The 144,179-nt window shown below is 34.5% G+C and overlaps 1 protein-coding gene across 1 annotated transcript; it reads left to right on the forward strand.

Annotated features, from left to right (window-relative positions):
- The first annotated feature begins 14,175 nt into the window (after positions 1-14,175).
- Positions 14,176-60,065, forward strand: LOC131803242 (uncharacterized). The gene is made up of 4 exons (XM_059124338.1): positions 14,176-14,376; positions 14,419-14,553; positions 51,178-51,351; positions 58,624-60,065. Exons 1-4 carry the CDS (start codon positions 14,176-14,178, stop codon positions 59,572-59,574), a joined length of 1,461 nt encoding a protein of 486 aa, XP_058980321.1. The 3' UTR covers positions 59,575-60,065.
- The last annotated feature ends 84,114 nt before the right edge of the window (positions 60,066-144,179 follow it).

Here is a 144,179-nt window from a genome sequence, read left to right on the forward strand (position 1 = left end):
ACATTATTTACCGGAATTGTTTCAAAATTGGTATTTGAAGTTCGCAACAGATATTTTAGCATAAAACAGATAATGGGCCATGTGGGTCCACGTTTGCGAATAGCCCCCATTTAACGGCACCACCCGATATTCGGTATTTGAAGATTTTTTGAAGATTTTAGCGACATTATTTACCCGAATTGTTTCTAATTTGGTATTCGAAGTTCGTAACAGATACCATAGCAAACACAGAAAATAGGCCATGTGGGTTCACGTCTTCGTATAGCCCCCATATAACGGAACCACCCGATATTCGGTATTTATTTACCGGAATTGTTTCAAAATTGGTATTTGAAGTTCGCAACAGATATTTTAGCATAAAACAGAAAATGGGTCATGTGGGTACAGGTCTTCGTATAGCCCCCATATAACGGTACCACCCGATATTCGGTATATTGATGATTTTAGCGATATTATTTACCGGAATTGTTTCAAATTTGACATTTGAAGTTCTTAATGGATACTACATTCCAAGACAGAAAATTGTTTATGCAGGTCCACGTCTTAGTATAGCCCCCATATAACGGTTACTTACGATATTCGGTATTTTGATGATTTTAGAGACCATATTTACCGGAATTTTTTCAATTGTTGTATTTGAAGTTCGTATCAGCATAAAACAGATAATGGACCAGGTGGGTCCACGTTTTCGTATAGCCCCCATTTAACGGCACCACCCGATATTCGGTATTTTGATGATTTTAGCGACATTATTTAGCGGCATTGTTTCAAATTTGGTATTTGAAGTTCGAAACAGATACTACAGTATAAAACAGAAAATGGGCCATGTGGGTCCACGTCTTCGTATAGCCCCCATATAACGGTACCACCCGATATTGGGTATTTTGATGATTTTAGCGATATTATTTATCGGAATTGTTTCAAATTTGGCATTTGAAGTTCATAACAGATACTACATCCTAGGACAGAAAATGAACAATGTAGTTCCACGTCTTCGTATAGCCCCCATATAACGGTACCACTCGATATTCGGTATTTTGATGATTTTAGCGACATTATCTACCGGAATTGTTTCAAATTTAGTATCTGAAGTTCTTAATGGATACTACATCCCAACACAGTACCTTACGATATACTATATTTTGATGATTACAGGGAATTTTTTCACCGGAATTGTTTCAAATTTAGTATATTAAGTTCTTAATGGATACTACATTCTGAGACAGAAAATTGTTTATGCAGGTCCACGTCTTCGTATAGCCCCCCATATAACGGTTACTTACGCTATTCGGTATTTTGATGATTTTATCGACATTATTTAGCGGAACTATTTCAAATTTTGTATTTGAAGTTCTTAATGGATACTACATTTCAAGACAGAAAATTGTTTATGCAGGTCCACGTCTTAGTATAGCCCCCATATAACGGTTACTTACGATATTCGGTATTTATGTTTATGCAGGTCCACGTCTTAGTATAGCCCCCATATAACGGTTACTTACGATATTCGGTATTTTGATGATTTTAGCGACAATATTTACCGGAATTTTTTCAAATGTTGTATTTGAAGTTCTTAATGGATACTACATTCCAAGACAAAAAATTGTTTATGCAGGTCCACGTCTTCGTTACTTACGATATTCGGTATTTTGATGATTTTAGCGATATTATTTACCGGAACTATTTCAAATTTGGTATTTGAAGTTCGTAATGAATACTGCAGCCTATGACAGAAAACTGTCTGTGCAGGTCCACGTCTTCGCATAACGGTACCCCTTGATATTCGGTATTTTGATGATTTTAGCGACATTATTTACCGGAATTGTTTCATAATTGGTATTTGAAGTTCGCAACAGATACTACAGCATAAAACCGAAAATGGGTCACGTGGGTCCAGGTCTTCGTATAGCCCCCATATAACGGTACAACCCGATATTCGGTATTTTGATGATTTTAGCGATATTATTTACCGGAATTGTTTCAAATTTTACATTTGAAGTTTTTAATGGATACTACATTCCAAGACAAAAATATGTTTATGCAGGTCCACGTCTTCGTATACCCCCCATATAACGGTTACTTACGATATTCGGTATTTTGATGATTTTATCGACATTATTTAGCGGAACTATTTCAAATTTTGTATTTGAAGTTCTTAATGGATACTACATTTCAAGACAGAAAATTGTTTATGCAGGTCCACGTCTTAGTATAGCCCCCATATAACGGTTACTTACGATATTCGGTATTTTGATGATTTTAGCGACAATATTTACCGGAATTTGTTCAAATGTTGTATTTGAAGTTCGTATCAGCATAAAACAGATAATGGGCCATGTGGGTCCACGTTTTCGTATAGCCCCCATTTAACGGCACCACCCGATATTCGGTATTTTGATGATTTTAGCGATATTATTTAGCGGCATTGTTTCAAATTTGGTATTTGAAGTTCGAAACAGATACTACAGCATAAAACAGAAAATGGGCCATGTGGGTCCACGTCTTCGTATAGCCCCCATATAACGGTACCACCCGGTATTGGGTATTTTGATGATTGTAGCGATATTATTTATCGGAATTGTTTCAAATTTGGCATTTGAAGTTCATAACAGATACTACATCCTAGGACAGAAAATGAACAATGTAGTTCCACGTCTTCGTATAGCCCCCATATAACGGTACCACTCGATATTCGGTATTTTGATGATTTTAGCGACATTATCTACTGGAATTGTTTCAAATTTAGTATCTGAAGTTCTTAATGGATACTACATCCCAACACAGTACCTTACGATATACTATATTTTGATGATTACAGGGAATTTTTTCACCGGAATTGTTTCAAATTTAGTATATTAAGTTCTTAATGGATACTACATTCTGAGACAGAAAATTGTTTATGCAGGTCCACGTCTTCGTATAGCCCCCATATAACGGTTACTTACGCTATTCGGTATTTTGATGATTTTATCGACATTATTTAGCGGAACTATTTCAAATTTTGTATTTGAAGTTCTTAATGGATACTACATTTCAAGACAGAAAATTGTTTATGCAGGTCCACGTCTTAGTATAGCCCCCATATAACGGTTACTTACGATATTCGGTATTTATGTTTATGCAGGTCCACGTCTTAGTATAGCCCCCATATAACGGTTACTTACGATATTCGGTATTTTGATGATTTTAGCGACAATATTTACCGGAATTTTTTCAAATGTTGTATTTGAAGTTCTTAATGGATACTACATTCCAAGACAAAAAATTGTTTATGCAGGTCCACGTCTTCGTTACTTACGATATTCGGTATTTTGATGATTTTAGCGATATTATTTACCGGAACTATTTCAAATTTGGTATTTGAAGTTCGTAATGAATACTGCAGCCTATGACAGAAAACTGTCTGTGCAGGTCCACGTCTTCGCATAACGGTACCCCTTGATATTCGGTATTTTGATGATTTTAGCGACATTATTTACCGGAATTGTTTCATAATTGGTATTTGAAGTTCGCAACAGATACTACAGCATAAAACCGAAAATGGGTCACGTGGGTCCAGGTCTTCGTATAGCCCCCATATAACGGTACAACCCGATATTCGGTATTTTGATGATTTTAGCGATATTATTTACCGGAATTGTTTCAAATTTTACATTTGAAGTTTTTAATGGATACTACATTCCAAGACAAAAATATGTTTATGCAGGTCCACGTCTTCGTATACCCCCCATATAACGGTTACTTACGATATTCGGTATTTTGATGATTTTATCGACATTATTTAGCGGAACTATTTCAAATTTTGTATTTGAAGTTCTTAATGGATACTACATTTCAAGACAGAAAATTGTTTATGCAGGTCCACGTCTTAGTATAGCCCCCATATAACGGTTACTTACGATATTCGGTATTTTGATGATTTTAGCGACAATATTTACCGGAATTTGTTCAAATGTTGTATTTGAAGTTCGTATCAGCATAAAACAGATAATGGGCCATGTGGGTCCACGTTTTCGTATAGCCCCCATTTAACGGCACCACCCGATATTCGGTATTTTGATGATTTTAGCGATATTATTTAGCGGCATTGTTTCAAATTTGGTATTTGAAGTTCGAAACAGATACTACAGCATAAAACAGAAAATGGGCCATGTGGGTCCACGTCTTCGTATAGCCCCCATATAACGGTACCACCCGGTATTGGGTATTTTGATGATTGTAGCGATATTATTTATCGGAATTGTTTCAAATTTGGCATTTGAAGTTCATAACAGATACTACATCCTAGGACAGAAAATGAACAATGTAGTTCCACGTCTTCGTATAGCCCCCATATAACGGTACCACTCGATATTCGGTATTTTGATGATTTTAGCGACATTATCTACCGGAATTGTTTCAAATTTAGTATCTGAAGTTCTTAATGGATACTACATCCCAACACAGTACCTTACGATATACTATATTTTGATGATTACAGGGAATTTTTTCACCGGAATTGTTTCAAATTTAGTATATTAAGTTCTTAATGGATACTACATTCTGAGACAGAAAATTGTTTATGCAGGTCCACGTCTTCGTATAGCCCCCATATAACGGTTACTTACGCTATTCGGTATTTTGATGATTTTATCGACATTATTTAGCGGAACTATTTCAAATTTTGTATTTGAAGTTCTTAATGGATACTACATTTCAAGACAGAAAATTGTTTATGCAGGTCCACGTCTTAGTATAGCCCCCATATAACGGTTACTTACGATATTCGGTATTTTGATGATTTTAGCGACAATATTTACCGGAATTTGTTCAAATGTTGTATTTGAAGTTCGTATCAGCATAAAACAGATAATGGGCCATGTGGGTCCACGTTTTCGTATAGCCCCCATTTAACGGCACCACCCGATATTCGGTATTTTGATGATTTTAGCGATATTATTTAGCGGCATTGTTTCAAATTTGGTATTTGAAGTTCGAAACAGATACTACAGTATAAAACAGAAAATGGGCCATGTGGGTCCACGTCTTCGTATAGCCCCCATATAACGGTACCACCCGATATTGGGTATTTTGATGATTTTAGCGATATTATTTACCGGAATTGCTTCAAATTTGGCATTCGAAGTTCATAACAGATACTACATTCCAAGACAGAAAATTGTTTATGCAGGTCCACGTCTTAGTATAGCCCCCATATAACGGTTACTTACGATATTCGGTATTTTGATGATTTTAGCGACAATATTTACCGGAATTTTTTCAAATGTTGTATTTGAAGTTCTTAATGGATACTACATTCCAAGACAAAAAATTGTTTATGCAGGTCCACGTCTTCGTTACTTACGATATTCGGTATTTTGATGATTTTAGCGACATTATTTAGCGGAACTATTTTAAATTTTGTATTTGAAGTTCGTAATGAATACTACAGCCTATGACAGAAAACTGTCTGTGCAGGTCCACGTCTTCGCATAACGGTACCCCTTGATATTCGGTATTTTGATGATTTTAGCCACATTATTAACCGGAATTGTTTCAAAAATGGTACTTGAAGTTCGCAACAGATATTTTAGCATAAAACAGAAAATGGGTCATGTGGGTACAGGTCTTCGTATAGCCCCCATATAACGGTACCACCCGATATTCGGTATATTGATGATTTTAGCGATATTATTTACCGGAATTGTTTCAAATTTGACATTTGAAGTTCTTAATGGATACTACATTCCAAGACAGAAAATTGTTTATGCTGGTCCACGTCTTAGTATAGCCCCCATATAACGGTTACTTATGATATTCGGTATTTTGATGATTTTAGCGACAATATTTACCGGAATTTTTTCAAATGTTGTATTTGAAGTTCGTATCAGCATAAAACAGATAATGGGCCATGTGGGTCCACGTTTTCATATAGCCCCCATTTAACGGCACCACCCGATATTCGGTATTTTGATGATTTTAGCGACATTATTTAGCGGCATTGTTTCAAATTTGGTATTTGAAGTTCGAAACAGATACTACAGTATAAAACAGAAAATGGGCCATGTGGGTCCACGTCTTCGTATAGCCCCCATATAACGGTACCACCCGATATTGGGTATTTTGATGATTTTAGCGATATTATTTACCGGAACTATTTCAAATTTGGTATTTGAAGTTCTTAATGAATGTTGTTGTTTTTTATTGTTGACCTGTATATTGATTCTTATTAACTTTATTTTGGCTTAAGGTCAATTGAAAAACATCAGTGTTTTCTTTTTATAATTTTGATTTTTATTTTCCGATATTTCGACTGTCTTCGACAGTCATCTTCAGGGAAAAATACTACAAAGATACAAAACAATTAACAATTAGGATAACAATAATAACACACAATTTTCTCAATAAAAAGTAAAATTGTGTGTTATTATTGTTATCCTAATTGTTAATTGTTTTGTATCTTTGTAGTATTTTTCCCTGAAGATGACTGTCGAAGACAGTCGAAATATCGGAAAATAAAAATCAAAATTATAAAAAGAAAACACTGATGTTTTTCAATTGACCTTAAGCCAAAATAAAGTTAATAAGAGTTCTTAATGAATACTGCAGCCTATGACAGAAATCTGTCTGTGCAGGTCCACGTCTTCGCATAACGGTACCCCTTGATATTCGGTATTTTGATGATTTTAGCGACATTAATTACCGGAATTGTTTCATAATTGGTATTTGAAGTTCGCAACAGATACTACAGCATAAAACCGAAAATGGGTCACGTGGGTCCAGGTCTTCGTATAGCCCCCATATAACGGTACCACCCGATATTCGGTATTTTGATGATTTTAGCGATATTATTTACCGGAATTGTTTCAAATTTTACATTTGAAGTTTTTAATGGATACTACATTCCAAGACAAAAATTTGTTTATGCAGGTCCACGTCTTCGTATAGCCCCCATATAACGGTTACTTACGATATTCGGTATTTTGATGATTTTAGCGACATTATTTAACGGAACTATTTTAAATTTTGTATTTGAAGTTCGTAATGAATACTACAGCCTATGACAGAAAACTGTCTGTGCAGGTCCACGTCTTCGCATAACGGTACCCCTTGATATTCGGTATTTTGATGATTTTAGCGACATTATTTACCGGAATTGTTTCAAAATTGGTATTTGAAGTTCGCAACAGATATTTTAGCATAAAACAGAAAATGGGTCATGTGGGTACAGGTCTTCGTATAGCCCCATATAACGGTACCACCCGATATTCGGTATATTGATGATTTTAGCGATATTATTTACCGGAATTGTTTCAAATTTGACATTTGAAGTTCTTAATGCATACTACATTCCAAGACAGAAAATTGTTTATGCAGGTCCACGTCTTAGTATAGCCCCCATATAACGGTTACTTACGATATTCGGTATTTTGATGATTTTAGCGACAATATTTACCGGAATTTTTTCAAATGTTGTATTTGAAGTTCGTATCAGCATAAAACAGATAATGGGCCATGTGGGTCCACGTTTTCGTATAGCCCCCATTTAACGGCACCACCCGATATTCGGTATTTTGATGATTTTAGCGACATTATTTTGCGGCATTGTTTCAAATTTGGTATTTGAAGTTCGAAACAGATACTACAGTATAAAACAGAAAATGGGCCATGTGGGTCCACGTCTTCGTATAGCCCCCATATAACGGTACCACCCGATATTGGGTATTTTGATGATTTTAGCGATATTATTTATCGGAATTGTTTCACATTTGGCATTTGAAGTTCATAACAGATACTACATCCTAGGACAGAAAATGAACAATGTAGTTCCACGTCTTCGTATAGCCCCCATATAACGGTACCACTCGATATTCGGTATTTTGATGATTTTAGCGACATTATCTACCGGAATTGTTTCAAATTTAGTATCTGAAGTTCTTAATGGATACTACATCCCAACACAGTACCTTACGATATACTATATTTTGATGATTACAGGGATTTTTTTCACCGGAATTGTTTCAAATTTAGTATATTAAGTTCTTAATGGATACTACATTCTAAGACAGAAAATTGTTTATGCAGGTCCACGTCTTCGTATAGCCCCCATATAACGGTTACTTACGCTATTCGGTATTTTGATGATTTTATCGACATTATTTAGCGGAACTATTTCAAATTTTGTATTTGAAGTTCTTAATGGATACTACATTCCAAGACAGAAAATTGTTTATGCAGGTCCACGTCTTAGTATAGCCCCCATATAACGGTTACTTACGATATTCGGTATTTTGATGATTTTAGCGACAATATTTACCGGAATTTGTCCAACTGTTGTATTTGAAGTTCGTATCAGCATAAAACAGATAATGGGCCATGTGGGTCCACGTTTTCGTATAGCCCCCATTTAACGGCACCACCCGATATTCGGTATTTTGATGATTTTAGCGATATTATTTAGCGGCATTGTTTCAAATTTGGTATTTGAAGTTCGAAACAGATACTACAGTATAAAACAGAAAATGGGCCATGTGGGTCCACGTCTTCGTATAGCCCCCATATAACGGTACCACCCGATATTGGGTATTTTGATGATTTTAGCGATATTATTTACCGGAATTGCTTCAAATTTGGCATTTGAAGTTCATAACAGATACTACATCCTAGGACAGAAAATGAACAATGTAGTTCCACGTCTTCGTATAGCCCCCATATAACGGTACCACTCGATATTCGGTATTTTGATGATTTTAGCGACATTATCTACCGGAATTGTTTCAAATTTAGTATTTGAAGTTCTTAATGGATACTACATCCCAACACAGTACCTTACGATATACTATATTTTGATGATTACAGGGAATTTATTCATCGGAATTGTTTCAAATTTAGTATATTAAGTTCTTAATGGATACTACATTCTAAGAAAGAAACTTGTTTATGCAGGTCCACGTCTTCGTATAGCCCCCATATAACGGTTACTTACGCTATTCGGTATTTTGATGATTTTAGCGACATTATTTAGCGGAACTATTTCAAATTTTGTATTTGAAGTTCGTAATGAGTACTACAGCCTATGACAGAAATTTGTCTGTGCAGGTCCACTTCTTCGTATAGCCCCCCCATATAACGGTACCCCTTGATATTCGGTATTTTGATGATTTTAGCGACAATATTTACCGGAACTATTTCAAATTTTGTATTTGAAATTCGTAACAGATACGTGGGTGGGTCCACGTCTTCGTATGGCCCCCATGTAACAACACCACCCATTATGGACACCTGTGTAAATAAGATAAGGGGAGGGGGGATAAACATCAATGGTCATCTATGTAAAGGTTATAAGAAAGGGAAGGAAAGGCGGTAATAAATTATGATTAGTACGGATCGATCCAGTTTTAAGTGAGGATTTATTCCGCACCTAGAACAATTCAAGAAAGGGAAGAGGATTAGGGGCTGATGAGGTCGACTCCTAACCTCATCACAAAGCGATGTAACTAACGAAAGAGAAAACGCCGCGAGATTATGTTTCTCGTTTCGTGGCTGGAAGGGAACTCAATTTATTTACAACATATCCTTAATACTAAAGCTTACATCTAATACATTAACAAATGCATTTTATTTACTAATGCACGCTGTGCATTAACGCACACAATACGTTGCGGGAGAAAACGAAGCGTACCTAATTCGTGATCGACTCTTTTTTATCTTCTATTTATGGCCGTGACATTTATTACATTATTTATTACCGACCATAAACCTAGCATATGGAAAACACATGCTTCTTAAGTGTTTTCTTTATATAACTAATTTACATTCTTCGGAAAAGACAAATAAAAATGAGATAAGAATTTAAAGAAGAACATTCAACACACAAACTATTTTTATAACATGTACTATTTTTATAACATGTACAGTAAACAGGGGCAATAAATTAATGTTCTTGTGTTCGAGTTATGTGTAGTAAGAAAACAAATCCTAGTTGTTTATGTTGTAACTAAATAGACATAGAGCAATCCAACATACATTTTTGAGTTGCGGTAAAAATGACGTGGAGTTAAATAATTTTGTTTGACTTGTATGTCGAGGTCGAGGTTGACTTGTGTTTTTCTTCGCATCTACTGTACTGTTAACTAGAAAATTACTGGTGGTTCCTTTAAACAACTGTTTGAGTAGGACGACTTTTTTATACGTGTGACCAGAAAAGATTTTTTTTTTCACACGCGTGGTAACTAAATATTGTTACATAAGAATGTTTACATATACGATCCTATCTAGGGAAAAACATTCAAGTGTTTTTTCTAATTTTGTTTGTGTTTTCATTGATTGTGGTTAAATGTGCAATATTATTTTCGAATGTTTTTTTTTTTTTTTTTTTAAATAGTACAATATCAAAAGACCGATTCCGGTCCTGTTGAAAAGACTTGTATGCTGAAGAAAAGTGGCGCTCTTTTCTGCTGAGGTTATTGTTTTTACATACCTCACAGTTTTTTTTATCAACCCTTTATTTATTTTATTTACGAGTGTTTTCTTTTCACACCTGCTTCAATAGGAAGACATTTCAAAGTCATTTTTAAGATGTGAGACCATTTTAAATATATTGAAATATTTCTTTCGTAAATATCGTAAATTTTCGTGAAATCATGTTTTTAATAATAGGTATCAAATTATCCATATGTGTATCCTACCGTGTGCATTATTGTTGTAAACTGAAATGATTTTTTTCCTTTTTTTATTTTAAATGAAAATTTTAATTTTCTGTTGAGACTTCGACGAAAAACCACGCTCCCTACAAAGAAAAAGAATATTTTTTGCACTATTTTTTAATTTTTTTCTGAATAAAATAAGAAAAAAACTCAAAAATGAATTCGATGGCTTTTAAATGCAATATTTGCGCTGTAGAGTTTGTTAACAGCATGGAATATCAAAAGCATTGTGAACTACATAAGTTATGTAATTTATGTAATCAGATATTTATAAATTCTGAAGCATTAGAATTTCATTATGGAACTCATCACAATCAGCAACAACAAGGTCAATATAATTTTGAGCAATATCATCATGCTGGACAATACAATAATCATGGGCAATACAATTATTCTGGAGAATATAATCAACAACTACAATCATATCAAAATAATCGCTTCCATCCATATATTTTACATCAACAACAGAAAAAAGAACTTCATACATCACAGCAGCAACAACTTGATCAACAACAGGAACCACACAGTTTTCAAAATCAACAGCAACAATATCAAACATACCAACAACAATACAATGTTAATGAACAACAGTCGCAATATCAAACATATCACCATCATCAGCAAATGGAAAATATCGAAGGAAATGAACAGCAAAAATATAACCAACAACAATATCAAGCTTCTCAACAACAACAAATGGACAATCACGAAGGAAATGAACAAAATATTCAGCAACAGATGTCTGAAAGAAAGAGGCGACCATATGTCTTTATGTATTGCGATTCATATTAGTAAAGCATGTTTCATGGTAAATATAATATAAACAATGTATCAATTTGTGTATTTAACATGTTGGTTTCTTTCAGATTGATGAGGAGTCAGCTTACTACTAATAGAAGAAAAATATCAATTTGTAATAGCTGTTTCTACTGCATCCCCAGAGAAGATCTTACGGTTATTCACAAAAGGTATTGTAGTCGTGTCGTCACAAATATGTCCACAGTTGAGGAAAGTATTTTAGAATTTAAGAACTTTAGAAAACAAATGGACGTACCATTTGTTATTTATGCAGATTTTGAATGTGTTTTAGAAACTTAATAGCAGGTGGGGAAAGAATTAAGAAGCATATTCCATGTGCATATGGATTCAATATTAAATGTTTATTTGATAGTAGTTTAGATGTATATCATCACTATAGTGGTGAGGATGCAGCTCAGAAATTTATAGAGCAATTAGATGTTTCCTGTAGAGAAATTTATAATAATTACTTGTCTCTTAATATGCCAATGAAACCGCTATCATCTATCGAGCAAAGTATATTTGACTCAGCACTAAACTGCCATATTTGTGATAAAAATTTATATGATGATAAATTTAGTGATCATTGTCACGTAACTGGTAAAATTAGAGGGGCAGCTCATAATGTATGCAACATTAATTATACGGTAGCACAATTCATCCCAATATTTTTCCATAATTTTTCAGAATATGATTATCATTTGCTTGTTAAAGAGCTTTTGACCACTATAGAGGGTAACACAACTATAATTCCTCTAACAAAAGGAAAATATATTTCTTTATCGTATACGGTGAATATGAATCCTTATGATAGACGCAAGACGTTTGAATATAGATTTTTGGATTCAATTCGTTTTATGGCTAGTAGTTTAGGTGCTTTAGCTACTGTACAGATGGAGATATGTTATCTATTAGAAAACATTTCACCAATGATAATGAATTCACTCTCATGAGGTAAAAGGGAATATTCTGTTATGAACATTTAAATTCCTTTGAGATTTAAACATTTAAATTCCTTTCTGCTCTGAAAACAAAAAAGTTGGGGGTTCAAAATATGACAAACTGATTGCCGATTTTGATCCAAAGAAATCGTATAGCATACATTATATGACTTTAAAGTAATGCTTAGATAATGGTCTGGTTTTGGGTAAAGTTCATCGCGTAATTTCCTTTGATCAGTCTCCCTGGTTGGCTTCATATATAGATAAAAATACTGAAGAAAGACAAAAAGCGGATAATGATTTCTTAAGGAATTTATTTAAACTCTTCAATAATGCAGTATTTGTAAAAGCTATGGAAAATATAAATAAACGGAAAGATATAAAGTTAGTAAATCATCAAACAACTAACCGAAAGTTAGCAAAATGGAAAATTTATGATTTCCATTACGGTTATATGAAGAATAAATTTGGTGAGCGCGTAATTCTAAATTATATGGATACGGATTCATTCATATATACTTTATATACTATATATACTGAAGATATCTATGAGGATATAAGAGCAGATGTTGATCAATACTTCGATAGATCAGCTTACCCTGAGGACAATGCGTATAACATACCCCGACGAAATAAAAAAGTTATAGGTATGATGAAAGACGAGAATTGTGGAAAAATTATGCTTGAAGTAGTTGGTTTAGGCTCAAAAACGCACTCTTATACGGTAGATGACGCCGTGAAAGTTAATAAAAGCTAAAAAGAGTTATCTAAAATTGTATTAAGTTTTAAAGATACTAAAAGAATGGTTCGCCAAGATAAGGTGAACACATATGCTTGGGGTCATGTAGCTATAGAGCGTGAAAAAAACTTTATAAACCTATTAAATGAAGCAATTGATATTGATAATATACTGTGAGCGTCAAATGAATGTAAACACCTCATATAAATTAACAAAAAACTTAATTTTATTAAAACAAAGAGCGATATAAAAGAAAATAAATATTATAATTTATGAGTAACAAAAGACTAAATAAAAGTCCAAAAAAACAAAAATCTAAAATAATGGAAAATAAATAAAAATTGACTTCATTTATTAATTTCCCTAAAAAAACGCGTCAAATGAAAGTAAACAGTGGCATCCTTCGTAGAACAGACATCCCAGAAAAAGTATGGTGGCAACTTTGCGAACATTATTTTTGATTGGCATCACAGAGGCAAAGTACCGTTAGAAATTTTTGTGACTTTAAATTTTTTTTCTTGCGAATAAGTAAGCTGTGTCGTCACAGTTTATTACACAAAAATAAAAAATGGGAAAACAAACTTCAGATGATGTCCGTAAAATCGTTATTGATTTGCGTAAAAAAGGCAAATCCCTTCGTGAAATTGGTACAATTGTTGGAAGGAACCATTGTACTATAAAAAAAATTATAGACATATTCACTAAACATCAAAAATTGGAGATTTTACCGCGAGGAAGACGGCCAAGGTGTCTTACAGAGCAAGAAGTAAGAGCCATTGTTAGGGAAGTTAAGGCAAATCCGACTTCGAGTGCAGTTAAAATAGCTGAGAATATATCGCAGCAGACTGGGAAGATGGTAAGTGCCAGTACAGTTCGCAGATCCCTTCACCAGAATGGTTTGCATGGCAGAGTTCCACGTAAAAAGCCTTATGTGTCAAAGCCGAACCAAATTAAAAGGTTAAATTTTGCCAAAAAATACAAAAATCATCCCATATCATTTTGGGAAAATATAATGTTTACGCCAAAAATATGGCGTAGTGCCAACGAAGCTTTAAAGGATAACTGCGTGGTTAAAACTGTGAAACATGGTGGAGGATCCGTAATGGTCTGGGGATGCATGGCAGCACCGGAGGCCGGCAAAATGGAATTTATAGAATCAACAATGAAAAAAAAAGATTACCTCAAAATTCTACAGCGCAATGTTGCTCCTAGTGTAGAATAATTGGGCTTAACAGGGCAATGGATATTCCAATAGGATAATGATCCCAAACATTCTGCTAAAATTGTTAAAGAATGGCTGCTGTACTGCACACACAAAACACTTGATCATCCTCCACAATCCCCAGACATTAATCCAATCGAACATCTTTGGGAATATTTGGACAAAAAAGTAAGAGAAAGAAATATTTCTTCCAACGATGGTCTAAAGGCAGCGTTACAGGATGAATGGAGCAAAATTCCACCTCAGTTTACAAAAAAACTTGTTGAATCAATGCCTAGGAGGTTGGAAGCAGTAATTAAATCGAAAGGACTCCAAACAAAATACTAAAAAGTAAAAATTAAATTAATTTAAGGACATGTATTTAGCAGTGTTTACTTTCATTTGACGCGCTAAATTAGAGAAAAAAATATATGAAGTCAATTTTTATTTATTTTCCATTATTTCATATTCTTTTTTTGCACTTTTGTTTAGTCTTTTATTACTCATTAATTATAATATTTATTTTTTTTATATCGCTTTTTGTTTTAATAAAATTAAGTTTTTTGTTAATTAATATGAGGTGTTTACTTTCATTTGACGCTCACATATGTATATGTTTATATCTACTTTTACATAACAAAACGAAGAAATAATTAAACAATATAAAAATATTTTTAAAATGTCTTTTTTGACTACTTCGTTTTGGTGGCTTATATCAATTGCAACAATTGGATTTTCTTTAAACTCTTCCCAAGATAATATTGGTTGCGGTTCCCTTAAAAAGTAGTTTTGTTGAAATTTCGCATACATATCGTAAAGTACGGCATTTTTGTTTTCATTAAACTTCAGATTTAAATCATCGTACGGATATGCTTCTGAATTCAAATGAACATTTTACGATTACAAAATTTGAGTGAATAAATTTCCCATTCTTTTTCTAGGGCGAGTAATATAAAGCGTGGGCGTTCTCTATTAGTCGACAATTTTACATTCCAATGACATTTAGTTGCACCCTGAAACGTTGGATTAATATGACAATCCCAACTTCGAAAAGCAATAGGAAGAGTTTTTCCATTCCATTATTTATTATTCTCATAATCTGCAGCTTTGATGAATCTGCTAAGCGTACATGAGGTATCCTCCATGTTACATTATTTATTTCTACATTGAGCTTCTCGTTAGTATCGGTAGAATAACATGCATTTTGATTACATGATGTTTACTACTTAATATTACTTTATTATAGTCCTCTGCAAACCCCAACAGCATTTTAAGTGGAATACAAAAATTTAACATGTTCCTATTTAAATCAGCACCATTAGTCCATCCAGCATTTCTCATAATATTACTCTCAACACTTGTAAGAGAAACAAAATTTGTAATAGTGCTCGATGCTCCTAAATAGCGTGTACAATCAATTTCGATATCATTTAATTCATATCGTATTTCATCAAATAAATATGCTACGCAGTTTTTACGTAAACGAGCATTAGCCGTTAAGTTTCCATCTGATGTTGTTATTACACCTTCAACGTAGAAGTAACTCTCACTTGGCAACACATATAAATCTCGATTTTGTATTGTAATTCTAATTTCATCATTATTCTTAAAAAACGAGTGTAGGGTACATAGCTGTGATAATCTTTTTTGATTATGCTGTCATCAGAATACGGTGCGTCTTCAACATTAAGTATTTCAGACATTTTCCTTTAAGTGCAGTTTAACGGATTTCAAAAATTTTTAATTTTCCTCCGTCAGTGCTCGTGTTTTAAGTTTTTGTAGGAATGCGAGACTCTTTCTGTGTTTTAATATATTTATTACATATAATAATTTTGATATAGGTCTCAAATGTAGCCGAAGAGTAGTTTCTTCGCCGCGAAAATTAATCAGGCGTTGTTCTTGATCAATAATCCAAATTTTTAGCCAACTTATTTCTTTCACATTCACAGGTAAATAAATCAAATTACGAGGTATTTCATCTATTTTATATCCAGGGGAAACATTTATTCCTAATTTATATTAAGTATGTACATGTGTGTTATTCATGTATGCTCCCGTAGTTATACTACACTGAATTTGAATTGCGTTTACTCGCAAAATATTTACTGGGAGTTGTGAGCAATGTCTTCCTCCTGGTAGTAAGATACCGCCCTCGAATCCAAATAGTAAGCTTATAGAACGGTGCTGATTAAAATCGATTGAGTCATGGGAGGAAAATATTTCAAGCTGTAGTGTGTTGTAATTAGCTACAATTTCAATGGATTTTGTATTGTTTTCGTTTTTATATGATGTTTTAAAATAGTCAGCTATATCCTCAAGTTCATATGGACCAATAGGAATCTCTATTATTTGTCCTCCAATATGAAATAGATTATTATCATAATCAAAATTAGGTATAAAATTATATGAATGAAAATCAATTAAGGCACACTCATAATCTCCTAACACCTGAATTGGCGGAAAATAATCTGCCGTTAAAACGGATGATTTTCCCGTTAGAGCCAATGTTATTGACATTATGAGTGCTTGCTTATAAATGAAAACACATTTTTCTTTACTTTATTTTATAAATTTTTATTTAACTTTTTTTTCTTTTTTTATAATATATCAGTTTTATTTATTCATGAGTTATGATGGTTTGTAAACCCCAACCATTTTATATATACCTTATCACCTTTTGATTTTAAGACTTTTCTACCAGGTACGTATTTGGGAAACGAGTATGTTTAATTTCTACGTTATAGAATCCTCCCTTGATAGGATTACCCTCATAATCCTCCTAAATATATGTCACAGGATTTGTAATTTGAATCGATTTTATGCGAAAGATTTCAGTGCTATAGTTTGGTGTATAACTCTTTTCAAATACATTTTTATATTAACTTATTCGAACATAATATCCAACACGATACTTTGGTTTAAGAAATGTTTTAATGTGATTGTACGCTGAATCTAGCAAAATTTGTTCATTGCTCTTGGTTACATCAATGGGTCGCATATTTATAGTTCCATCTTTAGTTCGATTGTATTCATGAACCAGCTTTCTGTAGATATCAATCCAATGATATGTACCATTATAAGAAAATTCTCGAAAAATTTTATTTTTCAAGGTTCTGTTAAATCATTCAACAATTGAGGCTTTCATAACACTATATGTAGAATAGTGATTTGTTGCGTATATATCTGCTAACTTCTTAAAGTCTTTGTTAAAAAACTCTTTTCCATCATCCGTTTGTAAGTTGTTAGGCACTCAGCCAGCAATCAAAATTTTTTGAAATGCCGCGCATACATCTTTCGCGCTTTTTGGTTTGATCAATATCAGTTAGCAAATATTTATATCCTTTATTAATGGTTGAATAATTACCCATTTCAATCAAATCTGCTTACCATAAATCATCAATACCCTTTGTAATAACTCTTCGGTGAGGAAAACGTTTCCTCGCTTGAGAATGGAGTTCATTTACTATAGTCCTTCTTTCCATATTTATTTATTGAGAACTTTATTCAATATAATACTATGTGGCATTGACATTGGCGATATAATGCTCTTATCATTTCTATATTTGTTTTATTTTCTTTTTAGGTGATTTATTTCATTAAATAAATTTCATATCTCTGATGATATCACTCTTCTTGTAATGCTGGTCAATATCAATTCCAAAGACTTATGAAGCATTTTTTGTCAAATTACTAGAACTTGAGTAGTGACCCTGCCCCCCGTCAGTGTATTATATTGTCTTCTCTTACCTCTTGAATTATTGATATTATTTCATTGTCCTGATTTGTATGACCAGCATTTTTGGAGGCTATTAATAATTCTAAACGTTCAACCAACTCATTTGGATCGTTCCCATATATATAATTTGGTTTCTTTAGATTAACGTTCATTAATCCTTCACCTATGTGAGTTGATTGAAACAGTTTTTTTATAATCTTTGTATACTTCGGACCTTTATTACCTCTAATTTGTCCGGTTGATTCATAATTTCTCCGGTGTACGCACGTACTCTCTACAATTTTCTTATATATATATCTAATTCAAATTTATCAAAACCAGTAGGACTTTTGTGAAGTAAAGGATTGTATAGACCGCTTGATAAAGCCCATGTTTGGTTCCCAATTTTTTTTTGACATCTACAAAGTACGTTTTACTGTCACCGAATTTCCAATCACCATTTTCTTCTTTCTGGGGACCGTATATATTATCGTATGTATTATATCTACATAAGGATGTAAGGCTTTCCACCCCCTTTTTATACTGCCAATCTTCTCCTTTCTCCTCCTCCTCTTCAGAATAGAATGTATCATCATCGTCATTAGAGTCATCTTTAAGTTCACTTTTGACAACAAAGTCCTTTTCTAGTTTTAGTTCGTTTTCCTTTCATGGCGTTTATCGACTTTTTGTTTCATTGAAGTTTAAATGTGATAATATAACCACATCATTTAATGGTTTTATAATGGGTTTAAATGTATGCTGTAGTCGTCTTCCGATGTCATCCTCTCCTTCTTTAATAGATTGAAATTTTTTCCTCAGAATACTCCTTGATTTAATGAGTTTTTTTAAAACATTCTCATCCATTGTTTTTCTTCCAGTCATTATTAAGATTTTTCAACAGAACAAAGGTAATCCTAAACTGATCGGTTTATGGTAAACAGATCGCTTTGCAGTGTAGGAACAGCAGAGTTTATGTAAACAGGGCGGTTTATTATAAACAAGTCAGTTTGAAACAGGGCGGTTTACAGTAAATAGTTCAGTTTGAAACAGGGCGGTTTACAATAAACAGGTCAGTTTGAAACAGGATCGGTCTACAGTAAACAGGTCAGTTTGAAACAGGGGAGGCTTATTATTATTATTATCAGGTCAGTTTGAAATAGGGCGGTGTTCAGTAAGGAGAACAGGTCAGCTCCAGATGGTTTTTTTTTTTTTTTTTTTTTTTTTTTTTTTTGAAGCGGTTTCGATTGAATATAGATGTGCTTTATTCAAGATATTATAAAGCACTAAATATGAATGAAGAAATCCTTTTCTATAGCGACCGTTAGTTATGGTATATTCTTTACTTATAACCAAAAATCCATATTCATCGCTCCAACATTCTCTACATTAAACTTGTTGAATGACATATCGCCTCAAATATGATCATTAAATGCGTTCATGTTGATATTATCCTGTTTGAAAGCTATTATGAAGTTGGCATTATCTCTAATAAGACGTTTAGGAATTCGTGTATATGCTTGACATAAATAGAAGGAGTCTATATTTCTATGTCTACCCATACAAAAGTATGCTCATATTTTGTTTTGATTTTGACAAGCGACATCATCAAAGATCATTATCGAAGTTTCCTCCGCCTAATTTGGTTGTAGAACGTCAATGTTTTCAGCATATGTGTGAAATACCATTGACTTAATGGGTGTAATTAACTCTTCCAAATACTTATATTTTGGTTGCTGAAGAAATTTTGGATATAAGTATATATTTTTAAATTTTAATGCGTTAGGGCTTTCAATTAAACTAATCATGATATTAGTTTTTCTGCAATTTGATGGACCTACTATTACAGCTCTAATGGAATTAGGTAATAAGGGACGCCTATCGTTGTTAAGATTATTAAAATCAATGTTTTTCACATTAATATTCGTATCTTGTTTCACCAAACGCATTTGTGAGGCTGTGTATTAAATTGAATGCTCTATAAAATTTAAAATTTTTTCTCTTTTAGATTAATGATCAACATATAAAATGGTTGTTTATTATAAAAACTTAATTAATTATAAACGAATCATTCGAGGAAGAAAATTATTGAATAACACTATTGACGCACTACCATTCGAGCTTCATTTATCTGGATATGAATTTTGTACAAAATTGGAAAATAGATTGAGAAAAGGCGATAAAGGAATAAATGGTTTAGATTCAGCTTGCAAACTACATGATATTGAGTATTCCAAAACTAATGATATAAAGCATAAAGCGTGTCAAGACCTAGCTGAAAGCGCTTAGCAACGAGCGAAAGCAAAAGATAGTAACTGGGGTGAAAATATTAATGCTTTTTTAGTTAGCAATACCATGAAGGCTAAATCAAAATTAGGTATGGGTAAAACTAAAAATGTTGAATGCAGAAAAAAGGTATTTTCTTCGACTGTTAAAAATGCAACTCCAATCCTTAGAAAGGCGAAACCACGCGATATTAATAGTGCCATAAAATTTGCTCGTAAAACAATAGGACAAGCATTTAAGGGTTATACGAGTACCAAAAATTGGAGGACTTCTTCCTATAATACCAATATTTACAGCACTGAGTGCTGTATGTGCATTAGCTACGGGAGGCTGAACAATAGCGAAAGCAGTTAACTCAGCCAAGAATGCTGAGAAGAAACTTGAAGAAAACATTCGTCATAATAAATCTATGGAGAACATCGCCATTGGTAACGGCCTATACCTCAAACCATATAAAAATGGAATGGGTATTGTATACAAAAAGAAATCTTGAACAAAAAAATTCTGAGTCAGCTGCATCAATAGACCTTTGACGTATATTGATATTGAATTGTTTGGAAAGAAATATATTCCAAATTCAAGGGGAGTTTACATGCGGGATAAACTACCTTGTAAACCACGTAACATAGAATCTGGAATTATAAATCTTGATTCTTATAATGGACCTTGCACACATTGGGTAGCATACTATAGTATTGTAGCATACTATATGTATTTCTTTATGGAAATACATTTCTATGATATTTGGCGTTTTTAAATTTCCAATATTGAAGCGATGCATTTTAATGGTGAAAGCTGGATTACGTACTAACTTTCTTTTACGGTAGAATTCAACATTTATAGAAAAAAATCTATCATTACTACATAGCATTAAATAAAAATTGGTGTTGTTTTAAAATATAGATTTCTTTTTTTACTTAATCTATGTGTTAAATTTTTTTTTATTTCTATTCATGTATTAGATGTATATTGGGAGTAAAAAAAACTCTGTTGGTAATATGTGTTGTAACTCCAACTTATTTGACATATTGTCATTCCCTTCATGCAAAAGTGTTTTTGTGATTGAAAATCCTCCTTGACTTAATTGTTTTATGGCATCATATCCTAGGGAAGGGAATCTCGCAAGCATATAGAATTGAATCATCCAATTTCAATACTATCTTGTTTCCATATTTTGTTTGCGTTTTATATGCTCCTGCAATTGCATATTGCTTATTTATTTCCATTTCCTTCACACTAAGGGTTTTTTGTAGTTCAGACTATTGAAGGAATTAATTAAATCCATGCTTTCTGAGTCTTGATATTACACTGCGATATTTTACTCGACATCACCAGCTGTTTATATTCAAAAGATTCACTGTCTTTCTCTTTCCCTCCTACATAAAATATATTTGCACCTTTTCTAACCCCATAAATGTAATATAAAGAAATACATTTTTTTTGTTTTAATTTTTTATAAATATTGTAATAGGATCATCATCTATTAAGTCTTCAACCAGAATTTTCAATTGCTCTATATTACTAGAAATAGATGAAATTAAATCTACAAATAAATTATTTTGTTGTGGCTCAGAATCCCTTCCGTTTATATGTTGAGTCTCCGCACTGAATTGTATCAACCATTCATCATCATTCTGATGGCTACCAACTGCTGTCCGTTTTGAAAGATTTCGTCTGCTTCACTTATTTCACCACCACGGTCATCTTCTATAGCATTACTGGTGTTCGATATGTCTTGGGGAAGGAGGGGGAGATAGTAATCACGCTGATAGACTTATTGTGTTGTCTGATCTTCTCCCAGGGCTCCTCAGAGAATGCTAAAAGTCTTCGTGTCACCTGATAAAAAAATGTCATTTATTATGTGGAAGTCTTCATCAATTAAGTCTCCAATCATTTCGTCTTCACGGAATTCAATCGAATCTCCTTCATTACCATTAAGCCCGCATGTAGGGGCTTCTTCATTTCTTCTGGCGACTCTCTCTTTTTCTTTTTTAAAATATTTTGCCACCTCTTTATCCACATCAAAGTCCTCAAAAAACTCTGCGTCACTCCATTCGTATTGGGAAAATTTCCTTGCTGCAATTATTGTATACGGAGAATGTTTTTGAAGACTGAATGACTTTCTACAAATTGTGCGCTGCTTTAAACGTCCTAGACGAAGCATTATTTCCGATAAAAACTCTGAATACAATTCTAATCTTACATTTTCATTTATGTTATCTCAATATTGTATCATTTACAATTAGAATTTATCCTATCAAATAAGGATAAAGCAAGTAACTATCCAACTGTAAATATAAACTAGGATGTTGATGTGAAACACACAAACAAAAGTGGAAAAACATTTGAATGTTTATCCCTAGGCACGATCGTATATGTAAACATTCTTATACAACAATATTTGCTCAAAAATGGTCACTTGAGTTGACCTTAGTTACCACGCGTGTGAAAAAAATCTTTTCTGGTCACATGTCTAAAAAATGTCTACCTAGTTAAACAGTTGTTTACAGGAACCACCAGTAATTTTCTAGCTAACAACAACGTAAACTATAGGTGTGAAGAAAAACCTCACACAGAAGTCAAACAAAATTATCTAACTCCACGTCATTTTTACCGCAACTCAAAAATGTACGTTGGATTGCTCTATGTCTATTTAGTAACAATATAAACAACTATGATTTGTTTTTTACTTCAAACAACTGGAACACAAGAACAGTAATTTTTTGCCCCTAGTCCCCTTCCCTTTATTGAATTGTTCTAGGTGTGAAATAAATCCTCACTTAAAACTAGATCGATCCGAACTTATCATAATTTATTATAACCCTTTACACAGAGAATTTGTTTTCTTACTACACAAAATAAGATCGATCCGAACTTGTCATAACTTATTACCGCTAATCCCCTTCCCTTTCTTATGACCCTTTACACAGGTGACCATTGATGTTTATCCCCCCTCCCCTTATCATAATTACAAAGGTGTCTATTGATGTTTACCCCCTTATCTTAATTACACAGGTGTCCAATGATGTTTACCCGCCCCCACCCCTTTTTCTTACTTACCTTATCTTATCTTTCCTGAGCCAGAAGGAAGACCTCACATATACTCCCCATATTGGGTATTTTGATGATTTTAGAGAAATTATTTATCGGAACCATTTCAAACTTAGTATTTTAAGTTCGTAATGAATACTACAGCGTATGACAGAAAGTTGTCTGTGCAGGTCCACGTCTTCGTATAGTCCCCATATAACGTTTGCCCTTGACATTCGGTATTTTGATGACATTAGCGACATTATTTACCGGAATTGTTTCAAATTTGGTATTTGAAGTTCGAATCTACGTTCGAGTTCGAGATACTACAGCATAAAACAGAAAATGGGTCATGTGGGTCCACGTCTTCGTATAGCCCCCATATAACGGTACCAACCGATACTTGGTATTTTGACGATTTTAGCGATATTATCAACTGGAATTGTTTCAAATTGAAGTTCGTAATGGATAATACAGTCGAAGAGAGAAAATTGTCTGTGCAGGTCTACGTCTTCGTATAGGCCCCATATAACGGCACGAAAGTATTTCAAATTTTGTATTTGAAGTTCGTAATGAATACTACAGCCTATGACAGAAAATTGTCTGTGCAGGTCCATGTCTTCGTATAACGGTACCCATTGAAATTTGGTATTTTGATGATTTAAGCGACATTATTTACCAGAATTGTTTTAAATTTTGTATTTGAAGTACGTTACAGATACTACAGCATAGAACAGAAAATGGGCCATGTGGGTCCACGTCTTCGTATAGCCCCCATATAACAGTAGCCCTTGATATTAGGTATTTTGATGATTTTAGCCACATTATTTACAAGAATTGTTTCAAATTTGGTATTTGAAATTCGTAACAGACACTACAGCATAAAACAGAAAATTTGCCATGTGGGTCCACGTCTTCTTATAGCCCCATATAACGGAACCACCCGATTTTCGGTATTTTGATGATTTTAGCGACATTATTTACAGGAATTGTTTCAAATTTTGTATTTGAAATTCGTAACAGATACTACAGCATAAAACAGAAAATTTGCCATGTGGGTGCACGGGTTCGTATAGCCCCCATATAACGGTACCCCTTGATATTCGGTATTTTGATGATTTTAGCGACATTATTTACCGGAACTATATCAAATTTTGTATTTGAAGTTCGTAACATATACGTGGGTGGGTCCACGTCTTCGTATAGCCCCCATATAACAACACCACCCGATATTCGGTATTTTGATGATTTTAGCGACATTATTTACCGGAAGTATTTCAAATTTTGTATTTGAAGTTCGTAATAAATACTACAGCCTATGACAGAAAATTGTCTGTGCAGGTTTACGTCTTCGTATAACCCCCATATAACGGTACCCCTTGATATTCGGTATTTTGATGATTTTAGCGACATTATTTACCGGAACTATTTCAAATTTTGTATTTGAAGTTCGTAATAGATACGTGGGTGGGTCCACGTCTTCGTATGGCCCCCATATAACAACACCACCCGATATTCGGTGTTTTGAGGATTTTAGCGAGGTTATCTACCGGAATTGTTTGACTTTTGGTATTTGAAATTCTTAATGGATACTATATCCTAAGACAGAAAATTAACAATGTAGGTCCACGTCTTCGTATAACCGCATATAATGGTACCTCCCGATATTGGGTATTTTGATGATTTTAGAGAAATTATATATCGGAACTATTTCAAATTTAGTATTTCAAGTTCGTAATGAATACTACAGCGTATGACAGCAAGTTGTATGTGCAGGTCCACGTCTTATATAGCCCCCATATATTGTTACCCCTTAATAATCGGTATTTTGATGACTTTAGCGACATTATTTACCGGAATTGTTTTAAATTTGGTATTTGAAGTTCGCAACAGATACTACAGCATACAACAGAAAATGGGTCAAGTGGGTCCACGTTTTCGTATAGCCCCCATATCACGTTACCCCTTAATATTCGCTATTTTGATGATTTTAGCGATATCATCAACTGGAATTGTTTCAAATTTGATATTTGAAGTTCGTAATGGATACTACAGTCGAAGACAGAAAATTGTCTGTGCAGGTCCACGTCTTCGTATAGCCCCCATATAACGGTACGGAAGTATTTCAAATTTTGTATTTGAAGTTGGTAATGAATACTACAGCCTATGACAGATAATTGTCTGTGCAGGTCCACGTCTTCGTATAGCCCCAATATATTGTTACCCCTTAATATTCGGTATTTTAATGACTTTAGCGACATTATTTACAGGAATTGTTTCAAAGTTTGTATTTGAAGTACGTCACAGCTACTACAGCATACAAGAGAAAATGGGCAATGTGGGTCCACATTTTGGTATAGCCCCCATATAACGGTACCCCTTGATATTCGGTATTTTGATGATTTTAGCCACATTATTTACAGGAATTGTTGCAAATTTGGTATTTGAAATTCGTAACAGATACTACAGCATAAAACAGAAAATGGGTCATGTGGGTCCACGTCTTCGTATAGCCCCCATATAACGATACCACCCGATATTTGATATTTTGATGATTTCAGCGATAATATCAACCGGAATTGTTTCAAATTTGGTATTTAAAGTTCTTAATGAATAGTACATCTTAAGAAAGAAAATTAAGCATGTAGGTCCACGTCTTCGTATAGCCCCTACATAACGGTATCTAACAATATTCGGTATTTTGGCGATATTAGGGAATTCATTCGCCGGAATTGTTTCAAATTTAGGATTTGCAGTTCGTAATGGATACTACAGTCGAAGACGGAAAATTGTCTGTGCAGGTCCACGTCTTCGTATAGCCCCTATATAATGTTACCCCATGATATTCGGTATTTTAATGATTTTAGCGACATTATTTACCTGATTTGCTTCAAATTTTGTAGTTGAAGTGGGTCCACGTCTTCGTATAGCCCCCAGATAACGGTATTACCAGATATTCGGTATTTTGATGATTTTAGCGACTTCATTTACCGGAATTTTTCAAATTTAGTACTTGAAGTTCGTAGTGGATACTACAGTCGAAGACAAAAAATTGTCTCTGCAAGTCCGCGTCTTCGTATAGCCCCCATATGACGGTACCATACCGAATATCGGGTGGTACCGTCATGATGATTTTAACGGTATTATTTACCGGAAGTATTTCAAATTTTGTATCTGAAGTTCGTAATGAATACTACAGCCTATGACAGAAAATTGTCTTCGAAGTTCATAACAGATACTACAATATAAAACACAAAATTTGCCATGTGGGTCCACGTCTTCGTATAGCCTCCATATAACGGTACCACCCGATATTCGTTATTTTAGCGACATTATCAACCGGAAATGTTTAAAACTTGGTATTTGAAGTTCTTAATATATACTACATCCTAATACAGAGAATTAACCATGTAGGTCCACGTCTTCGTATAGCCCCCGTATAACGGTACCCCTTAATAATCGGTATTTTGATGATTTTAATGAATACTACAGCTTATGACAGAAAATTGCCTGTGCAGGTCCATGTCTTCGTATAGCCCCCATATAACGGTACCACCCGATATTCGGTATTTTGATTTTATGGAATTCATTCACCGGAATTGTTTCAAATTTAGTGTTTGAAGTTCGTAATTGATACTACAGTCGAAGACGGAAAATTGGCTGTGCCGTTCCACGTCTTCGTATCGCCCCCATATAACGATACCTCCCGATATTCGATATTTTGATGATTTCAGCGATAATATCAACCGGAATTGTTTCAAATTTGGTATTTAAAGTTCTTAATGAATAGTACATCTTAAGAAAGAAAATTAAGCATGTAGGTCCACGTCTTCGTATAGCCCCTACATAACGGTATCTAACAATATTCGGAATTTTGGCGATATTAGGGAATTCATTCGCCGGAATTGTTTCAAATTTAGGATTTGCAGTTCGTAATGGATACTACAGTCGAAGACGTAAAATTGTCTGTGCAGGTCCACGTCTTCGTATAGCCCCCATATAATGTTACCCCATGATATTCGGTATTTTAATGATTTTAGCGACATTATTTACCTGATTTGCTTCAAATTTTGTATTTGAAGTTCGTAACAGATATTACAGCATAGAACAGATAATGGGCCATGTGGGTCCACGTCTTCGTATAGCCCCCAGATAACGGTATTACCAGATATTCGGTATTTTGATGATTTTAGCGACTTCATTTACCGGAATTTTTCAAATTTAGTACTTGAAGTTCGTAGTGGATACTACAGTCGAAGACAAAAAATTGTCTGTGCAAGTCCGCGTCTTCGTATAGCCCCCATATGACGGTACCACCCGATATTCGGTATTTTGATGATTTTAACGGTATTATTTACCGGAAGTATTTCAAAATTTGTATCTGAAGTTCGTAATGAATACTACAGCCTATGACAGAAAATTGTCTTCGAAGTGCATACCAGATACTACAATATAAAACACAAAATTTGCCATGTGGGTGCACGGGTTCGTATAGCCCACATATAACGGTACCCCTTGATATTCGGTATTTTGATGATTTTAGCGACATTATTTACCGGAACTATTTCAAATTTTGTATTTGAAGTTCGTAACAGATACGTGGGTGGGTCCACGTCTTCATATAGCCCCCATATAACAACACCACCCGATATTCGGTATTTTGATGATTTTAGCGACATTATTTACCGGAAGTATTTCAAATTTTGTATTTGAAGTTCGTAATAAATACTACAGCCTATGACAGAAAATTGTCTGTGCAGGTTTACGTCTTCGTATAACCCCCATATAACGGTACCCCTTGATATTCGGTATTTTGATGATTTTAGCGACATTATTTACCGGAACTATTTCAAATTTTGTATTTGAAGTTCGTAATAGATACGTGGGTGGGTCCACGTCTTCGTATGGCCCCCATATAACAACACCACCCGATATTCGGTGTTTTGAGGATTTTAGCGAGGTTATCTACCGGAATTGTTTGACTTTTGGTATTTGAAATTCTTAATGGATACTATATCCTAAGACAGAAAATTAACAATGTAGGTCCACGTCTTCGTATAACCGCATATAATGGTACCTCCCGATATTGGGTATTTTGATGATTTTAGAGAAATTATATATCGGAACTATTTCAAATTTAGTATTTCAAGTTCGTAATGAATACTACAGCGTATGACAGCAAGTTGTATGTGCAGGTCCACGTCTTATATAGCCCCCATATATTGTTACCCCTTAATAATCGGTATTTTGATGACTTTAGCGACATTATTTACCGGAATTGTTTTAAATTTGGTATTTGAAGTTCGCAACAGATACTACAGCATACAACAGAAAATGGGTCATGTGGGTCCACGTTTTCGTATAGCCCCCATATCACGTTACCCCTTAATATTCGCTATTTTGATGATTTTAGCGATATCATCAACTGGAATTGTTTCAAATTTGATATTTGAAGTTCGTAATGGATACTACAGTCGAAGACAGAAAATTGTCTGTGCAGGTCCACGTCTTCGTATAGCCCCCATATAACGGTACGGAAGTATTTCAAATTTTGTATTTGAAGTTGGTAATGAATACTACAGCCTATGACAGATAATTGTCTGTGCAGGTCCACGTCTTCGTATAGCCCCAATATATTGTTACCCCTTAATATTCGGTATTTTAATGACTTTAGCGACATTATTTACAGGAATTGTTTCAAAGTTTGTATTTGAAGTACGTCACAGCTACTACAGCATACAAGAGAAAATGGGCAATGTGGGTCCACATTTTGGTATAGCCCCCATATAACGGTACCCCTTGATATTCGGTATTTTGATGATTTTAGCCACATTATTTACAGGAATTGTTGCAAATTTGGTATTTGAAATTCGTAACAGATACTACAGCATAAAACAGAAAATGGGTCATGTGGGTCCACGTCTTCGTATAGCCCCCATATAACGATACCACCCGATATTTGATATTTTGATGATTTCAGCGATAATATCAACCGGAATTGTTTCAAATTTGGTATTTAAAGTTCTTAATGAATAGTACATCTTAAGAAAGAAAATTAAGCATGTAGGTCCACGTCTTCGTATAGCCCCTACATAACGGTATCTAACAATATTCGGTATTTTGGCGATATTAGGGAATTCATTCGCCGGAATTGTTTCAAATTTAGGATTTGCAGTTCGTAATGGATACTACAGTCGAAGACGGAAAATTGTCTGTGCAGGTCCACGTCTTCGTATAGCCCCTATATAATGTTACCCCATGATATTCGGTATTTTAATGATTTTAGCGACATTATTTACCTGATTTGCTTCAAATTTTGTAGTTGAAGTGGGTCCACGTCTTCGTATAGCCCCCAGATAACGGTATTACCAGATATTCGGTATTTTGATGATTTTAGCGACTTCATTTACCGGAATTTTTCAAATTTAGTACTTGAAGTTAGTAGTGGATACTACAGTCGAAGACAAAAAATTGTCTCTGCAAGTCCGCGTCTTCGTATAGCCCCCATATGACGGTACCATACCGAATATCGGGTGGTACCGTCATGATGATTTTAACGGTATTATTTACCGGAAGTATTTCAAATTTTGTATCTGAAGTTCGTAATGAATACTACAGCCTATGACAGAAAATTGTCTTCGAAGTTCATAACAGATACTACAATATAAAACACAAAATTTGCCATGTGGGTCCACGTCTTCGTATAGCCTCCATATAACGGTACCACCCGATATTCGTTATTTTAGCGACATTATCAACCGGAAATGTTTAAAACTTGGTATTTGAAGTTCTTAATATATACTACATCCTAATACAGAGAATTAACCATGTAGGTCCACGTCTTCGTATAGCCCCCGTATAACGGTACCCCTTAATAATCGGTATTTTGATGATTTTAATGAATACTACAGCTTATGACAGAAAATTGCCTGTGCAGGTCCATGTCTTCGTATAGCCCCCATATAACGGTACCACCCGATATTCGGTATTTTGATTTTATGGAATTCATTCACCGGAATTGTTTCAAATTTAGTGTTTGAAGTTCGTAATTGATACTACAGTCGAAGACGGAAAATTGGCTGTGCCGTTCCACGTTTTCGTATCGCCCCCATATAACGATACCTCCCGATATTCGATATTTTGATGATTTCAGCGATAATATCAACCGGAATTGTTTCAAATTTGGTATTTAAAGTTCTTAATGAATAGTACATCTTAAGAAAGAAAATTAAGCATGTAGGTCCACGTCTTCGTATAGCCCCTACATAACGGTATCTAACAATATTCGGAATTTTGGCGATATTAGGGAATTCATTCGCCGGAATTGTTTCAAATTTAGGATTTGCAGTTCGTAATGGATACTACAGTCGAAGACGGAAAATTGTCTGTGCAGGTCCACGTCTTCGTATAGCCCCCATATAATGTTACCCCATGATATTCGGTATTTTAATGATTTTAGCGACATTATTTACCTGATTTGCTTCAAATTTTGTATTTGAAGTTCGTAACAGATATTACAGCATAGAACAGATAATGGGCCATGTGGGTCCACGTCTTCGTATAGCCCCCAGATAACGGTATTACCAGATATTCGGTATTTTGATGATTTTAGCGACTTCATTTACCGGAATTTTTCAAATTTAGTACTTGAAGTTCGTAGTGGATACTACAGTCGAAGACAAAAAATTGTCTGTGCAAGTCCGCGTCTTCGTATAGCCCCCATATGACGGTACCACCCGATATTCGGTATTTTGATGATTTTAACGGTATTATTTACCGGAAGTATTTCAAAATTTGTATCTGAAGTTCGTAATGAATACTACAGCCTATGACAGAAAATTGTCTTCGAAGTGCATACCAGATACTACAATATAAAACACAAAATTTGCCATGTGGGTGCACGGGTTCGTATAGCCCACATATAACGGTACCCCTTGATATTCGGTATTTTGATGATTTTAGCGACATTATTTACCGGAACTATTTCAAATTTTGTATTTGAAGTTCGTAACAGATACGTGGGTGGGTCCACGTCTTCATATAGCCCCCATATAACAACACCACCCGATATTCGGTATTTTGATGTTTTTAGCGACATTATTTACCGGAAGTATTTCAAATTTTGTATTTGAAGTTCGTAATAAATACTACATCTTATGACAGAAAATTGTCTGTGCAGGTTCACGTCTTCGTATAACCCCCATATAACGGTACCCCTTGATATTCGGTATTTTGATGATTTTAGCGACATTATTTACCGGAACTATTTCACATTTTGTATTTGAAGCTCGTAACAGATACGTGGGTGGGTCCACGTTTTCGTATGGCCCCCATATAACAACACCACCCGATATTCGGTATTTTGATGATTTTAGCGAGGCTATCTACCGGAATTGTTTGACTTTTGGTATTTGAAATTCTTAATGGATACTATATCCTAAGACAGAAAATTAACAATGTAGGTCCACGTCCTCGTATAACCGCATATAACGGTACCTCCCGATATTGGGTATTTTGATGATTTTACAGAAATTATATATCGGAACTATTTCAAATTTAGTATTTCAAGTTCCTTATGAATACTACAGCGTTTGACAGAAAGTTGTATGTGCAGGTCCACGTCTTCGTATAGCCCCCATATATTGTCACTCCTTAATATTCGGTATTTTGATGACTTTAGCGACATTATTTTCCGGAATTGTTTTAAATTTGGTATTTGAAGTTCACAACAGATACTACAGCATACAACAGAAAATGGGCCATGTGGGTACACGTTTTCGTATAGCCCCCATATAACGGTACCCCTTGATATTCGGTATTTTGATGATTTTAGCGACATTATTTACCGGAAGTATATCAAGTTTTGTATTTGAAGTTCGTAATAAATACTACAGCCTATGACAGAAAGTTGTCTGTCCAGGTCCACGTCTTCGTACAGCCCCCATATAACGCTACCCTTTAATATTCGGTATTTTGATGACATTAGCGACATTATTTAGCGGAATTGTTTCAAATTTGGTAATTAAAGTTCGCACCAGATACTACAGCATAAAACAGAAAATGGGTCTTGTGAGTCCACGACTTCGTATTGCCCCCGTTTAACGGTACCACCCGATATTCGGTATTTTGATGATTTTAGCGATATCATCAACTGGAATTGTTTCAAATTTGATATTTGAAGTTCGTAATGGATACTACAGTCGAAGACAGAAAATTGTCTGTGCAGGTCCACGTCCTCGTATAGCCCCCATATAACGGTACGGAAGTATTTCAAATTTTGTATTTGAAGTTGGTAATGAATACTACAGCCTATGACAGAAAATTGTCTGTGCAGGTCCACGTCTTCGTATAGCCCCCATATATTGTTACCCCTAAATATTCGGTATTTTGATGATTTTAGCCACATTATTTACAGGATAAAACAGAAAATGGGTCTTGTGGGTCCACGTCTTCGTATAGCCTCCATATAAAGGTACCACCCGATATTCGTTATTTTAGCGACATTATCAACCGGAAATGTTTATAACTTGGTATTTGAAGTTCTTAATGTATACTACATCCTAAAACAGAGAATTAACCATGTAGGTCCACGTCTTCGTATAGCCCCCGTATAACGGTACCCCTTAATAATCGGTATTTTGATGATTTTAATGAATACTACAGCTTATGACAGAAAATTGCCTGTGCAGGTCCATGTCTTCGTATAGCCCCCATATAACGGTACCACCCGATATTCGGCATTTTGATTTTATGGAATTCATTCACCGGAATTGTTTCAAATTTAGTGTTTGAAGTTCGTAATTGATACTACAGTCGAAGACGGAAAATTGGCTGTGCCGTTCCACGTCTTCGTATAGCCCCCATATAACGATACCACCCGATATTCGATATTTTGATGATTTCAGCGATAATATCAACCGGAATTGTTTCAAATTTGGTATTTAAAGTTCTTAATGAATAGTACATCTTAAGAAAGAAAATTAAGCATGTAGGTCCACGTCTTCGTATAGCCCCCACATAACGGTATCTAACGATATTCGGCATTTTGGCGATATTAGGGAATTCATTCGCCGGAATTGTTTCAAATTTAGGATTTGCAGTTCGTAATGGATACTACAGTCGAAGACGGAAAATTGTCTGTGCAGGTCCACGTCTTCGTATAGCCCCCATATAATGTTACCCCTTGATATTCGGTATTTTGATGATTTTAGCGACATTATTTACCTGATTTGCTTCAAATTTTGTATTTGAAGTTCGTAACAGATATTACAGCATAGAACAGATAATGGGCCATGTGGGTCCACGTCTTCGTATAGCCCCCAGATAACGGTATTACCAGATATTCGGTATTTTGATGATTTTAGCGACTTCATTTACCGGAATTTTTCAAATTTAGTAATTGAAGTTCGTAGTGGATACTACAGTCGAAGACAAAAAATTGTCTGTGCAAGTCCGCGTCTTCGTATAGCCCTCATATGACGGTACCACCCGATATTCGGTATTTTGATGATTTTAACGGTATTATTTACCGGAAGTATTTCAAATTTTGTATCTGAAGTTCGTAATGAATACTACAGCCTATGACAGAAAATTGTCTTCGAAGTTCATAACAGATACTACAATATAAAACACAAAATTTGCCATGTGGGTCCACGTCTTCGTATAGCCCCCATATAACGGAACCACCCGATTTTCGGTATTTTGATGATTTTAGCGACATTTTTTACCGGAACTATTTCAAATTTTGTATTTGAAGTTCGTAACAGATACGTGGGTGGGTCCACGTCTTCGTATAGCCCCCATATAACAACACCACCCGATATTCGGTATTTTGATGATTTTAGCGACATTATTTACCGGAAGTATTTCAAATTTTGTATTTGAAGTTCGTAATAAATACTACAGCCTATGACAGAAAATTGTCTGTGCAGGTTCACGTCTTCGTATAACCCCCATATAACGGTACCCCTTGATATTCGGTATTTTGATGATTTTAGCGACATTATTTACCGGAACTATTTCAAATTTTGTATTTGAAGTTCGTAACTGATACATGGGTGGGTCCACGTCTTCGTATGGCCCCCATATAACAACACCACCCGATAATCGGTATTTTGATGATTTTAGCGAGGCTATCTACCGGAATTGTTTGACTTTTGGTATTTGAAATTCTTAATGGATACTATATCCTAAGACAGAAAATTAACAATGTAGGTCCACGTCTTCGTATAACCGCATATAACGGTACCTCCCGACATTGGGTATTTTGATGATTTTACAGAAATTATATGTCGGAACTATTTCAAATTTAGTATTTCAAGTTCGTAATGAATACTACAGCGTATGACAGAAAGTTGTATGTGCAGGTCCACGTCTTCGTATAGCCCCCATATATTGTTACACCTTAATATTCGGTATTTTGATGACTTTAGCGACATTATTTACCGGAATTGTTTTAAATTTGATATTTGAAGTTCGCAACAGACACTACAGCATACAACAGAAAATGGGCCATGTGGGTACACGTTTTCGTATAGCCCCCATATAACGGTACCCCTTAATATTCGGTATTTTGATGATTTTAGCGACATTATTTACCGGAAGTATATCAAGTTTTGTATTTGAAGTTCGTAATAAATACTACAGCCTATGACAGAAAGTTGTCTGTGCATGTCCACGTCTTCGTATAGCCCCCATATATTGTTACCCCTTAATATTCGGTATTTTGATGACTTTAGCGACATTATTTAGCGGAATTGTTTCAACTTTGGTAATTAAAGTTCGCACCAGATACTACAGCATAAAACAGAAAATGGGTCTTGTGGGTCCACGTCTTCGTATTGCCCCCGTTTAACGGTACCACCCGATATTCGGTATTTTGATGACTTTAGCGACATTATTTACCGGAATTGTTTTAAATTTGATATTTGAAGTTCGCAACAGACACTACAGCATACAACAGAAAATGGGCCATGTGGGTACACGTTTTCGTATAGCCCCCATATAACGGTACCCCTTAATATTCGGTATTTTGATGATTTTAGCGACATTATTTACCGGAAGTATATCAAGTTTTGTATTTGAAGTTCGTAATAAATACTACAGCCTATGACAGAAAGTTGTCTGTGCATGTCCACGTCTTCGTATAGCCCCCATATAACGGTACCCCTTGATATTCGGTATTTTGATGATTTTAGCGACATTATTTACCGGAAGTATATCAAGTTTTGTATTTGAAGTTCGTAATAAATACTACAGCCTATGACAGAAAGTTGTCTGTGCATGTCCACGTCTTCGTATAGCCCCCATATATTGTTACCCCTAAATATTCGGTATTTTGATGATTTTAGCCACATTATTTACAGGAATTGTTTCAAATTTGGTATTTGAAATTCGTAACAGATACTACAGCATAAAACAGAAAATGGGTCATGTGGGTCCACGTCTTCGTATAGCCTCCATATAACGGTACCACCCGATATTCGTTATTTTAGCGACATTATCAACCGGAAATGTTTAAAACTTGGTATTTGAAATTCTTAATGTATACTACATCCTAAAACAGAGAATTAACCATGTAGTTCCACGTCTTCGTATAGCCCCCACATAACGGTATCTAACGATATTCGGTATTTTGGCGATATTAGGGAATTCATTCGCCGGAATTGTTTCAAATTTAGGATTTGCATTTCGTAATGGATACTACAGTCGAAGACGGAAAATTGTCTGTGCATGTCCACGTCTTCGTATAGCCCCCATATAATGTTACCCCTTGATATTCGGTACTTTGATGATTTTAGCGACATTATTTACCGGAATTGCTTCAAATTTTGTATTTGAAGTTCGTAACAGATACTACAGCATAAAACAGAAAATTACAGCATAAAGCGACATTATTTACCAGAATTGTTTCAAATTTTGTATTTGAAGTACGTAACAGATACTACAGCATACACCAGAAAATGGGCCATGTGGGTCCACGTCTTCGTATGCCCCCCGTATAACGATAACGTATGATATTCGGTATTTTAATGATTTCAGGGAATTTATTCACCTGAAATGTTTCAAATTTAGTAATTGAAGTTCGTAATGGATACTACAGTCGAAGACAAAGAATTATCTGTGCAAGTCCGCGTCTTCGTATAGCCCCCATATGACGGTACCCTTGATATTAGGTATTTTGATGATTTTAGCCACATTATTTACCGGAAGTATTTCAAATTTTGTATTTGAAGTTCGTAATGAATACTACAGCCTATGACGGAAAATTATCTTTGAAGTTCGTAACAGATACTACAGCATAAAACAGAAAATTTTCCATGTGGGTGCACGTCTTCGTATATCCCCCATATAACGGCACCCCTTGATATTCAGTATTTTGATGATTTTAGCCACATTATTTACCGGAACTATATCAAATTTTGTATTTGAAGTTCGTAACAGATACGTGGGTGGGTCCACGTCTTGGTATAGCCCCCATATAACAACACCACCCGATGTTCGGTATTTTGATGATTTTAGCGACATTATTTACCGGAAGTATTTCAAATTTTGTATTTGAAGTTCGTAATAAAAACTATTGCCTATGACAGAAAATTGTCTGTGCAGGTCCACGTCTTCGTATAGCCCCTATATTCGGTATTTTGATGATTTTAGCGACATTATTTACCGGAACTATTTCAAATTTTGTATTTGAAGTTCGTAACAGATACATGGGTGGGTCCACGTCTTCGTATAGCCCCCATATAACAACACCACCCGATATTCAGTATTTTGATGATTTTAGCCACACTATCTGACGGAATTGTTTGACTTTTGGTATTTGAAGTTCTTAATGGCTAGTACATCCTAAGACAGAAAATTAACAATGTAGGTCCACGTCTTCGTATAGCCCCCACATAACGGTATCTAACGATATTCGGTATTTTGGCGATATTAGGGAAATCATTCGCCGGAATTGTTTCAAATTTAGGATTTGCAGTTCGTAATGGATACTACAGTCGAAGACGGAAAATTGTCTGTGCAGGTCCACGTCTTCGTATAGCCCCCATATAATGTTACCCCTTGATATTCGGTACTTTGATGATTTTAGCGACATTATTTACCGGAATTGCTTCAAATTTTGTATTTGAAGTTCGTAACAGATACTACAGCATAAAAGAAAATTACAGCATAAAGCGACATTATTTACCAGAATTGTTTCAAATTTTGTATTTGAAGTACGTAACAGATACTACAGCATACAACAGAAAATGGGCCATGTGGGTCCACGTCTTCGTATGCCCCCCGTATAACGATAACGTATGATATTCGGTATTTTAATGATTTCAGGGAATTTATTCACCTGAAATGTATCAAATTTAGTATTTGAAGTTCGTAATGGATACTACAGTCGAAGACAAAGAATTATCTGTGCAAGTCCGCGTCTTCGTATAGCCCCCATATGACGGTACCCTTGATATTAGGTATTTTGATGATTTTAGCCACATTATTTACCGGAAGTATTTCAAATTTTGTATTTGAAGTTCGTAATGAATACTACAGCCTATGACGGAAAATTATCTTGGAAGTTCGTAACAGGGTGCACGTCTTCGTATATCCCCCATATAACGGCACCCCTTGATATTCAGTATTTTGATGATTTTAGCGACATTATTTACCGGAACTATATCAAATTTTGTATTTGAAGTTCGTAACAGATACGTGGGTGGGTCCACGTCTTCGTATAGCCCCCATATAACAACACCACCCGATGTTCGGTATTTTGATGATATTAGCGACATTATTTACCGGAAGTATTTCAAATTTTGTATTTGAAGTTCGTAATAAAAACTATTGCCTATGACAGAAAATTGTCTGTGCAGGTTCACGTCTTCGTATAACCCCAATATAACGGTACCCATTGATATTCGGTATTTTGATGATTTTAGCGACATTATTTACCGGAACTATTTCAAATTTTGTATTTGAAGTTCGTAACAGATACATGGGTGGGTCCACGTCTTCGTATAGCCCCCATATAACAACACCACCCGATATTCAGTATTTTGATGATTTTAGCCACACTATCTGACGGAATTGTTTGACTTTTGGTATTTGAAGTTCTTAATGGCTAGTACATCCTAAGACAGAAAATTAACGATGTAGGTCCACGTCTTCGTATAGCCCACATATAACGGTACCTCCCGAAATTGGGTATTTTGATGATTTTAGAAAAATTATTTATCGGAACTATTTCAAATTTAGTATTTCAAGTTCGTAATGAATACTACAGCGTATGACACAAAGTTGTCTGTGCAGGTCCACGTCTTCGTATATCCCTCATATAACGTTACCGGTATTTTGTTCGGTATTTTGATGACATTATTTAAAGAAATTGTTTCAAATTTGGCATTTGGAGTTCACAACAGATACTACAGCATAAAACTGAAAATGGGTCATGTGGGTCCACGACTTCGTATAGCCCCCATTTGACGGTACCACCCGATATTCGGTATTTTGATGATTTTAGCGAGATTATCTACCGGAATTGTTTGACTTTTGGTATTTGAAATTCTTAATGGATACTATAACCTAAGACAGAAAATTAACAATGTAGGTCCACGTCTTCGTATAGCCCGCATGTAACGGTACCTCCCGATATTGGGTATTTTGATGATTTTAGAGATATTATTTTTCGGAACTATTTAAATTTAGTATTTCAAGTTCGTAATGAATACTACAGCGTATGACAGAAAGTTGTATGTGCAGTTCCACGTCTTCGCATAGCCCCCATATATTGTTACCCCTTAATATTCTGTATTTTGATGACTTTAGCGACATTATTTACCGGAATTGTTTTAAATTTGGTATTTGAAGTTCGCAACAGATACTACAGCATACAACAGAAAATGGGCCATGTGGGTCCACGTTTTCGTATAGCCCCCATATAACGGTACCCCTTGATATTCGGTATTTTGATGATTTTAATCACATTATTTACAGGAATTGTTTAAAATTTGGTATTTAAATTCGTAACAGATACTACTACAGCTTACAACAGAAAATGGGCCATGTGGGTGCACGTCTTCGTATAGCCCCATATAACGGTGCCCTTTAATATTCGGTATTTTGATGATTTTAGCGACATTATTTACCGGAAGTATTTCAAATTTTGTATTTGAAGTTCTTAATAAATACTACAGCCTATGACAGAAAGTTGTCTGTGCAGGTCCACGTCTTCGTACAGCCTCCATATAACGTTACCCCTTAATATTCGGTATGTTGATGACTTTAGAGACATTATTTACCGCAATTGTTTCAAATTTGGTATTTAAAGTTCGCACCAGATACTACAGCATAAAACAGCAAATGGGTCTTGTGGGTCCACGTCTTCGTATTGCCCCCGTTTAACGGTACCACCCGATATTCGGTATTTTGATTAATTTAACGATATCATCAACTGGAATTGTTTCAAATTTGATATTTGAAGTTCGTAATGGATACTACAGTCGAAGACAGAAAATTGTCTGTGCAGGTCCACGTCTTCGTATAGCCCCCATATAACGGTACGGAAGTATTTCAAATTTTGTATTTGAAGTTGGTAATAAATACTACAGCCTATGACAGAAAATTGTCTGTGCAGATCCACGTCTTCGAATAAGGGTATTTTGATGAATTTAGCGACATTATTTACCGGAATTGTTTCAAAGTTTGTATTTGAAGTACGTCACAGATACTACAGCATACAAGAGAAAATGGGCCATGTGGGTCCACGTTTTGGTATAGCCCCCATATAACGGTACCCCTTGATATTCGGTATTTTGATGATTTTAATGAATACTACAGCTTATGACAGAAAATTGTCTGTGCAGGTCCATGTCTTCGTATTGCCCCCATATAACGGTACCACCCGATATTCGGTATTTTGATTTTATGGAATTCATTCACCGGAATTGTTTCAAATTTAGTGTTTGAAGTTCGTAATTGATACTACAGTCGAAGACGGAAAATTGGCTGTGCCGTTCCACGTCTTCGTATAGCCCCCATATAACGATACCACACGATATTCGATATTTTGATGATTTCAGCGATAATATCAACCGGAATTGTTTCAAATTTGGTATTTAAAATTCTTAATGAATAGTACATCTTAAGAAAGAAAATTAGCATGTAGGTCCACGTCTTCGTATAGCCCCCACATAACGGTATCTTACGATATTCGGTATTTTGAGATATTAGGGAATTCATTCGCCGGAATTGTTTCAAATTTAGGATTTGCAGTTCGTAATGGATACTACAGTCGAAGACAGAAAATTGTCTGCGCAGGTACACGTCTTCATATAGCCACATAAAACGTTACCACACCATATTCGGTATTTTGATGAATTTAACGGCTTCATTTACCGGAATTTTTCAAATTTAGTGTGTGAAGTTCGTAATTGATACTACAGTCGAAGACGGAAAATTGGCTGTGCCGTTCCACGTCTTCGTATAGCCCCCATATAACGATACCACCCGATATTCGATATTTTGATGATTTCAGCGATAATATCAACCGGAATTGTTTCAAATTTGGTATTTAAAGTTCTTAATGAATAGTACATCTTAAGAAAGAAAATTAAGCATGTAGGTCCACGTCTTCGTATAGCCCCCACATAACGGTATCTAACGATATTCGGCATTTTGGCGATATTACGGAATACATTCGCCGGAATTGTTTCAAATTTAGGATTTGCAGTTCGTAATGGATACTACAGTCGAAGACGGAAAATTGTCTGTGCAGGTCCACGTCTTCGTATAGCCCCCATATAATGTTACCCCTTGATATTCGGTATTTTGATGATTTTAGCGACATTATTTACCTGATTTGCTTCAAATTTTGTATTTGAAGTTCGTAACAGATACTACAGCATAGAACAGAAAATGGGCCATGTGGGTCCACGTCTTCGTATAGCCCCCATATAACAGTACCCCTTGATATTAGGTATTTTGATGATTTTAGCCACATTATTTACAAGAATTGTTTTAAATTTGGTATTTGAAATTCGTAACAGACACTACAGCATAAAACAGAAAATTTGCCATGTGGGTCCACGTCTTCTTATAGCCCCATATAACGGAACCACCCGATTTTCGGTATTTTGATGATTTTAGCGACATTATTTACAGGAATTGTTTCAAATTTTGTATTTGAAATTCGTAACAGATACTACAGCATAAAACAGAAAATTTGCCATGTGGGTGCACGGGTTCGTATAGCCCCCATATAACGGTACCCCTTGATATTCGGTATTTTGATGATTTTAGCGACATTATTTACCGGAATTTCTCAAATTTGGTATTTGAAGTTCGTAACATATACGTGGGTGGGTCCACGTCTTCGTATAGCCCCCATATAACAACACCACCCGATATTCGGTATTTTGATGATTTTAGCGACATTATTTACCGGAAGTATTTCAAATTTTGTATTTGAAGTTCGTAATAAATACTACAGCCTATGACAGAAAATTGTCTGTGCAGGTTTACGTCTTCGTATAACCCCCATATAACGGTACCCCTTGATATTCGGTATTTTGATGATTTTAGCGACATTATTTACCGGAACTATTTCAAATTTTGTATTTGAAGTTCGTAATAGATACGTGGGTGGGTCCACGTCTTCGTATGGCCCCCATATAACAACAACACCCGATATTCGGTATTTTGATGATTTTAGCGAGGCTATCTACCGGAATTGTTTGACTTTTGGTATTTGAAATTCTTAATGGATACTATATCCTAAGACAGAAAATTAACAATGTAGGTCCACGTCTTCGTATAACCGCATATAACGGTACCTCCCGATATTGGGTATTTTGATGATTTTACAGAAATTACATATCGGAACTATTTCAAATTTAGTATTTTAAGTTCGTAATGAATACTACAGCGTATGACAGAAAGTTGTATGTGCAGGTCCACGTCTTCGTATAGCCCCCATATATTGTTACACCTTAATATTCGGTATTTTGATGACTTTAGCGACATTATTTACCGGAATTGTTTTAAATTTTGTATTTGAAGTTCGCAACAGATACTACAGCATACAACAGAAAATGGGCCATGTGGGTACACGTTTTCGTATAGCCCCCATATAACGGTACCCCTTGATATTCGGTATTTTGATGATTTTAGCGACATTATTTACCGGAAGTATATCAAGTTTTGTATTTGAAGTTCGTAATAAATACTACAGCCTATGACAGAAAGTTGTCTGTGCAGGTCCACGTCTTCGTATATCCCCCATATATTGTTACCCCTTAATATTCGGTATTTTGATGACTTTAGCGACATTATTTAGCGGAATTGTTTCAAATTTGGTAATTAAAGTTCGCACCAGATACTACAGCATAAAACAGAAAATGGGTCTTGTGGGTCCACGTCTTCGTATTGCCCCCGTTTAACGGTGATTGAGAAGAGAAAACCAACCGAACGGTTAGGCTGTAGATTCAATTCTAGTTTTATTTCAAAAATATTTTCCTTACGTACTACTGAAACTAATCTAACTTAACCTAGTCGCAGCCACACAATTGTTCTTATCTATTCTAATACTGAATGGAGAACATTGCAGGGCTGCTTGACATCTCATTCAAGTGGCCTTGTGCATCTACTGAGCGCATCGATATCTGTGCGTGTGGGTCATAACCTTTATTATCTCACACATTATCGTATGCGTCAGCGCACAAGATCACTGAATACTTCACATGTGATATTTTATGGCGGCTGGGAAATATTTAATTTTAGAATATTTATTGTTTATTGCTAGATTTTCCCAGCGCCTCAACCGCACTCAAAAGTATGTACAAAGTATTTTGTACATTCTCCCGGGCGGCTTAAATGCATATATTTTAGTGGACTGTATTAGAAATTAAATGGGTGTAGAACAGGACTGTATAAAAAATATTTAGATATTTAGATTTAAAACTAATTATACTATACTATATAAATTATCCTAGGTGACCGCTTGCAGGAAACGGCTCCACTTTCCTATCCAGCCTCTCTTGCCGATACCACCACCTTTATCTGCCGGCTTCATTTTCCATACTACTGAATTAATAGTCCATCGATGCAGACCGCCATCATTCACGTCGGAAAGGATTACCATTGGCTCCATGGTACGCTCTGCTTTGTCGTCTTCCTTTCTTAAGGTTATTGGTGGTTTGTGGTGGTGGTAATACACTTCCGGAACCAGAGACATTTCTTTGGCTTTTTCTACTTCATCGATGCATTCTTTTCCTGCTAATTTACCACATTCGTCGACACTTTTTGAACCTTCTGTGCGTGGCGACTTTTCTTCTTTTTCCTCTTCTGCAATAAGACTATTTATTACTTCTCTTACAAAACGGTCGTCCTCATTGCCATTGCATCGATTGGCTTTTACTAAATTGAGAGGTTCCTCCCGAAATGGTTTTCTATATGTCAGCGCTGACACGACACCAGAACGTTTTTCTTCTTCCCGTTCCTCAAAATGAGGACTTGCCGGCGGGAAGCACTTCACAATATTTCCTTCTAAACATCGAATCTGTTTTAGATTAACAGCCTTATGTCCCTTTCTTACACTTGCTAGTTGCTTGGACAGGTCATCTTTCTCAGCTTCCAAGACTCGTCGCGCTCTTTCCGAGCTAGCCAATTTTTCATTGACTTTCTTTAACTTCGTTTTTAGATGTCGCACTTGATCATTCTGAACTCGATGTTTTCCTTCGAATTGTTCATCTTTGGCCCGCAGGTTTTCTTCAGATTTGGCGAGCAGATATTTTTCGTGGGCCTTCGCATTTCTCAATATCGTTTCACTTTTTTCCACTTCGATTATTAGTTGAGAACGCAATTCGATTGCTTGTCCCTGCAGAGATTGTAAATTATTTTCATAGGCTTGCATTTGTTCGTGCAAACCATCTTCCAATTCTCTGTCGTAATCTTCCTTTGTTTCGACATAGTTGAGTTGTCTGTTTTCTTCCACTTGCTCTTCCCAAGTTAAATGGTCATATTTCAGCGAGAGTATCCATCGTGATGGAGGTTTCATCGAATCTTCGATTTCTTCATCGATGTCCAAGCCTGTGTAATTGCGACTCCGGGTTGCTAAAAGCTTCATTGCTGATAACATACACATATCCACATCACAGGACAATGTCTTCATATGGGTTGGAAGATATTTTTGGTGTACCCTCAAGTACCGTCGTAACTGGTAATATGTGTTTTCTACCAGTACCTTCCATGCCGCGACGTGTTTCACCTTTTCAAAGGCTGACGTCGACGTTAATAGCTGGAAATAGTCTGCCAAAGTGGTGATATTTTCTTCCATTTTTTTATTCATTTTTTATTTAAATGTTTTAGATGGGACTATTTGTCCTCTTTTAAAAACTTTTTTATATTGCCTTCTTGGCTTTTTTCTATTTTTTGCTTTTTTCTAGTTGGGACTTTGATGTCCTCTTTTCAAAATTGTATGTTTTTCTTTTATTTGGGACTTTGTTGTCCTCTTATCTCTTTTTTTTAATTAGTTTTTTTTTTTTTGGTTTTGCCCCTATGGCGTGTTTTGTAATTTTTGCCCTTCGGGTCTTTTTTGTAATATGTTTTTATTTTTTTTTTAATTCTGCCTCTATGGCTTTTTTATTTTTGCACTATGGCTTTTTCAAATACTTTAATCCCTTCGACTATTTTTTAAAATGTCTCAGCAGACCTTTGTTTTGTAGCTGTTCTCCTCTTTTTTGAAAAATAGCTACTTCTTTTTTGGTTATTTTGAGTTTCTTACCACTGGTGGGGGATAACTCAAACCAATTTAATTTTAGGTCGTCGATTCTTTATTATTCGAAGGACCAATGAATGAGAAGAGAAAACCAACCGAACGGTTTGGCTGTTGATTCAATTCTTTGTATCCGGCTCGAAGGACCAATGTTGAGAATAGATACACGACCGTTTCGTCTGTGTGTTATTTCAATTCTAGTTTTATTTCAAAAATATTTTCCTTACGTACTACTGAAACTAATCTAACTTAACCTAGTCGCAGCCACACAATTGTTCTTATCTATTCTAATACTGAATGGAGAACATTGCAGGGCTGCTTGACATCTCATTCAAGTGGTCTTGTGCATCTACTGAGCGCATCGATATCTGTGCGTGTGGGTCATAACCTTTATTATCTCACACATTATCGTATGCGTCAGCGCACAAGATCACTGAATTCTTCACATGTGATATTTTATGGCGGCTGGGAAATATTTAATTTTAGAATATTTATTGTTTATTGCTAGATTTTCCCAGCGCCTCAACCGCACTCAAAAGTATGTACAAAGTATTTTGTACAAACGGTACCACCCGATATTCGGTATTTTGATGATTTTAGCGATATCTTCAACTGGAATTGTTGCAAATTTGATATTTGAAGTTCGTAATGGATACTACAGTCGAAGACAGAAAATTGTCTGTGCAGCTCCACGTCTTCGTATAGCCCCCATATAACGGTACGGAAGTATTTCAAATTTTGTATTTGAAGTTGGTAATGAATACTACAGCCTATGACAGAAAATTGTCTGTGCAGGTCCACGTCTTCGTATAGCCCCCATATATTGTTACCCCTAAATATTCGGTATTTTGATGATTTTAGCCACATTATTTACAGGAACTGTTTCAAATTTGGTATTCGAAATTCGTAACAGATACTACAGCATAAAACAGAAAATGGGTCATGTGGGTCCACGTCTTCGTATAGCCTCCATATAACGGTACCACCCGATATTCGTTATTTTAGCGACATTATCAACCGGAAATGTTCAAAACTTGGTATTTGAAGTTCTTAATGTATACTACATCCTAAAACAGAGAATTAACCATGTAGGTCCACGTCTTCGTATAGCCCCCACATAACGGTATCTAACGATATTCGTTATTTTGGCGATATTAGGGAATTCATTCGCCGGAATTGTTTCAAATTTAGGATTTGCAGTTCGTAATGGATACTACAGTCGAAGACGGAAAATTGTCTTCGTATAGCCCCCATATAATGTTACCCCTTGATATTCGGTACTTTGATGATTTTAGCGACATTATTTACCGGAATTGCTTCAAATTTTGTATTTGAAGTTCGTAACAGATACTACAGCATAAAACAGAAAATTACAGCATAAAGCGACATTATTTACCAGAATTGTTTCAAATTTTGTATTTGAAGTACGTAACAGATACTACAGCATACAACAGAAAATGGGCCATGTGGGTCCACGTCTCCGTATGCCCCCCGTATAACGATAACGTATGATATTCGGTATTTTAATGATTTCACCTGAAATGTTTCAAATTTAGTATATGAAGTTCGTAATGGATACTACAGTCGAAGGCAAAGAATTGTCTGTGCAAGTCCGCGTCTTCGTATAGCCCCCATATGACGGTACCCTTGATATTAGGTATTTTGATGATTTTAGCCACATTATTTACCGCAAGTATTTCAAATTTTGTATTTGAAGTTCGTAATGAATACTACAGCCTATAACGGAAAATTGTCTTCGAAGTTCGTAACAGATACTACAGCATAAAACAGAAAATTTGCCATGTGGGTGCACGTCTTCGTATATCCCCCATATAACGGCACCCCTTGATATTCAGTATTTTGATGATTTTAGCGACATTATTTACCGGAACTATATCAAATTTTGTATTTGAAGTTCGTAACAGATACGTGGGTGGGTCCACGTCTTCGTATAGCCCCCATATAACAACACCACCCGATGTTCGGTATTTTGATGATTTTAGCGACATTATTTACCGGAAGTATTTCAAATTTTGTATTTGAAGATCGTAATAAAAACTATTGCCTATGACAGAAAATTGTCTGTGCAGGTTCACGTCTTCGTATAACCCCAATATAACGGTACCCCTTGATATTCGGTATTTTGATGATTTTAGCGACATTATTTACCGGAACTATTTCTAATTTTGTATTTGAAGTTCATAACAGATACATGGGTGGGTCCACGTCTTCGTATAGCCCCCATATAACAACACCACCCGATGTTCGGTATTTTGATGATTTTAGCGACATTATTTACCGGAAGTATTTCAAATTTTGTATTTGAAGATCGTAATTAAAACTATTGCCTATGACAGAAAATTGTCTGTGCAGGTCCACGTCTTCGTATATCCCCCATATAACGTTACCGGTATTTTGTTCGGTATTTTTGACATCAGCCACATTATTTAAAGAAATTGTTTCAAATTTGGCATTTGGAGTTCACAACAGATACTACAGCATAAAACTGAAAATGGGTCATGTGGTTCCACGACTTCGTATAGCCCCCATTTAACGGTACCACCCGATATTCGGTATTTTGATGATTTTAGCGAGATTATCTACCGGAATTGTTTGACTTTTGGTATTTGAAATTCTTAATGGATACTATAACCTAAGACAGAAAATTAACAATGTTGGTCCACGTCTTCGTATAGCCCGCATGTAAAGGTACCTTCCGATATTGGGTATTTTGATGATTTTAGAGATATTATTTATCGGAACTATCTAAATTTAGTATTTCAAGTTCGTAATGAATACTACAGCGTATGACAGAAAGTTGTATGTGCAGTTCCACGTCTTCGCATAGCCCCCATATATTGTTACCCCTTAATATTCTGTATTTTGATGACTTTAGCGACATTATTTACCGGAAGTATTTCAAATTTTGTATTTGAAGTTCTTAATAAATACTACAGCCTATGACAGAAAGTTGTCTGTGCAGGTCCACGTCTTCGTACATCCCCCATATAACGTTACCCCTTAATATTCGGTATTTTGATGATTTTAGCGACATTATTTACCGGAAGTATTTCAAATTTTGTATTTAAAGTTCTTAATAAATACTACAGCCTATGACAGAAAGTTGTCTGTGCAGGTCCACGTCTTCGTACAGCCCCCATATAACGTTACCCCTTAATATTCGGTATTTTGATGACTTTAGCGACATTATTTACCGCAATTGTTTCAAATTTGGTATTTAAAGTTCGCACCAGATACTACAGCATAAAACAGCAAATGGGTCTTGTGGGTCCACGTCTTCGTATTGCCCCCGTTTAACGGTACCACCCGATATTCGGTATTTTGATTAATTTAGCGATATCATCAACTGGAATTGTTTCAAATTTGATATTTGAAGTTCGTAATGAATACTACAGTCGAAGACAGAAAATTGTCTGTGCAGCTCCACGTCTTCGTATAGCCCCCATATAACGGTACGGAAGTATTTCAAATTTTGTATTTGAAGTTGGTAATAAATACTACAGCCTATGACAGAAAATTGTCTGTGCAGGTCCACGTCTTCGAATAAGGGTACCCATTGATATTCGGTATTTTGATGAATTTAGCGACATTATTTACCGGAATTGTTTCAAAGTTTGTATTTGAAGTACGTCACAGATACTACAGCATACAAGAGAAAATGGGCAATGTGGGTCCACGTTTTGGTATAGCCCCCATATAACGGTACCCCTTGATATTCGGTATTTTGATGATTTTAATGAATACTACAGCTTATGACAGAAAATTGTCTGTGCAGGTCCATGTCTTCGTATTGCCCCCATATAACGGTACCACCCGATATTCGGTATTTTGATTTTATGGAATTCAATCACCGGAATTGTTTCAAATTTAGTGTTTGAAGTTCGTAATTGATACTAAAGTCGAAGACGGAAAATTGGCTGTGCAGTTCCACGTCTTCGTATAGCCCCCATTTAACGTTACCACCCGATATTCGATATTTTGATGATTTTAGCGATATTATCAACCGGAATTGTTTCAAATTTGGTATTTAAAGTTCTTAATGAATAGTACATCCTAAGAAAGAAAATTAGCATGTAGGTCCACGTCTTCGTATAGCCCCCACATAACGGTATCTTACGATATTCGGTATTTTGTGATATTAGGGAATTCATTCGCCGGAATTGTTTCAAATTTAGGATTTGCAGTTCGTAATGGATACTACAGTCGAAGACAGAAAATTGTCTGTGCAGGTCCACGTCTTCATATAGACACATAAAACGTTACCACACCATATTCGGTATTTTGATGAATTTAACGACTTCATTTACCGGAATTGTTTCAAAGTTTGTATTTGAAGTACGTCACAGATACTACAGCATAAAACAGAAAATGGGCCATGTGGGTCCACGTCTTCGTATAGCCCCCATATAACGGTACCACACGAAATTCGGTATTTTGATGATTTTAGTGACATTATCTACCGGAATTGTTTCAAATTTGGTATTAGAAATTCTTAGTGCATACTACATCCTAACACAGAAAATTGTCTTTACAGAAATTTTTCAAATTTGGTATTTGAAGTTCGTAACAGATTCTAAAGTATAAAACAGAAAATGTGCCACATGGGTCCACGTCTTCGTATAGCCCCCATATAATGGAATCACCCGATATTCGGTATTTTGATGAATTTAGGGAATTCATTCACTGGAATTGTTTCAAATTTAGTATTTGTAGTTCGTAATTGATACTACAGTAGAAGACAGAAAATTGTTTGTGCAGGCCTACGTCTTCGTATAGCCCCCATAAAACGTTACCACCCGATATTCGGTATTTTGATGATTTTAGCTACATTATTTACCGGAATTTTTTTAAATTTTGCATTTGAAGTTCGCAACAGATACTGTTCATAATATTGCTATTAATTTGCCCAACACTGTTGGTTGGGCATTTACCGGCGGCCGCATAAATGGCATCATAACAAAATGATGTAAATAATGTAAATACATACACATACACACATACATTTATGCAGCCACCGGTAAATTCCAATGCTGAATTCTAATAACTAAGCATCGTCAACAGCCAAAACAGGTTTGATGTGACGATGCAAATTTGGCAATAATCAGTTCTTTTTCAATTACCGTCGTGAGCACAAGTTTCCCCCCCGTGTGACAAGTGAAAGTGTCTGTATAAAATCAAAGTTAAAATTAATAATATTAAACTGAACATTAAACAGTGAACATTCAACAACAAGAAGAACATTACTAAACAAGAACATACAACACGAAGGTGAAAAAACTTGCAAACTACTTACATGTTAAAACTTATACTACTGAATTAAAAAATGTCTAACTTAAAAATATTTAAAATCTATTGAAAATATTATTAAGAAAAAAGTGGATTAAAAAATATGAAAAATTTTATAAAATAAATAAACTTAAGAGCTATTGAATTAAAACCTAAAAACTAGTAAATTAAAAATTTAAAATAAATTACAAAACATAAAAACTAATTTTACCTACTTCTAAATTGCACTAAACCCCAAAAAAGTTACTGAAAAATAATACTAAATAGAAACCCGCAATAGAAAAACACAATAATTGTTATAATTTATAAAAAAGGGCAAAAAAAGGTAAGCCTAAAAACATTTGGTCCTCCAGAGCCGGATCAAAAAGTGAAGTTTTTTAAATTATTAAAAACGGAAAAAAAAACTTGTGAGTGGACGGACAAAAGAACAGTGAGAAAAAAGAAAGTGAAAAAAAGAACAGTGAAAAATACAGTGGGGTGCAAAAATTAGTGCAAAGTTAAAAAAGTGCTGGAAAAAAATTATCTTTGAAAACAATTACAAAAATTTACAAAAAAAAAATAGACAGTACACAGTGCAACAAAAAGTGAAGTTACACAGTGTTACAAAAAAATAAAATTTTTAAAATTTTAGAAAAATTAAATTTTTTCTTCAATTTTAAAAAATAAAAAATCTAAAAAATTAATAAAAAGTGACAAGAAGTCTTTTTATACAAAAAAGACAAAACACAGTGTTACAGAAGAGACGTTAAAAAGTGATATCCAAGAGACAATTTACAGTGACACAAAAACAACCACAACACGGAGAATTTTGGAGCCAGCAGTAGGACGGACACACGCAGCACAACAACAACAAGGTACAACATCGAGACCCGGAAAAAACCCCAAATTCAAAGTGAGTACTCGTGAAATTTTCTTTTTTGACACAAAAGGGCATTCCGGGAGCAAGCAAATCTTTAATATTTGCATTGACCCACATATTCCCATAATTTGCAATAACACTTTGACCCATATTCAAAGCTGCTAGTTGCCCACTCAGACACAGTGACGGAAAATTTCCCAATTTTGAGCCATTTTTCTGGACGGACATTTGGCTTTTGACCAGGGAATAAGCAGGCAGACATATTCTTTTCTGAAAAAACGGGAATTTTCAGCCATATACAAATATATATATACTAAAAATTTTGGAATTTTCTGAACGTGGAGTTCAGGCGAATACATAAGCGCCATATTGACACAAACACATAACTTTGGAAAATTGGCGTCACCAAGAAAGCATATAAACGCCATATTACAACAATTTTATATACAACTTTTGAAACAAAGCGTCACTTGCAATATATAGTCGCCATATTTTTTGGAAAAATTTGGCGTCATCCGAATACATAAACGAGTAAATAAAACCCGTTTAAAAAATAGCGTCTGGTGGACAGACGAAAAATAACCTAAATTTTTTTGAAACATTTTTTGAAAAAAAAAAAAAACAAGCAAGCGTCTGTTGGACAGACATACATTTGAAACTTAAACTACAATTTTTTTTTAAAAAAAAAATTTGGAGAACAAATTATATATCGGAGTCTGGTGGACAGACTTAAAATCGATCCCATATATTTAAAATTTTTTATTTTTATTCTAATTTTAACCTTTGTTCCCATTTAGCACAATATTTATTGCTCTAAGGAGCTTAAAATTTTTTTGTGACCCAAAATTAATTTCTTGCATTTTTCGCAGAAATATTTTGCTGGTATACTTTTTTGATTTTGTGACACATTACACGACAACTTTTTGGGAAAAATTTCTTCCTTGGTTTTTTTTTTTTTGCAATTTCTTGAATTTTTTGCAATTTCTTGAATTTTTTGCAATTTCTTGAATTTTTTGCAATTTCTGAAATTCATGCTGAAAATATTTGGATTTTGACCCAAATTATTTTCTTTTGAAATATATGGGACATAAAATTTTCCGCTGAAATATTTGGACCTTGACCTAAATCAAATTTTTTGGAAATTTTTGCTCAAATTTTTGGATTTTTGACCCAAATTATTTGTTTGAAATATTTCTGCTGAAATATTTGGATTTATACACACATAATTTTCTCTAATTCTCGTTGCGAATTTTATCGAAAAAATTTGGCGAATTTAGAAAATTTGTTGAATCAGACAAATTTTCACAAGCAATAATCAAAGTTATTAGCTTTTTAAAAATAAAATCCTCCTGTCATAGGATATTAAGTGATTTTAACAAAAAATTTAATTTTTTTTGACAACCCAACACACATTTTTACTTCGTTGAAATTTTTTTTGGACTCTCTGAAATTTTTTGGAATTTTCAACTTCTCGTGGACAATCAAATTAGACTCTCGTTTTTTTTTTTTTTTTTTGAAGAAATTGTTTACTGCGCAAAACATCTCTGGTAATTTCTGCTTTGCAATTCTCGTTTAAACACTTTTGTTTTAAAAACTTTTGATTATTTGTCGAATTGCAAAAATAAAATCCTCCTGTAAGTGGACTTTAAGAGATTTTATTTTCCTTTTTGCTCATTTTGGCGAAATTTTGACCCTTCTGGCAACCCAGCAAACATTTTTAATCAAATCAGTCCGGCGTCTAATACAAAGGAAATTTTTTGAAAATTTTCAAAAATTTTGAAATTTTTGAAGGAAACGAAATATAATTTGACTCAAACCATAAGATAAGATCGTTTTCGTCGACAAAAATTGGAGAAAGAAATTTATCCTCATTTTAAAAAATAAAAATTTAGATAAAAATTTAAATTCTAAACCAAGTTAGTCCTTTTCGTTGGGCAACTTTTCTTTTTTGTAAACCAACAAAATTTCGTAAAGGTTAACGCTCAGTTTTCAAATGGATAAAACGTTAAGCGATAAATTCACAAATTGCGTCAACGATCTTCTGGATTATATTTCAATTTTTTCAATAACCAAACCTGATGACACGGTACATACTTTGGAAACAACACGAATGGAGTTGGACTCTGCATGGGACCAGGTCAAAAGAGCATACATAGACTGCCGGGATTATGTTCCAGAAGAGGAAGGAAAGCCGATCGATAAAAATAAACTGAGGAAGCACTATATGGATACCATGGGATCGTACAAAAAAGCGCTGAGTTCAATAAATGGACAAATTCAAAATCTTTTGGATGAAAAGACACAGGAAAAAATGAAAAGAGAGTCAGAGATGTCACAACAAGGAAGGGAAGTGGATTTTACTAATGTATCGCGGCTACCTCCATGCGATACAGACACATTTAAAGGTGGTTATAGAGAATGGCCAACTTTCAGAGATCTATTTTCGGCAATTTACATAAACAACTCAAAATTAAGCAATGTCGAAAAATTATTCCATTTAACGCAAAAGACAGCAGGAGAAGCTAGAGAAATTATTTCACATGTCCCACTAACTAATGATGGATTTACATTAGCATGGAAAAATCTCACAGATCGTTACGAGAATAAACGAATGCAAATTAATGAAGAAATCAATACACTTTTTAATCTACCTGGAGTTTCTACTGAATCAAGTCACACTATACAAAAACTACAACGCACTGTTAATAGCAGCATTCAGACACTGGGGATGCTTGATGTCGATGTTAAAGGATGGGATCCGATTTTAATATACATTTGTTCAACAAAATTACCTAGAGGCTTTTTGGAAGAATTCGAGAACTCATTAAGCGATTGTAAACAAATTCCAAAATGGGAACAGTTTGACGCTTTCTTAACAAACAAATTCAAAACTTTGGAATCAGTTGGAAATATAAAGCCCTCTACATCGAAATTTGCTCAACAAAAACCAAATAGCAATTACACGCCTAGATTTTTGAAAAAATTTCAAACAAATGTCTCAAAAAATACAAACAACTTTGGAGGAAGACCTACTAATGTAATATTACCTCAACAAAATAAGCCGAAAATTACTTAAACATGTCAAGTCTGCAAATCAAATCATTTCATAAGAGATTGCAGCGAATTTTTGAAAAAGAGTGTGAATGACAGAATTCACATCGTGAAAACATCACACTTATGCTACAATTGCTTGTCATCAAATCACGGAGTAAAGGATTGCAAAAGTCGCTTTGGCTGCCGTATTTGTACTATGAAACACAACACTTTGTTACACAAGGGAACGGAAACCCAAACAACTAACTCATACCTAGCTCGAGTGGAAGCACGACCTAGTACTAGTGCTGCCGCTCTTACAAATCAAATACAGTCCACTACAAACCTAGAACCAACTACTATTACTACTTTGACCCTCCAAGATAAGCAAATTTGTGAGCGACAATCTGGAGGAACACTACTCTTCACAGCAATAGTACAAATTGAAACCAAAGGACAACTTTACGATGCCCGAGCTCTAATAGACTCAGGATCACAATCCACCTTTATTTCGGAAAAGATGAAAAACTTTTTGAAGTTACCTACACGGAATAACTTAGTTCATCTCACTGGCTTAAGTCAATTTGTTTCTGAGACTTCAACGAAATCTTGCTTGTTCACTATGAGATCCAAATACGACCCTAGCTTTAAACTGGAAGTCTGGGCTCCAGTTTTAAAGAACTTACCTTCAAATCTACCACCACAAAACTTAGATGAATCACATCTTCGAGATGTAACAGCATTAGAACTGGCTGACCCGAAATTTTACGTTAGTCAACCAATCGATTTACTTATTGGAATGGACATAGGACCATTAATATTCACAATTGGAACTCCAATGAAAACATTTGGATCAATTTTAACACAAAAAACCAAATTTGGATGGATAGTTGGAGGACCCATACCAGGAAGCATCCTTCAACGAAAACAAATATCACTTCTAAATACAACTTCAATAGAGAAAGTACTTACACGTTTTTGGGAGGTGGAAGAGACCCCTAAAAAAGTTTTACGGTCAGAAGAAGACCAATTTTGTGAACAAAACTTCATTGAAACAACAATACGGAACAAGGATGGAAGATATGTGGTGACTCTCCCATTCAAAAAATGCGAAGAATTGGGGAATTCCCGAAACATCGCCCTAGCTCAATTCTACAGAATGGAGAAAAAACTTATGAAAACACCAGAGATCAAAGAACAATATGATGCCTCAATACTTGAATACTTAGAACTTGGTCATATGAGGAAAATCAATCCGAAGGAAATAGATAAAATGCCAAATTATTATCTACCACATCACGCTGTGATAAAACCAGATCGACTCACAACGAAGTTAAGAGTCGTATTTAACGCTTCTTGTCCTTCATCAAACAAAACAAGTCTCAATGACATACTATATCCTGGACCCATTCTTCAACAGGATTTAGTATTGCAAATCTTAAAATGGAGATTCTTCAAATATGCCTTCAATGCAGATATAACAAAGATGTATCGCCAAATACTTTTGGATTCGAATCAAACAAAATATTAAAGAATTCTCTTTAGAAAGTCTCCGGAAAACACAGTAGAAGCTTATGAGCTGCTAACAGTTACATTTGGAGTTAACTGCGCACCATATTTAGCATTGAGAACTCTTCTTAAACTAGCAGAAGATGTAAAAGAATCATACCCTAGAGCCGCAAATATAATTTTGAATAATTTGTATGTTGATGATGTATTAGCTGGCGGTCACACTGAAGATGAATCAATAAAAGCTCGAAAAGAATTAACTGCTGCTTTAGACTCTGCTGGTTTTACACTAATGAAATGGGCATCAAATGATCGCAAAATAATACAAGATATTCCATATGAACATTTGCTACCACTCAATTGGCTAGACATTTCCGAAGATGCTTCAACTAAGACCCTTGGAATTCGATGGAATATCTCAGGCGATTATTTTTCGTTTACACCACCCTCAATGGAAAATAAAAATGTATCTTCAAAACGAGAAGTTTTATCAACGATAGCCAAATTGTTTGACCCATGTGGATGGCTGGCACCGGTGGTCGTCGTAGCTAAGTTAATAATGCAACAAATCTGGCTAGACAAAATTGACTGGGATGATCAATTAAAGCCAATAACACAAATGAACTGGAACAATTTTGTCAAAAATAGCAAAGATATTGAATATCTCAGAGTTCCTCGATGGATTCAATACACGCTAGATGGTTCTGTAGAAATTCATGGATTTTGTGACGCGTCAGAAAGCGCGTATGGAGCCACTCTTTATATTCGGGTGGAAAATACTGACCATACCACACATACATTCTTGCTAGCAGCAAAGACTCGTGTCGCTCCAATTAAAAAATTATCAATACCCAGACTCGAGTTATGCGGGGCAGTATTACTATCAAAATTAGCAAAATCCATTGTAAATAATCTACAAATATCAAAATATTCGACACAATTTTGGACCGATTCTACCATCGTCTTAGCATGGTTAAAAAAGCCTCCTTGTCATTGGAGCACATTTGTTGGAAATAGAGTCTCGGAAATTGCTGATAATGTTGGACAAGAAAATTGGAGACATGTTGATTCGGAAAATAATCCAGCTGATATTGCGAGCCGTGGATGTTCGCCTGCAGAGCTAAAGACTAGTGATCTCTGGTGGCAGGGAAATCCCAAATGACACAAATTTGGAAGCCAAAACAGCAAAAGTTATGACTCTTTTCGCTGAAAGAGATGACCCTTTAAAAAATTTCTCCTCTTTATCTCAAGTTTATCGATCATTCGCATATGCCCTCTCTCTGGAAAAATACTGGAGCAAATAGGCAACACCTTCGCACCTCATCAAAAGACCTTACTTCAGATGAAATCCAAGATGGAAAACGATCTTGCATAATTCGTACCCAGAAATTCGTATATGCAGACGAATACAACTCACTTATGAAAAAGACTCAAATTTCTCCTTCAAGTCCTCTCTTGACACTCAACCCGTTTATAGACTCAAAGGGTATTATTAGAGCAAATGGCCGATTGGTACAATCGCCAGCCCTTACCTATAGCGAACGTCACCCAATAATATTACCACATGGCGCAAAACTTAGTAAATTATTAGTCGAATTCACTCATAAGATTACTTTACACGGGGGTAATCAACTAATGACCCGAGTATTAAGGTCCGAATTCTGGATATTTGGACTCAAGTCGCTTATCAAACAAACCATACGAAAATGTCGATTCTGCTTAATTCACAAAAAAAAAAAATCCAAACTCAAATAATGGCTTCGCTACCACCCGAACGCACTTTTCTTTCCCGACCCTTTACAAACACAGGGGTAGATTTTGCAGGACCCTTTAACATTAAAAGTTATTCAGGAAGAGCCTGCTTTATTACAAAAGGCTACGTGTGCCTGTTTGTTTGTTTCGCCACTAAGGCTATACATTTAGAACCCACAAGCGATTTGTCGACATATGCCTTTCTTGCCGCTTTTTCTAGGTTTATTAGTCGGCGAGGTTGCCCGTCTTGTATATTTTCGGACAACGGAACTAACTTTGTGGGAGCGGTTGATCTATTAAAGCGAGATAGATTAGCTTTCATGAAGAATATTCAAAATAGCACAATTCAAAATAATTTCACTCAAAATCTTACTTGGAAATTTATTCCTCCTGGTGCTCCGCACATGGGCGGCTTGTGGGAAGCTGGCGTCAAATCATTTAAAATTCATTTACGAAAAAGTATCCCAAAAATGAATTTCACTTTTGAAGAATTTACAACTATTTTATCAAGAATTGAAGGCTGTCTTAACTCACGACCCTTAAGTCCTGCTAGCGACGACCCAAACGACCTTTCCCCTTTGACACCTGGTCATTTCTTAATAGGAACACCTATTCTTACCCCAGCTGAACCAGACATTTCAGATACAGATTTAAGCTTAGTCAATCGTTGGAAAAGACTCAAAGTTATTTCACAATACTTTTGCAACAGATGGAAATTAGAATATCTTCACGAACTTCACAGAAGGGCTAAGTGGAAATATGAAAAGGAGAACATCAAAGAAGGAGATTTAGTTGTCGTAAAAGATGATAGATTGGCTCCGCATGAATGGAAGTTAGGTCGTATCGAAAAAACGTATCCAGGTAGTGACCAAAATACCAGGGTTGTAGACATACGGACGGCAAGTGGCAACATTAGCAGACCCATTACAAAAATTGTCAAATTGTTTTCCGACTGACTAGTCGGATTCCCACTCAAAAAATAATTTAGTACTCGCCTTAATTTCTTTTCAGATATGGCCGCTTACTTGCCCAACCAGGACTGCCGTCTGGACGATCGATCCAGACTCACCTGCCCGTCCAACAGCAAGAAGCGCCAATCGACCCATACGGCCAATCCATCGTCCCAGTTACACATCCCCTGAAAGACGTCAACGAAGCCGATCCGACGTAAGACCCCGCCAACGTCAAGAAAGACCTAGCTACTGGCAATACTCATGTGGACTATGCCAAGAAGACCATGCCCTCAGTGCCTGTGAGAGGTTCCGCCGGCAGACGCCCTTCCAGCGATATGAGACCGTGGAGCGTCGGGGGTATTGCCGAAATTGCCTGGCGAGAAGTCATTTGGCCCCCGACTGCCCGTCTTTAACTGGTTGCCGGAGATGCAACGACCGGCACCATACCCTATTGCACGGGGCGTCTCAATTGGAGGAGGTATCCCTAAATATAGAAGCCGTCACCACTCCAGCTTTCGCGTGGGACTTAGTATTTGTACCGACGGCTATGGTACGCATAACGGCCGAGGGTATGGAGGGTTTCAGCATGTTGCGGGCCATAGTTAGCCAATCGGCGACGATGTCCAAGATCTCATATGCAGCTTTCCGTCGCCTGGGTCTGCAGTCGCGGAGCTACAAAGGGGAGCGATTCACAACCTTCACAGTTTCGCCCCGCCGCACGAACAGTACTTGGAGTCTGAAGGTAAATGCCGTAATTATCGAAGATCTCCCAAGACGCATTTACTCGGACCCAATACTTGAAGACCCCACTAGATGCTTCACGAGCTACGCCTTAGCTGACCCTGATCCCAGAGGAAATAGTCCGATCGATGTGGAACTGGGAGCGGACACGTACTCCGCCATAAGGAAAGATGGGTGTACAGCAGCTGGAATTGGAGATGTCCTGGCCTACAACACTCAACTGGGCTACGTGTTTGCTGGGCCAATCAAGAACATGCCGAGGAACTGAAGACCGAAGATCCTTATGGTATATTAGAAATTAATACTTACACTTGTCATTCGGGGCCCAGAAAATGTTCATAATATTGCTATTAATTTGCCCAACACTGTTGGTTGGATATTTACCGGCGGCCGCATAAATGGCATCATAACAAAATGATGTAAATAATGTAAACACTTACACATACACACATACATTTATGCAGCCACCGGTAAATTCCAATGCTGAATTCCAATAAATAAGCATCGTCAACAGCCATAACAGGTTTGATGTGACGATGCAAATTGGAGAATAATCAGTTCTCAAGCAATTACCGTCGCGAAAACAAGTTTCCCCCCGAGTGACAAGTGATCAACTTATCTAATTAACATTTAACATAGAACACAGTGAACAACAACAACAACAAAATTACTAAATATACAAAAAAGGAATATTTTACATACAGTGGACATTATTTGTTAACAAAAATTGCAACAAATTTACACAACACAAAAATATTAAAATTGTACAACAACCATACAAGAAAATTGTGCTAAAACCTAAAATTTATAAAATAAACTAAGTGCAAAATTTTGAATATAAAACTATAAATTATATTAAACTAAAACTTGAATTCTACTTACTTACAAACTAATGAATAAAACCCTAAATGTATAATTGCACTACCCCCAAGAAAATATATAAAGAACTATAAATAAAAACACAAAATAAAAAAACAAAACAAATTTTTTTTTATTTCAAAGGCTCAAAGGCAAAAAAGGTAAGCCTAAAAACAGATACTACAGCATAAAACAGAAAATGGGCCATGTGGGTCCACGTCTTCGTATAGCCCCCATATAACGGTACACCTTGATAGTCGGTATTTTGATGATTTTAGCAACATTATCTGACGGATTTGTTTGACTTTTGGTATTTGAAGTTCTTAATGGATACTACATCCTAATACAGAAAATTAACAATGTAGGTCCACGTCTTCGTATAGCCCGCATATAACGGTACCTCCCGATATTGGGTATTTTGATGATTTTAGGAAAATTATTTATCGGAACTATCTCAAATTTAGTATTTCAAGTTCGTAATGAATACTACAGCGTATGACACAAAGTTGTCTGTGCAGGTCCACGTCTTCGTATATCCCCCATATAACGTTACCGGTATTTTGTTCGGTATTTTGATGACATTAGCCACATTATTTAAGAAATTGTTTCAAATTTGGCATTTGAAGTTCACAACAGATACTACAGCATAAAACTGAAAATGGGTCAGGTGGGTTCACGACTTCGTATAGCCCTCATTTAACGGTACCACCCGATACTCGTATATAATGGTACCTCCCGATATTGGGTATTTTGATGATTTGAGAGATATTATTTATCGGAACTAACCATAACCAATAACCATAACCATATATTGTTACCCCTTAACATTCTGTATTTTGATGACTTTGGTATTTGAAGTTCGTAATGGATACTACAGTCGAAGACAGAAAGTTGTGTGTGCAGGTCCACGTCTTCGTATAGCCCCCATATAACGGTACGGAAGTATTTCAAATTTTGTATTTGAATTTGGCAATGAATACTACAGCCTATGACAGAAAATTGTCTGTGCAGGTCCACGTCTTCGAGTAAGGGTACCCATTGATATTCGGTATTTTGATGAATTTAGCGACTTTATTTACCGGAATTGTTTCAAAGTTTGTATTTGAAGTACGTCACAGATACTACAGCATACAAGAGAAAATGGGCCATGTGGGTCCACGTTTTGGTATAGGCCCCGTATAACGGTACCCCTTGATATTCGGTATTTTGATGATTTTAGGCATATTATTTACAGGAATTATTTCAGATTAGGTATTTGAAATTCGTAACAGATACTACAACAAAAAACTATAAATAGACCTTGTGCGTCCACGTCTTCGTATAGCCTCCATATAACGGTACCGCCCGATATTCGTTATTTTAATGATTTTAGCGACATTATCTACCGGAATTGTTTCAAAGTTGGTATTTGAAGTTCTTAATGGATACTACATCCTAAAACAGAGAATTAACCATGAAGGTCCACGTCTTCGAATAGCCCCCATATAACGGTACCTCCCGATATTGGGTATTTTGATGATTTGAGAGAAATTATTTACCGGAACTATTCCAAATTTAGTATTTGAACTTCGTAATGAATACTACAGCCTATGACAGAAAATTGTCTGTGCAGGTCCACGTCTTCGTATAGCCCCCAAAAAACTGTACCTTACGATATCCGGTATTTTGATGATTTTAGGGAATTGATTCACCAGAATTATTTCAAATTTAGTATTTGAAGTTCGTAATGGATACTTCAGTCGAAGACGGAAAATTGTTTGTGCAGGCCCACGTCTTCGTATAGCCCCCATATAACGGCACCTCTTGATATTCGGTATTTTGATGATTTTAGCGACATTATTTATCGGAACTATTTCAAATTTTGTATTTGAAGTTCGTAATGAATACTACAGCCTATGACAGAAAATTGTCTGTGCAGGTCCACGTCTTCGTGTAGCCCCAATATAACGGTACCTTACGACATTCGGTATTTTGATGATTTTATGGAATTCATTCACCGGAATTTTTTCAAATTGAGTGTTTGAAGTTCGTAATTGATACTACAGTCGAAGACGGAAAATTGGCTGTGCAGTTCCACGTCTTCGTATAGCCCCCATATAACGTTACACCTTGATAATCGGTATTTTGATGATTTTAGCGACATTACTAACCGGCATTGTTTCAAATGTGGTATTTGAAGTTCGCAACGGATATTACAGTACGAAACAGAAAATGGGCCGTGCGGGTCCACGTCTTCGTATGGCCCCCATATAACTGTACCACCCGATATTCGATATTTCGGTCGAAGACAGGAAATTGTTTATGCAAGCCCACGTCTTCGTATAGCCCCCATATAACGGCACATCTTGATATTCGGTATTTTGATGATTTCAACGACATTATTTACCGGAACTATTCCAAACTTAGTATTTGAACTTCGTAATGAATACTACAGCCTATGACAGAAAATTGTCTGTGCAGGTCCACGTCTTCGTATAGCCCCCAAAAAACGGTACCTTACGATATTCGGTATTTTGATGATTTTAGGGAATTCATTCACCAGAATTATTTCAAATTTAGTATTTGAAGTTCGTAATGGATACTTCAGTCGAAGACAGAAAATTGTTTGTGCAGGCCCACGTCTTCGTATAGCCCCCAAATAACGGCACCTCTTGATATTCGGTATTTTGATGATTTTAGCGACATTATTTATCGGAACTATTTCAAATTTTGTATTTGAAGTTCGTAATGAATACTACAACCTATGACAGAAAATTGTCTGTGCAGGTCCACTTCTTCGTGTAGCCCCCATATAACGGTACCTTACGACATTTTGATGATTTTATGGAATTCATTTACAGGAATTTTTTCAAATTTAGTGTTTGAAGTTCGTAATCAATACTACAGCCTATGACAGAAAATTGTCTGTCCAGGTTAACGTCTTCGTGTAGCCATATAACGGTACCTTGCGATATTCGGTATTTTGATGATTTTATGGAATTCATTCACCGGAATTGTTTCAAATTTAGTGCTAGAAGTTCGAAATTGATCCTACAGTCGAAGACGGAAAATTGGCTGCACAGATCCACGTCTTCGTATAGACCCCATATAACGTTACCACCCGATATTCGATATTTTGATAATTTTAGCGATATTATCAACCGGAATTGTTTCAGATTTGGTATTTAAAGTTCTTAATGAATAGTACATCCTAAGAAAGAAAACAAAGCATGTAGGTCCACGTCCTCGTATAGCCCCCACTTAACGGTACCCTCTGATATTCGGTATTTTGATAATTTCAACGACATTATTTACCGGAGTTGTTTCAAATTTGGTATTTGAAGTTCGTAACAGAAAATGGACCATGTGGGTCCATGTCTTCGTATAGCCCCCATATAACGGTAACACCCGATATTCGGTATTTTGATGATTTTAGCGACATTATTTACCGGAATTTTTCAAATTTTGTCTTTGAAGTTCGTAACAGATAATGCAGCATAACACAGATAATGGGCCATGTGGGTCCACGTCTTCGTATAGCCCCCATATAACGGTACCCCCCGATATTCAGTGTTTTGATGATTTTAAGGAAGTTCATTCACCGGAACTGATTCAAATTTAGTATTTGAAGTTCGTAATGGATACTACAGTCGAAGACAGAAAATTGTTTGTGTAGGCCCATGTCATCGTATAGCCCTCATATAACGGTAGCCCTTGATAGTCGGTATTTTGATGATTTTAGCGACGTTATTTACCGGAACTATATACAGCCTATGACAGAAATTTTTCTGTGCAGGTCCACGTCTTCATATAGCCCCCATGTAACGGTACCTTACGATATTCGGTATTTTGATTATTTTAAGGAATTCATTCACCGGAATTGTTTCAAATTTAGTATTTAAAGTTCGTAATGGATACTACAGTCGAAGACAGAAAATTGTTTGTGCAGGCTCACGTCTTCGTATAGCCCCCATATAACGGTATACCTTGATATTTGGTATTTTAATGATTTTAGCGACATTATCTACCGGAACTATTTTAAATTTTGTATTTGAAGTTCGTAATGAATAGTACAGCCTATGACAGAAAACTGTCTGTAGAATTTCACGTCTTCGTATAGCCCCCATATAACGGTACCATCTGATATTCGGTATTTTGATGATTTTAGCGACATTATTTACTGGAATTTTTCAAATTTGGTATTTGAAGTTCGTATCAGATAATGCAGCATAACACAGACAATGGGCAACGTGGGTCCACGTCTTCGTATAGCCCCCATATAACGGTACCACCCGATATTCGGTATTTTGATGATTTTAGCGACATTATTTACCGGAATTTTCCAAATTTGGTATTTGAGGTTCGCAACAGATACTACAGCATAAAACAGAAAATAGGCCATGTGGGTTTACGTCTTCGTACAGCCCCCATATAACGGAATCACCCGATATTCGGTATTTTGATGATTTTAAGGAAATTTATTCACCGGAATTGATTCAAATTTAGTATTTGAAGTTCGTAATGGATACTACAGTCGAAGACAGAAAATTGTTTGTGTAGGCCCATGTCATCGTATAGCCCCCATATAACGGTACCCTTGATAGTCGGTATTTTGATGATTTTAGCGACATTATTTACCGGAACTATATATAGCCTATGACAGAAATTTTTCTGTGCAGGTCCACGTCTTCATGTAGCCCCCATGTAAAGGTACCTTACGATATTCGGTATTTTGATGATTTTAGCGATATTATCAACCGGAATTGTTTCAGATTTGGTATTTAAAGTTCTTAATGAATAGTACATCCTAAGAAAGAAATCAAAGCATGTAGGTCCACTTCTTCGTATAGCCCCCACATAACGGTACCCTCTGATATTCGGTATTTTGATAATTTCAACGACATTATTTACCGGAGTTGTTTCAAATTTGGTATTTGAAGTTCGTAACAGAAAATGGACCATGTGGGTCCCCGTCTTCGTATAGCAACCATATAACGGTAACACCCGATATTCGGTATTTTGATGATTTTAGCGACATTATTTACCGCAATTTTTCAAATTTGGTCTTTGAAGTTCGTAACAGATAATGCAGCATAACACAGATAATGGGCCATGTGGGTCCACGTCATCGTATAGCCCCCATATAACGGTACCCCCCGATATTCGGTATTTTGATGATTTTAGCGACATTATTTACCAGAATTTTTCAAATTTGGTATTTGAAGTTCGCAACAGATACTACAGCATAAAACAGAAAATAGGCCATGTGGGTCACGTCTTCGTATAGACCCCATATAACGGAACCACCCGATATTCAGTGTTTTGATGATTTTATGGAAGTTCATTCACCGGAACTGATTCAAATTTAGTATTTGAAGTTCGTAATGGATACTACAGTCGAAGACAGAAAATTGTTTGTGGCCCACGTCATCGTATAGCCCTCATATAACAGTAGCCCTTGATAGTCGGTATTTTGATGATTTTAGCGACATTATTTACCGGAACTATATACAGCCTATGACAGAAATTTTTCTGTGCAGGTCCACGTCTTCATATAGCCCCCATGTAACGGTACCTTACGATATTCGGTATTTTGATTATTTTAAGGAATTCATTCACCGGAATTGTTTCAAATTTAGTATTTAAAGTTCGTAATGGATACTACAGTCGAAGACAGAAAATTGTTTGTGCAGGCTCACGTCTTCGTATAGCCCCCATATAACGGTATACCTTGATATTTGGTATTTTAATGATTTTAGCGACATTATCTACCGAAACTATTTCAAATTTTGTATTTGAAGTTCGTAATGAATAGTACAGCCTATGACAGAAAACTGTCTGTAGAATTTCACGTCTTCGTATAGCCCCCATATAACGGTACCATCTGATATTCGGTATTTTGATGATTTTAGCGACATTATATACCGGAATTTTTCAAATTTGGTATTTGAAGTTCGTATCAGATAATGCAGCATAACACAGATAATGGGCAATGTGGGTCCACGTCTTCGTATAGCCCCCATATAACGGTACCACCCGATATTCGGTATTTTGATGATTTTAGCGACATTATTTACCGGAATTTTTCAAATTTGGTATTTGAAGTTCGCAACAGATACTACAGCATAAAACAGAAAATAGGCCATGTGGGTTTACGTCTTCGTACAGCCCCCATATAACAGAACCACCCGATATTCGGTATTTTGATGATTTTAAGGAAATTTATTCACCGGAATTGATTCAAATTTAGTATTTGAAGTTCGTAATGGATACTACAGTCGAAGACAGGAAATTGTTTGTGTAGGCCCATGTCATCGTATAGCCCCCATATAACGGTACCCTTGATAGTCGGTATTTTGATGATTTTAGCGACATTATTTACTGGAACTATATACAGCCTATGACTGAAATTTGTCTGTGCAGGTCCACGTCTTTGTATAGCCCCCATATAACGGTACCTTACGATATTCGGTATTTTGATGATTTTAGCGATATTATCAACCGGAATTGTTTCAGATTTGGTATTTAAAGTTCTTAATGAATAGTACATCCTAAGAAAGAAATCAAAGCATGTAGGTCCACGTCTTCGTATAGCCCCCACATAACGGTACCCTCTGATATTCGGTATTTTGATAATTTCAACGACATTATTTACCGGAGTTGTTTCAAATTTGGTATTTGAAGTTCGTAACAGAAAATGGACCATGTGGGTCCACGTCTTCGTATAGCCCCCATATAACGGTAACACCCGATATTCGGTATTTTGATGATTTTAGCGACATTATTTACCGCAATTTTTCAAATTTGGTCTTTGAAGTTCGTAACGATAATGCAGCATAACACAGATAATGGGCCATGTGGGTCCACGTCTTCGTATAGCCCCCATATAACGGTACCCCCCGATATTCGGTATTTTGATGATTTTAGCGACATTATTTACCGGAATTTTTCAAATTTGGTATATGAAGTTCGCAACAGATACTACAGCATAAGACAGAAAATAGGCCATGTGGGTCACGTCTTCGTATAGACCCCATATAACGGAACCACCCGATATTCAGTGTTTTGATGATTTTAAGGAAGTTCATTCACCGGAACTGATTCAAATTTAGTATTTGAAGTTCGTAATGGATACTACAGTCGAAGACAGAAAATTGTTTGTGGCCCACGTCATCGTATAGCCCTCATATAACGGTAGCCCTTGATAGTCGGTATTTTGATGATTTTAGCGACATTATTTACCGGAACTATATACAGCCTATGACAGAAATTTTTCTGTGCAGGTCCACGTCTTCATATATCCCCCATGTAACGGTACCTTACGATATTCGGTATTTTGATTATTTTAAGGAATTCATTCACCGGAATTGTTTCAAATTTAGTATTTAAAGTTCGTAATGGATACTACAGTCGAAGACAGAAAATTGTTTGTGCAGGCTCACGTCTTCGTATAGCCCCCATATAACGGTATACCTTGATATTTGGTATTTTAATGATTTTAGCGACATTATCTACCGGAACTATTTCAAATTTTGTATTTGAAGTTCGTAATGAATAGTACAGCCTATGACAGAAAACTGTCTGTAGAATTTCACGTCTTCGTGTAGCCCCCATATAACGGTACCATCTGATATTCGGTACTTTGATGATTTTAGCGACATTATTTACCGGAATTTTTCAAATTTGGTATTTGAAGTTCGCAACAGATACTACAGCATAAAACAGAAAATAGGCCATGTGGGTTTACGTCTTCGTACAGCCCCCATATAACGGAACCACCCGATATTCGGTATTTTGATGATTTTAAGGAAATTTATTCACCGGAATTGATTCAAATTTAGTATTTGAAGTTCGTAATGGATACTACAGTCGAAGACAGGAAATTGTTTGTGTAGGCCCATGTCATCGTATAGCCCCCATATAACGGTACCCTTGATAGTCGGTATTTTGATGATTTTAGCGACATTATTTACTGGAACTATATACAGCCTATGACTGAAATTTGTCTGTGCAGGTCCACGTCTTTGTATAGCCCCCATATAACGGTACCTTACGATATTCGGTATTTTGATGATTTTAAGGAAATTCATTCACCGGAGTTGATTCATATTTAGTATTTGAAGTTCGTAATGGATACTACAGTCGAAGACAGTAAATTGTTTGTGCAGGCCCACGTCATCGTATAGGCCCCATATAACGGTAGCCCTTGATAGTCGGTATTTTGATGATTTTAGCGACATTATCCACCGGAACTATTTCAAATTTTGTATTTGAAGTTTGTAATGAATACTACAACCTATGCCAGAAAATTGTCTATGCTGGTCCACGTTTTATAGCCCCCATGGTACCCCCCTATATGTGAAAACAGTTGCCTATGCAGGTCCAATTCGTCGTACAGACCCTAATATCCGGCTATATTCTGCATTTTTAAGATTATAACATAATTTTTAACGGATTTGATTTTCTTGGAAATTGCCAAATTTGTTCAAATGGTGGAGGGTATTCAAAGTTCGGCCCGGCCAAACTTACAGCTTTTTCACCTGTTTTTTCTAATTTTTATTATCCATAGACCAAGAAAAAGTAAGAATAAGTAAGAAAACAAATATAAACCTTAGTTATTTATGTTGTTACTAAATAGACATAGAGCAATCCAACAGATAGTTTTGAGTTGTGGTACGAATGGAGTGGGGTTAGATAATTTTGTTTGAGTCGATGAAGAGTGACGCTGAGGGTTTTTTTTCGCACCTATAGTTTGTTTACGTTGTTGTTAACTAGAAAATTACTAGTGGTTCCTTTAAACAACCGTTACGGTAGGACGACATTTTTTAGACGTGTGACCAGAAGAGATTTTTTTCACACGCGTGTGAACTAAAGCTAAGTCAAATGACATAATACCAACTAAAGGGCTGCAAGTGTGACATTTTTCTCTATTTATGCCATGGAGAGAAAACGCTCGTCATATTGTGCCCTGTTTGATCAAAGGCATAACAGTGCGTGACATCCAACCAAATGCTCGATGTCTCGTCATGTCGGTCAGACTCAAACCCATCGTGACAACATGTAATGATGAATAAATGGGGATGTTGAATAGTGTGTCATAAAAAGATGTTCTTCCAACAAATAAAAACAATAATGAAACAATTACCAACGAAAAAGTACGCACACGTAATGAAGGCAAAGCGCAATCGCTACCTGTTTCTCCGATACATGAAAAAAACATTTCCTTGGCGAATACAATTCTCACATTTTGACGAAACAGTCAATCGATATTAAAAAGCAATAATAATGCCATGACAAATTTTTCGTAATAAGAACACGGTTTAGTTATTCTTATATTGTTTTGCCTCCCATACTGACGGGTAAATGTTATTGTAATTCACGTAAACAACACTACTAAATAAAATTATTCGCAATGAATAGTACAGCCTATGACAGAAAACTGTCTGTAGAATTTCACGTCTTCGTATAGCCCCCATATAACGGTACCATCCGATATTCGGTATTTTGATGATTTTAGCGACATTATTAACCGTAATTTTTCAAATTTGGTATTTGAAGTTCGTATCAGATAATGCAGCATAACACAGATAATGGGCAATGTGGGTCCACGTCTTCGTATAGCCTCCATATAACGGTACCATCCGATATTCGATATTTTGATGATTTTAGCGACATTATTTACCGGAATTTTTCAAATTTGGTATTTGAAGTTCTTAATGGATAATACATCCGAAGACAGAAATGAACCATGTAATTCCACGTCTTCGTATAGCCACCCGACATTTAGCGATATTACTAACCGGAATTGTTTCACATTTTGTATTTGAAGTTCGCAATGGATACTACAGCCTATGCCAGAAAATTGTCTATGCTGGTCCACGTTTTATAGCCCCCATGGTACCTCCCTATATGTGAAAATAGTTACCTATGCAGGTCCAATTCGTCGTACAGACCCTAATATACGGCTATATTCTGCATTTTCAAGATTATAACATAATTTTTAACGGATTTGATTTTCTTGGAAATTGCCAAACTTGTATCAAATGGTGGAGGGTATTCACAGTTCGGCCCGGCCGAACTTACAGCTTTTTCACCTGTTTTTTTCTAATTTTTATTATCCATAGACCAAGAAAAAGTAAGAATAAGTAAGAAAACAAATATAAACCTTAGTTATTTATGATTTATGTGTTTGTTTTCTCTTTCGAGACGAGCTTAATGATCTGAAATTTGCACTGAAAAGGAAAGCCAGATAGACACTATCACACACTCACCACTATGCGACGCGTTTCGCCGTTGGTTAAGCGGCTCATCAGGCATATTTGGTGTGGATGATGGCTTACAAGGGCAGTTCTCTGGAAAGTAGTATATATTTCGAACTTATTGCAAATTAGCATATGCGAATTATACACTAGAAACGCGTCGCATAGTGGTGAGTGTGTGATAGTGTCTATCTGGCTTTCCTTTTCACTTCATATTGTACCCTGTTTAATCAAAGGCATAACAGTACGTGACATCCAACCAAATGCTCGATGTCTCGTCATGTCGGTCAGACTCAAACCTATCGTGACAACATGTAATGATGAATAAATGGGGATGTTGAATAGTGTGTCATACAAAAATGTTCTTTCAACAAATAACAACAATAATGAAACTATTACACATTACGCACACGTAATGAAGGCAAAGCGCAATCGCTACCTGTTTCTCCGATACATGAAAAAAAACATTTCCTTGGCGAATACAATTCTCACATTTTGACGAAACAGTCAATCGATATTTAAAAGCAATAATAATGCCATGACAAAATTTTCTTAATAAGAACACGGTTTCGTTATTCTAATATTGTTTATAATTACATACATTTTTGCCTCCCATACTGTCGTGTAAATTTTATTTCAAATCACGTAAACAACCCTACTAAATAAAATTATATAAAAAATATGAAAATATTTTTTTTTCTTCACAGAAATTCAATTTCCTGTGAATATATAATAATGAAACATAGATATCAAAAATCAATATTTATTTAGTGAAAGGACGCATCTTTCATATTTAAATTATTGTATAAAAAACATAATATGATTCACATGTTGAGTATCTTTTCCAAGTGTTGCCCTTCTTTCTGATAGTAAATGGCGTGCTCGTGAGAAAATCCTTTCTGATGCAGCCGATCTCGCAGGGGTCGCAAATGTGAACAGACTCAGCTTATAAAGGTATGGGAACTCTTTCTTATGTGACTCCCACCATTATAGTGCATTGTATTGTTTATGATACAGGACTGTTTGTGCTTTACACCTCGATATTTCATAAGATATTTCCTCCCCTGGTACGGGTCGTGATGAGCTATGAACGAAAGCGCTGAATATATCTTCTTCTGTATCAATGGCTTCGGCAACAGCCATGGAACTTTCACGTACAATGTTTTCATAGGACTTTGCCATTATTTCGCAGTTATCGTGAATCAATTTTGCTTCATTTTTTTGATAAAAGTTTTGGAGCTTATTAGCAGGCTAAAACAGAAATAGAGCCACTTTATTTATGTCAAAAATATTTGGAATAACTACAGTCTCAATGTAGTGCAGAAGTTTTTCCTTTAACTTCAAAACTATTTCTCAATCACTTATTTGCATGCACATGTTCTTCAATTTATGAATTTGAGGAATAACACAGTGCAATGTGGGATAATTATCAGCTTCCAACATTCGCGACGATTCTTCGAAGTGTTCTAAGACGCTAATAACGCCATTTATCGCTTCCAAGTTAATAAGGGAAATTCTTCTAGTTTCGCCCTTCTCCACAAGTATCCAAGTTATATCAGACCAATTTTGTTTAATGGATCCCAGAAGAAAAAATAAGGTATTCCATCGTGTGGATGTAAAGCTTTTAAGGGTGGTTTTAAGAGAACAGTTAAACCTGCTTTCTTGAAATATTTGACAAGTTTGGAGCAAACTTCTGCAATTGACTTGACCTCCTCCACATCCGCAACAGCTTTCTCCACCACAGTATTCAAAAGATGGTTTATGCAATAAATATTCTGGTTATTTTTAAATGCAGCCATCATGTTTGAACCTCTATCGGTAACGACATTTACAACATTGGTGAACTCGCAGCCAAAGTCAAATAAAATCTTCCTCATGTTTGTTCTTATGTTGCAGCCTGAAAACACATTTAAAATGAAAACCATGTATACAAAACTCAAAACATTAAATAATAACTCTACAAACCAGTATTTTTCGCACTGTACTTTCTTTTCATTGCCAGTGTTTTATGTAGAAGAGATCCATCTTTTATATAGTGGACAGTGGCACCTATATATGTTGCCCTTCCACAAATCACAAGTTATGGCAAATCCATTATTTTTTATAGACATCAACTCCTCCTTTAAAATATCACGTTGACTTTCATACAAAGTTGCAATATTTCTGGACACAGTAGTTGAATATGGAAGCAGCGACTTTATGTCAATATTTTGAACAAATGACCAGTTTGTAGTATAAATTCAACTCAGTTTTATGATCCTTCATCGTTTAAAATATTAAATGGCCTTCAATTGCCAACAACCCACTGAACCACTAATTGTAAGCATTTCTTTTTAAGCTCGTTATCAGGTTCCATTTTAACATTATACGTTTCCTTATCTTTTTTATATATTTTGTAACAATGATGTCTCAATAAATTTGATGTGCAATTACTGTTACATTTGTATTTTTTTTTTTGCATCTGCTGCAAAGCACTGCATATTTTAAAACTATTCCATTTTCATCCTTTATATCCAGAAATATACTAAAAACTTCACTTTCTGATATTCTTTTTATTGTCGAATACTCGCCACTATCAATTTTTTCTTGTATTGCACAGAAATTTTCCATTTATAAGCCACAGTACACAACCTTCTAATAGCAGAATACACACACAAATGATGGTATTGTGTGAAGGAATAAGGATGTAATCCGAAAATTTGTGTTTTAGGTCTCTGTTGGTGTCTGTGGTTAAGATATTGAAGTGGTTTTGGAAATGCGCCCTATATATGTGAGAAAAGTACATAATAATACTAAAATTGGTGTTGGGTGAAAGAATAAGACTGGAATACCGATATTTCTTATTTAGGCCTTATTGTTGTCAGCAGTTAAAATATGGAGGTACTTTTGAAAATGCCTCCTATATTTGTACAGAAACTACTAAATAATTGATATTGGGTGAAGGAATAAAGCTGGAATCCCGTAGTTTCTTATGTAGATCTCCGTTGGTGTCTGTTGTTAAGATATTGAGGCATATATATTTAAGATATTCTTATAAAAACTACTAAATTATTTTAAATTTAGTACTGGTTAAAGGATATACGGCTATATTCTGCATTTTCAAGGGTATTCAAAGTTCAAGGGTATTCAAAGTTCGGCCCGGCCGAACTTACAGCTTTTTCACCTGTTTTTTTCTAATTTTTATTATCCATAGACCAAGAAAAAGTAAGAATAAGTAAGAAAACAAATATAAACCTTAGTTATTTATGATTTATGTGTTTGTTTTCTCTTTCGAGACGAGCTTAATGATCTGAAATTTGCAGTGAAAAGGAAAGCCAGATAGACACTATCACACACTCACCACTATGCGACGCGTTTCGCCGTTGGTTAAGCGGCTCATCAGGCATATTTGGTGTGGATGATGGCTTACAAGGGCCGTTCTCTGGAAAGTAGTATATATTTCGAACTTATTGCAAATTAGCATATGCGAATTATACACTAGAAACGCGTCGCATAGTGGTGAGTGTGTGATAGTGTCTATCTGGCTTTCCTTTTCACTTCATATTGTGCCCTGTTTAATCAAAGGCATAACAGTACGTGACATCCAACCAAATGCTCGATGTCTCGTCATGTCGGTCAGACTCAAACCCATCGTGACAACATGTAATGATGAATAAATGGGGATGTTGAATAGTGTGTCATACAAAAATGTTCTTTCAACAAATAACAACAATAATGAAACTATTACACATTACGCACACGTAATGAAGGCAAAGCGCAATCGCTACCTGTTTCTCCGATACATGAAAAAAACATTTCCTTGGCGAATACAATTCTCACATTTTGACGAAACAGTCAATCGATATTTAAAAGCAATAATAATGCCATGACAAAATTTTCTTAATAAGAACACGGTTTGGTTATTCTAATATTGTTTATAATTACATACATTTTTGCCTCCCATACTGTCGTGTAAATTTTATTTCAAATCACGTAAACAACCCTACTAAATAAAATTATATAAAAAATATGAAAGTATTTTTTTTTCTTCACAGAAATTCAATTTCCTGTGAATATATAATAATGAAACATAGATATCAAAAATCAATATTTATAGAGTGGAAGGACGCATCTTTCATATTTAAATTATTGTATAAAAAACATAATATGATTCACATGTTGAGTATCTTTTCCAAGTGTTGCCCTTCTTTCTGATAGTAAATGGCGTGCTCGTGAGAAAATCCTTTCTGATGCAGCCGATCTCGCAGGGGTCGCAAATGTGAACAGACTCAGCTTATAAAGGTATGGGAACTCTTTCTTATGTGACTACCACCATTATAGTGCATTGTATTGTTTATGATACAGGACTGTTTGTGCTTTACACCTCGATATTTCATAAGATATTTCCTCCCCTGGTACGGGTCGTGATGAGCTATGAACGAAAGCGCTGAATATATCTTCTTCTGTATCAATGGCTTCGGCATCAGCCATGGAACTTTCACGTACAATGTTTTCATAGGACTTTGCCATTATTTCGCAGTTATCGTGAATCAATTTTGCTTCATTTTTTTGATAAAAGTTTTGGAGCTTATTAGCAGGCTAAAACAGAAATAGAGCCACTTTATTTATGTCAAAAATATTTGGAATAACTACAGTCTCAATGTAGTGTAGAAGTTTTTCCTTTAACTTCAAAACTATTTCTGAATCACTTATTTGCATGCACATGTTCTTCAATTTATGAATTTGAGGAATAACACAGTGCAATGTGGGATAATTATCAGCTTCCAACATTCGCGACGATTCTTCGAAGTGTTCTAAGACGCTAATAACGCCATTTATCGCTTCCAAGTTAATAAGGGAAATTCTTCTAGTTTCGCCCTTCTCCACAAGTATCCAAGTTATATCAGACCAATTTTGTTTAATGGATCCCAGAAGAAAAAATAAGGTATTCCATCGTGTGGATGTAAAGCTTTTAAGGGTGGTTTTAAGAGAACAGTTAAACCTGCTTTCTTGAAATATTTGACAAGTTTGGAGCAAACTTCTGCAATTGACTTGACCTCCTCCACATCCGCAACAGCTTTCTCCACCACAGTATTCAAAAGATGGTTTATGCAATAAATATTCTGGTTATTTTTAAATGCAGCCATCATGTTTGAACCTCTATCGGTAACGACATTTACAACATTGGTGAACTCGCAGCCAAAGTCAAATAAAATCTTCCTCATGTTTGTTCTTATGTTGCAGCCTGAAAACACATTTAAAATGAAAACCATGTATACAAAACTCAAAACATTAAATAATAACTCTACAAACCAGTATTTTTCGCACTGTACTTTCTTTTCATTGCCAGTGTTTTATGTAGAAGAGATCCATCTTTTATATAGTGGACAGTGGCACCTATATATGTTGTCCTTCCACAAATCACAAGTTATGGCAAATCCATTATTTTTTATAGACATCAACTCCTCCTTTAAAATATCACGTTGACTTTCATACAAAGTTGCAATATTTCTGGACACAGTAGTTGAATGTGGAAGCAGCGACTTTATGTCAATATTTTGAACAAATGACCAGTTTGTAGTATAAATTCAACTCAGTTTTATGATCCTTCATCGTTTAAAATATTAAATGGCCTTCAATTGCCAACAACCCACTGAACCACTAATTGTAAGCATTTCTTTTTAAGCTCGTTATCAGGTTCCATTTTAACATTATACGTTTCCTTATCTTTTTTATATATTTTGTAACAATGATGTCTCAATAAATTTGATGTGCAATTACTGTTACATTTGTATTTTTTTTTGCATCTGCTGCAAAGCACTGCATATTTTAAAACTATTCCATTTTCATCCTTTATATCCAGAAATATACTAAAAACTTCACTTTCTGATATTCTTTTTATTGTCGAATACTCGCCACTATCAATTTTTTCTTGTATTGCACAGAAATTTTCCATTTATAAGCCACAGTACACAACCTTCTAATAGCAGAATACACACACAAATGATGGTATTGTGTGAAGGAATAAGGATGTAATCCGAAAATTTGTGTTTTAGGTCTCTGTTGGTGTCTGTGGTTAAGATATTGAAGTGGTTTTGGAAATGCGCCCTATATATGTGAGAAAAGTACATAATAATACTAAAATTGGTATTGGGTGAAAGAATAAGACTGGAATACCGATATTTCTTATTTAGGCCTTATTGTTGTCAGCAGTTAAAATATGGAGGTACTTTTGAAAATGCCTCCTATATTTGTACAGAAACTACTAAATAATTGATATTGGGTGAAGGAATAAAGCTGGAATCCCGAAGTTTCTTATGTAGATCTCCGTTGGTGTCTGTTGTTAAGATATTGAGGCATATATATTTAAGATATTCTTATAAAAACTACTAAATTATTTTAAATTTGGTACTGGTTAAAGGAATAAAACTTGAATCCAAAAACCTAACAAGATATATTTTTTCGAATTGAAAACATTTAGTTAGAAAATAGTTTACCTATTGCTCTTTTTAAGGACCTGTAACAATACAATCTTTTATTTCACAAAAATCCTACTGGCTTTGATATATTTGAATTAGATATATATAAGAAAATTCTAGAGAATACTTGTGTACATCGGAGAAATGTTGAATCAACCGGTCAAATTAGAGGTAATAAAGGTCCGAAGTATACAAATATTATAAAAAAAACTGTTTCAATCAACTCACACAGGTGAAGGATTAATGGACGTTAATCTAAAGAAACCAAGAGATATATATTGGAACGATAGAAATGAGTTGGCTGAACGTTTTCAATTATTAATAGCCTCCAAAAATGGTGGACAGGACAATGAGAAAATGTAAATAATTGAAGAGCTAAGAGAACACAATATAATAAACTGACGGGGAACAATAAGAATCAATTACGCAATGAGCGTCTATAAATTCGGTCACTACTCAAACTCTAATAATTTGAGAAAAAATGTTTCAAAAGTTTTTGGAATTGATATTGACCGGAATTATAACATCGATATCCAAAATAAAAAAATGAAAAAACTTGGTGCCACCATCGGAAGACAACGACGCAGTCAATAAAACTTATGTACAAAAGAAAACCCTACATTCACAAGAAATATTAAGAAGAGACACATCATCAGAAATAAGAAATTTATTGAATAAGTGAAAATAGAAGTAAAACATATTAGAAATGAAAAGAGCATTATATCGCCATTGAATAAAGTTCTTAATAAATAAATATGGAAAGACAGACTATAATAAATTAACTCCATTCTCAAGCGAGAAAACGTTTTCCTCGGCGAAGAGTTATTACAAAGGGCATCGATAAAAACAAAAAGCGCAAAAATTGTATGCGCTGTATTTTAAAAAATGTTCCTTAAATTTATAATTAAATTTATATCGGCTGATTTCAAGTATTTCGTGCACTAAACACTATATATATGTCCGATTCCAATGAAATTCAAAATGTGTGGTAGAATTTGGTACAAAAATAAATTTGACAAATTGTCTTGAAATCGGTTGAGGTTGGAATGAAACCACCCCACCCCTCCCCCTTATATATATTTTCGCCCCATTTCGTATATTTAATGCCCCAAATACGCTATGAATGTCCAATTTTAAAGTAAGCCGTATCGGAATTTGATCCAAAAATAAATGCTGTAAAATTATATTGAAATTGGTTCAGATTGGGATATAATTTTGTCCACAACGTCTTTGATTAGATTATAATTATAATGGTATTGGATTATAATAGTAAACAACTACACCACAATTTAATTGAGGAACGGATCCTTACGGCGAATTATGCTGGTACCTTGAATTCTCTAGTAGCAACAGAAATGCCACTCAACTTCATAAGAAGCAGGTAGCGAAGCGCGGAGGAGGGGTTGGTCTATCTAGTTTTAACTAAGGATTTATGTTTTAAGTGAGGATTTATTTCCCACCTAGAACAGTTCAAGGATTAGGGGCAATAAATTAATGTTCTTGTGTACGAGTTTTGTGTAGTAAGAAAACAAATATAAAACCTAGTTGTTTATGTTGTTACTAAATAGACATAGAGCAATCCAAGAGGCAGTTTTGGGTTGTGGTAAGAATGGCGTGAGTTTTGATAATTTCGTTTGGCTTGTGTGTCAATAAAAAGTGACGCTGAGGTTTTTCTTCACACCTACAGTTTGTTTGCGTTGTTGTTAACTAAAAAATGCCGTTCGTTTGAACCTACAGTTATGGATTCCGCGTTATTGATATTTAAATCCGCAGTGATGGACTTCGATGAAGTGGCAGCATGATTATTGGAATCCGCAGTGACGAATTCCGTTGACATTTCTATCGGATCCGCAGAGACGATTTCCAATTCAGTGAGTGTCACTGCAGCGATTGGCTTCACAAAATCATCCACTACCTCCGATGTAGTCCTTTCTTTTCTGTCGGCACTTTCCAGATGGTTATCAAATGCCGTAACGAGATCGATGTTGATAATTTAAAGTGAATTCGGGGCTGAGTGTTCGGTCAAAGCGACCAACCATTTGCTGTGAGAACATCGACAATTCGAATATGACCATCAATACCCGGGTAAATATTTTCTACTCTGCCTAACTTCCAAGATGTCGGTGGAAATTGTTCATGACGAATAACCATGAGATCGTTTTTGCATTTCGCCGTCGGGAAATTTCTACTTATAGCGCCTGTGCAAGCTTTTTAAATATTCCTCTTTCCATCTATGGCAAAACAAATGAGCAAAGCCTTGTATTTTTCGAAACCTATTTAAAAGCGATAAAGGTTCGTTAGATACTACAGGCTCAGAAGGAGCGAGTAATGGAGCACCAATCAAAAACTGACCTGGTGTCAAAGCTACTAGTTCATCCGGACTATCAGACATCGTACATAGAGGACGCGAATTCAAACAAGCCTCTATTCTGGCCAAAATGGTTGCCAATTCCTCTAAGGTAGGCCGAACATTTCGAACTTGTCTTCGAACGTGTTGCTTGAAACTTTTTAATCCAGCTTCCCAAAGTCCGCCATTATTTGACTACAGGGTCTTTTCTTCTGGAAAATACATATTTTACAATTATGAACCACCGAGCAAAATTTTTACTCGAGGAATCCAATACTCCATCCTTAGCATACGAAGCATAAGCTGAACGTCTCCATGAACACATTTTACGTGGATGTAAAAGTTTCGCGAGCCTACTTCTATAGGGAAGAATTTTGGGATGACGTTCCAAATATGTAACGCACGGCGCACGTACAAGACGACCATTAATTCCACGGACACCATTTTCGTCAACAAAAGGATTGAGGGGAACGAGTGAACTGTTTTTAGTAATGGATTCCGTGTTGATTAGTTTTTTTTTAGTCTTCAGCGAAATTAAGCTATTGAGTTGTAATTACGAGGCGAGTTCGAACCTCTTTTAATTCTTATCCGAGAGTTTGGGTAATTAAATGTACCCCTATACTGCGAATGGGTCTGGCGAATGAATCTTAAAACATAGGCCATTGTGCGAAGTCCCTTTTGAAATGAGAGAATATCTTCGAAGGAAGGAGGAAAGAATGAAAAATGACACTGAACCGTCCGTTTTTTTATGTCAGTCCCAAGCGGAGCCAGGTCCAATCCGCCTTTTATGGCTAAGCCATTAAGGCCCATGCCCAGAGAGCTCACAGCTACATCTGCGGATGATAGACCACGACTTCCCAGGTCTGCTGGATTATCCTGCGACCTAACGTGATACCAATTATGATTCCCCACTTTTTCCTTTTGTCTTACTTGATAAAAAATGTCTTAAATTTGGAGATTCGATTCTTATATATGCAACCCCCGCGTATGCCTTAACAGAGGCATTAGAAAAGACGTGTAATTCAGCCGAACATCCAGGGGTATATCGAAGACAACGAGGTATTTTTATAAAGTTTACCTTAGGGTAACAATCAACAAATTCGCGCCACTCCGAATAAGTAGCAGGCAACAGGGGCTCGTCCCAAACAATTTGACCTAGCCACACCTTTTGCATTATAATTTTCGCGGTTACAACCACCGGGCTAACCCACCCTATCGGGTCAAAAAGTTTAGCGATGGACGATAGAACTTCCCGATTGGTATAACTGGATTAAGTTTCAATAGGACAAACATCAAAATAAAATAAATACAACCTCGCGTTCTATCTAATTCCTAAGAGTTCTGAGCCACTAGCTTCCTCAAACGACAAAACTTGAGCATCAACCAAATGTTCTGGAGGAAAACAATCCAAAATTGACATGGCTGTCCACATCCTCAATTCAAACTTAGCCGAAGAAAGTGCTCCGATCCACTGGTACCTAGCAATAAAAAAATAACACCAGCGCACGAGTTTCTAAGTTGACCGATGGATCCAACGGGCTTCCAATCTTCACAGTACAAACTTTACGGGAATTGGCCGAAATTGCGCAATTCACCCCAGAGAAAACAGCATTCGTTGAACCTACCGGGAGTTTCAACCTATTTGGCAAACGTTCAGTTAGAAAAGAAGATTCGGAAGCAGGGTCTATTAAAGTCCTAGCTAAATACGACACACCACAATGCAGAATATTTACCATTGCAGTGCCTAAAAGGACAGATTTATTTTGAGAGGCGTGGAATACTTGGCGAGAAACACACGCCGAGGATGTGGAGGGACGAGATGAATTGGGTGGTGCGAGAAGTTTGTTTGGATTCTGGCTAACCGAAGAATCACATAGACTTGACCTTTTCGGGAAGAATCATTACGATTTAGCAAGGTGTGCTTACATTTCGAACACCGATTCTGACTAATACAATTCTTACCCTTACGCAAGCAATTCACACATAACCTACGAGGTTTCACAATAGAAAACCTAGCCGAGCGGGACATATTTTTGAATCGAGGACATTCAGATGGCAAGTGGGAAAGTTGGGGACACAGGAAACAACAATTATTCTGCGGAGGATTAGAAGAGCCAGAAGAATTTGTATTAGTCATATGACTTCGACGTTTTTTAATATTGGACTTTGTGAGTGTCTGAATTCGTTCCGACAAAAAGCTATCTAGGTATTTCCATAACGAAATAGAAGATTTATCTTTAACACTCTGCTCCCATAAGATTTGGGCAATTTTAGGGAGCCTTTGCAAGCAAATGAAGACTAAAAACGGATACCAATTATCCGTACGATCGTCGTAAATGGACATTGCAGACAAACAATCATTAACACGACGCTGGATTTGTTTGAGGCCCGAACAAGTCTCAGTTTCAAGTACCGGGAGAGAAAACAATGTCTTAAACTATGAATCAACAAACGCGGATTATCGTAAGTAGATTTCAACGCGTCCCTAGCTAGGCCAAAACTGAGGTTAGGTAAGGGGAATTTAGCAAAAATTTCACGAGCTTCCTCACTAGTTTTTCACGTTAAGAGACAAAGAAGCTCAATATCACTCAATCGAGATTTATTAATATAAACCGGGATAAAAAGATCTCTAAACGTTGGCCAGGAGAGAAAATCTCCTTCGAAGACATCCATATCGCATGGAGGCAACACAAAATTGTGAACTCTATCGAAATTCGGCGGATCAATAGCAAAACTCGAGCTATCCCTAGGATTCCCAATATTAGATATTGCGGAGCTAGAAGCCTGCATACCCACATTTCGAACAGTGTGGGTAGACGAGTTCGTTTTATTTAAAATCACTAATCACTACCCTGGGCTTCCTTTGGAATTCCTGACGGGATCTGGCCATCCTTAGGAATATCAGAGGGATCCTAATTTAAAGAAACCACTGAACTAAAAAAAGAGCTCAATGGCGATTCTCGAGATCGCTGGAATTTATGCAAAATTTTATTTTATAAAAGTCGTGAACAACCTCATATTTTCCATCGACAACCACAATGTCTTCAGCCGTAGTACCCTCAGCAGTCGATAAATAGTCGAGATATTTTCCAATAGAACTTTCTAAGTAGACCCATTTTTTATTCAACTCGGTACTTTTTTACTTCTAAAATGAAAGAATCTGCACAAAACTTGACCTTGAGAATTTAGAGCCATGATGCTGCGAATAATATAAATTCACATGAAACAACAAATAAACCAAAAATATATATCAAAAAATTATTTTGATGTAACAAAAAATTGGAAAAAAAAGTTAATATTCAAATTAACGAAAAGATAAATCCATTTCAGTTTTGTAAATAGATAACTTTCTTTACAAAAAATCCGAAAATGCGCTTAGAAAATCGAACAAATCAGCCAAAGAAGTTCAAAAAATCCAAAAATTCGATTAGAAAACTGGGAAAATTGAAATCAACCAGCAAAAGTTTCAAAAAATTTACGAAAATTCGATTAAATAATCGAAAAAGTCAACCAAATAACTAGCCCGAATAAGATAAATTCAAAAAAGTTCGAAAATTCGACAAGAAAATAGAAACGTCAAAAAAATAATTCCGAATAACCAGCAAGTAATTCCAAAAAAACCGAACATTTCAAGAAACACGTGAAAGACTACTAAATTGGACGAAAAGTTGCAAAAACTTGCGCAACAAATTTAGTTTCCTTTTAAAAAAGCGACAAAAATCCAAAAAAAAAAAAAAAAAAAAAAAAAAAAAAAAAAAAAAAATATATATATATATATATATATATATATATATATATATATATATATATATATATATATATATATATATATATATATATATATATATATATATATATATATATATATATATATATATATATATATATATATATATATATATATATAGATATATATATTATATATTATATAGTCCTAATGGATAAACATATATATATATATATATATATATATATATATATATATATATATATATAGTTCCTAATGGATAGTACATCCTAACACAGAAAACTGTTTGAACCGTTGACATTTCCCATTTTTATACAACTCTGTACTTTTTACTTCTAAAATGAAGACATCTAAATCTTCTTCTTTTGCGTCTTTAAGTTCTGCACAAAACTTGACCTTGAGAATTTAGAGCCACGATGCTGCGAATAATATAATTCACATGAAACAACAAATAAACCAAAAATATATATTCAAAAATAATTTGATGTAACAAAAAATTGGAAAAAAAAAATTAATATTCAAATTAACGAAAAAATAAATCCATTTCAGTTTTGCAAATAGATACTTTCTTTACAAAAAATCCGGAAATTCGATTAGAAAATCGAACAAATCAGCCAAGAAGTTCAAAAAATCCAAAATTCGCTCCGATAAAAAAGAAAGAAATAAATAAAAACAAAAAGTTTTAGTTTTGAATTCAAATAAAAGCAGTCGCTTTATTATTAAATATAAATAATAGAAAAAGGGAAAATTAGCAAAGAGATTATCTTTGTTACGATGATCGAAACGTAGATTAATAATGCCGAAAGGTAGCGTCGGCGCAAAGCAATACTCGTTAGAAAACTGCTAGTTGATAGTTCAATGATGTAACAATAAGGAGTAGGCAGTTTTCTAACGAGTATGCAAAATCAAACACAATGAAATTAGATCGAAAACCAAGAGCTGTATTTTCAAACAATGCAACTTAATTAAATTAATATTTCTTGCGTAAACAATATTCGTTAAAGGTCTGTTGGGTAACTGACTTAGAAGTTATTTGTCCAAGATTTCTTTTTGTATATTTTATGACGAATGTTTTATTTAAGTTCCCTCTGAGTATTCTTGGCTGAGTTAAGTGCTTTCGCTATTGATGAGCCTCCGGTATCTAATGCACATACAGTACTCAGTGCTGTTAATATTCGTATTATAGGAAGAAATCCACCAATTTTGATACTCGTAGAAACCTGGGAATAATTATATTAGATTTTTTAACCCTTAACTGCTTGTCCCATTGTTTTACGAGCAGTTTTTTAATATCACGTGGTTTCTCCTTTCTAAGGATCGAAGTTGCACTTTCAGTCGAAGAAAATAGCTTTTTTTGCATACACCATTTTTAGCCATCATGGTACTGCTAACTAAAAAATCATTAATTTTTTCACCCCAGTTACTATCTTCTTGATAGGTCTTGATTCGCTTTATGCCTTGCGTTTATATCATTAGTTTTGGAATACTCAATATCATATTGTTGCAAGCTGAATTTAAACAATTTATTTCATTATCGCCCCTTGTCAATCTTTCCTCCTATTTTGTGCCTGCACCACAAAATTCATATCCAGGTAAATGATGCTCGAATGGTAGAGTGTCAATAAAGTAATTCGATTGATTCGTTTTTAATTATTTATTTTTTTTTTTATAATTAACAACTCTTTTATATGTTAATTAGTAATCTAATACGTTTGGCGAAACAAGAAACGAATATTAATGTGAAAAACTTTGATTTTAATAATCGTAACAACGATAGACGTAAATATAGTCTCTTATTAACTAATTCCATATCATGATTAGATCAACAGATTAAATTTAAAAATATATGCTTACATTAAAAATCTCTTCAACAACCATAACATTAGTATTTGGAAGTGTTAGTTACACCTATTAAAGGACTGGGATTTCACACATATGCTAAAAACAGTGACGTTCTACAACCGAACGAGGCGGAGTAAAATTCGATAATTATATTTGATGATGTCGCTTGTAAAAATTAAAACAATATACGCGCATATTTTTGTATGAATAGACATAGAAATATAGACTACCTCTGTTTATGTCAAACATATACACGAATTCCCAAATATCTTATTAGAGATAATGCCAACTTCATAATAGCTTTCAAACAGTATGAAACAAATTTTAATGAGTAAATTGGAGGTGATATTTCATTCATGCTATATGTAGAGAGTTTTGGGGCGATAAATATGGATATTTGATTATAAGTAAAGATATGAGAAAAGCATATTTTGTGCTTTATTATACCTTGAATAAAGCACATCTATATTCAACAGCCCCTGCTTCAAACTGACCTGTTTACTGTATACCGCCCTGAAAGACGAAAATGTTGATTGGAAATTCGGTAACAGTAAAATGTACTTTGTAAATGACAAAATAAAAATTGGGAACCAAGCATGGGCTTTATCAAGCGGTCTATACAATCTTTAATTTCACAAAAAATCCTACTGGCTTTGATAAATTTGAATTAGATATATAAGAAAATTCTAGAGAGTACGTGTGTACACCGGAGAAATTATGAATCAACCGGACAAATTAGAGGTAATAAAGGCCCGAAGTATACAAAGATTGTAAAAAAACTGTTTCAATCAACTCACACAGGTGAAGGATTAATGAACGTTAATCTAAAGAAACCAAATTATATATATTGGAACGATCCAAATGAGTTGGTTGAACGTTTACAATTATTAATAGCCTCCAAAAATGCTGGATATACAAATCAGGACAATGAAATATTATCAGTAATTGAAGAGCTAAGAGAAGACAATTCAATTATGCAATGAGCGTCGATAAATTCGGTCACTATTAAAACTCTAGTAATTTGAGAAAAAATGCTTCAAAAGTTTTTGGAATTGATATTGACCAGCGTTACAACCTCGATATCCAAAATAAAAAAATAAAAACTTGACCCGCATTCAGAAGACAACGACGCAGAAAATCCTACATTTACAAAAATATTAAGAAGAGAAATAACATCAGAGATAAGAAATTTACTTAATGAAATAAATCACCTTAAGAAAAAAACATTTTAGAAATGATAAGAGCATTATATCGCCAATGTCAATGCCACACAGTATTATATTGTATAAAGTTCTTAATAAATAAATATGGAAAGAAGGACTATAGTAAATGAACTCCATTCTCAAGCGAGGAAACGTTTTCCTCGCCGAAGAGTTATTACAAAGGGTACTCATGATTTATTTTTTTTCCACTCCACTTATTTAAATAAAAAACAAGTTAAAAAGCCGGGCCGAACTTTTAATTCCCTCCACCATTTGCAACGAATTTGAAAATTTTTAAAAATAAAATCCTTAAAAAATTCTGTTAAAATTTTAAAAATACCGAATATAGCCGTCATATCGGGGTCTATACATAGGCATTGCTTGTCATAAGCCATTACCATATTCAAATTGGAAACTTGAAATAAACGGTAAATAATGTAGCTAAAATCATCAAAATATCGTATATAAGGAGGTGCCTGCATACCCACATTTCGAGCAGTGTGGGTAGACGAGTTCGTTTTATTTAAAATCACTAATCACTACCTTGGGCTTCCTTTGGAATTCCTGACGGGATCTGGTCATCCTTAAGAATATCAGAGGGATCCTAATTTAAAGAAACCACTGAACTAAAAGAAGAGCTCAATGGCGATTTTCAAGATCACCGGAATTTATGCAAAATTTTATTTTATATAAGTCGTGAACAACCTCATATTTTCCATCGACAACCACAATGTCTTCAGCCGTAGTACCCTCAGCAGTCGATAAATAGTCGAGATATTTTCCAAAAGAACTTTCTAAATAGACCCATTTTTTATTCAACTCTGTACTTTTGACTTCTAAAATGAAGACATCTAAATCTTCTTCTTTTGCGTCTTTAAGTTCTGCACAAAACTTGACCTTGAGAATTTAGAGCCATGATGCTGCGAATAATATAAATTCACATGAAACAACAAATAAACCAAAAATATATATCCAAAAATTATTTTGATGTAACAAAAAATTGGAAAAAAAAGTTAATATTCAAATTAACGAAAAGATAAATCCATTTCAGTTTTGTAAATAGATAACTTTCTTTACAAAAAATCCGAAAATGCGCTTAGAAAATCGAACAAATCAGCCAAAGAAGTTCAAAAAATCCAAAATTCGATTAGAAAACTGGGAAAATTGAAATCAACCAGCAAAAGTTTCAAAAAATTTACGAAATTCGATTAAATAATCGAAAAAGTCAACCAACTAACTAAGCCCGAATAAGATAAATTCAAAAAAGTTCGAAAATTCGACAAGAAAATAGAAAAGTCAAAAAAATAATTCCGAATAACCAGCAAGTAATTCCAAAAAAACCGAACATTTCAAGAAACACGTGAAAGACTACTAAATTGGACGAAAGTTGCAAAAACTTGCGCAACAAATTTAGTTTCCTTTTAAAAAAGCGACAAAAATCCAAAAAAAAAAAAATATATATATATATATATATATATATATATATCTATATATATATATATATATATATATATATATATATATATATATATATATATATATCTATATATATATATATATATATATATATATATATATATATATATATATATACATATATATATATATATATCTATATATATATATATATATATATATATATATATATATATATATATATATATATAGTTCCTAATGGATAGTACATCCTAACACAGAAAACTGTTTGAACCGTTGACATTTCCCATTTTTTATACAACTCTGTACTTTTTACTTCTAAAATGAAGACATCTAAATCTTCTTCTTTTGCGTCTTTAAGTTCTGCACAAAACTTGACCTTGAGAATTTAGAGCCATGATGCTGCGAATAATATAAATTCACATGAAACAACAAATAAACCAAAAATATATATCCAAAAATTATTTTGATGTAACAAAAAATTGGAAAAAAAAGTTAATATTCAAATTAACGAAAAAATAAATCCATTTCAGTTTTGCAAATAGATAACTTTCTTTACAAAAAATCCGGAAATTCGATTAGAAAATCGAACAAATCAGCCAAAGAAGTTCAAAAAATCCAAAAATTCGCTCCGATAAAAAAAGAAAGAAATAAATAAAAACAAAAAGTTTTAGTTTTGAATTCAAATAAAAGCAGTCGCTTTATTATTAAATATAAATAATAGAAAAAGGGAAAATTAGCAAAGAGATTATCTGTGTTACGATGATCGAAACGTAGATTAATAATGCCGAAAGGTAGCGTCGGCGCAAAGCAATACTCGTTAGAAAACTGCTAGTTGATAGTTCAATGATGTAACAATAAGGAGTAGGCAGTTTTCTAACGAGTATGCAAAATCAAACACAATGAAATTAGATCGAAAACCAAGAGCTGTATTTTCAAACAATGCAACTTAATTAAATTAATATTTCTTGCGTAAACAATATTCGTTAAAGGTCTGTTGGGTAACTGACTTAGAAGTTATTTGTCCAAGATTTCTTTTTGTATATTTTATGACGAATGTTTTATTCAAGTTCCCTCTGAGTATTCTTGGCTGAGTTAAGTGCTTTCGCTATTGATGAGCCTCCGGTATCTAATGCACATACAGTACTCAGTGCTGTTAATATTCGTATTATAGGAAGAAATCCACCAATTTTGATACTCGTAGAAACCTGGGAATAATTATATTAGATTTTTTAACCCTTAACTGCTTGTCCCATTGTTTTACGAGCAGTTTTTTAATATCACGTGGTTTCTCCTTTCTAAGGATCGAAGTTGCACTTTCAGTCGAAGAAAATAGCTTTTTTTGCATACACCATTTTTAGCCATCATGGTACTGCTAACTAAAAAATCATTAATTTTTTCACCCCAGTTACTATCTTCTTGATAGGTCTTGATTCGCTTTATGCCTTGCGTTTATATCATTAGTTTTGGAATACTCAATATCATATTGTTGCAAGCTGAATTTAAACAATTTATTTCATTATCGCCCCTTGTCAATCTTTCTTCCTATTTTGTGCCTGCACCACAAAATTCATATCCAGGTAAATGATGCTCGAATGGTAGAGTGTCAATAAAGTAATTCGATTGATTCGTTTATAATTAATTTTTTTTTTTTTTATAATTAACAACTCTTTTATATGTTAATCAGTAATCTAATACGTTTGGCGAAACAAGAAACGAATATTAATGTGAAAAACTTTGAGTTTAATAATCGTAACAACGATAGACGTAAATATAGTCTCCTATTAACTAATTCCATATCATGATTAGATCAACAGATTAAATTTAAAAATATATGCTTACATTAAAAATCTCTTCAACAACCATAACATTAGTATTTGGAAGTGTTAGTTACACCTATTAAAGGACTGGGATTTCACACATATGCTAAAAACAGTGACGTTCTACAACCGAACGAGGCGGAGTAAAATTCGATAATTATATTTGATGATGTCGCTTGTAAAAATTAAAACAATATACGCGCATATTTTTGTATGAATAGACATAGAAATATAGACTACCTCTGTTTATGTCAAACATATACACGAATTCCCAAATATCTTATTAGAGATAATGCCAACTTCATAATAGCTTTCAAACAGTATGAAACACATTTTAATGAGTAAATTGGAGGTGATATTTCATTCATGCTATATGTAGAGAGTTTTGGGGCGATAAATATGGATATTTGATTATAAGTAAAGATATGAGAAAAGCATATTTTGTGCTTTATTATACCTTGAATAAAGCACATCTATATTCAACAGCCCCTGCTTCAAACTGACCTGTTTACTGTATACCGCCCTGAAAGACGAAAATGTTGATTGGAAATTCGGTAACAGTAAAATGTACTTTGTAAATGACAAAATAAAAATTGGGAACCAAGCATGGGCTTTATCAAGCGGTCTATACAATCTTTAATTTCACAAAAAATCCTACTGGCTTTGATAAATTTGAATTAGATATATAAGAAAATTCTAGAGAGTACGTGTGTACACCGGAGAAATTATGAATCAACCGGACAAATTAGAGGTAATAAAGGCCCGAAGTATACAAAGATTGTAAAAAAACTGTTTCAATCAACTCACACAGGTGAAGGATTAATGAACGTTAATCTAAAGAAACCAAATTATATATATTGGAACGATCCAAATGAGTTGGTTGAACGTTTACAATTATTAATAGCCTCCAAAAATGCTGGATATACAAATCAGGACAATGAAATATTATCAGTAATTGAAGAGCTAAGAGAAGACAATTCAATTATGCAATGAGCGTCGATAAATTCGGTCACTATTAAAACTCTAGTAATTTGAGAAAAAATGCTTCAAAAGTTTTTGGAATTGATATTGACCAGCGTTACAACCTCGATATCCAAAATAAAAAATAAAAACTTGACCCGCCTTCAGAAGACAACGACGCAGAAAATCCTACATTTACAAAAATATTAAGAAGAGAAATAACATCAGAGATAAGAAATTTACTTAATGAAATAAATCACCTTAAGAAAAAAACATTTTAGAAATGATAAGAGCATTATATCGCCAATGTCAATGCCACACAGTATTATATTGTATAAAGTTCTTAATAAATAAATATGGAAAGAAGGACTATAGTAAATGAACTCCATTCTCAAGCGAGGAAACGTTTTCCTCGCCGAAGAGTTATTACAAAGGGTACTCATGATTTATTTTTTTCCACTCCACTTATTTAAATAAAAAACAAGTTAAAAAGCCGGGCCGAACTTTTAATTCCCTCCACCATTTGCAACGAATTTGAAAATTTTTAAAAAATAAAATCCTTAAAAAATTCTGTTAAAATTTTAAAAATACCGAATATAGCCGTCATATCGGGGTCTATACATAGGCATTGCTTGTCATAAGCCATTACCATATTCAAATTGGAAACTTGAAATAAACGGTAAATAATGTAGCTAAAATCATCAAAATATCGTATATAAGGAGGTGCCTGCATACCCACATTTCGAGCAGTGTGGGTAGACGAGTTCCTTTTATTTAAAATCACTAATCACTACCTTGGGCTTCCTTTGGAATTCCTGACGGGATCTGGTCATCCTTAAGAATATCAGAGGGATCCTAATTTAAAGAAACCACTGAACTAAAAGAAGAGCTCAATGGCGATTTTCAAGATCACCGGAATTTATGCAAAATTTTATTTTATATAAGTCGTGAACAACCTCATATTTTCCATCGACAACCACAATGTCTTCAGCCGTAGTACCCTCAGCAGTCGATAAATAGCCGAGATATTTTCCAAAAGAACTTTCTAAATAGACCCATTTTTTATTCAACTCGGTACTTTTTACTTCTAAAATGAAGACATCTAAATCTTCTTCTTTTGCGTCTTTAAGTTCTGCACAAAACTTGACCTTGAGAATTTAGAGTCATGATGCTGCGAATAATATAAATTCACATGAAACAACAAATAAACCAAAAATATATATCCAAAAATTATTTTGATGTAACAAAAAATTGGAAAAAAAAGTTAATATTCAAATTAACGAAAAGATAAATCCATTTCAGTTTTGTAAATAGATAACTTTCTTTACAAAAAATCCGAAAATGCGCTTAGAAAATCGAACAAATCAGCCAAAGAAGTTCAAAAAATCCAAAAATTCGATTAGAAAACTGGGAAAATTGAAATCAACCAGCAAAAGTTTCAAAAAATTTACGAAAATTCGATTAAATAATCGAAAAAGTCAACCAAATAACTAAGCCCGAATAAGATAAATTCAAAAAAGTTCGAAAATTCGACAAGAAAATAGAAAAGTCAAAAAAATAATTCCGAATAACCAGCAAGTAATTCCAAAAAAAACCGAACATTTCAAGAAACACGTGAAAGACTACTAAATTGGACGAAAAGTTGCAAAAACTTGCGCAACAAATTTAGTTTCCTTTTAAAAAAGCGACAAAAATCCAAAAAAAAAAAAAAATATATACATATATATATATATATATATATATATATATCTATATATATATATATATATATATATATATATATATATATATATATATATATATATATATATATATATATATATATATACATACATATATATATATATATATATATATATATATAGTTCCTAATGGATAGTACATCCTAACACAGAAACTGTTTGAACCGTTGACATTTCCCATTTTTTATACAACTCTGTACTTTTTACTTCTAAAATGAAGACATCTAAATCTTCTTCTTTTGCGTCTTTAAGTTCTGCACAAAACTTGACCTTGAGAATTTAGAGCCATGATGCTGCGAATAATATAAATTCACATGAAACAACAAATAAACCAAAAATATATATCCAAAAATTATTTTGATGTAACAAAAAATTGGAAAAAAAAGTTAATATTCAAATTAACGAAAAAATAAATCCATTTCAGTTTTGCAAATAGATAACTTTCTTTACAAAAAATCCGGAAATTCGATTAGAAAATCGAACAAATCAGCCAAAGAAGTTCAAAAAATCCAAAAATTCGCTCCGATAAAAAAAGAAAGAAATAAATAAAAACAAAAAGTTTTAGTTTTGAATTCAAATAAAAGCAGTCGCTTTATTATTAAATATAAATAATAGAAAAAGGGAAAATTAGCAAAGAGATTATCTGTGTTACGATGATCGAAACGTAGATTAATAATGCCGAAAGGTAGCGTCGGCGCAAAGCAATACTCGTTAGAAAACTGCTAGTTGATAGTTCAATGATGTAACAATAAGGAGTAGGCAGTTTTCTAACGAGTATGCAAAATCAAACACAATGAAATTAGATCGAAAATCAAGAGCTGTATTTTCAAACAATGCAACTTAATTAAATTAATATTTCTTGCGTAAACAATATTCGTTAAAGGTCTGTTGGGTAACTGACTTAGAAGTTATTTGTCCAAGATTTCTTTTTGTATATTTTATGACGAATGTTTTATTCAAGTTCCCTCTGAGTATTCTTGGCTGAGTTAAGTGCTTTCGCTATTGATGAGCCTCCGGTATCTAATGCACATACAGTACTCAGTGCTGTTAATATTCGTATTATAGGAAGAAATCCACCAATTTTGATACTCGTAGAAACCTGGGAATAATTATATTAGATTTTTTAACCCTTAACTGCTTGTCCCATTGTTTTACGAGCAGTTTTTTAATATCACGTGGTTTCTCCTTTCTAAGGATCGAAGTTGCACTTTCAGTCGAAGAAAATAGCTTTTTTTGCATACACCATTTTTAGCCATCATGGTACTGCTAACTAAAAAATCATTAATTTTTTCACCCCAGTTACTATCTTCTTGATAGGTCTTGATTCGCTTTATGCCTTGCGTTTATATCATTAGTTTTGGAATACTCAATATCATATTGTTGCAAGCTGAATTTAAACAATTTATTTCATTATCGCCCCTTGTCAATCTTTCTTCCTATTTTGTGCCTGCACCACAAAATTCATATCCAGGTAAATGATGCTCGAATGGTAGAGTGTCAATAAAGTAATTCGATTGATTCGTTTATAATTATTTTTTTTTTTTTTTTTTTTATAATTAACAACTCTTTTATATGTTAATCAGTAATCTAATACGTTTGGCGAAACAAGAAACGAATATTAATGTGAAAAACTTTGAGTTTAATAATCGTAACAACGATAGACGTAAATATAGTCTCCTATTAACTAATTCCATATCATGATTAGATCAACAGATTAAATTTAAAAATATATGCTTACATTAAAAATCTCTTCAACAACCATAACATTAGTATTTGGAAGTGTTAGTTACACCTATTAAAGGACTGGGATTTCACACATATGCTAAAAACAGTGACGTTCTACAACCGAACGAGGCGGAGTAAAATTCGATAATTATTTGATGATGTCGCTTGTAAAAATTAAAACAATATACGCGCATATTTTTGTATGAATAGACATAGAAATATAGACTACCTCTGTTTATGTCAAACATATACACGAATTCCCAAATATCTTATTAGAGATAATGCCAACTTCATAATAGCTTTCAAACAGTATGAAACACATTTTAATGAGTAAATTGGAGGTGATATTTCATTCATGCTATATGTAGAGAGTTTTGGGGCGATAAATATGGATATTTGATTATAAGTAAAGATATGAGAAAAGCATATTTTGTGCTTTATTATACCTTGAATAAAGCACATCTATATTCAACAGCCCCTGCTTCAAACTGATCTGTTTACTGTATACCGCCCTGAAAGACGAAAATGTTGATGGGAAATTCGGTAACAGTAAAATGTACTTTGTAAATGACAAAATAAAAATTGGGAACCAAGCATGGGCTTTATCAAGCGGTCTATACAATCTTTAATTTCACAAAAAATCCTACTGGCTTTGATAAATTTGAATTAGATATATAAGAAAATTCTAGAGAGTACGTGTGTACACCGGAGAAATTATGAATCAACTGGACAAATTAGAGGTCATAAAGGCCCGAAGTATACAAAGATTGTAAAAAAACTGTTTCAATCAACTCACACAGGTGAAGGATTAATGAACGTTAATCTAAAGAAACCAAATTATATATATTGGAACGATCCAAATGAGTTGGTTGAACGTTTACAATTATTAATAGCCTCCGAAAATGCTGGATATACAAATCAGGACAATGAAATATTATCAGTAATTGAAGAGCTAAGAGAAGACAATTCAATTATGCAATGAGCGTCGATAAATTCGGTCACTATTAAAACTCTAGTAATTTGAGAAAAAATGCTTCAAAAGTTTTTGGAATTGATATTGACCAGCGTTACAACCTCGATATCCAAAATAAAAAAATAAAAACTTTACCCGCATTCAGAAGACAACGACGCAGTCAACAAAGCTTTTGTACAAAAGAAAATCCTACATTTACAAAAATATTAAGAAGAGAAATAACATCAGAGATAAGAAATTTACTTAATGAAATAAATCACCTTAAGAAAAAAAGAAAACTCCCAAACAAGCAAGCCAAACACTGTTCTATTAATAGACACAGGCACGGTCGACGAAGGGGTTTTTGTTGTAACAGACAAAACAAACTTACATGGTTATGTTACTTCGTTCAGGTTGAACGAAAGCATAACAAGTGGAGAAAGATGTAAATGTTTATATGTGCGGTTGTAAGATTTAGAAGATTTTCCAAAAGAATTTTAGTTTTATGTAATTCTTTTGTTCCTCTTCTATTGAGCTTACGATCTCGTCACTAGGGTAAAAAAATGTTTTTTGTCATAGAAGTTATTTTTTAAAATAACTTCTGGGGAGAATATCCCAGACAAGAAACAAGGGAACTGATGAGGATTGGTGGCTCTTTCCGAAACCTAGGTATTCCCTGCCTTACCCCCTGGTAAACATTACCATCGTTCTCCACTCATAAACAAACGTTGTTTTTATAAAAACAACAATAATGGGATTTTGCCTGACGATTTTGCAACAACAAAATACTATGGTATCCCAAACAAGCAAGCCAAACACTGTTCGAAAAAAACATTTTATATCGCCAATGTCAATGCCACACAGTATTATATTGTATAAAGTTCTTAATAAATAAATATGGAAAGAAGGACTATAGTAAATGAACTCCATTCTCAAGCGAGGAAACGTTTTCCTCGCCGAAGAGTTATTACAAAGGGTACTGATGATTTATTTTTTTTCGACTCCACTTATTTAAATAAAAAACAAGTTAAAAAGCCGTGCCGAACTTTTAATTCCCTCCACCATTTGCAACGAATTTGGAAATTTTTAAAAAATAAAATCCTTAAAAAATTCTGTTAAAATTTTAAAAATACCGAATATAGCCGTCATATCGGGGTCTATACATAGGCATTGCTTGTCATAAGCCATTACCATATTCAAATTGGAAACTTGAAATAAACGGTAAATAATGTAGCTAAAATCATCAAAATATCGTATATAAGGAGGTGCCGTTAAATTGGAGCTGTGCAAAGACCTGGACCAGCATAGACAGTTTTCTGTCACAGGCTGTAGCATCCATTACGAACTTCAAATACCACATTTCAAACAATTTCGGTGGGTATTGTACCTAAAATCGTCAAAATACCGAATATGGGGAGGTACTGATATATGGGGCCTATACGAAGACCTTGACCCGCACAGACAATTTTCTGTCACAGACTGTAGTATTCATTACAAACTTCAAATACAAATTTTCAAACAATTCCGGAGAATAATGTCGCTAAAATCATGAAAATACCGAATATAGGGAGGTACTGATATATGGGGCCAATACGAAGACCTGGACCCGCACAGAAAATTTTCTGTCACAGACTGTAGTTCCTATAACGAACTTCAAATATCAAATTTGAAACAATTCCCGTGAATAATGTCGTTAAAATCATCAAAATACCGAATATCGTGAGGTACCGTTATATGGGGGCTATACGAAGACGTGGACCTGCACAGACAATTTTCAGTCTTATGGTGTAGAATCCATTTGCAACTTCAAATACCAAATTTGAAACAACTCCAGTGAATAATGTCACTAAAATCATCAAAATAACGAATATAGGGAGGTACCGTTATATTGGGGCTATACGAAGACGTGGATCTGCAAAGACAATTTTCTGTCTTAGTGTGTAGTATCCATTTGGAACTTCAAATACCAGATTTGAAACAATTCCCAAGAATAATGTCGCTAAAATCATCAAAATACCGAATATCGTGAGGTACCGTTATATGGGGGCTATACGAATACATAGACCTGCACAGACAATTCTCTGTCTTAGGGTGTAGTATCCATTTTGAGCTCCAAGTACCAAATTTGAAACAATTCCCGTGAGTAATGTCGTAAAAATCACCAAAATACCGAATATCAGAAGGTATCTTTATATGGGGGCTATACGAAGAAATGGACTTGTACAGACAATTTTCTATCTTAGACTGTAGTATTCATTACGAACTTCAAATACCAAATTTGAAACAATTCCGGTGAATAATGTCGCTAAAATCATCAAAATACCGAATATAGGGAGGTACTGATATACAGGGCCTATACGAAAAACTGGACTCGCACAGACAATTTTCTGTCACAGACTGTAGTTCCTATAACGAACTTTATATGGGGGCTATACGAAGAAATGGACTTGTACAGACAATTTTCTATCTTAGACTGTAGTATTCATTACGAACTTCAAATACCAATTTTCAAACAATTCCGGTGAATAATGTCGCTAAAATCATCAAAATACCGAATATAGGGAGGTACCGTTATAGGGGGGCTATACGAAGACGTAGACCTGCACAGACAATTTTCTGTCTTAAGGTGTGGTATCCTTTTTGAGCTTCAAGTACCAAATTTGAAACAATTCCCGTGAATAATGTCGTTAAAATCACCAAAATACCGAATATCAGGAGGTACCATTATATGGGGGCTATACGAAAAAATGGACTTGCACAAACAATTTTCTATCTTAGACTGTAGTATTCATTACGAACTTCAAATACCAATTTTCAAACAATTCCGGTGAATAATGTCGCTAAAATCATGAAAATACCGAATATAGGGAGGTACTGATATATGGGGCCTATACGAAGACCTGGACCCGCACAGAAAATTTTCTGTCACAGACTGTAGTTCCTATAACGAACTTCAAATATCAAATTTGAAACAATTCCCGTGAATAATGTCGTTAAAATCATCAAAATACCGAATATCGGGAGGTACCGTTGTATGGGGGCTATACGAAGACATGGACTTGCACAGACAATTTTCTATCTTAGACTGTAGTATTCATTACGAACTTCAAATACCAATTTTGAAGCAATTCCGGTAAATAATGTCGCTAAAATCATCAAAATACCGAATATGGAGAGGTACTGATATACGAGGCCAATACGAAGACCTGGACCCGCACAGACAATTTTCTGGCACAGACTGTAGTTCCTATAACGAACTTCAAATACCAAATTTGAAACAATTCGCGTGAATAATGTCGTTAAAATCATCAAAATACCGAATATAGGAAGGTACCGTTATATGGGGGCTATATGAAAACGTGGACCTACATGGCCCATTTACGAACTTAACCTGCCTACTGGAAAAATAAACATGTGTGCAAAATTTTAGCCATCTATCTCAATTCATTCGAAAGATAGCGTGATTACAACAGACAGACAGACAGACGGACATCACTAAATCGACTTAGAATTTTACGCTGATCAAGAATATATATACTTTGTGGGGTCTGACATGAGTATTTCGAGGAGTTACAAACGGAATGACAAAGTTAATATACCCTCCATAGTATGGTGGAGGGTATAATAATATAAATAATATAAAAGTATCTGTTTAAGAAAGTATAAAACTAATGTACAAAATACTTTGTACATACTTTTGAGTGCGATTGAGGCGCTGGGAAAATGTAGCAATAAAAAATAAATGTTCTAAAATTAAATATTTCCCAGCCGCCATAAAATATCACATGTGAAGAATTCAGTGATCTTGTGCGCTGACGCATACGATAATGTGTGAGATAATAAAGGTTATGACCCACAGGCACAGATATTGATGCGTTCAGTAGATGCACAAGACCACTTGAATGATATGTCAAGCAGCCCTGCAATGTTCTCCATTCAATATTAGAATAGATAAGAACAATTGTGTGGCTGCGACTAGGTTAAGTTAGATTAGTTTCAGTAGTCCGTAAGGAACATATTTTAGAAATAAAATTAGAATTGAAATAGCAACCAAACCAATCGGTCGTGTTTCTATTCTCAACATTGGTCCTTCGAAAAATAAAGAATCGACGACCTTAAATAAAATTGGTTTGAGTTATCCCCCACCAGTGGTAAGAAACTCAAAAGAACCAAAAAAGAAGTAGATATTCTTCAAAAAAGAGGATAACAGATACAAAACAAAAGTCTGCTGAGACATTTTAAAAAATAGTCGAAGGGATTAAAGTAACTGAAAAAGCCATAGTGCAAAAATAACAAGTTAAAAAGCAGTAAGTTCGGCCGGGCCGAACTTTTAATACCCTCCACCATTTACAACGAATTTGGAAATTTTCAAAAAATAAAATCCTTAACAAATTCTGTTAAAATTTTAAAAATACCGAACATAGCCGTTATATTGGGGTCTATACGACGTGGACATACATATGCATTGTTTGTCATAAGCCATTACCATATTCAAATTCGAAACTGGACCCGCACCGACAATTTTCTGTCACAGACTGTAGTTCCCATAACGAACTTCAAATACCAAATTTTAAACAAGTCCGGTTAATAATGTCGCTAAAATCATCAAAATACCGAACATAGCGAGGTGCCGTTATATGGGGGCTATACGAAGACGTGGACCTGCACAAACAATTTTCTGTCTTAGGGTGTAGTATCCATTTGGAACTTCAAATACCAAATTTGAAACAATTCCAGTGAATAATGTCGCTAAAATCATCAAAATACCGAATATAGCGAGGTACCGTTATATTGGGGCTATACGAAGACGTGGACCTGCAAAGACAATTTTCTGTCTTAGGGTGTAGTATCCATTTGGAACTTCAAATACCAGATTTGAAACAATTCCCGTGAAAAATGTCGCTAAAATCATCAAAATACCGAATATCGGGAGGTACCGTTATATGGGGGCTATACGAAGACATAGACTTGCACAGACAATTTTCTATCTTAGGGTGTAGTATCCATTTGGAACTTCAAATACCAATTTTGAAACAATTCCGGTGAATAACGTCGCTAAAATCATCAAAATACCGAATATCCGGAGGTACCGTTATATGGGAGCTATATGAAAACGTGGACCTACATGGCCCATTTACGAACTTAACCTGCCTACTGGAAAAATAAACATGTGTGCAAAATTTTAGTCATCTATCTCAATTTATTCGAAAGATAGCGTGATTACAACAGACAGACAGACAGACGGACAGACAGACAGACAGACGGACAGACAGACAGACAGACAGACGGACATCGCTAAATCGACTTAGAATTTTACGCTGATCAAGAATATATATACTTTGTTGGGTCTGACATGAGTATTTCGAGGAGTTACAAACGGAATGACAAAGTTAATATACCCTCCATAGTATGGTGGAGGGTATAAAAAAGCTATAGAGACAGAAAAAAATACAAAAAAGACCCAAAAGGGTAAAAATTATAAAGAACCATAAGGACAAAATTTAAACATATATATTAAAAAAAAGACACACGGGGCAAATTAAAAAAAAAAAAAATAATAACAATACAAAAAGAGGACAACAACAGTCCCACATAAAAATATACAATTTTAGAAAAGAGGACATCAAAGTCCCAACTGAAAAAATCAAAAAATCGAAAAAAGCCAAGAAGGCAATATAAAGAAGTTTTGAAAAGAGTCCCATCTAAACATTTAAATTAAAAATGAATAAAGAAATGGAAGAAGATATCACCACTTTGGCAGACTATTTCCAGTTGTTAACGTCGACGTCAGCCTTTGAAAAGGTGAAACACGTCGTGGCATGGAAGGTACTGGTAGAAAATTCATATTACCAGTTACGACGGTACTTGAGGGTACACCACAGATACTTTCCAACCCATATGAAGAAATCGAAGATTCGATGAAACCCCCATTACGATGGACACTCTCGCTAAAATGTGACTATTTAACTTGGGAAGAGCAAGTGGAAGAAAACAGCCAACATAACTATGTCGAAACAAAGGAAGATTACGACAGAGAATTAGAAGATGGTTTGCACGAACAAATGCAAGCCTATGAAAACAATTTTCAATCTCTGCAGGGACAAGCAATCGAATTGCGTTCTCAATTAATAATCGAAGTGGAAAAAAGTGAAATGATATTGAGAAATGCGAAGGCCCACGAAAAATATCTGCTCGCCAAATCTGAAGAAAACCTGCGGGCCAAAGATGAACAATTCGAAGAAAAACATCGTGTTCAGAAAGATCAAGTGCGACATCTGAAAATGAAGTTAGAGAAAGTCAATGAAAAATTGGCTAGCTCGGAAAGAGCGCGGCAAGTCTTGGAAGCTGAGAGAGATGACATGTCTAAACAAGTGGAAAATTTAAGAATAAAACATGGCAATATAAAGAAGTAAAGTAAATATTGTGAAAGTGTTCCCGCCGGCAAGTCCTCATTTTGAGGAACGGAAAAAAGAAGAATCCGCCCTGAGCAATGAAGCACTCGGTGAAGAACGAATGGATTCACGTGCAGAAGGCCCCAACATGTTCGGCGGATACGGGGATGTTGATTACGACAACGATTCTAGAGGAAAAGAAAACATAGCAGAAGAGGAAAAAGAAGGAAAGCCTCTACGTACAGAAGGTCCCTTCATTTCAAACGAATATGAAAAAGAATACAACGAAGAAATGGGTAAAGCCGAACAAAGTTCTCTGGTTCCGGTTCTTGAACGGTATTGCCTTAGAGAAACCAATAGCAAATCATCGATGGCCGTAAAAACAGAAAACGACAAAGCAGAGCGTACCATGGAGCCAATGGTAATCCTTTCCGACGTGAATGATGGCGGTCTGCATCGATGGACTATGAATGCGGTATGGAGAATAAAGCCGGCAGATAAAGGTGGTGGCATTGGCAAGAAGGATTGGGCAAAGAAATGGAGTCGTTTCCTGGAAGCAGTTACTTAATTGAATATTTATATTGTTTAAGCATATATAGTTAGTTTTCTTTTGATATTTTTATATTTAAATATTTTATAGTATACATTTATTCAATTTTATAAAAATACAGTCCACTATTAACATACGCATTTAAGCCGCCCGGGAGAATGTACAAAATACTTTGTACATACTTTTGAGTGCGATTGAGGCGCTGGAAAAATGTAGCAATAAAAAATAAATGTTCTAAAATTAAATATTTCCCAGCCGCCATAAAATATCACATGTGAAGAATTCAGTGATCTTGTGCGCTGACGCATACGATAATGTGTGAGATAATAAAGGTTATGACCCACAGGCACAGATATTGATGCGTTCAGTTGATGCACAAGACCACTTGAATGATATGTCAAGCAGCCCTGCAATGTTCTCCATTCAATATTAGAATAGATAAGAACAATTGTGTGGCTGCGACTAGGTTAAGTTAGATTAGTTTCAGTAGTACGTAAGGAACATATTTTAGAAATAAAATTAGAATTGAAAGAGCAACCAAACCAATCGGTCGTGTTTCTATTCTCATCAACCAATATGATCAAATTTTATACACAAATTAAATAGCAGCCAGTCTAATTACGTGCCAAAAAAGGTAACAAATTACATTTACATCTTTTTTCTAAATCTATAAAAGAGGCCGATTTGTGACGGAATTTAGTACAAACACAAAAAAGGCCAAATTCTATTGAAATCCGTTAATAATTGGATATAGCTCCCATATATATATCGGCTGATTTCAGGTATTTCGTGCACTAAACACGACATATATGTCCGATTCCAATGAAATTCAAAATGTGTGGTAGAATTTGGTACAAAAATAAATTTGACAAATTATATTGAAATCGGTTGAGGTTAGAGTGTACCATCCAATATCCCCCAATCCCCCCTTTATATATTTTCGCCCCATTTCGTATATTTAATGCACCAAATACGCTATGAATGTCCAATTTTAAAGTAAGCCGTAACGGAATTTGGTCCAAAAATAAATGCTGTAAAATTATATTGAAATCGGTTCAGATTGGGATATAATTTTATCCACAACGCCTTTGCAATGGGATTAGATTAATAGTAAACAACTACACCACAATTTAATTGAGGAACGGATCCTTACGGCGAATTATGCTGGTAGCTTGAATTCTCTAGTAGCAACAGAAATGCCACTCAACTTCATAAGATTGCAGTTTCCCGCCCGTTGGGCTTTTACTATGAAATTTGTTAATCCGAAGGAAAAACTTTTTGGCATGTTCCTGATTTGCTCCTGGTCAGCTGCGCCTGGCATGTTCATGAGATGGTTGAACGAGTGATTTGTTTGTTTTTAATTATTTAATTATTAATGTATTACAAAAATATGATATTTCTAAATTCTTGATTTTTTTCATTATTCTTTTTAAACCATAAAATATTCGTATACCAATTTTTGATTGCACATAAAATCAAAAGGTGTAGCGAAGCCGTTGGGCTTTTGCTATGAAATTTGTTAATCCGAAGGAAAAACTTTTTGGCATGTTCCTGCTTTGCTCCTGGTCAGCTGCGCCTGGCATGTTCATGCGATGGTTGAACGAGCGATTTGTTTGTTTTTAATTATTTAATTATTAATGCATTACAAAAATATGATATTTTTAAATTCTTGATTTTTTTATTATTCTTTTTAAACCATAAAATATTCGTATACTAATTTTTGATTGCATATAAAATCAAAAGGTGTAGCGAAGCGAGGAGGAGGGGTTAGTCTATCTGGTTTTAACTAAGGATTTATGTTTTAAGTGAGGATTTTCAAGAAAGGGAAGGGGATTAGGGGCAATAAATTAATGTGTACGAGTTTTGTGTAGTAAGAAAACAAATATAAAACCTAGTTGTTTATGTTGTTACTAAATAGATATAGAGTAATCCAAGAGGCAGTTTTGAGTTGTGGTAAGAATGGCGTGAGTTTTGATAATTTTGTTTGGCTTGTGTCAATAAAAAGTGACGCTGAGGTTTTTTTTCGCACCTACAGTTTGTTTGCGTTGTTGTTAACTAAAAAAAATTATTAGTGGTTCCTTTACACAACCGTTACGGTAGGACGACATTTTTTAGACGTGTGACCAGAAAAGATTTTTTTCACACGAGTGCGAACTAAAGTCAACTCAAATGACATATTCCCAACAGTGTTTTTTACTCCCCATACGCTCTAATACGTGAATAGAAATAACAAGTAAAAAAGCTGTACATTGAATACTCTCCACCATTTGGAACAAATTTGGATTTTCTCAAAAACAATAAAAGCCGTTAAAAATTCTGTTAAAATCATAAAAATACAGAATGTATCTATTATATTAAGGTCTATACGACGGCATGAATCTAAATTTGTCATAAGCCATTACAATATTCAAAAGCGAAAATTAAAAAAAATCTGTTATAATATCGATAAAATCAAAATACCGAATATCTGGAGGTACCGTTATATAAGGGCTATACGAAGACATGGACCTGCACAGACACTTTTCTGTCGTAGGCTGTAGTATCCATTATGAACTTCAAATATCAAATTTGAAACATTTCTGTCCCCAAAATCATTAAAATACAGAATATTGGGAGGTACCGTTATAAAGGGGCTTTACGAAGAGGTGGACCTGCACAGACAATTTTCTGTCGGAGACTGTAGTATCCATTATGAACTTCAAATGCAAAATTTGAAGCATTTCCGGTGAATAAATTCGCCAAAATCATCAAAATACCGAATATCGGGAGGTACCTTTATATGGGGGCTATGCGAAAACGTGCACCTGCCCAGACAGTTTTTTGTCTTAGACTGTAGTATCCATTATGAACGTCAAATACCAAATTTGAAACAATTCTGGTGGAAAAAATGTCCATAAAATCATCAAAATAACGAATATCGGGAGGTACCGTTAAGTGGGGGCTCTACGAAGACGTGGACCTACATTTACCATTTTCAATACCAAAAGACCTACAGACATAACATACATTTGAGCAAAAATTTATCAATCTACTTCAATTCGTTAAGAAGCTAGAGTTATTTCCACACACGGATAGACGGTCAGACGGACGGTCACCACTAAATCGACATAGAATTTTATGCTGATCAAAGATATTTATGCTTTGTGGGGTCTAAAATGTATGTTTCGAGGTGTTACAAACGAAATGACAAACTTAAAATACCCTCCACACTATGTTGGTCAAAAATCGTAGAAAAGTATTCTCATAAAGAAAATGAACTATAAAATACATTTCACTCACGACCATTAAAATTGGATATTACTATACTGACGAAGCTGATAGAGTTATATGTTATTTCTGTTGATTTGATATATCTTCTTGGAAAGAAGCCGATTCACCCCTTGCTGAACATATGCACTGCTTTAGCTGCTGTCCTCTTATCAGAAGATGTAAAACCAATAATGTACTGATATGTGAAAGCAAATTTAATAGTTTATTACCAGAAAGAAGTTATGATGTATGTGGAGTGCATAAATATAATGTTTCAAAAGATTTATATTTAAAAGAAACAAAAAATATCTATGAAATTAAACAGTTTAAAATGCTTATGTATTTTCATAACAGTGTTAGTGGATTAATTATAAAACATTATTAATTTTAGTGCATTAATATTGTTCATATTAATAAAAAAAATTTTAATATCCTTAGACTAGAAATACATAAAACAAAAAGGTTTTTTTTTTAATTCAAATAAAAGCAGCCGCTTTATTATTAAATATAAATAATGGGAAAAGGGAAAATTAGCAAACGTGCACCCACAGGGCCCATTTTCTGGATTATGCTGTAGTATCTGTTACGAATTTCAAATACCAAATTTGAAACAATTCCTGTAAATAATGTCGTAGTGTCTGTTACGATCTTCAAATACAAAATTTGAAACAATTCCGGTAAATAATGTTTCTAAAATCATCAAAATACCGAATATCCGTACCGTTATATAGGGGATATACAAAGACGTGAACCTGCACAGACAATTTTTTGTCATAGGCTGTAGTATTCACTACGCACTTCAAATACAAAATTTGAAATACTTCCGGTAAATAATGTTGCTAAAATCATCAAAATACCGAATAACGATGGGCACCGTTATGCGAAGACGAGGACATGCACAGACAATTTTCTATCATAGGCTGTAGTATTCATTACGAACTTCAAGTACAAAATTTTAAATACTTCCGGTAAATAATGTCGCTAAAATCATCAAAATACCGAATATCAAGGGGTACCGTCATATGGGGGCTATACGAAGACGAGGACTTGCACAGACAATTTTTTGTCTTCGACTGTTGAATCCATTGCGAACTTCAAATACTAAATTTGAAACATTTCCGGTGAATGAATTCCCTAAAATCATCAAAATACCGAATATCGTACGGTACCGTTATATGGGGGCTATACGAAAACGTGGACCTGTACAGACAATTTTCTGTGTTAGGATGTAGTATCCATTAAGAACTTCAAATACAATATTTGAAACAATTCCGGCATATAATGTCGTCATCAAAATACCGAATATCGGGTGGTACCGTTATATGGAGGCTATACAAAGACGTTGACCCACATGGCCCATTTTCTGTTTTATGTTGTAGTATCTGTTACGAATTTCAAATACCAAATTTGAAACAATTCCTGTAAATAATGTGGCTAAAATCATCAAAATACCTAATATCAAGGGGTAACGTTGTATGGGGGCTATACGAAGACGTGGACCTGCACAGACAACTTTCTGTCATACGCTGTAGTATTCATTACGAACTTGAAATACTAAATTTAAAATAGTTCCGATAAATAATTTCTCTAAAATCATCAAAACATCCAATATCGGGAGTATATGTGAGGTCTTCCTTCTGGCTTATGTAAGATAAGATAAGGTAAATAAGAAAAAGGGGATGATGTTTACCCCATCAATGGACACCTTTGTAGATAAGATAAGGGGAGGGGGGATAAACATCAATGGTCACCTGTGTAAAGGGTTATAAGAAAGGGAAGGGGGTTAGCGGTAATAAATTATGATAAGTTCGGATAGATCTAGTTTTAAGTGAGGATTTATTTCACACCTAGAACAATTCAATAAAGGGAAGGGGATTAGGGGCAATAAATTAATGTTCTTGTGTTCGAGTTGTGTGTAGTAAAAAACAAATCCTAGTTGTATATGTTGTTGCTAAATAGACATAGAGCAATCCAACATACATTTTTCACTTGCGGTAAAAGTGACGTGGAGTTAGATAATTTTGTTTGACTTGTGTGTGAGGTTTTTCTTCACACCTACAGTTTGTTTACGTTGTTGTTAACTAGAAAATTACTAGTGGTTCCCTTAAACAACTGTTTAATTAGGTAGAAATTTTTTTTTAGACGTGTGACCAGAAAAGACCATTTTGAGTAAATATTGTTGTATAAGAATGTTTACATATACGATCGTGCCTAGGGATAAACATTCAAATATTTTTCCACTTTTGTTTGTGTGTTTCACATCAACGTCCTAGTTTATATTTACAGTTGGATAGTTACTTGCTTTATCCTTATTTGATAGGATAAATTCTAATTGTATATGATACAATATTGAGATAACATGTTTGACTTGTGTGTGAGGTTTTTCTTCACACCTACAGTTTGTTTACGTTGTTGTTAACTAGAAAATTACTAGTGGTTCCCTTAAACAACTGTTTAATTAGGTAGAAATTTTTTTTTAGACGTGTGACCAGAAAAGACCATTTTGAGTAAATATTGTTGTATAAGAATGTTTACATATACGATCGTGCCTAGGGATAAACATTCAAATATTTTTCCACTTTTGTTTGTGTGTTTCACATCAACGTCCTAGTTTATATTTACAGTTGGATAGTTACTTGCTTTATCCTTATTTGATAGGATAAATTCTAATTGTATATGATACAATATTGAGATAACATAAATGAAAATGTAAGATTAGAATTGTATTCAGAGTTTTTATCGGTAATAATGCTTCGTCTAGGACGTTTAAAATAGCGCACAATTTGTAGAAAGTCATTCAGTCTTCAAAAACATTCTCCGTATACAATAATGACAGCAAGGAAATTTTCACAATGCGAGTAGAGTGACGCAGAGTTTTTTGAAGACTTTGATGTGGATGAAGAGGTGGCAAAATATTTTAAAAAAGAAAAAGAGAGAGTTGCCAGAAGAAATAAAGAAGCCCCTACATGCGGGCTTAATGGTAATGAAGGAGATTCGATTGAATTCCGTGAAGACGAAAGGATTGGAGACTTAATTGATGAAGACATATTTTTATTAGGTGATATGTCAGAAGACTTTTTAGCATTCTCTGGAGAGCCCTGCGAGGAAGATCAGACAACACAAGAAGTCTATCAGCGTGTTGTTGATTACTATCACCCCCCCCCCCTCCCTCTTCCCCAAGACATATTGAACACCAGTAATGCTATAGAAGATGACCGTGGTGGTGAAATAAGTGAAGCAGACGAGATCTTTCAAAACGGACAGCAGTTGGTAGCCATTCAGAATGATGATGAGTGGCATACAAAGGGAATGGATTCTGAGCCACAACAAAATAATTTATTAGTAGATTTAATTTCATCTATTTCTAATAATATAGAGCAATTAAAAATACTGCTTGAAAATTTAAAGGATGATCATCCTACTAAAATATTTATAAAAAATTAAAACAAAAAAAAAATGTCTTTCTTTATATTACATTTATGGGGTTAGTAAAGGTGGAAATATATTTTATGTAGGAGGGAAAGAGAAAGACAGTGAATCTTATATAAATAGCTGGTGATATCGAGTGAAATATCGCAGTGTAATATCAAGACTCAGAAAGCATGGATTTAATTAATTCCTTCAATAGTCTGAACTACAAAAAACCCTTAGTGTGAAGGAAATGGAAATAAATAAGCAATATGCAATTGTAGGAGCATATAAAACGCAAACAAAATATGGAAACAGGATAGTATTGAAATTGGATGATTCAATTCTATATCTGCCTGCGAGATTCCCTTCCCTAGGAGATGATGCCATAAAACAATTAAGTCAAGGAGGATTTTCAATCACAAAAACACATTTGCATGAAGGGAATGACAATATGTCATATAAGTTGGAGTTACAACACATATTACCAACAGAGTTTTTTTTACTCCCAATATGCATCTAATACATGAATAGAAATAAAAAATGTAAACACATAGATTAAGTAAAAAAAAGAAATCTATATTTTAATACAACACTGTTTTTTATTTAATGCTATGTAGTAATGATAGATAAATGTTGAATTCTACCGTAAATAAAGTTAGTACGTAATCCAGCTTTCACCATAAAATGCATCGCTTCAATATTGGAAATTTAAAAACGCCAAATATCATAGAAATGTATTTCCATAAAGAAAATGAACGATTAAAGACATTTCTCTCATGGCCATTAAAAAATCCTAACCCCAGCGAGATGGCAATGTTTGGATATTATTATACTGGCGAAGCTGACAGAGTTATATGCTATTTCTGTCGAGTTGAAATATCTTCTTGGAAAGAAACATATTCACCCGTGCTGAACATATGCGTTGGTCTAGCACTTGTCGTCTTATTAGAAGATGTAAAACCAATAATGTACCAATATGTGAAAGCGAATTTAACAGCTTATTACCAGAAAGTAGTTATGATGTATGTGGAGTGCATAAATATAATGTTTCAAAAGATTTATATTTAAAAGAAAAAAATATCTATGAAATTTAATAGTTTGAAATGCCTATGCGTTTTTATACCTGCGTTAGCACTTATATCATTATTAATTTTAGTGCATTAATATATTTCATATTAAATAAAATTCAAAACTTTTTTTTCTAATTTTTATTATCATTAGACTAGAATACAAATATATTTTTTAATTACATAAATTAGAAACATTCTTATCCAATAAAAATTCTAAACATAAATGACCACAATTAAATGTATTAAATTTTTGTTTTCTTACATAATTATAAATATTGTTCCTAAATATTTTAATATCTCCAAATTTATCAAAATATAGTTTTTTCGTGTTATTTCTATATGTGTGGCCAATGTGTGCCAGGTCCATTATGAGAATCAAGATTTATAATTCCAAATTCTATGTTACGTGGTTTATAAGGTAGTTTATCCCGCATGTAAACTCCCCTAAAATTTGGAACATATTTCTTTCCAAACAATTCAATATCAATATCCGTTAAAGGTCTATTGGGTAGCTGACTTAGAAGTTTTTTGTCCAAGATTTTTTTTTGAATACAATACCCATTCCATTTTTAAATGGTTTGAGGTAAAGGCCGTTAGCAGTGGCGATGTTCTCCATAGATTTATTATGACGAATGTTTTCTTCAAGTTTCTTCTGAGCATTCTTGGCTGAGTTAACTGCTTTCGCTATTAATAAGCCTCCCGTAGCTAATTCACCTACAGCACTCAGTGCTGTTTATATTGGTATTATAGGAATAAATCCTCCAAGTTTTGGTACTCGTATAACCCTGGGAATAATTATATTAGATTTTTTTATCCTTAGATGCTTGTCCTATTGTTTTACGAGCAAATTTTATGGCACTATTAATATCGCGTGGTTTCTCCTTTCTAAGCATTGAAGTTGCATTTTTAACTGTCGAAGAAAATAGCTTTTTTCTGCATTCAACATTTTTAGTTATACCCATACCTAATTTTGATTTAGCCTTCATGGTATTGCCAATTAAAAATGCATTAATCTTTTCACCCTAGTTACTATCTTTTGCTTTCACTCGTGCCCAAGCCCTTTCAGCTAGGTCTTCATCCGCTTTATGCCTTGCGTTTATATAATTACTTTTGGAATATTCAATATCATGTAGTTTGCAAGCTGAATCTAAAAAATTCTTCTTTATCACCTCTTCTCTTCTTCAATAGGCGTAAACATAGTCCCTCATTACCTAATTCCATTTGAGCTGTAATAGTAGGCCCATCAAATTGCGGAAAAACTAATATCATGATTAGTTTAATTGAAAGCCCTAACGGATTAACATTTAAAAATATATACTTATATTCAAAATCTCTTCAACAACCAAAATATAAGTATTTCGAAGAGTTAATTACACCCATTAAGGGAATGGGATTTCACACATATGCTGAAAACCATGATGTTATACAACCAAATGAGGCGGAGGAAAATTCGATAATGATCTTTGATGATGTTGCTTGTGAAAATCAAAACAACATACGCGCATACTTTTGTATGGGTAGACATAGAAATATAGACTACTTCTATTTATGTCAAACATAAACACGAATTCCTTAACATCTTATTAGAGATAATGCCAACTTCATAACAGCTTTCAAACAGGATAATATCAACATGAACACATTTTTAATGAGCACATTGGAGGCGATATGTTATTCAGCAAGTTTACTGCTATATGTAGAGAATGTTGGAGCGATAAATATGGATTTTTGGTTATAAGTAAAGATGATACCATAACTAACGGTCGCTATAGAAAAGGATTTCTTCATTCATATTTAGTGCTTTATAATATTTTGAATAAAACACATCTATATTCAATCGAACCCGCTTCAAAAAAAAAAAAAACAGGTTCAGAGCTGACCTGTTCTCCTTGAAAGCAGTCCGTTTTAAACTATCCTGATTATTATAAACCGACCCTGTTTCAAATTGACTTGTTTATTATAAACCACCCTGTTTCAAGCTGACCTATTTGCTATAAACCGCCCTATTTCAAACTGACCTGTTCATAATAAACCTCCCCTGCTTCAAACTGACCTGTTTACTGTAAACCGATCCTATTTCAAACTGACCTGTTTATTGTAAACCGCCCTGTTTCAAACTGAACTATTTACTGTAAACCGCCCTGTTTCAAACTGACTTGTTTATAATAAACCGCCCTGTTTACATAAACTCTGCTGTTCCTACACTGCAAAGCGATCTGTTTAGCATAAGCCGATCAGTTTACGGTTACCTTTGTTCTGTTGAAAAATCTTAATAATGACTGGAAGAAAAACAATGGATGAGAATGTTTAAAAAAACTCATTAAATCAAGGAGTATTCTGAGGAAAAGATTTCAATCTATTAAAGAAGGAGAGGATGACATCGGAAGACGACTACAGCATACATTTAAACCCATTATAAAACCATTAAATGATGTGGTTATATTATCACATTTAAATTTCAATGAAACAAAAAATCGATAAACGCCATGAAAAATGAAAAAATTGTTAAAAAGGGAAACGAACTAAAACTAGAAAAGGACTTTGTTGTCAAAAGTAAACATAAAGATGACTAATGACGACGATGATACATTCTATTCTGAAGAGGAGGAGAAGATTGGCAGTATAAGAAGGGAGTGGAAAGTCTTACATCCTTATTTAAAAATAATACATACGATAATATATACGGTCCCCAGAAAGACGAAAATGATGATTGGAAATTCGGTAACAGTAAAATGTACTTTGTAGATGACAAAATAAAAATTGGAAGCCAAACATGAGCTTTATCAGCGGTCTATACAATCTTTTATTTCACAAAAATCATACTGGCTTTGATAAATTTGAATTAGATATATATAAGAAAATTCTAGAGAGTACGTGCATACACCGGACAAATTATGAATCAACTGGACAAATTAGAGGTAATAAAGGTCCGAAGTATACAAATATAATAAAAATCTATTTCGATCAACTCATACAGGTAAAGGATTAATGAACATTAATCTAAAGAAACCAAATTATTTATATTGGAACGATCCAAATGAGTTGGTTGAACGTTTACAATTATTTATAGCATCCAAAAATGCTGGTCATACAAATCAGGACAGTGAGAAAATGTCAATAATTGAAGAGCTAAGAGAAGACAGTATAATTAACTGACGGGGAACAATAAGTATCAGTTATGCAATGAGCGTCGATAAATTCGGTCACTACTCAAACTCTAATAATTTGAGAAAAAATGCTTCAAAAGCTTTTGGAATTGATATTGACCGGAATTATAACCTCGATATCCAAAATAAAAAAATAAAAAGTTTGGTGCCACCATCGGAAGACAACGACGCAGTCAACAAAACTTATGTACAAAAGAATACCCTACATTCACAAGAAATATTAAGAAGAAAAATGTCATCAGAAATAACAAATTTATTTAATGAAATAAATCACTTAAAAAAAAAGAAGTAAAACATATTAAAAATTAAAAGAGCATTATATTGCCAATGTCAATGCCACACAGTATTATATTGAGTAAAGTTATTAATAAATTAATATGGAAAGAAGGACTATAACAAATTTCCTCGTTTCTTCGTTTTCCTCGCCAAAGAGTTATTTTATAGGGCACTGATGATTTATGGCAAGCAGATTTGGTTGAAATGGGCAAGTGATAAACACAAAAAACGCAAAAGATGTATGCGCTGTATTTCAAAAAATTTTGACTGCTTGCAGAATACCTAACAACTTGCAAACGAATGATGGAAAAGAGTTTTTTAACAAAGACTTTAAGAAATTAGCAGATAAATACGCAATAAATCACTATTACATGTAGTATTATGAAAGCCGCAATTGTTGAAAGATTTAACCGAACCTTAAAAAATAAAATGTTTCGAGAATATTCTTACAATGGTGTATGTCATTGGATTGATATGTACAGAAAGCTGATTCATGAATACAATCAAACTAAGCTTGGAACTATAAATATGTGATGTAACTAAGATCAATGAACAAATTTTGCTAGATTCAGTTTACAAGCACATTAAAACATTCCCGAAACCAAAGTCTTTTGTTGGAGATTATGTTCGAATAACTAAATTTAAAAATGTATTTAAAAAGGGTTATACACTAAACTATAGCACTGAAATCTTTCGCATAAAATCGATTCAAATTACAAATCCTGTAACATATATTTTGGAGGATTATCAGTGTAATCCTATCAAGGGAGGATTCTATAACGAAGAAGCTAAGCATTCTCGTTTCCCAAAAGCCTACCTGGTAGAAAAAGTCTTAAAATCAAAAGATGATATCATAAGATCATAAGATGATGTGTGAAACGTTTGGTGTTTACAAACCAACATAATTCATGGTTAAGCAAAACCGTTATATTAATATAAATAAAGTAAAGAAAAGTGTGTTTTCATTTATAAACAAACACTCATAATGTCAATAACTTTGGCTTTAACAGGAAATTCGTCCGTATTAAGGAGATTATGAGTAAACCTTAATTGATTTTCATTCATATATTTCTATTCCCAATGTTGATTATGATAATAATTTATTTCATATTGGAGGACAAATAATAGAGATTCCTATTGGTTCATATGAACTTGAGGATAAAGCAAACTATATAAAAACATCATATAAAAACGGAAACAGTATAAAATCCATTGACATTTTGCCTAATAACAACACACTACAATTTGACGTATTTTTCTCCCAAGGCTCAATCGATTTTAATCAGCACCATCCTATAAACTTACTATTCGTATTCAAGGGCGGTATCTTACCACCAAGTAGGAGACATTGAGACATTGCTCACAACTCCCAGTAAGTATTTTGCGAGCAAACGCAATTGTGTAATATAACTAAATGATTCCCCTGGATATAAAATTGATGAAATACCTGGTAATTAAATTTACTAACCTGTGAATGTGAAAGAAAAAAATTGCCTAAAAATTTGGATTACTGATAAAGAACAACGCCTAATTAAGTTTCGCTGTCAAAAAACTACCCTTCGGCTACAGTTGAAACGTATATCAAAATGATTATATACAATGAATATATTAAAACATAGAAAGAGTCTCGCATTCTTATAAAGGTTATCTAACCTAAAACACGAACACTGACGGAGGGAAATAAAAAAATTAAATTGATTAAACTACACCTAATGGAAAATGTCTGAAATACTTAATGTTGAAGACGCGCCGTATTCTGATGATAACGTAGTCAACAAAGATTATCAGAGATATGTACCCTACATTAGTCCTTTTAAGAATAATGATAAAACTAGAATTACAATACAGAATCGAGATTTATATGTGTTGCCAAGTGATAGTTACATCTACGTCGAAGGTGTAATAACATCATCAGATGAACACCTGACGGCTAATGCTTATCTGCGTAATAACTGTGCAGCATATTTATTAACATCATCAGATGAACACCTGACGGCCAATGCTTATCTGCGTAATAACTGTGCAGCATATTTATTAAATAAAATACGATATGAATTAAATGGTATCGAAATTGATCGTACACGCTATTTAGGAGCATCGAGCACTATAAAAAATGTTGTTTTTCTTACGAGTGTTGAGCTGAACTAACGGTACTGACTTAAATAGGAACATTTGTATTTTTTTATTCCTCTTAAAATACTGTTGGGGTTTGCAGAGGATTATTATGCTGCGTAGTTCGAGTTATTCTACCAATTCATGTTATTCTACCAATTCAAACGAGAAGCTAAATATAGAAATAAATAATATAACATGGAGGATACCTAATGTACGCTTAGCAGATTCATGGAAGCTGCAGAGAATAATAAATAATGACAAATTTCTTCCTTTTGCTTTTCGAAGTTGGGATTGTCATTTTAATCCAAAGTTTCAGGGTGCAACTAAATGCCATTGAAATGTAAAACTGTCGACTAATAGAGAACGACCACGCTTTATATTACTCGCCCTAGAAAAAGGAAGGAAATTCATAAACTCAAATTTGTAATCGTTAAAGTTCATTTGAATTCAGAAGCACATCCGTACGATGATTTAACTCTGAAGTTTGATGAAAGGAGATATGCCGTAGTTTACGATATGTATGCGATATTTCAACAAAACTACTTTTCAAGGGAACCACAACCAATATTATCTTGTGAAGAGTTTAAAGAAAACCCAATTGTTGTAAGCCACCAAAACGAAGTAGTCAAAAGCGGTCCAATATATGTTCAAGTGGAATTTGAAACTAATTCACAAATTCCAGCTGGTGTAGCTGCTTACTGCTTAATCCTTCATGATCTATTAATCGACTATTATCCTTTAAATGGAATTGTATGAAAAATATTGTAACATTCTATACTCATTTCATTAATTAATTGATCATTTAATGAATAAAAAAAAGACATTTTAAAAATATTTTTATATTGTTTATTTATTTCTTCGTTTTTTTATATAAAAGTAGATATAAACATATACATGTATGTGAAATACATTAATCTTAATTAAAAATATATTATCAATATCAATTGCTTCATTCAATAGATGACCCCAAGCATATGTGTTCACCTTACCTTGGCGAACCATTCTTTTAGTATCTTTAAGACTTAATACAATTTTAGATAACTTATTTTTATAAATTTTACTGAGCTTAGATCTAAAGGTATACATGGTATCACTAACTATGACTTCATTAAATAGAGTATAAGAATATTCTTCTATGTTATATCGCCTAATGATACATTTTTTTACACCTTTAGCTTTTTTAACTTCCAAGCCATAATTTTTTACATTTTTAAGCCTAAACCAACAAATTCAAGCATAATTTGTCCACAATTCTCGTCTTTCATCATACCTATACATTTTTTATTTCGTCAGGGTATGTTATACACATTGTCCTCAAGGTAAGCTGATGTATCGAAGTATTGATCAACATCTGCTCTTATATCCTCATAGATATCTTCAGTATATATAGGATATATGAATGAATCCATATCCAAATAGTTTAGAATTACGCGCTCACCAATTTTATTCTTTATATAACCATAATGGAAATCATACATCTTCCATTTTGCTAACTCCAATATACAAACCCCAAAATGTATAGATTTGTTGTAATTGACACAAAGCCGCTTCATTTGGATTGCCCAAAGATCGTCGCAAAATTGTGCGCCGCTTTGGAAGTTGTGTTTAGCTATCAAAGACTGAACTTCTTATTTATTTTGGTTAGTTGTTTCCCAATGGTTTACTAACTTTACTAACTTTATCTATATTTTCCACACCTCTCCCAAATACTGCCTTACTGAAAAGTTTAAACAAATTCCTTAAGAAATCATTGTCTGATTTTTGCTTTTACCAGCATTTTTATCTGTATATGAAGCTAACCATGGAGACTAATCAAAGGAAATTATATTCGATACGATTTCTTTGGATCAAAATCGGCAATCAGCTTGTCATATTTAGAACCCCCAATTTTTTGTTTTCAGAACAGAAGGGCAAATCCTTATGTTTATCATGTCACGTTTTTGCATAATTAAGATCCAGCAACCAATTCATATTAGAATATTCTCTTTTTCCTCGTGCGAGTGAATTCATTATGGTTGGTGAAATGTTTTCTAATAGATAACGTATCTCCATCTGTACAGTAGCTAGCTAAAGCATCTAAACTACTAGCCATAAAACGAATTGAAGCCAAAAATCTATATTCAAACGTCTTGCGTCTATCATAAGGATTCATATTCACCGTATGCGGTAAAGAAATATATTTTTCTTTTGTTAGAGGAATTATAGTGGTGTTACCCTCTATAGTTGTCAAAAGCTCTTTAAAAAACAAATGACAATCATATTCTCAAAAATTATGAAAAATATTGTGATTAATTGTGCTACCGTATAATTAATGTAGCATACATTATGAGCTGCCCCTCTAAATTTTCCAGTTACGTGACAATGATCACGAACTTTATCATCATAAAAATTTTTATTACATATATGGCAATTTAGTGCTGAGTCAAATAAATAAACGTTGCTCGATTAATGATAGCGGTTTCATTGGCATATCAAGAAACAAGTAATTATTATAAATTTCTCTACAGGAAACATCTGATTGTTCTATTAATCTTTGAGCTGCATCCTCATCACTATAGTGATGATATACATCTAGACTCCTATCAAATAAACATTTAATATTAAAAAACCAATGTGTTAAATGCACTAATTGATGCGTTGTTTATATTATATTTACCTTGAAACGTGTTTTACTAATTTATTTTCGTTATATTTTAAGTTCCAGCACGCTTTTTTATATCGCAATGATTTAAGAGTATTAATATACTGCGATCCTTTAATTGGAACAGACTAATTTAGGTTTAACTCCAGCCACAATATTTTAAATACAGCCCATCCAGAGTCCTTTTCTTGAAATTCGGACCTCCTATTCCTGTATGCATATTGAGTATTTCGTCAACATCATCTGGAAGCGTTAATTGAATCATTTTATTGGTATGCCCCATGCTTACAACCTTGATTTCATCCTTAAATATCTTAGCATATTCTTGAAACTGCGTATGTTTCTGCAGCATGTTATCGCATATTTAGATTTTGATATTGTTGTTGTATTGTATTACTGCCACTGTTGTTCATAAATGTTGTATTGTTGTTGATATGTTTGACATTGTAGCTGTTGATTATTAAAACTGTGTTGTTCCTGTTGTTAATCAAGTTGTTGCTGCTGTGATCTATGAAGTTCTTTCTTAGCTTGTAAATGTAAATGATATGGATGACAGCGATTATTTTGATATGATTGTAGTTGTTGATTATATTCTCCAGAATAATTATATTTTCATAACAATACAATGTCCAACATGATGGTAAGGCTCCGAATCATGTTGATCTTGTTGTTGCTGATTGTGATGAGTTCTTTCATGCAAGTCTAATGCTTGATAATTTATAAACATTTGATTGCATAAATTACAGTTCATAATGCTTTTGATATTCCGTTCTGTTAACAAGTTCTACCGCGCAAATATTGCATTTTTGTGTTTTGAAGTTCGAAATGGATTCTATAGCCTAAGATAGAACATTATCTATGCAGGTCCACGTCTTCGTTTAGCACCCCTATAACGGTAGCTCCCAATATTCGGTTTTTGATGATTTTAGCGTCATTATTCACCGTAGTAGTTTCAAATTACGTAAATAGAGTTCGTAATGAGAACTATAGTCTGTGACAGAAAATTTCCTGTGCAGGTCCAGGTCTTCGTATAGACCCCATGTATCGGTATTTCCTTATATTCGGTATTTTGACGATTTTATGTACAATACTCACCGAAATTGTTTGAGATGTCGTATTTAAACAACTTTTTTACTTGTTGATTATTTTTTATTTTATTCAGTGAAAATTTAAAAAAAAAGTGATAAATTTTCTTTGTAGAGAGCCTGGTTTTTCGTCGAAGTCTCAACACAAAATTGAGATTTTCATTTGTAATAAAAAAAACAAATCACAACACACAACAATAATGCACACACTAGCATACTCATATGGATAATCTGATACATATTAAAAACATGATTGCTCGAAAATTTATGATATTTACAAAAGAAATATTTCATTCTTTTTAGAATGGTCTCACATCTTTCTTTTAAGCAGGTATAGCATAAAAAAACACTAATTAACAACAGCGAAAACAAATAAAGGGTTGATAAAAATGTGATGTTTAAAAAAAAATAAACTCTGCAGAGAAGAGCGCCACTTTTCGTAAACACAAAAGTCTATTCAACAGGACCGGAATCGGTCCCTTTACATTGTGCTATTTAAATAAAAAACATTCGACAATAATATCCCACATTTAAACACAATCAACAAAAAAAACACACACACAAACATAAGCACGATCGTATATGTTAACATTCTTATGCAAATATATTTATTCAAAATGGTCACTTGAGCTGGCACTAGTTCACACGCATGCGAAAAAAAATCTTCTCCTGTCACACGTCTAAAGAGTTAAACGGTTGTGCAAAAGAACTACTAGTCGTTTTCTAGTTAACAATAACGTAAACAAACAGTAGGTGCGAACAGTAGGTGTCATTTGACATCGACACACAAGTCAAACAAAATTATCTAACTCCTAGCCATTCTTACCCCAATTCAATCAATCAGAACTTGGCATATTTTATTGCCCCTAATCCACTTCACTTTCTTGAATTTCTCTGGGAGTGAAATAAATCCTCACTTAAAAAATAAATCCTCACTTAAAACTAGATCAATCCGATTTGTCAAAAGTTATTACCGTTATATTCTGTTAAATATACAATTAAATTATAAATTTAAAATGCACCTCGCCATTATTTCTAATAATTTGCCATCATACCATTTTATTCAACTTTGAACTTTCGTTCAAAGTTAGCGATGGCAAATTATTAGAAATAATATTCGAAGTAAATTTTGATCCATATCTTGCCATTCGGAGTTTACTACAATTGGGCGATGACATAGAAAAGTAATTTCCATTAGCTGCACACATCCTTCGGAAGTGCATGTACGTAGATGACGTCTTAATCGGCTATCACGATTTGGAGATAGCGCACAAATCTAGAGACCAACTAATTGCTGCTCCATTCTCCGCAAAATTTGAATTACGTAAATGGACAGCCAATGATCGCAGTATTTTACAACCACTTCCTTCAGATCATCGTTACGACGCTCAGCTTCTAACTTTCGTAGAAGCTACCAGTTCAAAACCGCTGGGTATTCGTTGAAATGCACAGCTGAACCATTTATATTTCAGTGTAAGTGCGCTGGAGCATCGGTCCCAATATACTAAACGGGAGGTTATGTCAAATATCGCAAAATTATTTGATACAGTTGAATGGCTTGGACCAGTTATAATGGTCACAAAAATAATAATAATTACGTATACGGCTCGTAGGACCATAATGTTTAATTTACAATTAAGTTATAAATTAAAAATGCAACTCGTCATTATTTGTAATAATTTGCTATCATACAATTTTATTCAATTTTGAACTTTCGTTCAAAGTTAGCGATGGCAAATTCTAACGGGTATAATCTGTCAATTTGCGCGGCTCTTGAGGCATCTTGGCTTTCTCGTTGCTTTTTCTCTTCACATGTTTCACGGATCTTCGTCCAAACAACAACGTTGCAAGACCAATCGTAAAACGTAAAATTATATTAGTTTTTTTTCGACTAATATAAGAATCTAAAAAAAACGCCAATTTTTTATTTTAAAAATTTTTATTTCCTGTGTTTTATTTCTTCAATTTTTTATTTAATTTACACTGCTCCGCAACATTTTTGGTCACTTTGAATCGAGATCCTGGCTTTCCAGCTGCAACATTATCTTTATTTCCCATAAAATAATCCATTCATCACTACAAGGTACGTACCGTCATTTTAGTGAGCTTATTCACGAGTGCTTTTTGAAAAATATTCTTTAAAAAATATTAAATACGAAACAAAAACAAAAACAGTACTTAACTACGGTCGTTCGTTTCGTTTGCTTAAGTGTCCGTCCGTCGGTAATACGCTTTTTCGTAATTTCCAACAGTGCCGGTTTCTCATTGTGTGTAATAATAACTCTCTTCAAGAATATTACACCCATAACACATTTGCACACATTCGCTTTCTTATTTTCGATATACGCGTAAAACGAAATAAAAAGTAAGTGATCTGTGCAAATAATTGATTGAGTGATTTACATTGTGTTGTGATTGGTGCTTTTGTGTTCTCAACGCAAAAAAGAATTCAGATAACAAAAACAACATACTAGTGGTTAATACAGCTACAACAATACGATTACATATCAGTGCTGTATGCTTCTGGTTGACTGACATGTGTTAGGTAGTCAGTAACCACCATACCGTGTAATGGGTGCTTTCGTTAGAAAGCGTGAAAAATGTTTATTAGGTCTGTTCGGGCCCAAATTGTAAAATATTTTTTTTTTAAACTGAAATTTTTCTTAAAAGTTTACACGGTTCTGTTGGATATTAACAATTTCGTTATTGAATACACCCTACATTTGGTCGTTTTGTAGTTTAAAATGATTTTTTATACTTTTTTGAATATTTTAAATATTTGTTATGCATTTTACAGTCCGTGCACCCTACATTTGGTTAAAAATACAAGAAAAAATAAAAAATGTACAGATTTTTTGCGATTTTTGTTCATTCATTCTTGGTTTTTAAATTATTTCTTTTCGGAAATAATTTTCTCGTGCATTATTCGATACGCATAACATAATTTTCATTATTCTGCGATACATATAAACAAAACAACGTGTATAATTCGATACACACTGAAAATATATACTATTTTCACTACATCGAGAAAAAGTATTTTATATTTTTTCTCATATAGATCAATTGTTTTCTTTTTAAAGCTTCGCTTAAAAAGTAATATCCTTTGTTTTGGTGTTGCAATTGTTAGTATTCGCTAGCAGATAAAATTATTTACTTGAAATTTTGAAGTTTCTACAAAAATTACAATCATTTTGTTTCTGTTTTATTGATTTTGATCCAGTAAACTTTTCTTATTATTCAAGATGTCACTTTCTACACTTGATTATTTTATCAGATCAACTAATGCTATCATTCAATTCGAAAGCAACTTCAATGCTCTTCCAGATGAAGATCTGGATATTTACATTTTTGAAGTTCAATCTTCTGAAGCTAAGTCGCTATGGGATAAAGTGAAAGATACGTATGACAAATGCCTTACTTCTATTAAACTTGCTAGCGAGGACCAAGAAACGGACCTTGAATCAGCACAAGGTAAATACAATGCTGCATTTAAGGCATATGTCAACGTAATTGCATCAACCAATAGAAAATTGGATCAGCGTCGTACTTCGCAAAAGCCCTCCAATTCGTATTCACTTCAATAGGTTCGTTCGAACTCGGATCATTTATCCCAGACCAATCCTCCATCGAATATGAATTCCAACTTTTCTAGTACTCCTAGAAGAGATGCCACCCATCCTGATGATATTCTCTCGTTGTCTGGTGTTTCACACCAAACGGGAAGGTCAATTGAAGTTTTCGCTTCAAATTACAATGCGATATTGATGTTTGTAATGGTGATTTTCTTTCGTGGCCTACATTCAGAGATCTTTTTTTGGCGGTTTATATCAACAACAGCCGCCTTAGTAACATTGAAAAACTATGTAACCTGTTGAATAAAACTAGTAGTGGAGCAAAAGATGTTATTTCAAAGTTTTGATTTAGCGTGGCAAGCTTTAAAGGAGGCATATGACAATGTCCGTATATTGGTTAACAATCAACTTAAATTACTTTTTGATCTTCCGGTTCTTGACAATGAGTCATCTACGGGTTTAAAAAATCTTCAGCGGGCAATCAATGGATGCATATCGGCTATGGAGATCTACGACGTTTCTACGAACGATTGGGATCCCATATTAGTTTTTTTATGCATACTAAGATTACCTAAAAACACCGTCTCATTGTGGGAACAGACGGTGAAAAACAAATCGGCATTGTCATCTTGGAAGGATTTGGATCATTTCCTTACGGAACGGATTCAAACACTTACGTTTCTCCGAGATATTCGTGGCATAGATTCCTCTAGAAAAGAAGGTGCGAGCTCATTTTACAAAGATAGCTCCTTCTGTTAATTCATCTTATGGGCCTTCAGGTAGAGTATGCGTTCTTTGTTCGAAATCTGTTCATCCTTTGCGTTTGTGTCCAGAATTCAACAAATTATCAGTAGAAGGTCGCTTTTCAGTACTCAAACGGTTCAATTGTTGTAGTAATTGTCTTACGATTGGTCATGAGGTCAAAAAATGTGTAAGTAAACATAACTGCGGTAAATGCAAAAAGCGGCATCATACCCTTTTTCATCGTGCGATGTCCAATCCCGCAGTTCATGTTCCATCAACGACTTCTTCGAGGTCGATTTCAAACCAACCTTCTTCCCAATCTAGCAGTGCGAATTCAAATCTTCCCTCGACTTCGTCAAGTGGATCGCACTCTGCCAATCACATTTCGGTATAACATACCCTGCTCGTGCTTTAATTGGCCCAGCTTCTGAAGTTTCCTTCATTACTGAAACTTTACAACGTCGTCTTGGTATTCCTACTACGTCGACACAAGCTACTATTTCTGGCATTAACCAAACCTTGTCCACTACATCAAGAAAATTGTGTTCGTTATGCATAGGTTCTCCTATCGATACATCAATATTCATGGAATTGTCAGCATTAGTGGTTCCCGCTATTTCTGGCAATTTACCATTTTTTTCACTTGGTGGTGACTTAATTTCCCGTATGTCAAATAGTCGTTTGGCTGATAGAAATTTCTTTGAATCTAGATCAGTTGATCTACTCCTAGGCGCTGATTTATATCCTAGAATTCTTCTTCGAGGAATTCAATCCAACATTTTAGGGTCATTAATGGCTTAAAATACTGTTTTTGGCTGGATCATTACTGGTCCAATTCCCTCTTCCAACATAACGGTATTAACTACCACAATAAATTATTGCGAAGATAATTTTAACAAGACACTTCTTCGATTCTGGGAATTGGAAGAACCTCCAAAGCGCGCAGTTCTGTCTCCTTCGGACAAGTTTTGTGAGGAAAATTATAAAAGTACAACGTGTCGGGACTCAGATGGCAGATATATTGTCAAACTTCCCATTATACCAGAATTCTCAGGTCAGCTTGGTCATTCCAGGACCAACTGTTTACGTCAATTTTTCCGTAATGAGGCTTCCCTCATAAGAAAACCACAGATTTTTCTTCATTTGATAATTCTAACTCGCAAAAGATTACAAACCATAAAGCAGGAAACCAGTTCCCTTGACGATACAAAATTTTTAATATTTTTACCAATCGATTTCACTGGCAAAAGTGGAAATATACCTAGTATTTAATTCGGAGTCCTTTAATTTTAAAAGTTTTCTTTACCTAATTGTGCGTTATTACTTCTTCATATGAAATTGAACTCATGGAACACAGGGAAGTTTTTTCTTATTGTATCATTGTTATAGTATGTGACACAAAACCACCAACCAATTAGTCATACAACAACTATATTTGAATATTTATTGATTAAACGATTGATTCCAAAATAGAGTAAACTACTGGTACCCACATAAAGAACGCCGACCAAGACTTGTACATGTCCAAATGGAAACTCTATAAATAAAGATTGGCGTCCAGCTACAGATATTTGAAAAACAGTTTTAAACCATTAGTTTGTCTATCATTATGGAATACGTATTTTTCATGCATTAAAAACTTCTGAATACATGACACTTTGCGCTACAGTCTTAGAAATATTATGGCTTCGTAATGTTGATACAGAACATTGTTCATATATGTTCAACTTTTCTTATAGGTCCAAATCCATGTACTTCCCGTTATTCAGTATTTTGAAGATCTATGTATCATTTTCTTACAGGGTTTAATAACGAATTCTGCTTCCTTTGGCAGACCTATATCCGCCTTGGTTCATGTTTTCTTATAGCCTCAAAAACAGTATTTAACGATATTCAGTTTTTGAAGTGGAATTCTTTAAAATTCAATACTTAGAGTTTTCATCGGTTTCCACCCGCTAGGGCACAATATACTGTATATAGGTTTACCTTTTCCTGCAGCCGCATATAACTGTATTCCCTTTTCTTTGTGGTGCTAGGAACTGTCTGGTTGTGGTAAGAATTAAGTGTGTGATTCGCCAGAGTACATTATGAACGTAAAAAATTAATCAAAATAAAAGAAAATGAATAAGTCAAGAATTAAAATTAGACGTAATAAAACGTTTTGTATCGGGAGAAAAGGCTGTAAATATAGGAAGAACTCTTGGACTAGTCTCTACAACAGTAGAACAATTTGCAACAGAGACAGTGATAAAATAAATCAATGAGCTGAAATTTTCACACCACTCCAATCTAAGCAAGATACTATAGCAAGAAATCCCTTATTGGTTAAGATGGAGTCCCTTCTTTCAATTTGGAAGCGAAGAATGCCACTGCGCAAGGACGTAATAAAACCCTTTATTTTTACTCCGACCATAAAAAAAGTACTGCATCTAGTACTAACGAAAATTCTGATTCTCTCGGGCAAATTTACATAATGTGGCATTAAAAGGAGAGTCAGCTAGTGCAGATTCAGTAGCTTCAGAAAATTTTAAGCTTGAGCTGAAAGCCATTGTTTAATTAACAATTAAGTTATCAACTTAAAATGCAACTCGTCATTATTTCTAATAATTTGCCTTCATAACTTTTTATTCAACTCTGAACTTTCGTTCAAAGTTAGCGATGGCAAATTCTACGAGTATTATCTGTCAATTGAGACAGTCAATCTGAGACGGCTCTTGAGACATCTTGACTTTATCGTTGCTTTTTCTCTTCACTTGTTTTACGGATCTTCGTCCTAACAACATCTCTGCAACACCAATTGTCCAACAAGGTAAATATTAGTCCTTCGGCTAATATAAAAACATTAATAAAACCACCAATTTTTTAATTTGAAAAAACATTAATTTCTTGTGTTTTATTTTCCTTTTTATTTTATTTACACTGGTCCGCAACATTTTGGTCACTTCGAACCGAGATACGGGCTTTCCAGCAATAACAACTAACCTGGTTCTTCTTTTTTCATCAAAAAGGCTTTGACATCGTCAACAATCATCAACTCTCAACACGTATCATCATTTACACCCATAGAATTATTCATTCATCACTAAAAGGTACGTACCGTCATTTTTAGTGAGCATATGCGAGTGTTCGAAAAAAAAAATTCTCAAAATAAATATAAAATACGAAACAAAAACAAATACTGTGCTTAAATACGGTCGTTCGTTCGTTTGTTTAAGTGTCCGTCCGTCGGTAATTCGTTTTTTTTTTCGTAATTTTCAACAGTGTCGGTTTCTCATTGTGTGTAACAATTCTCTTCAAGAATATTACACTCATAAAACATTTGCACATATTCGCTCTTATTTACGATATACGCGTAAAACGAAATAAAAAGTGTGGTGCAAATAAATAAGCAGTGATCTGTGATTTTCATTGTTGTTGTGATTGGTGCTTTTGTGTTTTTCTACACAAAAGAGAATTCAATAACAATAACAACATAATAGTGGTTAATACAACAACAATACGATCACATATCAGTGCTGTATGCTTGTGGTTGACTGACTTGTGTTAGGTAGTCAGTAACCACAACACCGTGTAATAGGTGTGTTCATTGCAAAAAGTGAAAATTGTTTATTAGGTCTGTTCGGGCCAAAATTAAAAAATATTTTTTTTTTCAAAAATTTTAATTTTTTCTTAAAAGTTTTAACGGTTCTGTTGGAAATTAACTATTTCGTTATTGAATTCACCCTACATTCGGTCGTTTTGTATTTTGTTATAATAATATTCGTTATTATATATTATTAAACGATTTTTATATACTTTATTTTGAATATTTAAATATTAATAACAATATTTTATTCATTCTTGATTGCAATTTTGGTTTGTAGCGTGCATTTTACAGTCCGTGCACCCTACATGTGGCCATAAATTCATTGGTCATTCATTCTTGGTTTTTAAATTATTTCTTTTCGGAAATAATTTTCTAGTGTATTATTCGATACACATAACCTAATTTTGAGTATTCTCCGTACATATAAACAAAGCAACGTGTATTATTCGATACACAATGAAAATATATACGATTTTCACTACATCGAGAAAGAGTATTTTTTATTTTTTCTCATTTAGATCAATTGTTTTCTTTTTAAAGCTTCGCTTAAAAAGTAATATCCTTTGTTTTGGTGTTGCAATTGTTAGTATTCGCTAACAAATAAAATTGTTTACTTGAAATTTTAAAGATTCTCAAAAATTACAAACATTTTGTTTCTATTCTACTTGAGTTTCATTCAGTAAACTTTTCTTATTATACAAGATGTCACATTCTACACTTGATTATATTATCAGATCAAGTGATTCTATCATTCAATTCGAAAGCAACTTCAATGCTCTTCGAGATGGTGAGGCCCAAGAAACAGACCTCGAATCAGCACAAAGTGAATGTAATGCTGCATTAAAGGCATATGTCAACGTAATTGCATCAACCAATAGAAAATTGGATCACCTTCGTGCTTCGCAAAGCCCTCCAATTCTTCTTCAATCCAATCTCTACGTTCAAACTCTGATCATTTATCCCAAACAAATCCTCCATCGAATTTGAATTCCAACTTTTCTAGTACTCATAAAAGAGATGCCCCCATCCTGATGATATTCTCTCGTTGTCTTGTGTTTCATAACAAACGGGAAGGTCAATTGAAGTTTTCGCTTCAAATATCAATGTTATGCATAGTTTAAATCTTCCGCCTTGCGATATTAATGTTTTTAATGGTGATTTTCTTTCTTGGCCTACATTCAGGGATCTTTTTTCGGCCGTTTATATCAATAACAGCCGCCTTGTTAATATATTACTTGCTGAAAAAACTAGTGGTGAAGCGAAAGATGGAATGTCAAAGTTCCCTTTGACGCATAGAAGTTTTAATTTAGCGTTGCAAGTATTGAATGAGGCATATGACAATGTCCGCATATTAGTTGACAATCAACTAAAATTACTTTTTTATCTTCCGGTTCTTGACAATGAGTCATCTACGGGTTTAACAAATCTGCAGCGGGCGTTTAACAAATCGGCTATGGCGATCTACGACGTTTCTACCAACGATTGGGATCCCATATTAGTCTTTTTATGCATACAAAGATTACCTAAAAACACCATCTCATTGTGGGAACAAACGGTCAGAACAAGTCGGCTTTGTCATCTTGGAAAGATTTGGATCATTTTCTTACGGAACGGATTCAAACTCTTACGTGCCTTCGATATGTTCGTGGCATAGATTCCTCTAAAAAATCTGAAAAGAAGATGCGAGTTTTCTACTACTTCGACACAAGGTATTATTTCTGGCATTAACCAAACCTTGTCCACTACATCAAGCAAATTGTGTTCGTTATGCATAGGCTCTCCTATCTATACATCAATATTCATGGAATCGTCACCATTAGTGGTTCCCGATATTTCTGGTAATTTACCATATTTTTCACTTGGTGGTGACTTAATTTCCCGTTTGCCAAATAATCTTTCGGCTGGTAGAAATTGCTTTGGATCTAGATCAGTTGGTCAACTCTTAGGCGCTGATTTATATCCTAGAATTTTTCTACGAGAAAATCAGTCTAACATTTTAGGGTCATTAATGGCTCAAAGTACTGTTTTTGGCTGCATCATTACTTTCCCGTTTGGTATGAAACTACCACAATAAATTATTCCGAAGATAATCTTAACAAGACACTTCTTCGATTCTGGGAGTTGGAAGAACCTCCAAAGCGCTGTCTCCTTCGGACAAGTTTTGTGGAAATGTGGAAAAATACAACGTGTCGGGACTCAGGTGGCAGATATATTGTCAAACTTCCCATTATACCACAACGCTCAGGACAGCTTAGTCATTCCAGGACCAACTGTTTACGTCAATTTTTCCGTAATGAGGCTTCCCTTATTAGAAAACCACAAATTAAGGACATTTACGATACGGTGGTCCGGGAATATTTAGAATTAGACCACATGAGATTGGTTTCGGCTTCGTCCGCCAGCTCTACGGTTTGCTACCTACCTCACCATCCGGTTATTAATCCGGATAAACAAACAACTAAATTACGTGTGGTTTTCAATGCCTCGGACAAGACTTCTAATGGGAATAGTCTATATTATATTCTTTATGTCCGCCCAAATCTTCAGTTGGATTTAGTCCTCCTTATTCTGAGACGGCGACTTTTCAAATTTGTTCTTAACTGCAACATAACACAAATGTACAAACAAATTAGAGTAGATCCTGCTCACACCCCCTCCAAAGAATTTTTTTTCGGGATTCTCCCAACAAGCCGGTTCAAGATTTTGAACTTCAAACAGTAACACTCGGAGTAAATTGTGCTCCATATCTTGCCATTCGGACTTTACTACAATTTCCTGATGACACAGAAAATGAATTTCTATTACGTCTTAACCGGCTATCACGATTTGGAGACAGCGCACAAATCTAGAGACCAACTAATTGGTGCTCTATCTTCCGCAAAATTTGAATTACGTAAATGGACAGCCAATGATCGCAGTATTTTACAACCACTTACTTCAGATCATCTTTACGACGCTCAGCTTCTTACTTTCGTAGAAGCTATCAGTTCAAAACCGCTGGGTATTCGTTGGAATGCACAGCTGGACCATTTGTATTTCAGTGAAAATGCGCTGGAACATCGATCCCAATATACTAACCGGGAAGTTTTGTGAACTATCGAAAATTATTTGATCCAGTTGGATGGCTTGGACCTTGGATAGTGGTCGCAAAAATAATTATGCAACGTATTTGGCTCGACAACATTGTTTGGGATGATTCGCTTCCGTCTTCGACAGAACGCGAATGGCAAAAATTCGTTCTATCCTATTTTGACGTTAATTTGATTGCTATTCCTCGTTGGGTGCAATATTCTCCAAATTTCCAAGTCGAACTTCATGCCTTTTCTGATGCTTCATACGCTTACATTCGTGTTATAAATTCGAATGACACCGTTTTCACAAATCTTCTGTCATGTAAAACAAAAGTAGCTCCACTCAAATCTATTTCCTTACCTCGTTTAGAATTATGGGAATTATGATATATCTTTTATCAAAATTTATTGCTTTACAGATTCAACAATTTTGCTTTCTTGGCTTCAAAAAAAGCAATCAACATAATCTTCTTTCGTAGCAAATAGGGTCTGTCGTATTCAGAAGAATGTTGAACAAAATAAGTAATTCCAGGTTCGATCTGAGGACAATCCTGCAGACTTAGACAGTCGGGGGCTTTCTCCTTCGTTGTTAGCTTCATTACAAAATTGGTGGCATGGGCCACAATGGCTAAGTCTTGATTGTTGAAATTGGAGAATCCAAACGTTTCGTTTGATACTGTTGTCGAACTTCACCCAGTTAAAAGTCATGTAACTTTTATACAAAACTATGAAGATATCTTAAATCGATTCTCTTCCATAGATACGGCGCTCCGCCCATTGCGTGTATTGTAAGGTTTTTCTATAATACACATTCTTCTCATCGTGGCAAATATCAGTTTGACTAATTCTTCATCTCAAAAATCATTTTATTCTGAGGAACACTATGCGTTACTACACGAAAAGTCATTCAATTCGAAGAGGTCAATCTTATCCTTGAATCCATTTCTGGATTAAGCAGGAGTAATGCGCTTGTATGGGCGCCTTGCCCAGTTTTCAACTCTTTCCACTTCTGAACGTCATCTAATTTGGTTACCATACCATAGTAGATTCGCAATTTTTTAATTTGAAAAAACATTAATATCTTGTGTTTTATTTTCCTTTTTATTTTATTTACACTGGTCCGCAACATTTTGGTCACTTCGAACCGAGATACGGGCTTTCCAGCAATAACAACTAACCTGGTTCTTCTTTTTTCATCAAAAAGGCTTTGACATCGTCAACAATCATAAACTCTCAACACTTATTATTAGACTTAGAATTATTCATTCATCACTAAAAGGTACGTACCGTCATTTTTAGTGAGCATATGCGAGTGTTCGAAAAAAAAATTCTCAAAATAAATATAAAATACGAAACAAAAACAAATACTGTGCTTAAATACGGTCGTTCGTTCGTTTGTTTAAGTGTCCGTCCGTCGGTAATTCGTTTTTTTCGTAATTTTCAACAGTGTCGGTTTCTCATTGTGTGTAATAATTCTCTTTAAGAATATTACACTCATAAAACATTTGCACATATTCGCTCTTATTTACGATATACGCGTAAAACGAAATAAAAAGTGTGGTGCAAATAAATAAGCAGTGATATGTGATTTTCATTGTTGTTGTGATTGGTGCTTTTGTGTTTTTCTACACAAAAGAGAATTCAAATAACAATAACAACATAATAGTGGTTAATACAACAACAATACGATCACATATCAGTGCTGTATGCTTGTGGTTGACTGACTTGTGTTAGGTAGTCAGTAACCACAACACCGTGTAATAGGTGTGTTCATTGCAAAAAGTGAAAATTGTTTATTAGGTCTGTTCGGGCCAAAATTAAAAAATATTTTTTTTTTCAAAAATTTTAATTTTTTCTTAAAAGTTTTAACGGTTCTGTTGGAAATTAACTATTTCGTTATTGAATTCACCCTACATTCGGTCGTTTTGTATTTTGTTATAATAATATTCGTTATTATATATTATTAAACGATTTTTATATACTTTATTTTGAATATTTAAATATTAATAACAATATTTTATTCATTCTTGATTGCAATTTTGGTTTGTAGCGTGCATTTTACAGTCCGTGCACCCTACATGTGGCCATAAATTCATTGGTCATTCATTCTTGGTTTTTAAATTATTTCTTTTCGGAAATAATTTTCTAGTGTATTATTCGATACACATAACCTAATTTTGAGTATTCTCCGTACATATAAACAAAGCAACGTGTAGTATTCGATACACAATGAAAATATATACGATTTTCACTACATCGAGAAAGAGTATTTTTTATTTTTTCTCATTTAGATCAATTGTTTTCTTTTTAAAGCTTCGCTTAAAAAGTAATATCCTTTGTTTTGGTGTTGCAATTGTTAGTATTCGCTAACAAATAAAATTGTTTACTTGAAATTTTAAAGATTCTCAAAAATTACAAACATTTTGTTTCTATTCTACTTGAGTTTCATTCAGTAAACTTTTCTTATTATACAAGATGTCACATTCTACACTTGATTATATTATCAGATCAAGTGATTCTATCATTCAATTCGAAAGCAACTTCAATGCTCTTCGAGATGGTGAGGCCCAAGAAACAGACCTCGAATCAGCACAAAGTGAATGTAATGCTGCATTAAAGGCATATGTCAACGTAATTGCATCAACCAATAGAAAATTGGATCAGCTTCGTGCTTCGCAAAGCCATCCAATTCTTCTTCAATCCAATCTCTACGTTCAAACTCTGATCATTTATCCCAAACAAATCCTCCATCGAATTTGAATTCCAACTTTTCTAGTACTCATAAAAGAGATGCCCCCATCCTGATGATATTCTCTCGTTGTCTTGTGTTTCATAACAAACGGGAAGGTCAATTGAAGTTTTCGCTTCAAATATCAATGTTATGCATAGTTTAAATCTTCCGCCTTGCGATATTAATGTTTTTAATGGTGATTTTCTTTCTTGGCCTACATTCAGGGATCTTTTTTCGGCCGTTTATATCAATAACAGCCGCCTTGTTAATATATTACTTGCTGAAAAAACTAGTGGTGAAGCGAAAGATGGAATATCAAAGTTCCCTTTGACGCATAGAAGTTTTAATTTAGCGTTGCAAGTATTGAATGAGGCATATGACAATGTCCGCATATTAGTTGACAATCAACTAAAATTACTTTTTTATCTTCCGGTTCTTGACAATGAGTCATCTACGGGTTTAACAAATCTGCAGCGGGCGTTTAACAAATCGGCTATGGCGATCTACGACGTTTCTACCAACGATTGGGATCCCATATTAGTCTTTTTATGCATACAAAGATTACCTAAAAACACCATCTCATTGTGGGAACAAACGGTCAGAACAAGTCGGCTTTGTCATCTTGGAAGGATTTGGATCATTTTCTTACGGAACGGATTCAAACCCTTACGCGCCTTCGATATGTTCGTGGCATAGATTCCTCTAAAAAATCTGAAAAGAAGATGCGAGTTTTCTACTACTTCGACACAAGGTATTAGTTCTGGCATTAACCAAACCTTGTCCACTACATCAAGCAAATTGTGTTCGTTATGCATAGGCTCTCCTATCTATACATCAATATTCATGGAATCGTCACCATTAGTGGTTCCCGATATTTCTGGTAATTTACCATATTTTTCACTTGGTGGTGACTTAATTTCCCGTTTGCCAAATAATCTTTCGGCTGGTAGAAATTGCTTTGGATCTAGATCAGTTGGTCAACTCTTAGGCGCTGATTTATATCCTAGAATTTTTCTACGAGAAAATCAGTCTAACATTTTAGGGTCATTAATGGCTCAAAGTACTGTTTTTGGCTGCATCATTACTTTCCCGTTTGGTATGAAACTACCACAATAAATTATTCCGAAGATAATCTTAACAAGACACTTCTTCGATTCTGGGAGTTGGAAGAACCTCCAAAGCGCTGTCTCCTTCGGACAAGTTTTGTGGAAATGTGGAAAAATACAACGTGTCGGGACTCAGGTGGCAGATATATTGTCAAACTTCCCATTATACCACAACGCTCAGGACAGCTTAGTCATTCCAGGACCAACTGTTTACGTCAATTTTTCCGTAATGAGGCTTCCCTTATTAGAAAACCACAAATTAAGGACATTTACGATACGGTGGTCCGGGAATATTTAGAATTAGACCACATGAGATTGGTTTCGGCTTCGTCCGCCAGCTCTACGGTTTGCTACCTACCTCACCATCCGGTTATTAATCCGGATAAACAAACAACTAAATTACGTGTGGTTTTCAATGCCTCGGACAAGACTTCTAATGGGAATAGTCTAAATTATATTCTTTATGTCGGCCCAAATCTTCAGTTGGATTTAGTCCTCCTTATTCTGAGACGGCGACTTTTCAAATTTGTTCTTAACTGCAACATAACACAAATGTACAAACAAATTAGAGTAGATCCTGCTCACACCCCCTCCAAAGAATTTTTTTTCGGGATTCTCCCAACAAGCCGGTTCAAGATTTTGAACTTCAAACAGTAACACTCGGAGTAAATTGTGCTCCATATCTTGCCATTCGGACTTTACTACAATTTCCTGATGACACAGAAAATGAATTTCTATTAGGTCTTAACCGGCTATCACGATTTGGAGACAGCGCACAAATCTAGAGACCAACTAATTGGTGCTCTATCTTCCGCAAAATTTGAATTACGTAAATGGACAGCCAATGATCGCAGTATTTTACAACCACTTACTTCAGATCATCTTTACGACGCTCAGCTTCTTATTTTCGTAGAAGCTATCAGTTCAAAACCGCTGGGTATTCGTTGGAATGCACAGCTGGACCATTTGTATTTCAGTGAAAATGCGCTGGAACATCGATCCCAATATACTAACCGGGAAGTTTTGTGAACTATCGAAAATTATTTGATCCAGTTGGATGGCTTGGACCTTGGATAGTGGTCGCAAAAATAATTATGCAACGTATTTGGCTCGACAACATTGTTTGGGATGATTCGCTTCCGTCTTCGACAGAACGCGAATGGCAAAAATTCGTTCTATCCTATTTTGACGTTAATTTGATTGCTATTCCTCGTTGGGTGCAATATTCTCCAAATTTCCAAGTCGAACTTCATGCCTTTTCTGATGCTTCATACGCTTACATTCGTGTTATAAATTCGAATGACACCGTTTTCACAAATCTTCTGTCATGTAAAACAAAAGTAGCTCCACTCAAATCTATTTCCTTACCTCGTTTAGAATTATGGGAATTATGATATATCTTTTAACAAAATTTATTGCTTGACAGATTCAACAATTTTGCTTTCTTGGCTTCAAAAAAAGCAATCAACATAATCTTCTTTCGTAGCAAATAGGGTCTGTCGTATTCAGAAGAATGTTGAACAAAATAAGTAATTCCAGGTTCGATCTGAGGACAATCCTGCAGACTTAGGCAGTCGGGGGCTTTCTCCTTCGTTGTTAGCTTCATCACAAAATTGGTGGCATGGGCCACAATGGCTAAGTCTTGATTGTTGAAATTGGAGTATTCAAAACGTTTCGTTTGATACTGTTGTCGAACTTCACCCAGTTAAAAGTCATGTAACTTTTATACAAAACTATGAAGATATCTTAAATCGATTCTCTTCCATAGATACGGCGCTCCGCCCATTGCATGTATTGTAAGGTTTTTCTATAATACACATTCTTCTCATCGTGGCAAATATCAGTTTGACTAATTCTTCATCTCAAAAATCATTTTATTCTGAGGAACACTATGCGTTACTACACGAAAAGTCATTCAATTCGAAGAGGTCAATCTTATCCTTGAATCCATTTCTGGATTAAGCAGGAGTAATGCGCTTGTATGGGCGCCTTGCCCAGTTTTCAACTCTTTCCACTTCTGAACGTCATCCAATTTGGTTACCATACCATAGTAGATTCGCTAACCTTTTGTTGGAACAGATTCACATATAGTCAATGCACGGAGAAAACCAATTAATGCTTCGTATTCTTCATCTGGAATATTGGATTCCTCGTGTTACTTCGTTGATTAGAAAAACAATAAGACATTGTAAATAATGCATTTCAGCAAAAAACCGTACATGTATACAAGTCATGGCATCTCTTCCTCCGCAGAGAACTATTTTGTCCAGACCTTTCTCTTCTACAGATATCGATTTCGCTGGACCATTTAGATATTATGGGTATTAAGGTTATGTTTGCGTTTTTGTGTGCTTTTCTACGAAAGCAGTTGATTTAGAACCATCTTCCGATATATCCACGGAAACATTTCAGCAGCCTTTTACAGGTTTATTTCACGCCGTGGATGTCCCAAGATATATTCTCGGATAATGGTATCAATTTCGTTGGTGCATCTCGAGAGTTAGAATGAGAATTTAAACTGGCATTAAACATCATCCGTAATAAACTCCGTTGTAAGTTTTAATACCAGGAGCTTTCCTGGAAGATTAACCTTGCCGGAGCTCCACATATGGGTGGACTTTGGAAGCTGCTGCCAAAAGTTTCAAAACTCATTTTCGAAAAATGACAAAACATCTTAAATTTACATTTGAAGAGTTTCCAACAATACAAACTACAAGAATAGAAACTTGTTTAAATTCTCGTCCTCTCTGTCCTATGAATGATAGTCTTGATTATACGGTGGGGCTTACGCCTGGACATTTTCTTGTCGGGTCTCCAATCATTGCTCCCCCAGAGCCCATCATAAACGAATCTCCTTTGGATATCGTGAACCGGTATCGAAAATTTAAAGCGCTCTCTCAACAATTCTGCCTTTGGTAGAAAGATTAACATTTAAAGAGCCTCCACCATCGAAGTGGATATTAAAACGTATGATTTAGTAGTTCTTCAACATGAACAATTACCTCCCACTTCATAGAAATTTGGTCGCGTCGTAAAAGTATATCCGGGAATCGACGGTCATGATAGAATCGCGGACGTGAAAGTGGAAAACGGTATCGTAAAACGACCCGTAGTTAAGCTTGTCATTCTGACCGACAATAAATATATAGTTGTTCTCTCTTTACCGAGCCATCTCCATTTTTTTCGCAGGTATGGAAAACTTGACTACGATGGCCGCTTCTCACCCAATTGTGGATGACAACATCCCCATGTCGGATGAGGAGAGTTCGAAGATAACAATGTGGCTCCATTAGGATCACAAGACTCGCCTTTTAAAAAAAAATATCGAAGCTCCTAATCAGGAGTCTGCTCCGGGTCTTCAAGCCTGCCAACCAACTCATCGGCTGACAAGAAGATGGTTGCTTCTCCTCTTCGGGAGAATAGTACAGCATCACATCGATTGTCTCTTCTCATCAGGAGAATTGCACGGCAACTGCTGTGTCCAATCCGGGATTTTCGTCCCAAATGGCGGTCGATAACCTTCCGGTACTTCTGCCCAATAATGAAGAAGTAGGACCCGCTTCTCCTCATCGGGAGACTGCACGGGCGCGTTCTGCCTCAATTTGGACGTTGCCTTCGGCGTCTCTCCATCGGGAGCTTGCACACGCCATTGATGAAAAAACTACAAATAGTACGGCCACAATTCCTTGTGGTAATCGACCAGTGGCAGGATCTAATCGTCCTCAGTGTCCGAAATGCCTAATGTGCATGCAGAGGCATTTCTTGAAGGATTGTCCTGATTTTCAAAATCTTCCTTGTGAGAAAAAAATTTGATATGTGGTACAAAATAATTGATCTTCGAATTGTCTGACTCGTTCCCACATTCTTAGAGATAGCTTCAGCCTTCGACGATGTAAGAAGTGTGGCAGTAACCACCACACCCATCTCCACTCCCACGAAATCCTCAATCGAAATATCCCCCCTTCTGGTAGTAGAGACTATACGTCTCGTGCATTTTATTCGTCGCCCTCGTCCAATTCAATTTCGTCCGCTAAAAGGAAGGCCTCTGCTAAACGTGCATCCGTTCGCTCTCACCCGATATCGTCCGCCCCTTCGGGCACTGTCTATCCGATAGTTCAGTCCATGCAGCCCATTGTGACTCCGGGGCCAACAATGGTGGTACAAATTGTTCTTCCGGACCGAAAAGTACAAGTTCGAGAGCTATTGGATGTTTGTGCTGGACACATTCGTATTTGCTCGACGCTGACTAGTGAACTCCGGCTCAGCTCCTTAAACGTTGGCCAGGATTTATTCTCTCAACTGACTTTACAGTCTCGTCACGACCAGACGCAGCTGCTTCGCGTATCCGCACTTAGCATGCCCTTGAGACATATGGTCACACCTACGCAATCTGCTCCAAACCTTATAAAGGACCACTATGATGGAATGCAACTAGCAGATCCCGAATTCTACAAGTCCGCGAACATCGCACTAATTCTTGGTCCCACTGTGTACCCGAAGGTTATTAAATCTCAAACCCATTCGAGTCCAGGGTTCCCCTGGGCTCAACTTACTATCTTTGGTTGGGTGGTATCCGGTCCTTGCCAATATTCGGTTTTTGATGATTTTGTCGTCATTATTCACCGTAGTAGTTTCAAATTACGTATTTAGAGTTCGTAATGAGAACTACAGTCTATGACAGAAAATTTCCTATGCAGGTCCAGGTCTTCGTTTGAGATGTCGTATTTGAACTTCGTAATGGAATCTACAACCTGTGACAGAAAATTGTCTTTGCAGGTCCAGGTCTTCGTATAGCTCCTATATAACCGTGCCTCCATATGTACGGTATAATTGAAGAGCTAAGAGAAGACAGTATAATTAACTGACGGGGAACAATAAGTAAAGAGTTTTTTAACAAAGACTTTAAGAAATTAGCAGATAAATACGCAATAAATCACTATTACATGTAGTATTATGAAAGCCGCAATTGTTGAAAGATTTAACCGAACCTTAAAAAATAAAATGTTTCGAGAATATTCTTACAACGGTGCATGTCATTGGATTGATATGTACGGAAAGCTGATTCGTGAATACAATCAAACTAAGCATGGAACTATAAATATGTGATGTAACTAAGATCAATGAACAAATTTTGCTAGATTCAGTTTACAAGCACATTAAAACATTCCCGAAACCAAAGTCTTTTGTTGGAGATTATGTTCGAATAACTAAATTTAAAAATGTATTTAAAAAGTATTATACACTAAACTACAGCACTGAAATCTTTCGCATAAAATCGATTCAAATTACAAATCCTGTAACATATATTTTGGAGGATTATCAGTGTAATCCTATCAAGGGAGGATTCTATAACGAAGAAGCTAAGCATTCTCGTTTCCCAAAAGCCTACCTGGTAGAAAAAGTCTTAAAATCAAAAGATGATAAGGTATGTGTGAAACGTTTGGTGTTTACAAACCAACATAATTCATGGTTAAGCAAAACCGTTATATTAATATAAATAAAGTAAAGAAAAGTGTGTTTTCATTTATAAACAAACACTCATAATGTCAATAACTTTGGCTTTAACAGAAAATTCGTCCGTATTAAGGAGATTATGAGTAAACCTTAATTGATTTTCATTCATATATTTCTATTCCCAATGTTGATTATGATAATAATTTATTTCATATTGGAGGACAAATAATAGAGATTCCTATTGGTTCATATGAACTTGAGGATAAAGCTAACTATGTTAAAACGTCATATAAAAACGGAAACAGTATAAAATCCATTGAAATTTTGCCTAATATCAACACACTACAATTTGACATATTTTTCTCCCATGGCTCAATCGATTTTAATCAGCAGCGTCCTATAAACTTACTATTCGTGTTCAAGGGCGGTATCTTACCACCAAGTAGGAGACATTCCTCACAACTCCCAGTAAGTATTTTGCGAGCAAACGCAATTGTGTAATATAACTACGGAAGAATAAATGAATAATACACCCGTACATACTTGACATGTGTTCGGAATAAATGATTCCCCTGAATAAAATACGAAATGAATTAAATGGTATTGAAATTGATCCTACACGCTATTTAGGAGCATCGAGCACTATAAAAAATGTTGTTTTTCTTACGAGTGTTGAGAGTACTATTATGAGGAAAGCTGGCTGAACTAACGGTACTGACTTAAATAGGAACATTTGTATTTTTTTATTCCTCCTGCGTAGTTCGAGTTATTCTACCAATTCAAACGAGAAGCTAAATATAGAAATAAATAATATAACATGGAGGATACCTCATGTACGCTTAGCAGATTCATGGATAAGTAATGGAAAACCTCTTCCTATTGCTTTTCGAAGTTGGGATTGTCAATTTAATCCAAAGTTTCAGAGTGCAACTAAATGTCATTGAAATGTAAAACTGTCGACTAATAGAGAACGACCACACTTTATATTACTCGCCCTAGAAAAAGAAAGGAAATTCATCCACTCAAATTTGGTAATCGTTAAAGTTGATTTGAATTCAGAAGCACATCCGTACGATGATTTAACTCTGAAGTTTGATGAAAAGAGATATGCCGTAGTTTACGATATGTATGCGATATTTCAACAAAACTACTTTTTAAGGGAACCGCAACCAATATTATCTTGGGAAGAGTTTAAAGAAAACCCAATTGTTGTAATTGATGTAAGCCACCAAAACGAAGTAGTCAAAAGCGGTCCAATATATGTTCAAGTGGAATTTGAAACTAATTCACAAATTCCAGCTGGTGTAGCTGCTTACTGCTTAATCCTTCATGATCGATTCATCGACTATTATCCTTTAAATGGAATTGTACGAAAAATGTTGTAATATTCTGTACTCATTTCATTAATTAATTGATCATTTAATAAAGAAAAAAAAACATCATTTAAAATTATTTTTATATTGTTTATTTATTTCTTCGTTTTTTATATTAAAGTAGATATAAACATATACATGTATGTGAAATACATTAATCTTAACTAAAAAATATATTATCAATATCAATTGCTTCATTCAATAGATTTGTAAAGTTTTTTTCACGCTCTATAGCCACATGACCCCAAGCATATGTGTTCACCTTATCTTGGCGAACCATTATTTTAGTATCTTTAAAACTTAATACAATTTTAGATAACTTATTTTTATAAATTTTATTGAGCTTAGATCTAAAAGTATACATTGTATCACTAACTATGACTTCATTAAATAGAGAATAAGAATATTCTTCTATGTTATATCGCCTAATGATACATTTTTTTACACCTTTAGCTTTTTTAACTTCCACGCCATAATTTTTACATTTTTAAGCCTAAACCAACAAATTCAAGCATAATTTATCCACAATTCTCGTCTTTTATCATACCTATACATTTTGTATTTCGTCATTGTCCTCAGGGTAAGCTGATGTATCGAAGTATTGATCAACATCTGCTCTTATATCCTCATAGATATCTTCAGTATATATAGGATATATGAATGAATCCATATCCAAATAGTTTAGAATTACGCGCTCACCAAATTTATTCTTTATATAACCATAATGGAAATCATACATCTTCCATTTTACTAACTCCAATATACAAAACCCAAAATGGTTAGGTTTGTTGTAATTGACACAAAGTCGCTCCATTTGGATTGCCCAAAGATCGTTGCAAAATTGTGTGGCGCTTTGGAATTTGAGTTTAGCTATCAAAGACTGAGCTTCTTATTTATTTTGGTTAGTTGTTTCCCAATGATTTACTAACTTTATCTATATTTTGCATACCTCTCCCAAATACTGCCTTACTGAAAAGTTTAAACAAATTCCTTAAGAAATCATTGTCCGTTTTTTGCTTTTACCAGTATTTTTATCTATATATGAAGCTAACCATGGAGACTAATCAATGGAAATTATATACTGTATGCTTTACGATTTTTTTGGATCAAAATCGGCAATCAGCTTGTCATATTTAGAACCCCCAACTTTATTGTTTTCAGAACAGAAAGGCAAATCCTTACGTTTATCATGTCACGTTTTTTGGATAATTTAGATCCAGCAACCAATGTTTGAATTTACTTTAAAGTTCTAAATTTGCCTAGCATCTCCTATTATATCTTCATATTTGACCCATTGAAAATTACCATTAGGGAGATATTGTCTCATAGCCCAACCGTAGAGATTATTCTCATCAATATATAACAAGTAATTTGATGGAGAGTTTTTATCATAATTCTTAATATATTTATTATTCGCTTTAGTATACCTCCTAGAACACTGTGTAAGACTACATCTAATACCATTCTTAATTGAATGCATCATGTCTAGATCGGTTAATAATTCAAGACCTACTTTTCTTTGTCTGAACGAAGCATCAAATGGTAATCCCGGTGATGTATAATACTGGCAAGAACCAAGCTTATGTACATTTTTATATGACTTTCTAAAATTTTCAAAAACGACGGTAAGAAGTAGAACGTTAACTTTTAAATATAACTCCATATAATCACGCACAGTTTTGCAATTTAATGTTTGCCACACTTTTATAGCACCCGCGTATTCTTATATTCTCTATATTCTATATAGAACCTTTTATCATTTAATGTGCTATAAAATTGCTTGATTAGAGGATGAATAGTGTCGTTCAACATCTCTAAGAAATGCAAATATTCATATTAGAATGTTATCTTTGTCCTCGTGCGAGTGAATACGCTATGGTTGGTGAAATGTTTTCTAATAGACAACATATCTCCATCTGTACAGTAGCTAGCTAAAGCATCTAAACTACTAGCCATAAAACGAATTGAAGCCAAAAATCTATATTCAAATGTCTTGCGACTATCATAAGGATTCATATTCACCGTATGCGGTAAAGAAATATATTTTTCTTTTGTTAGAGGAATTATAGTGGTGTTACCCTCCATAGTTGTCAAAAGCTATTTAAAAACAAATGACAATCATATTCTCAAAAATTATGGAAAAATATTGTGATGAATTGTGCTACAGTATAATTAATGTAGCATACATTATGAGCTGCCCCTCTAACTTTTGCAGTTATGTGACAATGAAGACGAACTTTATCATCATAAAAATTTTTATTACATATATGGCAATTTAGTGCTGAGTCAAATAAATAAACGTTGCTCGATTAATGATAGCGGTTTCATTGGCATATCAAGATACAAGTACTTATTATAAATTTCTCTACAGGAAACATCTAATTGTTCTATGAATTTTTGAGCTGCATCCTCATCACTATAGTGATGATATACATCTAGACTCCTATCAAATAAATATTTAATATTGAAAAACCAATGTGTTAAATGCACTAATTGATGCGTTGTTTATATTATATTTACCTTGAAACGTGTTTTACTAATTTATTTTCGGTATATTTTAAGTTCCAGCACGCTTTCTTATATCGCAACGATTTAAGAGTATTAATATACTGCGATCCTTTAATTGGAACAGACTAATTTTGGTTTAACATCAGCCACAATATTTTAAATACAGCCCATCCAGAGTCCTTTTCTTGAAATTCGGACCTCCTATTCCTGTATGCATATTGAGTATTTCGTCAACATCATCTGGAAGCGTTAATTGAATCACTTTATTGGTATGCCCCATGCTTACAACCTTGATTTCATCCTTAAATATCTTAGCATATTCTTGAAACAGCGTATGTTTCTGCAGCATGTTTAATCTTATTTGTTATCGCATATTTAGATTTTGATATTGTTGTTGGTTATATTGTTGCTGCTCATATCTTCGAAAATTTCCATTTGCAGATGATGGTGATATATTTGATACTGCCACTATTGTTCATAAATGTTGTATTGTTGTTGATATGTTTGATATTATAGCTGTTGATTATTAAAACTGTGTTGTTCCTGTTGTTAATCAAGTTGTTGCTGCTGTGATCTATGAAGTTCTTTCTTAGCTTGTAAATGTAAATAATATGGATGACAGCGATTATTTTGATATGATTGTAGTTGTTGATTATATTCTCCAGAATAATTATATTTTCCATAGCAATACAATGTCCAACATGATGGTAATGCTCCGAATCATGTTGATCTTGTTGTTGCTAGTTGTGATGAGTTCTTTCATGCAAGTCTAATGCTTGATAATTTATAAACAGTTGATTGCATAAATTACAGTTCATAATGCTTTTGATATTCCGTTCTGTTAACAAGTTCTACCGCGCAAATATTGCATTTATGTACAATACTCACCGAAATTGTTTGAGATGTCGTATTTAAACAACTTTGTTACTTGTTGATTATTTTTTTTATTTTATTCAGTGAATATTTAAAAAAAATTGAGAAGTTTTCTTTGTAGAGAGCCTGGTTTTTCGTCGAAGTCTCAACACAAAATTAAGATTTTCATTTGTAATACAAAAAAAAAAAACAAATCAATTAAGTTTACAACAATAATGCACACATTAGCATACTCATATGGATAATCTGATACATATTAAAAACATGATTGTTCGAAAATTTATGATATTTACAAAAGAAATATTTCATTCTTTTTAGAATGGTCTCACATCTTTTTTTTAAGCAGGTGTAAAAAGAAACACTAATTAGCAACAGCGAAAACAAATAAAGGGTTGATAAAAATGTGATGTTTTCTAAAAAAATAAACTCTGCAGAGAAGAGCGCCACTTTTCGTAAACACAAAAGTCTATTCAACAGGACCGGAATCGGTCCCTTTACATTGTGCTATTTAAATAAAAAACATTCGACAATAATATCCCACATTTAAACACAATCAACAAAAAAAAC

Source organism: Musca domestica, unplaced genomic scaffold (assembly GCF_030504385.1).
Source record: "Musca domestica strain aabys unplaced genomic scaffold, Musca_domestica.polishedcontigs.V.1.1 28, whole genome shotgun sequence".
NCBI classification, from domain to species: Eukaryota; Metazoa; Arthropoda; class Insecta; order Diptera; family Muscidae; genus Musca; species Musca domestica.

Coding starts and splice junctions, on each gene's coding strand:
- LOC131803242 (XM_059124338.1), top strand. CDS start 14,176: ATGTTTACGCCAAAAATATGGCGTAGTGCCAACGAAGCTTTAAAGGAT. Junction 14,377..14,418: donor AGCGCAATGTTGCTCCTAGT/GTAGAATAATTG, acceptor ATATTCCAATAG/GATAATGATCCCAAACATTC. Junction 51,352..58,623: donor GAAAAAACCCCAAATTCAAA/GTGAGTACTCGT, acceptor ATTTCTTTTCAG/ATATGGCCGCTTACTTGCCC.